General features: G+C 44.1%; 1 protein-coding gene across 1 annotated transcript; it reads left to right on the top strand.

Annotated features, from left to right (window-relative positions):
- Positions 1–27,522: 27,522 nt before the first annotated feature.
- PARD6G (par-6 family cell polarity regulator gamma) lies at positions 27,523–125,431 on the top strand. Its single transcript, XM_006134004.4, has 3 exons — positions 27,523–27,886; positions 46,899–47,121; positions 123,107–125,431. Exons 1-3 carry the CDS (start codon positions 27,815–27,817, stop codon positions 123,964–123,966), a joined length of 1,155 nt encoding a protein of 384 aa, XP_006134066.1. The 5' UTR covers positions 27,523–27,814; the 3' UTR covers positions 123,967–125,431.
- The last annotated feature ends 18,748 nt before the right edge of the window (positions 125,432–144,179 follow it).

Raw genomic sequence — 144,179 nt, 5'->3', positions numbered from 1 at the left:
AGATCAAGTCATGGAGGTTGGGTCCATGGAGTGGTATTAGCCAGGGGGTAGGAGTGGTGTACCTGCCCAAGGTTTGTGGAAGGCTGGAGAGGGATGGCACGAGACAAATGGCTTGGTCACTGTCTTCGGTCCATCCCCTCCAGGGTCCCTAGGGTTGGCCGCTGTCGGCAGACAGGCTACTGGGCTAGATGGACCTTTGGTCTGACCCAGGACGGCCATTGTAAGCTCAGGGCTCAGGGTCGGGGGTCTCAGTGGACCCACTTGATTCTCTTGCACACCTGCTCCTGGGTGGCCAGGCTGGCAGCTATCCTGCCCAAGCCAGCCACTTTCCTGTGCCTAGTGCGGAGATCGTGGATGAGGTCCACAATGTCCGCACTAGCCCAGGCGGGTGCCCGCCTCTTGCGGTCCCGGGCAAGCTCCCGGGAGCCGCCAGCCTGGTCCCGGGAAGAGGGGGAGGGCTGGGGGGCATCGGGTGGGTGGCTCGATCCGTGCCAGGTGCAGGGTCTGCTGGCTGGGTGCTGGCAGGCTTGCACCTGGCACGGGCACCGTAGCCAGCCCGTGCCCCTTTAAGGGGTCCGGGGCCGGGAGGGGGGCAGACGAGTTTCCTTGGTGTTGGCCAGAGTGGCCACCAGGGAAACCTGGGGAGGGCTAGCTTCCCACTAGTTCGAATTAAGGGGCTACACACCCCTTAATTCGAACTAGCTAGTTCGAACTAGGCTTAATCCTCGTGGAATGAGGATTACCTAGTTCGAACTAAGCGCTCCATTAGTTCGAATTAAATTCGAACTAACGGAGCACTAGTGTAGCGCCTATGAAAGTTAATTCGAACTGACGTCCGTTAGTTCGAATTAACTTTGTAGTGTAGACATACCCTGAGATAGGTGTGCCTCTGTGCTGCCAGCAGGTGTCAAGGGCAGTGGGGCAAAGTGTTGTAATTAGGAGGGGAAAGTGTGTACCACTCAAATTTCTTTAATTTCTTTTCTTTCTAGGAATGTATTAACATTTTTGAAAAGCAGGTGTTCTTGTCCCTGAATAACAGATTGAATCTCTCATGTAAACCTACATTTGTTGCATTGCAAAATCAGATGTGCATGAAAGTTTATATGGACAACACATTCTGTAACCATCACCACACAAGACCTTTTTAGGGGAAGTAAGAATATACTATTTAGGCACAATTCAGCAGCAGATCTTTGCTCCTAAGATGCTAGCAAATCCTATTACACAAGCCCTCCCTCGGGCCATGAATGCTTCTTAAAGGAAGTTGTCTGAATGGACTCTGAGAAGTACAAGCCACTAAATTTGCAGATTATGGACTGTAACTTCCAGCATAGTATTTTTACTCTTGTTCCTCCTACTCTTGACCAGGCAGCCATGTGTAAGGAATAATGCTCTGCCCCCACACTACAGACAAATCTGGTATGAGCTAACAGTTCTGTTCTGATTAGCTTTCTTTTACTCTGTATTTGTTTCAGTACTCTGGATACAATTGTCCTTTCTTTATGGAACTGCAGGACAAATGTTTGAGAAACAGAGAGAATATGATACAGATGTTAGTTTCACTGTGACTTCCTAAAGAATTCCCTGTATTCTTTCTCAGCTTAACGATTTTTGTATGAACGCTAACATCACTCATTTAAAAGTCTTAGAGGGGTTGCTGTGTTAGTCTGTAACTTAAAATTTAAAAATGAGTGGTCCTGCAGCACCTTAAAGACTAACAAAAAATATAGATGGTATCATGAGCTTTTGTGGGCACGACCCACTTCTTCAGATGAGTGGAGCAAGAGACACAGAAACCCCAACATTTAAAGCAGAAAAAGAAGGGAGAGGGGGAGGAGAAAGGAAAAAAATCCTCTCACTTAGGCCGTGTCCAGACTCAGGGGTTTTTTCGGGAAAAGTAGCCTTTTCCCGAAAAAACTTCCCCTGCGTCCAGACTCAAGCCGTGTTCTTTCGAAATTAAATCGAAAGAACGCGGCTTTTCTTTCGATGGCGGTAAACCTCAATTTACGAGGAAGAACGCCTTCTTTCGAAAGTTCCTCTTTCGAAAGAAGGCGTTCTTCAATGTAAAGAGGCCGTCTTCGAAAGAGAGCATCCAGACTCGCTGGGTGCTCTCTTTCGAAAAAGCGGATTTCTCTTTCGAAAGATCCGCCTGCAGTCTAGACGCGATCTTTCGAAAGAGGCTCTTTCGAAAGATGCTTTCGAAAGAGCCTCTTTCGAAAGAAACCTGCAGTCTAGACATAGCCTTACAGTGTCTGTGCTAAATGAAGCTAATAGAGTGTAAACACCTGATACAGGTACTTAGCTTTTGATGTCATCTGGATGTTGGCTATAACCGCCCATCCAGTTAATGACTTTATTCAATCTCTAGGTGAAGGTGTCAAATTTGCATATGAAGGCTAGTTCCGCAGTCTCTCTCTAGTTGGTTCCTGAAATTTGCAATAGAATGGCTACTTTTAAATCCATTAATGAATGACCAGGCAGGAAAGTGTTCCCAGACAGGTTTCTGTGTGTTACCATTTTGAATATCTGATTTGTGTCCATTAATCCTTTGTCGTAGGGACTGTCAAGTTTGGTCAAAATACATGGCAGAGAGGCACTGCTGCCACTTGATGACATAGATCACATTAGTGGATGCGCAGCTATATGAGCTATGAGACTCTGATATGGTGGCTTATGTGGTGAGGTCCTGTGATAGTGTTACTTGTATTGATAGGTGGACAGAGTTAAAAATTGAATTTATTTACTCTACAATATGTATGGTAAAAAGTCTCAGACTGGTAGCTGTGTTAGACTATAACTTAAAAACAATGAGTAGTCCTGTGGCAACTTACAGACTAACAAAAATGTATAAAGGATCATGAACTTTGATGAATCCTATTCAAACAATTTATAAATAATGTGGAGAAAGGAGTAAACAGTGAGGTTGCAAAATTTGCAGATGATACCAAACTGCTCAAGATAGTTAAGACCAAAGCAGACTGTGAAGAGTTTCAAAAGGATCTCACAAAACTAAGGAAACAAAATGGCGAATGAAATTTAATGTTGATAAATGTAAAGTAATGCACACTGAAAAAAATAATCCCAACTATACATACAAAATGATGGGGACTAATTTAGCTATAACCACTCAAGAGAGAGATCTTGGAGTCATTGTGGATAGTTCTCTGAAAACATCCACTCAGGCTGTGTCCAGACTCAGGGGTTTTTTCGGGAAAAGTAGCCTTTTTCCGAAAAAACTTCACCTGCGTCTAGACTGCAGCCGCGTTCTTTCGAAATTAAATCGAAAGAACGCGGCTTTTCTTTCGATGGCGGTAAACCTCATTTCACGAGGAAGAACGCCTTCTTTCGAAAGTGCTTCTTTCGAAAGAAGGCGTTCTTGAATGTAAATAGGGCTTCTTCGAAAGAGAGCATCCAGACTCACTGGGTGCTTTCTTTCGAAAAAGCGGCTTGCTCTTTCGAAAGTTCCGCGTGCAGTCTAGACGCTGTCTTTCGAAAGACGCTTTCGAAAGAGCCTCTTTCGAAATAGGCTTGCAGTCTAGACATAGCCTCAGTGTGCAGCGGCAGTCAAAAAAGCAAACTGAATGTTAGGAATAATTAAAAAAGGGTTAGAGAATAATACAGAGAACATCTCTATATAAAATCATGGTACGCCCACATCTGGAATACTGCATACAGATGTGGTTGCCTCATCTCCAAAAAGATATATTGACATTGGAAAAGGTTCAGAAAAGGGCAACAAAAATTATTAGGGATTTGGAATAGGTACCATATGAAGAAAGATTAAAAAGACTGGGATTTTTCATCTTAGAAAAGAGGAGACTAAAGGGGGATATGATAGAGGTCTATAAAACTGTGACAGGTATGTAGAAAGTGAATAAGGAAAAGTTATTTACTTATTCTCATAACATAAGAAGGAGGAGTCACCAAATGAAATCAATAGGTAGCAGGTTTAAAACGAACAAAAAGTTTTTCTTCACACAGCGCACAGTCAGCCTGTGGAACTCCTTGCCAGAGGAGAGTGTGAAGACCAGGACTTTAATAGGATTCAAGAAAAAACTAGATGAATTCATGGAGGTTAGGTCCATCAATGTCTATTAGCCAGGATGGGTAGGAATGGTGTCCTTAGCCTCTGTCAGGCTATGTCTACACTACGAGGGTTTTCCAGGATACCTCTGGATATCCCAGAAAAACTCTGCTGTGTCCAGGGAATGTGTCTGCTCTTCCCCCTCCCCACCCCCCCTTTTTTTTTTTTTTTTTTGGAAGAGCAGACACGCTCTTTCAGAAGGCCTGTCTTCCTCCACACGGGGAAGCTTTTCCAAAATTTGGCCCAATATAGATGGGCCAAATTTTGGAAAAGCCTCTTCCGAAAAAACTATTGGAAAAAGGTATGCAAATTGTGGAGCACAATTTGCGTACCTTTTTCTGATAGATCATTGTAGTGTAGACATAGCTTCAGAGGCTGGGAATGGGTGATAGAAGAGGGATTGCTTGTTCTGTTCACTCCCTCTGGGGCATCTGGCATTGGGCACTGTTGGAAGACAGGATACTGGGCTAGATGGACCTTTGGTCTGACCCAGTATGGCTGTTCTTACGCTCTTATGTTCTTATGAAGTGGGATTTACCCATGAAAGCTCATGATCCTATTTATATATATATTTGTTAGTCTCTAAGCCCTGATTTGAAATAACAAATGGAGCATCCACACTACCTCTGGTAATTTCAAAATAATAACTCCTGCTTTCTACAAAGAATAATGCTAATTTTGAAATAGTTATTTCAAAATAGTAGTAGTATGGACTCTCTGGTGCCGCTATTTTGAAATAACTACGCCCCAGAGTAATTCAAACTAATTACTCCCTAGTGCTTCCTCGGGCTCTATGTTGAGGTAGCACGTACACATTAAGGGACCCTGCCTCGGACTAATTTTGAGGCTTCCTCATAGTGTGGACACACTATTTTGAAATTATTTTTTGGGAATTATTATTTCGAAATGTTATTTCAAAATAATTTTCTAGTGTAGACATGCCCCGAAGTGCCACAGGACTACTAGTTGTTTTTACATTATGTGTGTTATTTATTGGCTTTTTTTGGTTGTTTTCACCTTGGCCAATGAAAATAAGCTGCTCAGTTTCATTTTTGTGTCTAGTCACTCCCCTAGGCTCTGGTGTGTGAGGGGAATGTGGGGAGTAGGGAATGTGGGGAGTATCTTTCTCCTTCTCAGTCGAGGGCCATGTCAGTGAGGGTTTGTTTGGGGTTTGTTTGGTTTTTTTTTTTGCTTCTCACTTGTATGTGGCCTCCGACTGATTTTCCTGTGGGTCAGCAGGCGCTGACCCAAAAAAAATTCCACTCCCCTTCTCTAAGGTCTGCAAAGGCTGCTCTCCTGTTGACTCGGGTTGCTTTTCTCATCCTGGTGGAATATTGGTGTAGATGGGAGAGCATTCAGAGATCAATTTATCACATCTAAGCAGATACAATAAATCAACCATTGATGGATTGATCACAGCAGTGACAATCCACCACATCGTGCAAACAAGCCCTATGAAATAGAGAGTCCATCCACAAACCCAGTGGTTCCTCTGGATATGCATTTTTTTTTTTTTTTTTACTGATTTCTTCAGCAATCTTGGGATAGCTGTTGCTTTTACAGGTTGTAACTTGATGCATTCTTGATCACACATGGAACTGTGTGGGATTTGTCAAATTACACACACAGCAGAAGTGTGGTGAAGTAAAGTTCAGTGTTTCTGCTTTTATGTTTTTGTCTCTCACCAGCTTGTGTGCTTAATATAGTTTCAAAGCACGCACAGTTGGTAGCCCATTTTCTGAAAAGAATTTGAAGTAGCAGAAGCAGATATTTCCCATGAGAAGCCTCAGAGTGAAAAATGTTTTTTATCAATATTAATTCTCAGCAGGCATGCTTGTCCAGGAGTGACTGTTCCTTTGAGAAATGTTTTTGAGGGCATGTGATAACATATTTCAAAATGCTGAGCAATCTCATAAATCCCCTCCTTTCCACAAAAGGAATGTGCTAGCATCTAAATGTTGTGTAGTTCATTGATTTGGGAGATTTCACCAGCTGTACCCTTTCTTAGGAGCATGACTGACTAAAGTTGGTTGGAACTGTCTAATTTTCAAATTAGTCATTTCTACTTGAGGACAACTGGCCAAATCCATCCTCGATGTAACTCCATACCTGAGATTAATTTATGCCAGCATAGTTCTTTGTATACCAACTCTTAAAGCTTGCCTACTCTAACTGGATGTGGTTAATCACAATAGTTATGCAGCCTGAAGCTATATTACTATTGTTTTAAAAACTATACTCAGTCTTTTCAGAACTATTATTATTATTGCCCATACTCAAATATTCCATGCTTCATTCCATTTTAAACAAATTCTTTGGGGCTGTTTTTGCTCATTGGCTTCATGCATTAATACATAATGGAGACCTTGTGCTGCATGAATGACTGAAATTGGAACGGCTGTCCAACGCTGATCTTGCCTGCGTGCTAGGGTCTTATGGAAGACATAAGTATTTGCAGGTGGGGCTGGTAGCCAGCCTATTAATAAAGTTGCCCCACACGTTCAATTATTAGACCCTGCCAAACTCTAGCCTTTCAAGTCTGACATTTTCCAAGTTGGGCATCTGTCTCAGGCTTTGTCTGGTTTTTGGTTTTAGAGCTGAGCCAGAATAGTTCAGTGGTTTCTGAGAATGAGGCTAGGGAAAAATGTTGTTGTTGTTTTGCCCATGTTAAATACAAATTCTGACAGCCTATTCTTTGAACATCTCTCGCACACCCATGTGCTTTGAGGAGGATGAGCTGGACCGGGGGATGACAAGGAGTAGCTTGGGACTGTATTGCAGTCACAGAATGGAGCTGTTCTGTGGAGAAAACGGGACTGAGTAGTGAAAGGGGCTGTGGTCTGTGTGCCTCATATCTCATTTAGTACCATTAGTGGTTGAGGCAGAGTGCTGCAGGAGGAGAGAGAATGACCTCATGGTGAAGGCAGTTGAATGCTGCCCTGGAGATCTGGATTCTATCCCTTTCTGCCACAGAGGTCCTGTGGGAGGTTTAGCGAGTCACTTAAACCTTTTGAGGGGTGGTGACTAACTGTGTGTTCCTCATTGCTTGGGTGTTCAAATAAAGACCCTAGGGGCCGATTAGCAGATGTTCTGGGCACTCTTTGCTTCAACTGGAATCAATGGAAACTAATCTCTCTGGCCTCATTTCTCCATCTGTACAAGGGGGATAATACCCTTCACCTCACAGGGGAATCGTAAAAAACTATTTTGTGAAGCACTTAAATACTATGGTGACAAGCAACACAGAAAAGCCCATGAGGAAATGAATGACTCTCTTCAGAGCAGAACTTGAATAGTGTGCAGTAAATAGGTCCTGGGGCTGCACACGGAATACCAAGTCTAAAGCAAAATATTGAAGAGCTGCTCATTAATTGAGCACCATCTGTCCTGTGCACTGAATGAGCCAGAGAGTGGGAAGGGGGAAGTATGTGATCATAAAATTAAAACTTGTATCATAATGCATATGCACAAACTACCTGAATGCTGGCATGTCCTAACTTTTCAATGCCTACTTTTGCAACCTTAATATAATTTGAATATAGTTTTTGTGTGTGCAATTATTAAGGAGTTCAGATATGAGGCATTAACTGTGTGCACCATGTATCTTTGCAGATGCGCCTATTGAGTTCTGTAGGTGTAGCATTGAATATACATAAAAAGTTAAAAAGACAGACCATAAGACTACATAAGACTGTAACATCTTTCATCCCAGAAAGGTCTGGAAAGCAGGTGTATCTTCTAGGATCTACCTTCTCTGTAATGTGCTTACACAGGCAGTCCCTGGGTTACGTACAAGATAGGGACTGTAGGTTTGTTCTTAAGTTGAATCTGTATGTAAGTCGGAACTGGTACATATTGTAGGGGAAACTCTAGCCAAACATTTCTCCAGAGCTCAGTTTTATTCTCCCACACCTCACTTCCCTCAGTCCTTTATTCTCAAGATGAGGTGTCTGCTGAGAAAAGCCGCTCTGCGTCTCCCTGGTCTGCTGGGGGGGGGCGGGCGCTAACTTCGCATCTCCCTGGTCTGCTGGGGGGAAGCAGCTAGTGCGGGGTTGCCTCACCCCGTTTGTAAGTAGGGATCCGATGTAAGTCGGATCCATGTAACCCAGGGACTGCCTGTATAGCCTCCTTTACCATAGTATCTGAGGACGATAGTTCTACTCTAAAAAATTGTTGACCCAACTACATTGCTGAGGGGGTGTGAAAAACCTACACCCCTGAATGATATGGTTTAACTAAGCTGACCCCCAGGGTAGACAACAGTGGGTTGACAGAAGAATTCTTCCCTCAGCCTAGCTAGCACCTCTTGAGGAGGCAGATTTCCTACAGTGCTGGGAGAGCTCTTGTGTTGCTGCACTGAAGTGCTACAATGGTGCAGCTTTTGGGCTGCCCCTGCAGTTTTAAGTGTAGACACGAAGTAAGTGACCATCATCCTTTACAACACCCTGGTGAGAGAGAGAAGGGCTATTAGCAGGGCCGGCCTGAGCCAGTCGTGTGCCCTGGGAGCGTGGCGCCGCCCATGGGAGTGCAGCGCATGCGCAGCCCCGCCTCCAGGCGTCCGGCACATGCGCGGTCCTGCCCCCGCCCAGTCCAGCAGCCCTGCACAGCACCCCAGGTGGTAGCCCGGTCAGCCCATAGCTTGGGCCAGCTCTAGCTATTATCCCCATTTTATAGTTGGGGAATGAAGGCACAGAGAAACCAAGAGCTTGTGTGCACAGTTAGCTTGTTACAAGCTCAGGGGTGAAAGTAACTTAAATTTCTTACAGGTACTGCCCTATCACAACCTGGGTCCCTGCCAGTTCTTTAAATATTTTGCCACAGGTCAGCCAGTGCTTGCGGGAGCTGCACGGCACGCCAATGCTCGCTGGTTACTTTCACCTCTGGACAAAGCTGGAATGTAAGTCTACCCCTCACTAGCCTGCTAGGCACTGACTGTCTATGTCGGGGTGGGCAATAATTTTAGACTGGGGGGCCGCTTCAGAAATTTCTGAAGTAGCCCCAGGCTGCCCCAGAAGGGGCGGGGCCTTGGGTGGAAGGGGCGGGGCCAGGACACTTCCGTGCTTCCCTGCCCACAGACCCTGATTGGCCTGGGGGTGGGGGAATCTTTCACATGCTCCGATGCCCCCAGGCCAATCAAGTGGTTGATTCTAAGTGCCGTGCAGTGCTGGCGGGGGAGGAGACTTCACATGCTCCCCTGTCCCCAGGCCCTGATTGGCTGGGGCGTGGGGAGAGGCATAGCATCCGCGAGCCAGATAAACCTGCTTGGTGGGTCGAATCGAGCCCACTGAGGTCCTTTTGCCCAACTCTGGTCTATGTGGACCCTGCTTCTATGCAGTAACAGTTAGTTAATGTGCTTTGATCTAATATTTAAGTGAATTAATGAACAGTTAACAAGTATTGGCAGGGTCCACAGAGGTAGTGCCTGACACTGGCACCTGGTTAGTACCTGAGACAGGGTAGATTGACACACTAGCTTGCTGCAAACTACAAGGTGATTTAGACAGTAGGAATGTGCTAGTGTACATGGTTAAACAGGTAACCAATGAGCCTGGACTCATCAGTTAACCTTCATGGTTTCACACAAGCCTTCTCCCTCTGTTGTATCAGAGGCAGCATGGGGGAGCAGGTGGGAGCTGTTGCTCTTGGGAAGCCAGCTTTTAAGCAGGCTCCGCATGCGTACCGTTTCCTCCAGAGCCACCTGCCCCCCACACTCCTTGCTGCTGCCTCTGATACAAGGCAGCATTTTGGGGTGGGGTGAGGCAGCAGCTGCAATAAGTGTCTCCACTGAAGCTGGTATGCACAGGGAGCTAGCTTAAAAGGCAGCTCCCTGCACACACTGGCTCCCATGGAGCTGCTACCCCTCCCCCGCATGTAAACGTGTAACCACTGACATTTTCAGCAGTTATACATTTACAAAAAAAAAAGCGTTTTAATATCCCTAATAGATAGTGACTTGCCTAAAGAAATGGAATCTGTTTTTCCAAATCACAGGCTAGCATCTTGCCCACTGGACTCTCCTTCAGTATAGCCTGAAGTCATCACTCTTTTCCCGCGGTGAAGGGCAGTTCAGTATCCTCACCCAGAAAACTCCACTCCAGCGCCTTGTTTAAATCAGGATTGTTAGCTCAAGCACCTCAAATATTAACAAGAGAACAGAACTGGCCAAAATCAAATCATTGCACCCAAAAATGCTTTTGCTGACTCCCCACAAAAGAGAACTCCCAAGGAGGCTGGCTTTTCAGCCTCCAGACAATGTTTTATTTGGTCATCTAACGTCAGAAAAGACGTCAGATCCCGATCAATCATGCAATGCCAGCGAGAAACAAACAAAAGCCAGGACAATTGTGGGAAAGGACCATTATTCAAAAGACTTAGAGATGATGTTGCTGTCTTTTTAACACTGTCAATAAAAGCCCTTTGAAATGATAGGCCCCTCCTTTCTCTGTGGCCTGCAGCGAGATGGCTAGGAATAGGCAGAGGGATTAAGCTGCTTTTTAGAGGATAGTTAAATGATGGCAGTGTCATAAAACCTGTCTAAAAACCAAACCCACTTCCTCGCTGGACAGCCAACTAAACTGCAGAAGGAGGACAGCCCTTGTGCAGGAGCAAGTCCCACTGGAGCCAGAGGAAGCTTTGCTTGCCTAAAAACAGCACAGAGGATCCGAGTGAGCTTTTTAAAAGTCGTCTGACATGAGTTAAAAGAAGTCTTGGTCCTTTTAATATTTACTTTGTATTATTTGTATTGTGGTAGTCCCAGGGCCAGATTAAGGGGAGGGGGATAGCCGGGCAGCTGCCTGGGGCGCCAACCTATAGGGGTTGCCTGATGGCAGCTGTAAGGGGCACCACGCTCCCGGGGCTGGGGGCTGCCCTGTGCCCCTTACAGCTGCCATCAGGCGTCGTGCGCCCGGGCCCGGGGGCTGCGCGGCACCTGATGGCAGCTCTAAGGGGCGCCGCGTGGCGCCTGATGGCAGCTCTAAGGTGTGCAGCGTGCCGGTGGGCGGGGCCGCGCATGCGCCGTGCACCCAGGGCGGAGCCACACATGCGTCGTGCGCCTGCTGCTTGGGGCGCAGGAATGGTTCAAGGCGGCCCTGAGTAGTCCTTAGATGCTTTTGTCCGAGAGCGAGACTCCCTTGTGCTGGGCCCAATGCACACATGAAATTGCTCTCATTTTGAAACTGCTATAATAAGTTGTCTTTCTGTAGCACCTGTCCAGCAATGGATTTCAAAGGGCATGGGAAGCATTCATTCACTAACGAAGCGTAGGAGAGGCAAGTCAATATTATTTAGCCCAGTTTACAGAGGAGAAAAGTGAGGGGGTGTCCCCACAGCATTTTGGAGGCAGCAGGAACAAGCTTCCCAGCCAACTTTGCTGGACTCCAGCTAGTGGCACTGGCATAAGTGCTCTAAAAATAGCTGCATAGCCAGTACTATGAAAGCTTGGGCTTTGAAGCCAAGGAAATGGGGAGGGACGGACCTCACGTAGTCTGACTGACTTCTTGTGACCACCGCCCACCACCACCAGCTGCACTTAAACACAACAATCAGCATGTCAGACACTGTATCCCATCCCTCAGAAGCCTAAACTATTGTGTGCCACAGGCGGAAAACAGAAGGGACCGAAGTGTGTATGGCAGCACCCCCATAAAGTGAGAGAGGGCCAAAATCATCTGGGTGAGTGACCTGTGCCCTATGCTGCAAAGGAAGGGGAAACTTTCTGAAGGTCACTGCCAAGCTGTCCGGCAGGAAAAGTCTCTTCTTGACTTCACCTGTGGCTACCAGTCCGAGCCTGAGCATGGGAACAGGAACAAGCCAACCGAACATCAGAGAAAAAGAATGATCTGTACTAGCTCATAGCACCCGTCCAGGGTCCCATCTCCAGCTGTGGCCACCTGTGATACTTCAGAAGACAAACAAAAAAAACCCAGTCCGGAATATGGCAGGAAAAAAAAAAATCCTTTCCCCTGCAGTTGGCTGGCTGACACCATGAGGCATTTAGCCAATTAAGGTGAGAACTGTAAGGGTCTCCCCGAGCAGCTGAGCCTTGCATCCCATGACCACAAGCAGCCCCGTCATATAATCTCATAAATGTGGCACATTTTCTCTTCAAACTGTTTGGTCCCACAATTCCTATGGGGAAGCTTTTTCATAACTTTAGTGCTCCACTAGTTAGGCTACGTCTAGACTTCAGTGCTTTTCTGGGATATCAGAAGTATCCAGGAAAAGCAATATGGCATCCAAGGGATGAGTCCACTTTTCTGGAAAAAAAAATGGAAAAACAGATCCATTCTTCTGCCATCCCTGTAAACCTCATTTTACGAGGAAGAATGGAAGGCTGGAAAGAGCAGGTTTTTCCAAAATTTGGCACCGTGTAGACGCGCCAAATTTCAGAAAAGCCTCTTTCGAAAGAAAAGCGGGAAAAGATATGCAAATTGCGGTTCACAGTTTGCGTATCTTTTTCCGACTCTTCTTTGTAGTCTAGGCGTAGCCTTCGAAAATTCCTATTTCTAGCCTGAATTTGTTCATGACCAGTTTATAACCATTTTTGTATCAGCGCTGTCCTTTAGCTTGAATAGCTCTTCACTGTCCTGGGTGTTTATCTCCCTGATCATAGCTCCTTTCAGCTTTCATTTTGTTAGGCTAAACAAGCCAAGCTCTTCCAGCCTCCTGCCATGAAATTGGATTGCCAGACTCTGCTCAGTCTGATAGCTCTTCTCTGCACTTGGTCCCATTTGAATACATTTTCCCCTGAACATGGATGACTAGAGTTATACACAGCATTCCAACTGTGGTCTACAGTGACATTAGACCTTCTACGGTGACATTAATACATCGCCATCTCTGATGGAAATGTATCCCCCGATACATCCTGTGATTTTTCACACCCATATCACACTGGTATCCCAAAGACATCCTGTGACTGACCAATATACTCAGGTCTTTCTCTTCTGTCGCTTCCAACAAATAAGCCCAGAGCTTGTCGAAGAAATTATTATTATTAGACCCTAAGTGCATGATCTTGATGTGTTTGCTATATTAAGCTTGCTAGACTTGATTCTCCAAATTAAAAACTGAATGTTAAAAATTATATACTAATCACCTAATTTGTAGACTGGGCCACTATATCTCAATTAGAAGAGTCCATTAAACTAGCTTCTCTCTCTCACTCTTTCCTTTTCTTCCTGGTCTTTTTTCACTACAAAGTAATAAACAAAAGATAGATTTAAAAATAAAACCCCCAGCAAACAGCCCTATAGTTTGGGTAGCATCATTTGGGTCTCTCATACCCAAATCACTTGAGGCCTTACTGAAAATGTTTTCCTCCGCCCAACCCCAAATTTCTAGTGTGAAATAAATGCGACTTTTTTGTGTGGTTTTTAGAAGGGCTCTCAAAATTGAGCTCAGCTGCAACCTTAACTATAGAGCAAATATTGTTTCCCCGTACTATTTTTGCAGTGGTCTTGACAGTCAAAATCCTAATAAAGACAATAGACAGTGATTTACTAGCAAGCTACTCCCAATGCTATTCTTGCATGAATCTGCCTCTATTGCTGTGTTTTTGAAGGGAACCTCACCACTTTCACTGTGAGCTTAGCTGCTGAGGCTGATGGATTGTGAGCAGAGTTATGCTCACTGGAAATGCAGTGGAACAGATGCAAACACTGACTTACACATGATTCTGGAATGCAATAAAATTATTTGGTTCTGGGAAACTTTTATTCTACTGGTATTATTGAAAGGGAAATATGGGCCTGATCCTGCAATTCTTACTTCAGTGAGTAGTCCTCACTCGTGCACTTACGGGACATAAATGCTGGCGAGCGGCAGGAAAATAAAAGAAATATTCTTATTTCATGAGCTTGTGAGACTGCAAAAGAGATAACATGAAAGAAAGTCCATGAATTTTAAGCATGGAGAAACTGGAAGGAAAAACATGCATATGTTTAATTGAAAGCCACAGGTAAACATTTGGTCATTGTTCTGGGGTTACATCAGTACAAGAGGCTGGAGAATCAGGTTCAGGAGTGACCTGGGTTTTTCTTAGGGCTTTCATTCTGCAATTTTTGCTCACCCAAACTTGTCCTCAAAGAATAGCAGAACAACATTGGAGGCTGGATCACTTCTAGCAGCACTGGATCGAATGTCGGTGGGCGTTGGGGAAAGGCTGGTTGAAAATCTCTCAGGGCCAGACTGTGTAAATCAACACATAGCTGCATTTTGAATTCAAAGCACAGCTCTGCTGCTTTTTTTTCCAGCTGAACATCTACACCTCAGCCTCTGGGAATGGGAATAAAGCGTGCATCGTACTGGTGCATGCCCAAACAATTGCTTTCAGTCTCCTTACACAATCTCAGATGAGGCCGTTTGTCTTCCTATCTGGAAGTCTTTACCACGTGAGGATTTCTGCTTAGTATGGATACTTATACTGATAGAATTCCCTGAAGTGATATATTCCTTCTTGATATATCCTTGTCAATCTGTGAATAAGGGCAAATCTGTTTAGTCCCACATACTGGATTAAATATCTTTTGTGAATTACTTTGACTTGCTAAAAATAGTCTGATGAAATCAGGTGCTTTCAGAGGGGTCCAGACACAGAATTGTTTGGCATTTATCAAAACTCTTTGCTGAATAAATATATTGACATTCTCCATATAACCGGTGTGTGGTTTTCTCTTTGCTTTTGTTTTTTGAGGGGTTTTGGTGTTTTGCTTTGCTTTTTTTATTGAGCAGTGGCTAATTTTTTCAATCTACATCTAATTTCTTACAAGCATGTGTCTTAGGGTGCGTCTACACTAAACCGTAACTCGAAATAAGATATGCAATTTGAACTATGCAAATTGTGTATCTTATTTTGATGCTATTTTGAAATAGCTTATTTCATCATTTGGCACTATCTATACACAGTGCCAAATTTTGAAAAAAAAGCGCTATTCCTAAATGTCCCTTACTCCTCATAGAATGAAGTTTACAGGGACATCGGAATAGTGAGCCCAAAATAACGGGCTTGCTGTGAAGATGTGGGATAGCTATTGTAGACCAGAATAGCGAAATAATGTAACAACTCCACAGTTATGTAACAAATATGTAACCACCCAGCTGCTAAATATTGTAACCCAATGGAAGCAGATGCAACATCCAATGTATCACCTTGTACAGTGTTATTGGACTGATGTTATTGATAGATATATATATAGACCAATCCACTCATTTGTAAGGTTTGTAACCTTGAAAATATGTAAAGGTTTACAATGTCCCAAAATGGAGTCTGAAACTCCATTTTGAGTTTAGAACTTTTCTGGTAGCATCCATTTGAGTAATGCATGCTGTCACGTCCACAGGTAGCAGGTAGAGTTTAAAACCAGCAACTCACCTGCCTGTTAGAATTAGAATAACTTATGAATATTCATTAGCATCTTCCATCAACCAATCAATCTGAACCATGCTATGATAGCATTTCTATTGACCAATCATTTTAAAATCAGAATGGTCATACATATGCATGAGCCCTGAGTACAAAAGCTTCTGCTACGCAGCAGTTACCTGTTGCGTCGGGGCGTCGGGCTTAGGGATAGGTCTTAGGCTAAGAGAGAGAGAGAGAGAGAGCAAGGTTCTAGATACTCTGGTCCTAGGTCTAGTATGAGTGAGGTCTTGTAAAGTATTCTTTTAGAGAAGCTGACGGAAGCTCATGCATTCTCAATTTATTCTATTTTAGTCTTTTACTGAGATAGGCTGATGGAAGGTCAGACCTTCTCTACATTAGGTAGCTTAGGTAGTATAGTATCTAGATAGGTTAGTTTTCGTCGAGTCTGTACGTCAGGTCGCGTCGGTCAACGCATGTCGGCCGTCATCGAGTCTGTACGTCGGGCACGTCGGGTTTAGATAAGGTTTTCATTTTAGAGTAGGATTAGGGTAGCTAAGGTAAAGAGTCTAGCATCCATCGCCTGATCCTGCCACACCGAAGCACGGAGAAGGAATCGCGAGGACCAGGAGACTTCGTGGAAGACGAATCTACCGTCATCGCTCTCTACTCACGCTTCGAGGGATCACCTTGGCTGCTCCTCCCTGACGGCTTCCAATTAGCCTGAAGGTTGTAGGTCGCCAAGCGTTGGGATCAGCCAGCGAGGGACACCCGGTTGTTCCTCCCCAAAGGCTTTCCAATTAGCCCGAGGGTTGAAGGTCACCGGCAACTCATCAATCATCTCCATTGCCGCAGACTCTGTAGTAGGTATAGGGACCTTGAGGGACTTCCCCTCTTGGTCCATGTAGTGTAAAGGGGACTGCCCCCTTGTATGTTGATTTGAGGTATTGTTTGATAAATTTATCCTCCTTTTTTAATAATATAGTCTTGTGGTTGTCAGTATAATTCAAGTCTCCAGTTTTTTTATTTACGCGCCTTATTAATTTAAGCGCTGACACTCTGCCGGTGATTAGATACGGAAAGGGGGTCCCAACCTGAAATACCATTCTCTTGCAGATTGGTCGGGTTATTAAACTAACTCTTTGGGAAGTGTCTTTAAACACGTTTGACCTTCCTTGTTCTGTTCGATAGACAGGTAACACTATTTTGGGATACTCCAGTATCCTGAAATAGCGTTGCATTTCAGGATACTGGAGTATCCCAAAATAGTGATAGCCTTAGTGAAAAAAGAGACACAATGGCTTGGCAGACTTATGACTTATAAGCAAAAATGCCCAACTGCTGTTATGAAAAACTAGTAAATAGTCATCTGAAAATTCACTTTAACAAGCTTTCAGCCATAATGCTGTAGTCTTAAAGAGATTCCAGTTGGTGTGCAATTGTAAATCAATGCGAAGCAAGGGAACAGCAAAGAACTGCCGTGTAACATCCATTAGGCCACTCTAGCCACTTGGGTTACTCTTCCTTTACTGATAAGTGAGGCAATTAAGCATCATTTTTGTGCAAACACAGTCCAAAAGACAAGACAGCTAAAAGTAAAATAGTCATAATATGCCCCTGGGGAAAGTAGTGACAGCATGATTTGTGCACTTTAGAATCATAGAACCATAGAGCTGGAAGAGACCTCAGAAGGTCATCAAGTCCAGCCCCCTGCCCTAGGCAGGACCAATCCCAACTTAATCAACCCAGCCAGGGCTTTGTCAAGCCAAGACTTAAAAATCTCTAGGGATGGAGACTCCACTACTTCCCTAGGTAACCCATTCCAGTGCTTCACCACTCTCCTAGTGAAATAGTTTTTCCTAATATCCAACCTGGACCTCTCCCACCGCAACTTGAGACCATTGCTCCTTGTTCTGCCATCTGTCAGTACTGAGAACAGCCTTTCTCCAGCCTCTTTGGAACCTCCCTTCAGGAAGTTGAAGGCTGCTATCAAATCCCTCCTCACTCTTTGCTTCTGCAGACTAAACAGACCCAACTTTCTCAGCCTCTCCTCGTAGGTCTTACGCTCCAGCCCCTTAATCATTTTGGTTGCCCTCCGCTGGACCTTCTCCAAAGCATCCACATCCTTTTTGTAGTGGGAGGCCCAGAACTGGACACAATACTCCAGATGTGGCCTCACAAGAGCCGAATAAAGGGGAATAATGACATCTCTGGATCTGCTGGCAATGCTCCTCCTAATGCAACCTAATATGCCATTAGCCTTCTTGGCTACAAGGGCATAATGTTGACTCATATCCAGCTTCTCATCCACTGTAACCCCCAGGTCCTTTTCTGCAGAACTACTATTTAGCTGGTTGGTCCCCAGCCTGTAACAATGCTTGGGATTCTTCTGTCCCAAGTGCAGGACTCCGCACTTCTCCTTATTGAACCTCATCGGATTTCTTGTGGCCCAATCCTCCAATTTGTCTAAGTCACTCTGGACCCTATCTCTGCCCTCGAGTGTATCTACCTCTCCCCCTAGCTTAGTGTCATCTGCAAACTTTCTGAGAGTGCAATCCATCCCCTCATCCAGGTCATTAATAAAGATATTGAACAAAACTGGTCCTAGAACCAAACCTTGGGGCACTCCGCTAGAAACCAACCGCCATCCTGATGTCGGAGCCATTGATTGCTACCAGCTGGGCCCGACCTTCTAGCCAGCTTTCTATCTCTGGGAGACAGACCCATAGTCTCCTATAGACAACCACCTAACCTCAAGATGATTCTTACCAACAACCACAGGACATACCACACTAATACCAACCCTGGTACCTTCCCTTGCAACAAACCCCGTTGCCAGCTTTGTCCACATATTCATTCTGCTGATACCATTATTGGACCTAACCAAGTGAGTTATAAGATCAAGAACACATATTCCTGCGCATCCAGAAATATAATTTATGCTATCATGTGCCAAAAGTGTCCATCTGCTATGTACATTGGACAAACATCTCAGACACTTCGCCAAAGGATTAATGCCCACAAAACAGATATCAGACAAGATCACAAAGAAAAAACAGTTTCTTGCCATTTTAACCAGAAAGGACACTCTCTCAATGACTTAACCACCTGCATTCTGCTACAAAGACCTTTTACATCTGCACTTGAAAGGGAATCCTCTGTCATTCATGTTAAAATTCGAAACTCTCCGGGAAGGAATGAACAAATACTCAAACTATCTTACCCATTACCAAGATAGCTTCCCCAATTATCACCTCTAATACCATTAGCTCACAGACATCCCACTCTCCCCACCTCTAATATCATCAAATCACAGACACTTACCTTCCTTCCGCCCCCCCCCCCCCCCCCCGCATCCCCCTCCTGTTCTGAAATGTGATTTGTCCTTTTCATATGTGTTCATTTTTTTAAATTGTATCCTTTGGTATATATGGTTGTGACTATTTTCTTCCACTATTTGATCTGAGGAAGTGGGTCTGGCCCACGAAAGCTCATCATCTAATAAACCATCTTGTTAGTCTTTAAAGTGCTACATTGTCCTGCATTTTGCTTGTATGTATGTAGGCACTCAAAGTGCTTTACAAATGTCAACTTGCGGCCTGGAAATTAGTGACAGGGGCTCAAATACCACACTGTGCTTCTCTGAAGCTTCTGTTTTGTTCTTCAGAATATCAGATTTCTTTCTTGTTGGGATTTTTAAAGTTACTCTCTAGCACCTGTTATGGCTATGGAGAAACCCCTCAAAATGTGCATCAAGTGTAAGTGATGTAAAGAATTCAGGGAGCTGAGAACAATAGTTCTGAGAGATGTGAACTGCCCTAATCATCTCTGTGAAGGGTTAACTCAGATCTGCCCTGGTAAATTAAATGTTAACATTGATAACTGTTTCATCCTCATGTAGGCAGAGAGAGGGAAGGTCATGTATTCATACAATTTACTGTGTGACATCTCATTTTGATGCCATAGATGGGTGGCATGTCAGAGGTGCCACTACAGTAGTTATTCCCCCCAGGCAAGAAGGAGTGAAAGCCAAGGAGCCAGTCAGGGGTATCAAGCCATAAAGCCCAGCTAAGCCGAAAAGGTGGCACAAACTTAGTTTGAATCTTTGAACAATCTACTGTGAGCAGTCTCTTGTTCCGGTGATTCACGTTGGCGGAGCCTATTTTGTGGGTGGAGCTTGGGAGATTGCCACTTCCTTTTCCTCAATCTGAGCCCTGCTAAATAAACTGCAGCACCTTTACAAAGTATGCAAGCAATGTCATATACCCCCATTTAACAGGTGGGTAATTAGGAGAGAGGACCATTATCCTGGTCACCAAATCTTGTCCCCATCTGAGAATGTTCTAAGATTAGCTGCTGGGATCCTGGAGCTGGTACATTAATTCTTGTGTTACTTGCATGTAAATAACCAGTCATATAACAAGAACACCTCCCCTGAAGTCAATCTACTTGCATCCACTTATACGAGTGGTGTGTTGAGCGCAAAATCTAGTTATAGGAAGAGAAATGTCACAGACTTCACCCTTTGCAAGGTAGAGGGCATCATACTTTATTAATATGGTCAAAAAGCAACAGGGTACTTGTGGATTTCTCCTATGCTAATCAGACTTGTTTTATGTGTAAGCAAAACAAATGTAGCTATAAAATGTACTGCAACTGACATACCTTTATTGCTGTGTTCTCTATAAATAATTTCTACTTGTGATCTCATGCATACAAAATGATGCTATTAACACAGCCATATAATCTGTTCAGAGCTGTAAAGTAATCATGATTTTCACAGGTCCTGTAGGCAGAGATGTCACTAAACACAGACAAATTTTCACGTGATTGCACAATGCCATTACAGCTGCAACCTAGAAATGGAAGGGCAATACCAAATGTAGGAGCCAAAATTTCTAAAGGTGCCAAATCAGGATGTTGTTTAGCTGATTCTTAGGAAAGCAAAGTCCTTCAATAACACAGAACATTTCTCTCCAAGGGATTTTGCAATGTGTAATATTAAATGTTTAATCCCTTTTTTACTGGTAAACATTGTGTTAAGACTCAGTGGTTCCAAGCCAATTAATATCAGTTGCAAATCTGGCCTTTCATCTCTCTCTTTTCTTGTAATCTGGGCCTTCTACATGCACATCATGCAGGAGTTTTTCCTCAAACTTCATTTTCCTGGTAAGGGTAAAGCATCAATTTTCTGCATCCCTTTAGCATAAAATGCCGTTTGCTTCTTTTGCCATTATATTAATACAAAATGCTGAGGGGGCCAATAATATAAAAGCTCTGAAAGGAGGGGAAGACAGTGGCTCTCTAGAAGTTGTTGATGACATTTAACTAGTAGGGAACAGACAGCAGGAATATGGGGAATAATCTCCTTCCTTTTTCTGTCTGAAATTCCCTTTGGGTTGATGACATTATTCTGTCTAGTCATCCTGGGATTGCCCTCTGCGGTAGATTACAGTGAAACTATAACAATTCTAGCAAGCACACCATTTGGTGTGCATGCTCATGCACACACAAATATTACAAGTCTTCACTGATTTGCATTATACTTCATTTTGTTTTCAACATACAGAAACTGAAGATGATCAATCAATATAGCAGCTCTCACAACCTTTCCTGATTTATAGTTTGTAATGTTTTTTAATTCAAAATAGGAGAAAATAAATCTGATAGGCAGTGGATGCAAGTCCATGGGGCATTTTCACCTCTCAACGCAAGCTAGGTGATTGACATTAATATTAATGAGGCATTCATCAAGAGCTTAATCAAAAAGAATCACAATAAGGTAGTATAGGCCAGGTAAAGAATGTAACACCTTTGAATGGTTTGATAAAGAAATGCTTCCGAGACAGAAGGAAAAGAGAAGTATTTGAGCATTTTCTTCTTAAACATACTGGCTGTGTCTAGACTGGCAAGTTTTTCCGGAAAATCAGCCGCTTTTCTGGAAAAACTTGCCAGCTGTCTACACTGGCCGTTTGAATTTCCACAAAAGCACTGACTTCCTACTGTAAGAAATCAGTGCTTCTTGCGGAAATACTATTCTGCTCCCGTTCAGGCAAAAGTCCCTTTTGCGCAAAGCTTTTGTGCAAAAGGGACAGTGTAGACAGCTCAGATTTGTTTTCCACAAAAAAGCCCCGATCGTGAAAATGGTGATCTTTCTCCCCAGTTAAGTTGATTTGCATTAGTCTGGTAGGGGAAAGCAAACACCTCCCCCTCCCCTCCTCTCCCCCCCCCCCCCGAAACCCAGAGCAATGGAATTCTTGTATGGTGTAAGCAGGAGCGGATTTACAATGAAACATACTGTGCCCTGGCATGGGACTACCCCCCCTCCCAATGACATGAGGCCTCCAGGGCTGGGGCTGGCACCCCCATCCCACACAGGAGGCAGTCACTCTGTGGGGAAGAGGGGCATTCCCTCTGCTGAGAGAGGTGTGGTGTGTGGCAGGAGACCAGGGAGGATCACCTGCAGGCTGTAGCCTTAGGCTAGCCTGCAGGAGGCAGTGAACAGTGCGAACATGGGCTGGAAGGTTTCAGAGGAGTACGGAGCAGCTGTACAACCAGTCGGAGAAAAGCAGTGTTCTGAAATGGGAAAGCGCTGCTTCTCTCTGGCTGTAGGCTGTGCAGCTATCCAGTGCTTCTCTGAAGACCTTCCAGCCTGTGTTCCTGCTGATGGCCACCTCCTGCTGAGTGGTGGCTGCCCCCAGGGTAGGGAGGGCAGCTGGCTGCAGCAGGGGTGGGTGCGGCCGGGGGGGATGAAGAGCTGGCAAGCTGCACAGCTGGCAGGAAAAAGCCGCACTTTGAGGCAGGAATACACCGCTTCTCTCCAGCAGCTGGCTGCGTGGCTGTGCTGCCCCCTCCTCCTGAGTCCTCCAGACCTTGTAATGTTGCATTGTTGTTGGCTGCCATGTGGTGAGTGGCTGCTGCCCACAGGCGAGGAGGAGAGCAGCTGGGGGGTGGAGAGCCCAGGGTGAGGAGCCGTCAGGAGTGCTCTCCCTCCCCCATTTTCAGGTAGATAAGTTGAATAAGTTTCTTCAGAGGAAGTTAACTTTTATTTTTCCATTCATGTGTCATCTAAACATTTTATTTTTACACATTTCCCACATTAGCTTAATGCAAACACAAGCTTTCATCTAGACCAGAAGTTCTCAAACTGTGCTCCAAGAACTCCATTCAGATGGACTGAGGAAAGGTGTTTTTTTTATGGTGTTTTTGTATATAAATTGTTCTTAGCCAAAGCACTTGACAATCGTTAGCTAAAGGTAGAAACAACATTTGGAAAGATGATTAAGTGGTCCACCAAGACCCTTGGCAATTTTCAAGTGGTCTGTGGAAAAAAGTTAGAGTACAAAAACAATCAAGGCACCTCGCTTTATTTTCATTTACTGCTTATTACTTATAGTATAGGAGGAAGGTGAAGAAAAAAGAATGTAAAATGAGAGGGCCGGGAAGAGTGAATGTTCTTTTTCTTGTCTGGGTCCCTAGGGCCCCCAAAAAATGAAGCTGAGGACAGGGCCCCACTAACTCGAAATTTGCCACTGGGTGTAAGGTTGATATACCCACTCCCTTCCCAGCTACAGCATGGGAAGCGTGTCTGGGGAAAGAGGGTAGAGAAAGAGGAGTTAAACCAAAGACGGTAGAGAAAGAGGAGTTAACTGAGATATAAGGAAACAAATGTGGATGTGAACTCTATATAATCTTTAACTATGCTTCTTCAGATAAAGACAGATAAAGATTACTGAGATATGTAAAAGAAATTAAAGGAATCTGAAATCTTGGCTAACAATTAGAAGCCCAATAGAACAAATAAAGAGATGATTATATGAATTGACAGTGTTTACCCAAATACTTCCCTGGGGAGGCAAACTGCTGGTGAGAACTGTGATTCCTGGCACATCAGGAATTCAGGCTATGTTTGGTTGGTTTTTGTATGTGGGTATGAGTCTCCCGCTCATGAAAGCACTCGAGACTAAAGTTCTCAACCTACACAAACACAGTACATACAAAAACCAAACAAGCTTCCAAGGGTGCTGTACCCATGTGTCTCAGCCCTGTTCTAGAGCTGGACAATATCTAAGATGTAACTGAACTTAAAAGAAAACATTTATTTTAAGAAATTCATAAAAGGTGGATTCAGTAGAGGTAAAACTAGACTGAGAACATTATTGAATGAGTTCTGTGTACATATGACTTTAAAAGAAACTATAAGAATTTGAATTAAAACTATAATAATATTTTTACTTGCTTGCTTTGTAATGACGTGTGTGTGTGTTTTTCCTTGACAGGGAGGCATCTAGAAATTTGCCATTATCTGGTTTACTGAGAGCAAGTGATTACGATTTTCTGCTTGTCTTCTCTTCCTCGATAGTTTCCTTAGCATCTTGACAACTTTAGAATTCATGCTGGTTTCAAGCATTGGCAGTTAGTAATGTAGGCAAAGGAAGGCATAGCCTTCCCAAAACTGCCTACATGCCCGAATGTCTGAGGCTGAGGCCATGACGCAGCAGCCCAGCTTCCCCACACCGGCCGCTGGGGGAGGGATGGGTCTGTGGTACTGCAGCCCACCCAAGCCCTGCCCTGCCCAGCCCAGTCCCCCAGGGGAAGCTGGAACTGCAGCATGGCATCCTGGCTCAGTAGCCCGGCTGCTGGGGAAGTATGGGGCCACGGCGCAGCAGCCCGGCTTCCCCAGACACCAGGAAAGGCCAGGCCAGGGCTGCAGATCAGCAACCCCGGCTCTACAGGTGGTCAGGAAAGATCAGGCTGGGAGTGGGCAGGGCTTGGCTCCAGAGGCGGGGCCTCAGGCAGAAGGGGTGGGGATGGTATTTTCCTTCCCCCCAAATGCCCATGGTTTCAAGACTCAGTCTTTCTAGCAACACTTATATACCTGTCCCAGTGGAGCCATACAGTGACAGGGTGCAAGCAAGAAAGAAGCAGCACTACCAGCAGGCCACAAATATCACCTTCCTAATTGTTCTCACCTTGTGTGTAGGATATAGAGAACTACTTTCAACTGCAACAAGCATAGTCCACTCCCTACTGCTTAGATGAGGTGTTCCATTTTTTTGACCTACATGGTAAGGCTGCTGCCTTTGGAATACAGTAGTCTCATTTTAGGCCTCATCTCATATATGTGCAGAATGCACCTAGGATGAAATCATGGTTCCACTGAAGTCTATTGCAGAACTTCCATTGACTTCAATAAGGTCAGGATTTAATTCTCCATGTGATGTCAGACTAGACTGGATACTCTGCTAATTGACTAAATGCATCTAATGTGTCTCGCTATTTGTTGACAGATAATTTACTATATATTTTATAGAGTTTGGCTGTCTGTCTCTGTTAGTTCAAGAATTCCTCTAAACAGTAAGAGCTAAGACCACCAAATTCAGTATACAGCTTCCTCTTATTATAACTTAAAGCAAGGTCAGGGTTTGATTGTCAGGAAAATAGGATGTCCCTGGGATGGGACTGTTTCTCATAAAACCAAACAGAAAAAGACACAGAATCACCTGGCAGGTTGAAAGGGGCTGGTTGGGGGCACCCCACCCCGTCACCTGGGACTGCTCCAGAACTAAGCCTCCCATTCCCCACCCCTGAGACACCCTTTAGGAAGGCCAGGGAGGGGCTGAAGCACCCTCCACCCCAGATTCATACAGGGATGTAGCTAGCTGTTCCCCCTTCATCACTGCCAAGGAGCAAGGAGAAAGTCCACAGTTTTCTTCATTCCTCACTCTGGCTGGGGAGATTACAAGCGTTCATAGAGATGAAGAAAAAAATATGCTTGATGAAATCCCATTTTAAAAAATTACTAAAAACAATTGCATGGAAAAATTGACAATCCCTTTTTAAGGAAATGCAAAATAAAAATTAACTTCATAAAAATAACACTTGTATATTTGAAAAATACAAGCATATAAATAAAGCATGTACATTTTCCTTTTTTAATTTTTTTAAAACCCACATATTTAGTTGAGTTAAGAACCCAAGCAATGCCAGGTAGATGTGCTCATGACTCTGTATAGTCAAGGTGGAAGACAGCAGTCACTATGGTTGAGAGAGCCCTTATTGTTCCAGGCATTAAACCACTAACTAGTGTGGATCTAGTTATAACAGTGGTTCCCAACCTTTTCCAGATGGGGATCCATTTTGACAATTCAGGAAGACTTGGTGACCCAGGGCAAGTCAAAAAAATGTGTGAATGACTCCTTCAAAGCCACCTGGGGAGACACCTGGCAACCCTTTTGAAATGTAATGGCGACCCATATTTGGGTCCCGGCCCATAGGTTGGGAAATCTTGATCTATAAGATTCCTGTAGAAGACTCAGTCCTTAAACAGCTATTTTGAATGCTGAAACTGACTGGAGTTATTTTACAGACACCTGAGGCAAAAGGCCCTTTTGGACTCTCCTAACATCAGAGGGGCAACTGTGTTAGTCTGTTTCAGCTAAAACAAGAAGGACGTCCTATGGCACCTTAAAGACTAACACATTTATTTGGGCATAAGCTTTCATGGGCTTGTTGTTTCTCCTAATTTTAGCAATTAACCCATAAAAGTGAAAATAATCAACCATTGGTACGTTACAGGTAACCATGCACTTCCAATACAGTAAGGCTTTGTCTACCGTGATACATTTTGTCACCAAAATCTGTGCAGCCCTATATCCTGAGCCCTTCATACACCCCAACCCTGACTCCTGCACCCTTCGCATCCCCAGTCCTCTACCCTAACTCCTGCACTGCCCTTCCACATCCCAATCCTCTGTCCTGAACCCCTCATACTCCACCTCACACTTAAATTTTGCAGGCACTGTTGTATCACAACCCATCCTGCCATAAGTCTTCCCTGTTGTGATAGTGCCTGTAAGAAATTTAAATTACTTTCACTCCTAGGTTTATGGGGGTAAGGGGAAGAGAGAGTATGTGAGAGTGTGTCTCTTTCCCCCTGTGAACCCTAAATCCTTAAAGTTAAGAAGGTAAATAAAAAGACTCCAGCTATGCAGTATTTATGTTTAACAGGGGTTCAGTCAGCTTGATGTTAATTTGAAAGCTGGTTCTGCATAGATCTGATTGCCACTGATCTCACCTGAGTATGAGTAATTGTACCAGCTGTCCCATGTTCAGCACAGAGCAATATGATCACCCTATTTACAGGGCCAGTTCCTTGAGTTATGTGATGAAACTACCACCTTACATTTTAAAATCAGGTACATTTTTAACTGCCCTTATGGCTGCAAAGATAAACTTGAAAAATATGAATGCTACAGGCTCCAAAACCAAAAGGTAATTTTCAAAAGTCCCAATCATGATTTTTGGGGCCTTGTGATTTTTGAACACTTTGTGCCTAATGTTCCCTCTAATCTTTCCCATTCATGTGTGGATTTTTTCCATCCATGTGCAGAATAAATGTTATGTATGAATGCACACTACTAGTAGAAACAAACAATCTAGCTGTGGCTGTTCAACTAATCAGCTGCACCACATTTTAATTTTTCCTGAGTAGCTGCACAAGGGCAGGGCTCACACTGTTCTCCAATCTTGCAAACACTTTACACATGCGCTTAACTTGTACTAATGTGAGTAGTTTTATTGAATTTCACCATCAGTAGTAATAGTAATGGTACTAATGCAAAACATATGCATAAATATTTGCAGGATCAAAACCTTAGGCTTGGCACTATTATTATAACCCTATATTATAACTAGTTAATGTACTAGCCGGGGCTGCTAAATTTTCATGGTAATTGTGCCTGTTAGTAGTTTGCTTTATCACTTGTAAAAACATTGCACAGACATAGGTTTACATCCAAATGTCTCCAAATTTGCGAGAGGGAGAAGAAGAGCTAATCTGTCCCTCGCCCCCGGCTTTTGGTTTGCATGCTCCTCTACTGCACTGACTCCCCTGTCCGCAGATCCCCCTCTTGAGAGCGACTTCCCTAAGCCCAACTAGGGATTTCTGCAACAAATCACAGGCCAGAAAGCGCACAACTCTGGAGCTCGGTAGGAGCCTTTCTCTTCGGGAACTGAAAGAGACGAGGCTGGAAGGGGGAGGTTCTGTCGGAGGCGGGGTCTAGTACGTGCCACCTCCTCCCATTGAGTCACGGGCGCGCTGCTGCGAGCTCTGCTGGAGCGATTGTTACAAACAGAAGCCCGGAGAGCGAGCTGGGCGGGCGCTCTGATTCGAGCGTTGGGACAAAGTAAAAGAACCTCCGGCGGCTGAGCGTTCCAAAGAAAGATACATTCCAGGGCCGGAGCAGCGGCAACAACACGCAGCCGGTGGGGGGGAAAACTTTCCCACAGTGGGAGTCAGCGGATCCTGCAGCCCTTGTTGAGCAAGGGCGAAAAGGAGGACGAAGGGGGGGATAAACGGGACCGAGAAGATGAATCGGAGTTTTAATAAATCTCAGACTCTGCGGTATTTCGATTGTAGCGCGGTGGAAGTGAAGAGTAAGGTAAGGAGATTGCGGCAGGACATCGGAACCATCTCGGTGCTTTCCTCCCCCGGGTTTTCTTATAAATGAATGGAAGTCCTCCACTTATCCCCCTCCCCCCTTTGCGATTGAAAATATTTTCCAAGTTGTAGCAAAGGATAGACGTTGTTCCTGGTTGCACGTTTTCAAAAGGCTGATCTGCTTTCGGTATGTAGCTACGATCACATGGCTCAAACTCTCTAGCCCTCATATTTTTTTTTTCCTCCTGGATTGAGCTGGAAATGTAGGGAAATCCACCCCTATCATCCCTGCGTCCACAAAGAGGAAGGGATCTCCAGACAAGCTGCTGTATGAACTAGAGCACTTACATGAGGGGAACTTCGCCGGGCAAGTTTTGCAGCCAGCGTGAACTCTTTATTTTGGATTGGGTCGCACGTTTCTGGCTCGGTGCGAGTCAGTAAGTGCACCCCTCCCCCCAGCTGTGATGGGCTGTTTACACAAAAGCCGAGATTTTTAAACAGGGTGAAAGCCCGTTAGTTCAGTCAGTTTCGGCTTAATGCCGTAGGGACAGGGAGGTGGGGGTGATGCTGTAGCTTTAATACCGATTCGGTTGAAACTTAATCAGTTGCTTCAGTTTGACTCAAGAAAGCCCAATGTTTGGCAGGTTTTTTTTTTTTAAAAAAAGAAAAAGATCCATTGTCTCGCTTTATAGACCTTTTCGCAAAGTTTTTACTGTGGAATTTGGTAAAAGTTGCGAAAAGAAAATCTTCTCGCCCCTCCCCCCCCTTGAATTAACTCTGAATTCAGTCCCACCTCTTAGTGACTTAAATAGCCTTTGGTCTCAAGTTTTCAGGCTCCTCTACAGATCTCAGCCTGTCAGTGCTGTAATGTTTGTTGCACATCTGTTTAAACTTGTTTGGGTTTTTGTGATCATCTGATTATCTAGTGATTTTTTTTTCTCTCTGGGAAGAAAGCTCAGCTCCTAAGATTCCTGCTAAAAGGATTTTTTGTCTGGTGAGCCTTCTTTCACAAAGATGAGAACCTGGGCAAGGGCATGCTGATCTGTAACACCTTCTTGTTTTAGCTTGGTGTCTTTCTGAAGAGTCCCCTGTGGAATATTGAACTTGAGCTAGCCTGCCTGCCTTGCCTGACCATTAATAGGGTGTGTGCTTGTAATGAAACATAAATTATGTGCATCTTAAGTATATACTGAGAGAAGTGAGACAGAATTCCAAATGCTTCCGGTTCCCATGTGATAGTAAATCAACAGGGCCAAAAAAATCCACTGAAACATGGCCACAGTACTGGGAGTAAGACACCTGGGTTCTATTCCCAGTTTTCTCACTAACATGCTATGTGACTATTTTTAAAAGTCTCATTGTCTGTGTGTCTTCATTTCATCATCTGTAAAATGGGGATATGTACGCATCCTTGTAAAGCACTTACAGGTATATGGATTCTATACAAATTATTATGGTTAGAAAATGAATTGTAAATTAGGAGTCCATAGTATGCTAAATTGGAACATTGCAAAGCAGCTGTAACTAGGTTTGAGTTGAATAGCCAACTTTTAAAATCTTGTTTTCAAGTGTCTGTATTTTTGTCAAACAACCCTTTCTGGTTGAAATGTCCATTATTTAGTCTCAGCAAGAAGAGGTGAGTTTGTTTCTTTTCAAAACTTGATCAAAATCTAGCCACTAATGAATGGAAAATGTCTAGTACTTAAATATTGAACAATTTTATATATATTTTAAAACTTAGTCTGGTTTTAAAAATTCATACGATGTATCTAGTTAGTCCTCAATGACTAGTCACTTACGCAAGTCTGGAAAAAAAACAAGGAATAAAATTAGAGCTTTGTAAAACTTCATGCACCATTCCAGGTTAACTGAAAACTCTGATACCAGGTTTACTACCATCTTAACCTGTCTGTGTCCTGGTGCCTCCACCTACCACAGTTGTTAATGGTACAGCTTGGTTCAGTTGGGACAGCACACACTGCTGCCCTTGAGAATGGTTAGGGCTGGGTTGAGCTGAAAATCTGCCTTAATTTCTGGGGTATTTGGAAGTGACATCTCACATGCAAGTTTAGAACACTTTATTTTCTACCCTCCAGTTTGTATGGTAGAATCCAAACCGTGTCAGCAACAAGCTTGGAAAACTGTTGTCTATTTCTCTACGCTGGTAGTCTGTTTCAAGTTGTTTTTGCTCTGAAAGCATAATGCATTCAGAAGTTCTGTGCCCACCCAGCCTACCTCAAGAAACCCTCCAGATCCTGCCTGAATGTTTAATTACCAGTCATTTATTCAGTGCACTTGACCTGCATTTTCAAACCAAAACTTTTACTTGTTATCCAATCTGCAGATGTTAGATGGGTTTAAGTTAATACTCTGATGCAATATTCAGTAAACCAGTTTTCTATGTTTATTTTCTGTGGCTGATTTTAAAAAAAATAACTCACAGCTGGTGAGCACCTGACAACCTCCTTCTCATTTGAAGAATCCCTCCAGTTTTATCCAACCAGGCCACCTCACACTTACCTGTGTGATTTCATGATTGTAGATTTCCAGAGAGGGGGGCAGATATAGTGAGAACATTTGTGTGGGAGGAACAGTTTTCTGGAAGAGCTTTAGTATTGGGGATGGGGGAGGGGGATGTGTCTCAACTGATGTCAGACATAGTATTTAAGCCAAGGAAATGAAATGCAGAAAACCACATTACTTCATTCTTAAGGTAAATCTTTAAATGTCAGGAAAACTTAGGAAAAAAACCCACACCCAACCCCAATGTACGTACACATCCATAAGTGACCCAGAACACCACACATGCAATGCACCTGTGTTAATATTCTAATAGAAACATTAATTCTTGATTTCCCTAACTTTTGTATGTTTCAGTTGTCAAAGTTAATGTTGTATTAGCCTATTATCCATTGTTTGTAGTAACACTGAGTGTTAATTATGTAGCAAGTTATTGTGATTAGTTGCTGTAGTGAGGTCACTGTTGAAATAACAGGTTCCTTTTATATTCTTTACAAAGCTGTTAGGTATATTAGAATGAGGTAGTTAACTCTCATACCTCAGGGGGTAAGTTGATCACTGAGGGTCAGGAAGAAACTCTTTCCCAATATATTGTGCATACCAGGTGAGGTGTATTACATGTTTGCAGACTTTTCTCTCTTTCAGTGAATCATCTATGATCCACAGTTGTTGGAGATGGAATACCAAGCCAGGTTGGTTTGTCCTGGTATGACTGTTCCTTTGACCTGCCTGAAAATACCAACTATTTTCCATTTTGGTTTGGATGGGTTCTTATGGCTAAAAAAGACAACTTAGCTATAGTCTAGTCAATGCAACTGCCCCTGGCAGCTGTGCAGAGCCAGCCTTTTAAATACTTGGAATCTAGTTACCTTTATGTTGTAAGAGTAAAGCCTGTCAAAACCTGCCTGAGAACTAGAAAGTTGACTATGAGAATTCATGTTGTCTCAGCTATCTTTTAATGCTCTGGCCTGTCAGAGAGAGTCAGATGGGTGCAGTACAGTATCTTGAACCAGTGTGTAATTGGCTTTGGATCCAGGAGTCCACCTCACCTCCCCATTTTGCTTCTCTTCTCCATTAAAAGAGATGCCCACCTTTCCAAAATCCTCACCAGGAGAAGTAAGTGCCTTTATGGAAGTTCTTGCAACCACTTTCTTTCACTTTACTGAACAAGATTTATAAGAGCTCCAAAAAATTGCCATGGGACCCCTGACAACTTGAATTATGCTTCTTCTAGAGCCATCTCCTCTTACCCTGAAACAGATAATGATCTGTTTACATGAACAGCCAGCAACATAGTATATTGCATCCTTCGTGATTCAGATTTACTCCCAATGAAAACTAAGGGCAGAATTGCTGCAGACTAGTTAAGACTCATCTAAACCTGAATCTGGCATTAAACTTGGCACGGAAGGCGGCAGAAAAGGAGGCAAGACTACTGTGACAGCAGAGTTGAGTGGGTTCCAGATGCTTGCACTGACTTGCTGCGTATTCTTGAGTCTTATGTAGCATGCTCAACCCTTTTCTCACTACAATGAATGAGAATCTTTCTATTGACTTTAATGAGGGTTGGACTGAACCCTTAATCTCTGTTTTCCATGTCTTATTTTAACCACTTTGTGATCATTAGTACAAAGATGCTGTATGTATAAAGTAGTATTGAGCAACGTGCATTTTTGATGATTGCCCTCTGTGGGAACAATCTTTAGTCCCACTTCACAATCTTATGTATATTCCCTGAGACTAAGGCCTTGTCTACGCTTACCAGAAGATTGGTGCTGAGGGGATTGATTCCCTGGGGTTGATTTAGCAGGACTTGTGAAGAACCACTAAATTGACTGCTGATTGTGCTCTTGTCAACTCTAGCCCTTCACTAGAGTGAGAAGAGTAAGGGTAGTTGACAGGAGAGTTTCTCCCGTTGACACCTCCCGCCCCTGTGGTGGAGACGAAGACGCAATAACTCAAACTTAGGTACGTTGACTCCAGCTATGCTATTCACGTAGCTGGAGTTGCATACCTTAGATTGACATTGTCTCCTATTGTGGACCTGGCCTCTGATCAGATTCTTAGATACTATTCCTGCCTTATCAAAACCAGAAATGAGTGATATAAAAAAGTAGACCCATGTGTTTTTTCCCCCCCAATGTTGGCAACATCTAAGCTTCTTGGGAAATGTAAGAGGTCAGATTTTCAGCTGGTGTAACTCATCTTAGCTCCTTTCACTTCAGTAGAGCTATGCTGACTTACACCATCCCAGAATTTGACCCTACAGGATTTTTCAGCAACTGCTATTTTATTCCCTAAATATCCTATGTTTTACCTCTCCACTGGTAATATTTAAAGCAATTAATTCTCTACTAAAAGCCCTTTACAAAATGAATGACTTTGTGTTTGCTGTGAAGTACTTCTATAACAAGTCAGAAATGATTTCCTAGCTTTCCATAATGTGGTGATCTGATCTCTTCTCAAAGACTAAATAAGGCAAAACAACAAATAAATTGCTTTTTATACGCTTGCATCCTCAGATGAAGTTGATCACTGAAATCTTTAATTTTGCGCCTCTTCCTTATTCTCCTCCACCGCCCCTTAAACTAACAAGGACTTTATATCCTGTTGCAGGATGAGATACTGGGGGAAGGAAAACCAGTTGAGGAGCCTGTTAATACCTTTCCACAGTTAGATGTTGAAATATGATTACATTTTGACCCTTTTTGCTTTTCTATGGCTTTCTCTAGACTAAAAATCAAAATACCCCATGACTATTGAGACAGATAATACATCTGTAGCTCAAGATAAACTTTTGAGATCCAGAGTTAGGCAGGGATTTCAAAGTCATAATCAGAAGCAATCTTGCTAGATCATAACTATTGTCTTCTCTTGCATCTAGTATTCTGTATCCACTCTGTCAAGTTGGTGGTAAGCAGAGTGTATGTTTCCCTTTGAAGACTCTTGTCTCAGATTACTGGCTTCTGGAAACAATTTTAAAAGGACTCTCTTCCCCTCCTCCTCCTCCTCCTTCTCCCCCCCCCCCATTTCCCCGTACATCTTACCTAAGCTTTAAAAACTCCAAGTTGCTGGTAAACATAAACCTTATTCTTACTGCATTTCCTCTCCATTCAGGGTTTAAAATACCCCAAGAATTAGACCTATTATCTTATTCTTCTGTGAAACCCCGTGCATTACTATGATCTAGAAACAAAACAAACTTTTTGAGAACATTCAGTACATCCTTCATGAGATACTCATTCATTATTACCACCTGAAGAGTGAAAACTAGAGATTTCTTAAAATTGTTTTTTTTAACTGAGAAAAGGAAAAATTAGAATTTTCTTAAAATAATGTTTATGATTTTTCAAATGCAGAGCTAAGTGGAAGGATTTGTATTGAGAACACAAGTATTGCTTTCTTCTCCAATCAGCTGAATATTCTGGAATATTGTAAGGTGTTTTGTTTTTGTGGTTTTTTTTAAGTCCTTATAGATACCTAGAAGAAGATACTTGACTCAGTTGTCACGCTTGAAGGTTCTATTTAAGATTTATAAGACGTTCAAGTTTGTCTTTTGTCACATTCTTTTGAAGAGAGGCAGAGGTGTGTATCCTATTCACACACCAAGGCTATGGTATACTAGAAAGCTTACAGCTTCACTGATGCCAGCTCCACCACTGCGAACTCTCTAGTATAGTCACTCTATTGTCAGCTTAATTAATCCACCCCCAATGAGTGGCATTTCCTCACTTGACATAGTCTACCAGTGAGTAGCTCTCCCTTGACATAGTAGAGTCTACACTATCACTTAGTCGACATCAGTTACATCATTCAGGGGGCAGCTAATTCACACTCCTACACAACATAATTCATATCTATTTGAGTTGTAATGGAGCTATAGTGTTACCTTATTTCCTCATAGCCTTACCTTACTTCCTCACGACTAAAGGTACAAGCAGAAAAGTAATTGGAGAAGGATCTTCAGTCGTCTTAGAATGGATATAGATCGATTGATATATTTTTTTTTAATTGACTGTGAAAGAAAAACATCTTCAGAAGATGCTTAAATCCTCTTATCAGAAAATGAGATTATTCTTTTCATTATGGCTTGGGATGCGATAACACCCTCTGCCCTCTTCACCTGATTGCAGTACTGTGCAGATGATGACCTTACATGATGTATAGTTACAGGTTAATGATAATATTACTACAGGCAATCCTAACACTTAAATAGTTTTGTTTGTTACATCTGCTATTCCATTTAATCCAAATTCAGTATTCAGTTACTCAGTGTTCTATCAAACATAGTAATTAGCTTATTAATATGCTTCTAATATTGGCATTCTGATGTCTTGTGCCAAAAAAAAAAGCTCATGATACAGTCAATCCTGATACTGAGCACAGTTCTTTAGATACAGTGCTCTTCTCATGCACAATGGACATTGTGGATTAAAGAGCATGTTTTGGATCTCTGACATGTAAGAAATCATCCTCCAGCAATTGTGCCCTATTAAAAACAATTGCTAGGGTGGAGAAATACTCAGCTTGTGGTTTGTCCTCCTAACATTGTTGCTTATTAAGGGGACGAGTGCCTGTGCAACAGATGCTCAATTACAAAAAAAGGCGCTTATCCCCCCAAAAATCAACATTGCTCCTGTACAAAGAGCTTAGGAAATGAAATATGTGCCCAGGTAAGCATTTTACAATTAAATACACTTTTTACAATTATAGATGTATGATCTTATAATCTGTAACATTGCACTAAAAATAAATTTGCTTTTACCAGTCACCTTTACAAGGAGTAAAAAACTTAAGAGGACTGATCTTGCTCCCTTGTGACATTCTGAAGTCAATTCTCAGTAGCCTGATTGGTTGTACCCTTATTATGGATTAAATAGGCACTGACTTCTAGTTTTCCCATGGGGAAAGGTGTGCTCCACCCCTCTCTGAGGTCCAACCGGCTCTCTGCCCTTCCCAAAACTCTCCCTGAGCTATTGATCAGCTGTTTGGCAGTGTCCCTGATTAGCTCATCGAGGGTGGCATTAAATAGCTATGGCTGGTGGTTGCTGAGCACCCACTATTCTTTTTCTGAAGCTTTAGGGGGTAGCCGAGTTAGTCTATCTGCATGTTTTGTTAAGTCTATAAAGTGCTACCAGACTATTTGTTGTTTTTTCAGTTTATTCTTTTCCTGTGGGTGCTCAGCCTACACTAGATTATAATGTCCTTCTGCAGTTGAGAGGTCCTTGTAAATCCTCTTCTTATAAAGACCAAGATTTCCATTTTAAAATCAATATTCAGGTACACTACAGAAGACGTGATGCTTTAAATCTCCAGGATGTTGCCACAGATTTCATGCCGTTTCCAAATTCTTCCTGAAGTTGGATTGGATCTCTGGTAACGAGTCAAATAAAAAAAAAAACTGTCTCAAATAGTGTGATAAAACTGCGTTTAAATAAACTTCTTGTTCTGAACTTCAAAACAGAATCCAAATCAAATGTAGTACAGACTTGGAGAAAACCACAATGTCTTGCTGCCATCTTAAGACAAGATGCCAAAGCAAGATTGACTTCAGTCATTCTGGACTAGCTGTATTTTAATTATGGATTTCCACAAAATCCGGTTGCCAAGTCAAAAAAAGAACTTGGCATGTAAAGATTCATCTTTCATGTGAGCTGAAAGAGAAGTTATGTAATTGGTTCAGTCGGCTTGTTCTCTCTCCCTCTTCCCCGAAAGAAGGGGGGGGGGGGAAACGTGAGCACTTCAGAACAGGTATTCCCTTGTTGTGTATTATACAGCATCTCTGTGCCAAACAAATAGGGTAATGTCTTCATTGTTTTGTTGTAAGCATTCATTCTGATCCTGGGAAGGCTCCTTTAAGTAGTCACACGTGAAATGTCTGCATTAACCAGTCTGTTGTTAGGTTTGGTATTCTTGGCACAGTCTAGGGATAGTTGAACTAAATGGAGAATGTCAATGGACAAAAGATTCTGCTTAACAAATGATAAATACACGTGTGACATGTCTTTCCCTCCATGAGACCTATGTTTGACAGATTTACTTGACCATGATAGGAGAGAGAAGAAATTGTATCTTTTCTCTTTCCACCTTCCCATTAATTTACCCACAAGGCACTATGTGGAAAACTGAGGCATTCAAGCTGTCAAACCCTTCCTACTCTGAAAGAATTGTTAAGATTCCACCTTCCTCACCTGTACAAGATCTGTGGCTGGGGGTTGGGACAGCACAGAATACAGTGATTATTGTAATTGGTCATGATTGGCTCCTGTAACTAGTGGTAGGCAGTGTGCTGTTCCAGCCCAGTTGGCCCCACCCCACTGTAAGCTGGGGACACTCCAGCCCAGCTGGGCCGACCCTCCGCACAGTGTGGTGGGCCCGGCCTGGCTGGAGCAGCCCCCTCTGCCCATGGTGGGCCCAGCCTGGCTGGAGCAGCCCCCTGCCCACAGGATTACATTTAAGCAGTTAACTGATTAAAAGGGATTTTACATCCCTACCTGGAAGCTGGCTACATCATGCACAGATGAATTGTCCATGCAGCAGCGTTTATTACACCACAGAAACCCCTGGGCTCTGTAACACTATTCTCTGGGAGCACTTGGGAGCCAGTGCCTGCAAGTAATGCACATGAGGCAATCTGCTCTGGGTGGCCCTGTCCCAGGATGCATGATGGAGTGCCTGTCCTATTGTAAACAGTTTGTCTAAACAGGGTCCTGACTGCCCTGGAAATTACATACTGAAAATCTGGTTGTCGCAAGATGGCCATGTGCCAGCCTGTTTCTGATGTGGTTACAATGTTAAATACAGTTTCTGCAAATGTTGCCAGATGACTATTGGCTAGAACAGTGGTTCTCAATCTGAGGTATAGGTACCCTTGGGTACATCCAGGGGGTATGTCCACTCATATAGGTATTTGCCGGGTTGTACAACAGGTTACAAAAAGAGCACTAGCAAAATCAGTACAAACTGCAATCTCATATACACAATAACTTGTTTATCCTGATCTTTATTTTAGATCTGAGTTTTCTCAGTGGGGGGGGGTTGTGATTTATTTTATAATAATGAGTAAGGAAGCAATTTTTCAGTTCACTGTGGCACTTCTGTGTGTCTGATTTTTGTAAGCGAGTAGTTTAAGTGAGGCAAAAATTGGGGAAGGGGATGCAAGACAAATCGGGTCTTCTGAGTGCAGAACAACAGTCTGGAAAGTTTGAGAACCACTGGTCTAGAAGTCTAAACCTACTAGGATCTATCTAGGGCCCAATCTGGTAACCTTTTGTACATGACTCCCTCGTGCATCACTGTCACAAACCTCTTTATTGAGGACACTCAGCAGAGGGACCCTTTAAGAAGGCTCCTGAAAACTAATACTGAGAACTTGCTTACAGCTTAAACAGAATTGAATTTCTGTAATCTTCAGTTAAAGCTGCTACTGAAACTGGTGGACAATTTGCCTGACAGTGACTTCAGTGGTGGTGTAGCCAGGGTACTAGACAGACAAGGTGGTAAGGTTATATTTTCTATTGAGTCAACTTCTTTTGGTGACAGACAAGCTTTCAAGCTACACAGGGCTCTCCTTCAGCATAGGCCCCCACCCCAAAATAATTTGTTTCCTGCACACAGTTAACACTCAGTGGTCCTTGTAATTCCTCTTTTACAGACTTGCCCTTTCTGTCTGTCTAACCTGTGGTTAAAAAAACACAATGTAAATTCTGCCCTAGGAATTAAGGACAAAAAGGACCTTCCATGCTCCCTGCTAATGTTCTGTGTCTTTTTTTTTTATTTGTGTGGAATAAATTGTTATATGCACGGAGATGTGCAGTTGTGCACCATTGGTAGAAGCACATAATGCTGGTTGTGGGCACTCATCTAATCAGCTGCGCAGCATATGAATCTCTCCTGGGTGGCCACTCAAGTGCTCAAGCATACATGGAATTGTGCTCCCTACCACTGACTGAATGCAATATAGGGTTAAACCTGATTCCAGTATAATTTTTTCAGACTCACTCACAGACTCAAGGGAAGGCAGGTGTGGCACTTAAATCCCACAGCCATCCTGCCTGAGGGCATCTCTCCTGTTTCCACCCTGCACAGTTGTTCTCAATTACCAGTCAGGTTTGGTCAGATGTGAGCCTCAAATGACTGGCAGTTGTTTGTGCTATAAACATTGAATTAAAAAGGGAAGGCTGTGGTGCAGTATAAGAGAGGGTTTAATTGAATTTGTAATCAGTTAAGGTGTGTTTTCATGGCCAGCTTAACTCAGGCTCTTGCCTGGGTTTTAGCACAAATCTCCCTACCATTCACATAGAAAAACCTCTTGTCCAGGTTTGAAGATGCTTTAAGTTGAGCTAGCTGAGAGAGTTGGGGGACTGGAATGGATTACAATCCAAGCTTCACTTTGGGTTGGGTCAGTTCCCACACAGTTAGCAGTGAAGTTGCAGACTCTTCCAGTGCCTTCCCACAATTCCCCTCTCTCCTAAGAACAGACAAGTTCCCTCAATTGATTGGGAAAGAATCCTAGAATGTCTCAGCGCAAAGAACCGTGGACTATGCACCCAGATTCACCTGCAGAACTAATGACACAGCATCAAGGGAAGGGTTTTGCAGTGGCAACCTTCATGCCTGGGCTAAGCTAATTCCAGTGTTCAGACCTGGGTTAGCTGTGCTGAGAAGACACATTTCCCCACTGGCATGGCTGGCTGTAAAGATTGCTTCTACCCACACTAGGGCTGTAACAAGTAGTCGGGTACTTGACTACTTGCTTCCCTTCCTCTTGCTGCCTCTATATCAGAGGCAGCAAAGAGAGAACAGGTGCTGGGGGGAGCTGACTGAAAAGCCAGTTCCCATAGCACTCTTTCCATGGGTGCTGCCTGCTCCTCCCCCTCCCTGCACACTGCGGCTGGCTGCATACAGGGGCTGCTGCTGGAGTAGCCTCTGCCTGTGGCTAGCCCAGGATGCTGTGACTACACAATTAGCCAATCTCCTCCTCTACCCCGTTAATATTCCTAATCCCCACACTGTGTTGTTCCATCTCTTGTTAGTAAATGTCACCTGTGTTGCTCCTGCTTGTGGCCTAAGGTACTTTGGTAGTCTTCCTGTGGTTAGTTTGGTGCGCTGGCTTTTTGTTTTCAGCATTGGTGTGACAAAAGACTACCCATGCATGTGTGAGCTGTCTGTGTAGCAGGATTTCTGGAGGTATTGCTTCTTGCACCAGGTTGTATGTGTCTCTAGGCTGCTCTGTTCCGTGCTGAAGTAGTAGGGCACAGCTGTTAAGCCCAGTGCGCCTGTTTGTTTCAGTGTTTTCTGTGGGAGGGATAGCTCAGTGGTTTGAGCATTGGCCTGCTTAACCCAGGGTTGTGAGTTCAATCCTTGAGAAGGCCATTTAGGGATCTGGGGAAAAAATCTGTCAGGGATGGTACTTGGTCCTGCTGTGAAGGCAGGGGATTGGACTGGATGATCCAAGGCTCCTTCTAGTTTTAGGAGATAGGCATCTCCATTCATTTCAGTTCAGCCACATGAGAGACAGAGGTGCTGCTATGAGAACACAACTCAGATGATATTTGTCAATTGGTTACAGAAGCTAAGTTGAACTTTAGTGTGAATAGGGCCTACCATCCACCTTTAATGCAACAAACAGAACTGTTAGCAAAATTCAAGGCTTTCATTTAGCAAAATTCAAGGCTTTCATTTAGTCTATTGCTAATTATTATTATTGGGCCTAAAAGTCAGTCATGGATCAGAGCTCTGTTGTGCTAGACACTGTATACACACAACAGAAATACAGTGGATGCTTAAAAGCTGGCTCCTGGTGAGCCACCTGATGCCCCATGTTAACTGCTGAAATTTTCAGCAGTTACACATTTAATTAAGTAAATGCATTTTAACATCCCTGCTGTGCACTAATCCATGCTGCATCCCAAAGTATAAGCTACGAGTGGACTGCTTGAGCTAAAGAATTAGTTCTACCTTAGCATGGCAGGTGACCGTTAGCAATGAAGCAGCCTTTTACAAATTCATAGCAAGGAACATAGTTTAAAAAAATAACCCTTTCCCCTGGTTATCGACTATTCAACTAGCCAATGGAAAATCCATCGACTAGTTGATTCAACTAAATTTAACATCTCTAATCTACGGGCTGGTTCATTACTGTTGGTAAAGTGAAGTTCCGCAGATTTAAAACTGAACTCAGGATTAATTTCTGATATATGCGCAAGAGTGGGACTTTCAAGAATGCTCGGTGATGGCCAGATTCTGCTCCCATTAAGGTCAATGGGAGCAGACGCCTACTGAAGTCCACAATAAAACTCCTGTTGACTTCAATGGAACAGAATTAGGCCATCACACTAAGCAATAGCTTGTTGTCTGTGCAGCATTAACTGAAGCACAGGTGGTTTTTCTTTCTGTATCTGAGATGCTGCTTCCTGAGAAGTAGGTGGCTAATGTAATTTATGTTTATTGCTAAATGTTGGTCTTTGAAGAGGTTTCAGGGGGTAGCCGAGTTAGTCTGTGCAGGATAAACTTAAAAAAACAACAAATGGTCTGGTAGCACTTTATAGACTAACAAAACATGTAGATGATATCATGGAACTACGATCATCTGAAGAAGTGGGCTGTGCCCACGAAAGCTCATGATACCGCCTACATGTTTTGTTAGTCTATAAAGTGCTACCAGACCATTTGTTGTTTTTGAAGAGGTTGTAAGTCTCATCCTAGAGAATTGTCCAATCTTACAGCTAGCAAAAGTCAGGCAGGGAAAGACTTGGTTTCATTTTTTTCACTCGCCCATAAAAGTTTGAATTGGACATTTTAAACTAATATATGTGTGTGTTGGGTGGGGGGAGGTTAATTCTGTAGCATATGGTGCTTATAGTGAGAAATAGCTTATGATTGGGTAAAGTAGCTGTGAGTCAAACACAGCTTTCATTGCTCTGTCCATAAACTGCACACACATGTTTAGAGCTCTTGGCCTTTTCCTCTTTGGTGGTTATTTTATTGTTCTTGGCATTCCCGTATTATGGAAATGAACCAGAGTTCCTGTGTAGTTTGGGTACTTTTTGCTGTTTGTAATTGCAAATAGACGAATGGCTGGCTGACATTTAGAAGGGTCTTAGGACAGGACACATTGTTTGAAAAGCAAACATTTGCAAATTTTTCTGTTTTGTTAGTCATTGGTAGCCCTGTCAGACTAAATTATCTTTAATCCCCTTTGTTCCTCCTCCCACTTCAACTTCTGCAATATCAGTTGGAATATTTACATTAGGTAAGTAGGTCAAAGTAGATTACTGTAATTCATTGTTCAATAAACTAACAATTCTAATAAGTAATTAGTTTTCTCTAACAAAGGATTGTTCTGGTGGTGGAGTTTCTTTTCTAGTTTCTTTGTTTGATGTGCTAACTATAAGATGTGTTTTTATCTTAGAAAAGCGCATAGTTTGAGGTAACAATCTTTAAAGGCAGTTAGAATTTGAGCTCCTGGAAGATATCTTTCCCCAGGCTTCTGGAAAAAGTCTTCACGTTTGAATACAATGAAGTATTCAGTCTCCAAGTTATGCAGTGCTGTGAAATCTATTATTATGGTGATACTGTTTATCAGTTTCATTAGGGAGAATAAATAGTCTATCATTTGCAGAAGCTTTTTTTTCTCTGAAAGGAACCAATTAGCAATAGTGCTGCAATCTCTGTATAGTTTAGTATAATGCCACCAACCTTTAAAAACAAAACAAAAAAAATGTAATCCCCCCCCCCCTTTCATTACTTCTTAAAATCTGTGTTGTTTCTCCCAAGCAGCTTCCTTTCTCTTATTCCTTCCTTCCATGTCCCTTAGACTTACTGCTGTGTGGTTGTAGCCATGTGGATCCAGGGCATGAAAGAGAAAAGATGGGTGAGGCAGTGTCTTTTGATGGTCCAACTTCAGTTGGTGTGAGAGACCAGCTTTGGAGCTACACTGAGCTGCCTGAAGCAGAGCTCTTTGTACTTTGGAAACTTGTCTCTTTGATCAACAGAAGTTGGTCCAATAAAAATATTACCTCACCCAGCTTGTTTCTCACATGCTTATGTCTGTAGTTCTGTCACTACCTCATGTGAGTAATCTTATTGACTTCAGTGGGACCCAGTCACCTTATGGCCCTTGATTCTGCATTTATGTCCTTGATAGTTGACATTTCTGTCTGCTTGATGTTCCATTGGACTCAGTGGAACGCTCTGTGCACATAAAGATCTACATACTTGGATTAGCTGGTAGGATTGTGACCTTAGATTGCAATCTGTTCAGGGTAGGAAATGCATGTTTATGTTTAGCACCATCAATTCACATGATGGATAAATTGGCATTTAATCAACATTATGTACTACTATGTTGCTATTTTTAGATTAAAATAATCCTGAAGTTGGGAAATAGAGGGTGTGGCCAACTCTAACTGCAATCTGAAAATGTTTAGTCTTGGATCTTGTCACTTGGGTTTAACGAGCCAGTACTCAGTTACATGCCACCAGTTTAAGTGGAATAGCTCTCTAAATCTAGAGGGAAAGAATTTGCAGTCCAATTTTTTACACTTAAAACACTGCTATGTACTCATTTGTGTTAACCTGCATTTTAAACTATGTCAGTGGAAGTAATATCACATAAACTAGGAAAGTTTGAAGAGCAGTTTTGACTCCATTGAAATTGGGTCTACTTTGTTCTGGGTGGGTAGTCTGAATTGAAATCTAAACTAGATCCAGTTGTTTATATTATAAACAAGCTGCTTTATTGTATTTGGACTAAATAAGCATTTAAATTAGCATCATCACTGTGATCAAAGGGCAGGATTTTTCAAAAGCGCTGCTTTTACATAATTTAGGAGCATGATCCCAACCAAAATTAAAAATTTCCTGTTTTAAGATGAACAATAACACTTCATACCTGCATTCATATTATCATTGGGCTGTGTTAGCAATAGATCAAAGAGGTTTGGGGTGGAGTGACTTCCACAGAGTAAGTCTTAACCAGGAACTTTATTTAATTAAAAAGACTTATTAGATTTTGAAGAACAAATTGTGTGGTTGGGGAGGACCCTTAAATGGCTGGCTCTTTTTTGAGCCTGCACTGATGACTATGATTGAATCTGGTTTATGATAATACACCAGGTTGAACTCTGTACTCTGGCACCCTGGGCACCTAACTGGTGCCAAACCAGATAATTTGCAGAACCACAGGTAGTCAATATAGTCTAGCAGCATTACCCACACTTCCACTGCTTACTGGGGTCTTAGAAGACATGTAGGGGCAAATTAGAGCTAAATAAGAGCACAGAACACTGAGCTCCAGGTCTGGTGGCTGTAAACGAATTTTATGGTAGTATGGGAAACTTTGCCACACACATGACAAGTGGATATCTGGCTAACTAATATCATGCCAGACCATGGATATTGCTGGACTAGAGAGGTTCAACCTGTAGTCAAAAAGAAGCTTGACTGAAAAACCTTGACCTATTTAAGATGGGCCTGAGTTTGAGTACAGATTAAAACTTTCCCCAAAGTTCAGGATTGAGGCTCTCTTGAATACCTACAGAACTGACATGGGCAGATGCTTTTTTTTATAGTGTCTGTTTACCATATTCCTAAAGTCTGGAGCTACACTTTCACTTTTTTTGAAACTGATATATAGTTGAACTGTGCCATTTTGGTAAAGCCAAAATGTTTGAAGGAGATATGTCGATTTCAGTAACGTTTTGGAAGGCAGTAGGAAGGAAGGGCTCTTATGCCTTCTCTCGTGTCGTGTATTGAATAGGGCACTGGCCTGGGATATTAGGCGATCAGGCTCACTCCCTGTTCCACTTATGCAAAAACATTAAAAAAGCTTCATGTTCATTCCAGTGTGGAACAGAAGCAGAACAAAGCACTGTGGTATTGTAAACATAGCCTAAGTTGACTTAATGGATGCAGCTCCAGTTAGGTGAATAACATAGCAGGAGTCGATGTATCTTAGGTTGAGTTACTACAGGGTCTATACCATAGGGAGTTGATGGGAGAGTTTCTTACCTTACTCTTCTTGCTGGGAGTACAGTACAGAGGTCAACTGGAGAGCGATCTGTGCTCGATTTGGCGGGTCTTCACTAGGCATGCTAAATTGACTGCCAGTGGATCAATCTCAGAGCGTCGATCCTGGCTTCCGGATAGATGTGGCCTTAAACTTCAGAAGTTGCTGTGAAATGGAATTGTCCTCTGGTCAGCTTTACTGATCAACCTACATTACAAAAAAGGAGCTAGTTTTGGTGGGCCTAGCGGACAATGGGAGGGAAGATGAGGGTCAATCCCTAGGGCAGTGGTCCTCAACCTTTTGGGGCTGCTGGACACCCGGGGGTGGGGCCATTCACGCACTGGGCACCCAGGGGCAGGGCCGCACACACGCCCAGGGTGGAGCCACCCATACGCCGCGTGCCCAGTGCCGGCACCACCCATGCACTGCACTCCCAGGGCCGGCGCCCTTCCTGTGCCCCACGCCCAGGGGTGGGGCTGCCCATACGTCACGGGCCCGGGGCCAGAACAGCCCATGCTCTGCATGCCCAGGAGGCGGCAGTGCCCATGCGCCACGCGTCTGGGGCTGGCGCCGCTCCTGTGCTGCGTGCCCAGGGGCGGGGACGCCTATATACTGCATGCCCAGGGGCCGGCACCGCTCACATGCCACGCACCCGGGGATGGGGCCAGCCCAGATCACTTGGCGGGCGCACAGAAATGGCCCGGTGGGCGCTATGGCGCCCATGGGCACCGCATTGGGGACCACTGCCCTAGGGCTCTGTCAGACATTTCTTGTGCTGGCAGAGAAGGGATGAATCTGCAACTGTGGCTGAAGTGATCATTTTTGCTTACAGCTTAAGCATAGGTTGTCTTCTGCACTCGGCCATCCATTTGGCCTCTCTCTAAGCATTGAATGCAATAGCACTCTGCTGATATCTAAATCCTTTGTGAAAAGGCCAATAGAATTTGAATAGCGATGGAATCTATGAAGTGCTTCAGAAATTACTCTTAAATAAAACACAAAACCCTTTCCCTTGCCCTCTCCCCGTAAAACATAGTGGAAAATGTCAGATATTCTCAATTTAATTCTAGAGGGTGCTTCCATAAGGGATAGAGACTGTTAGCTTTCATATATGGAGTGAGATTCTGTGCTGCACCTCTAAAGGTGGTAGCCCTGAACTTGCAGGGGAAAGGAGGGTAAAGTTGCTTAAGTCAATGGCTCCCAATGTATCTTCGTTCTGTAGGACTGCATAAGTTACAGCAGCCTGTAACTAGCTGCCCAGGGGCAGTAAAACTGATTGAAATATCTTGATGGTGTGACCACGCTCTTCCTGCCGCATGACATCTCTACGCCACAGCTCAGGCAGGGTCCTCTGAAGGCAGTCTCGAGTTCAAGCTGCAAGGAGTTGTTGCCTGCTGCCTCTTTTAAAACTCCTACATGCCACTTTGGCCCCTTTATACAACATGCAAGGACAAGAGTAAGAACCCTACTCAGACTTTTGTGAACTATGTAACAAGTTCATAGTTAAGTTAAAGTATATTGGATGTCCAGGTTTTGCAAATGGTGAAACCAGTTTCACTTTTATTAAGAATATGAAAGAGGGTCTGATTAAACAATGTCTTCATTTCTGATGCTGCTGGGAAGTATTTATTTGTGTAAGTATTATATGCATTGGTATTTAGGAAACAAGTGTGGAAAAATCTCTGTTGGGGGCGGGGTCTGAAGTCTTATAACAGCTGTTCTTTATATCATAATTTTGAGTTGTACTTAAATTAACACTATTCCTTCAACTGCTACTGAAAACATGTGAAATTTCATCCCACAAAAATTGTAGCTCTTTAGCCAGACATAAATCAGTCTAATGGAGTGTAGAATTCAAAAAACCTGTAACAACTCTCTTAGAATCTGAAGAACTTTCCTCCTGGGACTCAAATACCAAGTCACTTTAGAGCATGCAAACATGGATGTTGTCCATTTTTAATGGAAGATTGCACTCTGCACATCGCACTGCCCTGAATGTCTCATGTGGCATTTTTAAGTTCATTGTGATATTGATGGGGAAATGTCAAGGATTTTTTTTAAATGACTTAAAACAGCTATTTTTGAAATTGGGTGTGAAGACTGTTTCTCTTCTTGGGTTTAAGAAAAGTAATTTTAGGGACACCAGAAATGCTGATTTTGAACAGTTGAATGTTCTAGTCTAGTGGAATCCTGCTTTATTAGTTCTAGCTCAAATGTACCATTTAATCAATTTTTTTAAACGGACTCTTGTAAGCTAGCATTGATTAATACTATGGATAACATTTTTACGAAGTAGCCTGTTATTACCCTAATACAAACCTTGTTGGAAGAGTGTAATCTGGGCATGGGAGAGTTGGAAGGGCACATCCCAGCCACATTCAGTGTAGGGGAGAGTAAAGCAGCAAACGCTCTATTAAAATGCACAACCTGATTATTTAACTGTTGCATTGTCCACTCACATCCTTTCTGTTTCTGGTTGCAGTTTGGGGCAGAATTCCGAAGATTCTCTCTGGACCGTTACAAGCCAGGAAAGTTTGAAGACTTCTACAAGCTCATTCTTCACATCCACCACATCTCCAGCATGGAGGTGATGATTGGATATGCTGATGTTCATGGGGACCTTCTTCCTATTAATAATGATGATAACTTCCTCAAGGCTGTTTCAAGTGCAAACCCACTGCTCAGGGTTTTTATACAGCGGCAAGGTAAAATCTTCTGATTTCCTAAATCTTCCGAGCCTTGGGTTGTCCAGTCCTTTGTTCATGCTAGTAATCTTATTGCAGTAGTGCCCAGTGGCCCCGGAGGGTTGGGAGTTGCACATATATAGAGAAGCGATGATCCATATGCTAGAGGTTCTTGTGAGCTCAAAGATCTAAAAACAGACTAAGACAGGGGATGGAGCTATAATACACTCACCAAGGGTGTGACTCTGCCCTACTAGGTGATATAAAAGGATCAGAGTAGTGTACAAGGACTCAAGATGACTTCCCCTGGCACCCAATGGTGAAAATGGCCATAAGGCTGCCTCCCCTTCAAAAGCCGTGCGCTGGTGGAAGGCCAGAGTTGAGAGGAGCATGCTGGTGGAGAAGCACTGTAGCCCATAGGGCAGTCTGAGGAGATGTCTGTATCCTGGGCAGGCTTGGGGGGGTCTGTCTGGATTTTGGCAGCCTCTGCGAAGTCACCCCAGCAGGTTCTGTAGCTCCCAGAACAGCACAGGAATGGGGAAGGTACAAAGATGGTTTAGAAGTCCCCTTGGTCGTCTGTCTCCCGGGCTGTGCGTTCAGTATTCCACCGTGCAACATGCTACTTGAGTCGCTGTCCTTTTGATTTGAAAGGAAATCCAAACATTGTACTATGCACGGCCCGTGGGGCAGAACAGTCAGTGGCCCCAAGAGGGCTGCCACCTGTCTAACCACGCAAATCCAAAGAGTTTTGCCTCACCTCTTCCCTGAGACCAGACCCCTGTCCCGCCTCTTCCCCAACCCCCACCCCCCCTTTCCCTCCATCGCTCACTCTCCACCACCCTTAATCACTTTCACCAGGCTGGGGAAAGGGTGCAGGCTGTGGTGGGAAGCCAGTGAGTTGGCATTTACCTTGAGTGGCTCCCAAAAGCAACTGGCACATCTCTCTGCACCAGATCTTAGCTGGGAGGGGGCCAAGTGTCTCCATGTGCTGCCTCCTGCAGGCACCGCTCCTGCAGTTCCCTCTGACTGTGATTCCTGGCCAATGGGAGCTACAGAGTCAGGGCAGGGGCAGCACATGGAAACCATCTGCCAGCCAGCTGTGTTGGTTGCTTTCAGGAGCTGCTTCCTTAGTCCTGCTGTAGTGACTGGGGGAGCTCTGGGCTAAGGATGTTAAGAGACAGGTAATTAGCTAATCGTACAGTTGGTACAGTTTGTATCGACAACATGATTAGTCGATAAGGGAAGGCACTCAGTCCTGGCTTGCAATGGGTCCAGAAGCTACCCCCACCGTGGCTCTGCAGTTTAAGTGTAATAGGAGCCAGGCACACAGGCAGCTCCTGTCCACGGCAGCTGGGGCTGGCCATTGACAGAGGCTGGTCTGTGGGGTGTAGAGCAGCCTCTGCTTGTAGTGAGGAGCAAAGGGTGCTTTGTGGCATCCTCCCCCAATAGAGGCAGCAGCTCGGGGGTGGAGGGAGAGGCAGCACCATGGAGACAGTGCTGAGGGGAACTGGCTTTTGAGCCATCTTCTGCTTCCCTCCCCCTTCTGCTTCTGTGTTTGGGGAGGGGAGAATGCGAGTAGTTGTACAGTCAACTACTCAACTGCTTGCTTACAGCCTTACTCTGGGCAATTGCCCCCTTCCTCGTTCTCCCCAGCAGGCCTGACCATGCCTAGTTCTTCATCTTCATATGACTTCAAGCTTTTGCCAACAGTTTCATACCCTTATTGAACAGAGACTTGTGTATATCGGTCCACTTTGGAAAGATTGAGTTCTGACATGGTGACTAAAGGAATGCTTAGCTATGTAGGCATGGCTTTCCGGGCAGATGGCTGCATGAAGGTGATTCGTTTAGTCTTTAGGTGTGGGGCTTGTTCTAAAGCTAGTTGCAGAGATACGTAAACATCAGGGTGATGTCAAGGTTATTCTTAATGGTTGTCATATGTCTGAGTAAGAGGAGTCTAATGTGGTGCAGCACTTCGTTCATCCAAGTCTTTTGATGGGGAGATGAATATTTAAAAAATACTGATTTTGTTTTCCGTGAAAACACTGAACACTTGAATAAGTGAAATCAAAGGCAATCTTTAAAGATTAATTTTACTGGTACCTCGAGCACTATGACTTCAACTTCTCTACTTCAGGTTTACATCTGGCCTTAGGTGTTGTGAGGTGCAGCACGTGACTTCATTGTTTGCTCAAACTTGGCAATTTAATATCATTGCCACCTTCCCCTCACCCCCATATTTTAAGGTCAGGAATTAGTGTAAAGCATAGGGTTGGAAGTCAACTCTCCTATGACTTGTTGCTCTGTGACTTCTGGCCACTGGGCTGGATTCTTCACTGCCTAGAATCTTGTGTATTCACATACATCTGTGGGAGGGAGTATAAATAAATACACTAGAAACGAGGCAGTGGCAGGCCCAAAGAGGTTCCTTCCATTCATACCATTATAAAATGGGGGGAGTGAAGGGAGGACAGAAGAGTGGGAGATTTTTCTGCTTGTTGCCTCCCCTCCCTCATCTCTGTAAATGAGCTGGACAGTAGATCTGTTGCATCTTCCTTCTACAATGCACATTTGGTTCCCAGTGTGTTAGTTTTGTGCAGTCATGTGAACACGCCTGGTGGACCAAGTCATAAGAAACCAAGTTTATTCGCACATCTCTGGATGAGTTCTGTTCAAAGAGCAGGAAAACTTGCTTAGCTGAGATGTGCTGCTGAAAACACTGTGTCTAACTGGGCTTGGATGTTGCGTCACTATAATTGTAGGGCATTGCTGTTCCAGTCATTGATTAATCAAAAAAAGTAGTCCAGTGCGGGGGGAGGAATGCCTCAACTTCTCTTTGGTGTAAAAAGCAAAGTCTCTGGCTGTGCTAATCTCTTAGGCTTTGTCTACGTTATGCAGCTTTTAGCGACACAGCCATGTCGACGTAGCTATGGTGTTGTCAGGCCGTGTAACCATTGTTTTGTCACCTGTTTTGCAGACAAAATATTTCCGTACCCAATGAGTGGCGTTCACATTGTCAGAAGTAGAACACACCTACCAACAATGTGCTGATCATTCTGGCACTTGTTGCACTGAAACTTTAGTCTTTCAGGCTTGTGGGCTTATAAGTTTTATAGTTCAATTACCAGTGCAGACAAAGCTTTAGTCAATTGTCTTCTCCAAGGGGAGATGAATGGAGGCTTTTATTCAAGAGGCACCATCAATCTGAAATATAGTGGGTAAAGAATTAAAAGCAGTTTTAGTTTTCTACAGCTGCTTCTGAGTCATCTGTCAGTTTTGGTAGCTTTATAGTTGCACTTTCCTATTTAAATGTGTTTCTCTCTCCTATTGTGTGAAAGAACCACACTAACAAATGAGGAAATTGTCTGTGCTGAGGAAACAGGAAATTGACTCTGCAGGGGAAACAGTGAAACTGACTATACACTCTTAATTTTCAGGTCTGGATAAATGTTTGCATTGTGTGCATTTTCACTGAAGCTAAGGTGAGCACAGAGAACTGTGGCTTGGCCTTTTCACAAATGGGAATGTATCTATAAAGGGATTTTAACCTTAGAAGTTAGATATTTGTGGAAATGTAACTACTTGCGCTGTGCAAGCGAACGATTTCTCTTTTTTCCAAGATAGTCTTGAGAAACCCGAAACTTCAGCAGTCTCCTGAAATGTCTTTTCACTGTACCTCAGGTAACCTCTTAATGATAAAAATTTAGGCTTGGACGGGACCCTGAGAGGTCAGCTAGTCCAGCCCCCTGTGCCAAGGCAGGACCACAGATACTAGACCATGGGTTCCCAAACTGGGGTGTGTGCACCCCTGGGGGGAGTGAGAAGAAATTCCGGGGGGAGGGGGCAAGGCGACCCAGCCCCCCCCCATCAAGCTTTGCTGCACTGCTCAGTTTTGTGGTGTGGGGTTTTTTTTGGGGAGGGGGGGCGGCGTCAGCGGCATGAGGGTTTTTCAAAAATCAGAAATGGAGGGGTGATGCTGAAAAGTTTGGGAACCACTGTACTAGACCATCCCTGACAGGTCCAACCAATGATAGGGATTCCCAAATCTCCTTTGGAAGCCTATTCAAGAGCTTCATTATCAGTATGGTTAAAAAACTTTCCCTAATGTCACCTAAATCTCTTTTGCTGCAGATTAAGTCCATTACTACCTACTTCAATGGACTTGAAGAACAATTGATCACTGCTGTCTTCTTAACACATTTAATATATCTGAAGTCTGTTACCAGATCTCTTTCTGGTCCTTTTTTTCTTTAATCTCAACTATCTCTTACTATATTGTATATCCTGCATTATCCTCCGCCTGAGGTGGGACCAGATCTGCTTATATTTAGAGGAATACTTCTCTTTCATTTAAAGATCCACACTGCAGAACAACACAGAACCCTAACATCCTTCTGCTCCTTCTTCAGGGCTCCCAGCTCAGGACCCAAACTCCCTTGTAGGAGGGAAAAGAAGGGAAATTGGTGACCCACACAGCACTAGAGCAGTGGGCCAGTCCTTTTCTTCCCCTACTAACAGTGTAAGACCCAGACTTCAGTTTTTCCACATCAGGGTTCCTTCTGGCGCTGATCATTTCTCCTCCTTACTTGACTGGGTAATAGAAGCTTGTTATGTTGGGGGCCTGAGAAGAGAATATTAGTTTGAGATGGTGGGCGGCATCTGGCAACAAACTGGATTTCCTAATTCATTAGAAGCTCAGCACCATGCCTTTTCTAGCCAAGTGAGAAGTTTAATACATTATATAAAGGACACACAGCTTTTCTTTTGTTTCTCTGTTTTCCTCATTTATAATTCAGCTATCCCCATTCCCTGCCAAGTGGATGTTAATACATGTAAACAATTTAATTATCTGTGGGGGCAGCTGGACTTCATGTGTCCAGTTTCATATTTCTACTATTCTAGATTCAAGCTGTACTAGATTTTCATGAGAATTTGGTGCAAGAATAAGGCTAGATTTAAAAAAAAAAAAAGTGTTGTAATTGTTTGTCTTCTCATTCGGCTGCTGCGGCTACGTCAGCTCATTCTTTCCCACCCACTCAATTTGCTTTATTGTCCCTTTCCAAACTTCTGCTAACATAGCTCATCCCTGACCCGGGAAACAAGTGTCAGCATCTTAACAAGAAAGTTTCTTTCTAAAAAGAAACCCAATCAGCATTCTTGGCATGCCTGTAGGTCCCACTCATGGCACAGGGAGTTTGGGGTACATTAGGAATGCAGGATTGGACTCAAGATTTGAACAGTAGTGCAGAGAGGCCCTTGGGTAATGTATTCTGGCAGACCTGCCCTGTTTCTAGTTCAATAGGCTCCTGTGCATATTACCTTAAGTGTTGATACTACTATGATTTTTTTTTTGTAGTAGTCCACTACAAATCTTCTGTGGGCTAATAAAAGGGCAGGTTTTAAACTGGCAAACAGTTTTATAATATACTACTTGATCAAGTCTCTTTTGACTTACCTTCCAAAGGCCTTGGGAACAAGTCAGTAAGTGGTGTAAATCCATGTAGAGCTCTTGACTTCATGTTAGCTGTGGATCTGGTTGCAGGAGTCTCTTTAGTCAGCAATAATTGTCAAACACATCTAAAACACCGCGCATTTGGGCAAGTATTTGCTGCATAACAAAGACCATAAAACAATGCAGGGAGTTTTAACTGTTTGACATTTTATTTACTCTGCATTAATTACTCTGCTCTAGGAAGGTAAGAGATTATGTGAAAGAAGTGATCAGATGCAAGAGATTGTGTGGGTGATTTGAAAGTCCAAACATGGTAGTTTGTATTATAAACTTTTGAATACAATACAGATGAATAAAGGTGAGCCACAAAGTCAGGCAGAAACTGATTTTCGGTAGCAGTACAGAAACTTTTAAAAATGCATCAATCCCTATTCCGTTCTCAGAAATATTACTCTTCCATTTGATCGAATGTGGAAAAAAATGAATAAAACGGACATGACTTTTAAATGAGATTTTTGTCAATATGTTGTCTTCATACTCATGGTCACACAGCAACCCCAGGAAATGGCTTGGTATAATTGGCTGATATAATACGTATTCAAACTAGACCAAGCTGCATTGTTATTCTAATGGCAGCCGAGTAAAATTAGCATAGTGTAATAAACAAGAAGCTGCAGTTATGGACTGGCTCTATTATAAATCCAGTACCTCACTCTAGACTTTCCCTTTCTCCAGTGGGGCACAGGAATGGAATGGACATCTTGGCTAGGGATGTCAACATGTACCTATGTACATGGTTAACTTATGAGCCCAGGCTCAAAGTTCATGGTTACACGTAACCCCCCCCCCCACACACGTAAGTATGTAACCATTTTCAGTGGTTGCACGTTTACATAAATAAACACATTTTAACATCCCTCGTCTTGGCAGATATTTGTAGCTAGGGAGATGAAAACGCAAATGCTTCAATATACATTTACAGTTTGCTTACCCTAATAATTTACAATTAGAATCACTAAACAGGAAATGCAGTGAAAACTACCATATTGTCTACCCACTAAATATATCCTTGAAAAACCTGTGTGTGGGTGTGGGTGTGAGATTTGTTTCATCAAGGTACTATGTACATTCTGTGCATCTGGGGCCCAGTTCCTCTGTTACACTACTGGAAATCCAGGGCCAGTCAATTGACTTCAGTGGTGGCACTTTGTATTACGTGGATGTGTAACTCAGAACAGGTGTCCAGACTTCCCTACCCCCAGTGATCCATATGTAAAGTTGACATATTTACGACAGGGTGGACAGCTTTCCTATGGAGCCCTTTTGTACTACAGAAGCCCGTTAAGAAGAGTAGTGCCATGCTGATAGAGGCAGCAGGGGGGGAAAGTGACTAGTCAACTATCCAATAGTTTGCATCCTGGACCCTAGAAGGCCAATTTCTTCAAGTTAGTGACTCTAGTATGCTGAAAGAGATAATGGTTCCATTACTGTGTGAAAAATCATTTGCACGTAGTATGTGAAACCATATTAGAAACAGATTTATATTTTTTACAGAATAGGCGTATTTTTATCTACAAAGTTGGGAGATGCGTCAAGTTTCATTAATTTTTAAACCCTCTGATCTAATAGTAAACTAATCCACTAAAGATGATTTATCATTTTCCTGACTGAGTGGTTAGAGGTGCTATCCACGGTTGGTTATGGTCAGGAGCTGGACACAAAGTCCATTGACTTCAATGGACTATCTTTTGTTGACTTCATAGGCTTTTGGTTAGGGCCAAGGTTATGGGTTTGATTTAATATACAGTTCAATATTCTCCATTGTCCCATCATCAGTAAGCATTAAACTTCTGTCTGTGCATCACAACAGAAGTTATTGCATACCCTCTAATCTTGGTCATTGTATTGTGCCTGACAGCAAAGTCATGTGTTTTAAAATCATCTCGCTAGCATGATCCCTGGGTTCATAACATAAGAAAGCTAGTGGGAAATAACCCCAGCATTGACTACAATATTAGAGGTGGGGTTTTTTATTAAGGTCTTTTATGTTTTAAGCAGATAATCCCCAGCAATGATGGTTGGCTGTCAAACCCCATATATTAGACCAGTGTTTCTTAAACTGTATTTTGGGGAACACCGGTGTGCCACGAGGCATTTGGGGGTGTGCTGTGGAGAACAGAGTTCAAAATGGCTGCCTTTAAAGGGGTAGGCGACTTTTTTTCTCAATTACTTGCCCCCCAACCTTTTTGGTATTCCTCATAAAAAAAAATTGTTTGGTGTTCCTCGGTCTTAATGTTAAGAAACACTGTATTAGACAGTATAACTTTACTTTGAAACAGCAAGCGAAATTAAAATCCACATTCAGCTATGCAAAGCATTATTTAGCTTGCTGGGTGGCTAGACAGGTAGGGTATAATTGGAGTTGTTTAAGTGGAGCAAAATCTCCTGTCATGCCAGAAACCTGAATGACCCCCATCCAGTTAAAAACTCCATCAGCATCAGTAGCTTAATGGTGTTAGCAATAGAAATGGATCTGCTTCAGACCAGTGAGCACAGAGGAATGATTGAGCACTCAGGAATGATTTTCTTTGAGGGTCCTAATGGAGTAATGAAGGCCACTAGAGTCCTGCTACTGTAGCAGCAGCTGATAGGGGTTCTACTCTTGAATTGCTTCACATTGTGCTCCTGAATTGAGCTTTGTGGAGATTTCAAAAGGGTGCTTGCAAGTTGAATGGATAGGTGAGAGGTAAAGTTAACAGTGTAGAGAAGATAAATCAATTGTTTCGATCTTCGTGTTCTAATGTGAGACTAGGGAAATGGCTAATCAAATTTGAAAGGCAACAATCTTAAAACTGATACAAGAAAATTGTATTTTTCTATAGTGCATAGATGGGAGTGGGCACGATATGGCCCATGGGCTGGATTTGGCCCGCCAAGCTGTTTGATCAAGCCTGTGGCCTGCCATGGGGGAGGGGCGGGACCAAGAGACTTTGTGCACTCCCTTGCCCCCAGATCCCTATTGGCTTGGGGGCGGGGTAGCATAAGAAGGCTATTTCCTCCTGTCCCCGTTTCCCCCACCTCCCCCCCCTCCCCCCCCCTCCCCCCCCCCCCACTGCCAGGAGCACGTGGCACTTAGAGGGAACCATGGGCTGTTCAAAACACCTGGCAGTTCCTTCTAGGTGCCATGTGACTCTGGTAGAGGGCACAAGAATTCGCACACTGCCCCATCTCCAGCACCTGATTGGCCTGAGGGCGGGGGAGCATACGTGAAGTCTTTTGCCACCCAAAGAACATGTGGCCCTGAGCAGCTCAAGGAGGGAAGCCGTGTGGCTGGGGCTGATGCAGGAGGGAGCCTGCCTCAAGGGACCCTGTTGGTCTGCTGGCCAGGAGCCACCCCCAAGTGACTCCCAGCCAGAGCACCTGCCTCTCTGGCACCTTAGTCCCTGATTTCTGTACCCCGGCATCTCCCACTTCTTAACTCCCTGACCCAGGATATCTTCCCCATCTGCCCTAGATCACTACCAAAATCTTCTATACACTGCCCCAGATCACAATTCTCTCCCAGAATTCCCTCCCAACACCCCCTGCTATAACGCTCCCCCAGATCAAAATTCAGTCCCACACTCCGAGGGCTTGTCTAGACTACGGGGAAGATTCGAAAGAAGATATGCAAATTCTGTGGGGAATTTTCGAAAGTGAAAGTAGTTTAGATTCAGCTTTTTTGGCGAGCCTTCCCCCTTTGTCGAAAAGCTGCTTTTTCTCAAAAAAGAGGTTTACGCGGCTTTTCGACAAAGGGGGGGGGGGATTTGCTGAAAAAAGCTGCATCTAAACTACTTTCACTTTTAAAAGCTCTGCTTTCAAAAGTGAGATCGGAAGAAGATATGTAAATTCCCACAGAATCTTCCCCGTAGTCTAGACATAGCCCTACTTAATCCCGTGCCCAAGGTCAGAATCCCCTACTTCACCTAAACACCCTATCTTGCATCCCAGTATACTAGTTCCTAAAATCTTGGTGTGGCCCCTGATGAAAAATTATTGCCCATCCCGGCATAGATTGTAGCGTCTCATTGCCATACAGAATCACTGAGGCAAAGAGTTTAGTGGGATTAGATTGGATTTTGCCCCTCTGTGTTGTGAGAATGTCCAATGCTACAAGAGGTAGGATTTAAAAAATAAACAGGAATTAAGTCACGATTCCGCACATGAGCAAACTAGCGACATGGGAAACTTCCATGGGTTTGTTCCATAATGGATCTGTTCGCAAGACAAAGGTACTTGAATTGTTGTCTCTGATACAGGCTTGGTCTGAGACAAAAGTATTTGCTACCCAGGCCATAGGCCTCATCCATAGGGTAGTTCTTATGTTTATAAGGACATACATAAGTGGATAATAGAGCACTGGAATTGCATACTAGCCAGAGCACTGAGACAAGCTCTCATAGGTAAGCTATAGGGTGAGCGGTAGGTCTGTTGTAGGGTTCACCTCTCCCTTCCCCCATCTTTAGCTCTTTCCTATTCCTTCCTCAATGAAAATGATTCTTTCGAGGATCTAACACTGTTCCCATCATTGTAGATGAGTGTTTTCCAACCTTTTCTGTGCTGGTGACCTCTCTTTGGATTTAAAGAAAATTATTCCAACCCCCCCCCCCCTCCAAAAAAAAAACTAAGCCTGAGCACCACTGCATGGGGCTCCACCCCCAGTTCTGCCATACAGGGCTAAAGAATGCAACTTAGTTTTGTGGGGCTCCCTGGTATAGGGCCGTTGGCGGTTGCCTTGTTTGGCACTCCCTAATGCCAGTCCTGCATTTAAATCCCTCCTAAACCTGTCCAGCAACCCTCAAGTTGACAGAAAATGCTGTAGATCTAAGCACCATGGTTAATGTACTGAGTTAACCCAAAATGCATGTGTTCAACTTTGATGAAGTGACTTGTTCTAAATGAGCTTGGACATTTCAATGGAGAAAATGTACCTTTGCTTGGGAAGCGGGGGGTTTGTCCATGCTAGAAAAATGGTTTTTAAAAAATGTTCTTGAACATGCTTGTTTAAAACCCTTTTGTAGTCAGTGCAAGTTATAGTCCAGCATGTTATCTGGTTGAGAGGAAAACCTAAACTCCTCAGTAGGGCATGCTTTACTAGCTAACACATGCTACAATTTGCCTTGTCTACACATGTTTTAAAACATTAGTTCAAAGTGAGTCTAAAAAAACACACCCCAACACTTTTTTCTTAGAACAAGGATGGTAGGTGTGGTGCTCCCATAGCAGGTGCTATGAGATGCCACCAGGTGAACAGTAATTCCCTGGATATCAATATAACATGGTTGTTCATTCTTCTTAAACCTGGAAGCAAGCCACAGTGCTTCTCCTTGCTCTACCTGTCTTGTGTAAAAGATAAGGAGTACATAATATCTGTGTCTTAAAACCACTAAAAGATGGAATGTTGTTTTTGAGGCTTATCGGGCATAGAAACAAAAGCAGCCTTGGATTTTGTCTCTGGCATAGCTAGGGATACCTCTATTCTAGTGGCTAAGTAGAATAAAACAGGGCTAAGATAGTGCTGCTCTCTCCTTTCTGAAATAACTCTTTGCTTTTAGAATATAAGGTTTTTGTGTTTCCATATAGAGAATTTAGAGAAGAATTCAGACGCTTGTTTATATTCTTGCTACCAGCACTTATGGGTCCAATAATAATGTGAAGAGGGGAAAGAAATTAAGGGTAGGTGATAAAACCAAATAACTAATGTAAGCCTATAATTAATATTCGGGCATAGAAGCTGCCTTACTGAACTGGAGAAATTTTTGAAGCCAACTATTTTGTCCTGTACCAAAACTTCCAAGTAAACATTTGTAAAAGTTGTATCTTACTCTGCACAGGTAAAAAATTTGAGTGGATTTTTGTAATGCTTAGCCAGGAGTTGTTTGCTTTTTACCGATGTTATAAAATACTACTTTATCAACGTTCACAAGATGTGAATTTTTTTTTAAATAGTACAAGTCAAGTGCTACAGCTAGAAATCTAACTAAATATTTAGAAGTTGGCTTCTGCTGAAAACGCTTGCAGCTTGAATTAAGGAATTGTGACTACAATGCCATGAGTCAATTTAACTCTATGCATAGCTACAGACATAAGAATAAAGAGAAAATAACCCACTTCTGTTTTCCTTCTACCTACATGTATGCTGTGATGACATGAGGCTTAAGAAAAGCACTAATGATGAGAGAGGAACCCGAAACAGTCATTTCTCCCTTTTTTATTAAGGTGGTGAAGTAGCTCCAAGAAATACATTATTTATTTAAAGCAGATGATTGGGAAGGTTTATCTGTTAAATACATTCAAGGTCCAGTATCAGGGAATCTTCTAGCAATATTTATTTTTCATTTCCCCAGCAATCAAAAGAAGGGCTTTACTTCTTTCTCACAGGTTATTTATGTTACCTGTTCTGCATGGTTACAATTTCCCCATGACTGACTGGAAAGAAATACAGCAAACCAGTCATAATGGAACATTAGCTATCACTCCAGACACATTCAGATTGCTTCTAGGAGTCCTCACAAATTCAGATTAGTTCTTGCTGTTGTGATGGGGGAGCATTGAGAGGCTCGGCTGCATATAGCAGCTCTTAGGGTTACCAGATGGTTTCAACAAAAATACCGGACACACTTGACATTACATCACTATCAACATTACATCTTATTTAGAAAATACTGGACATTTATATTTTCTCCATTTGTTTCCCAAAAAGAGAGCTCAAATATTGGACTGTCTAGTTCAAAACGGGACGCCTGGCAACCCTAGCAGGTCTAGGTTCTCCTGTTGCTGATTCCAGGCTCTTTGCTAGCTTTCAACAAAATTTCGAAGGAAATACAGCTTAATAGACACAATTGCGATTGACAGCAGATGTTTGGTGAGGCATAGCTGTACTGGATATTGCATATTAATAGAAGGCATTTCAATAATACTGCTTACACATGGTATTTAAAAAAAAAAAAAAAAACACATTCTTGAATGATTCCAGTATCACTTCTCTGGCCTTATCTGCCTACTTTACTGTGTGCAGGGATTTAATTTTTCCAGATTTAAATACAAGTTCTTAAATGTTATAACCAAGAAAGGCCTAAGTGCCTTTTCATATGTTCCAAAAGGAAAACTATTGAGAGGCAAGAGTACTGTTTCTTGACCCTGCTTCTGATGACCCAGCTGAATATTTTTCTTTATGCTATGTTTAGAGTGCCAAAGAATCCAGCGGGAATATTAAGGAAACCATTAACCTAGAAAACCTTGTCATCCTTGCTTTTCGGTCCCTTCTAATAAATTAACTTTCTTAGCAACCTGCAACACTTTTTGTAACAGTGTAGTATGTGCTTATGGAGGATCCTTTTCTTGACACTCCTCAATTTTTCTCTGCATCTCTTCCCTACTCTTCTGATCTCCTCGCCATTTTGGCTATCTATACTTTCTGCTGCTTGTAAGTAGCTTTGAACCAGACTACCAAGCCCATTCTGCTGACTGTAAGGGCTGTTAAAGTCAATTTTGATGATCCTGCTGGTCTCAAGCAGTAACTGTAAATTACTCTTGCACACAGTAAGGACATGCACCTTCAACTTTGCAAAATTGGGTGCTAAAAATCGATCTTTATAAATTCAACCTAATCTCATAGTGTAAACACGTCTCCTTCGCCAAGGCACCTCCCGGCAGAGTGAAAACTAGAGGGTGTTCCTGTCTGTTTAGCCCAGCAGGGCTATGTTACTGGGAAAGTTTGGCTTGAGCGCTAGTCACATGTCCTCATTAGCTGTGGTAGAGTGGATGGTAATGGAGATTGCACTTACTGGGGAATAGACTGTTCTTAGTCAAGACAGTTTTCCAGGTAATGGGCTGCTGGCCTCCTTTGTTCACTCATGAGGGGTAGGGTAGCTTAGGGACTGGAAATGGATAGTTAGTCCTTTAAGCTGTGAGTCCAGCTCTACATCAAGTAGGTGGTAATGGAAAATTGAGTAAGAGATGGTCCGTGGTACTTATGGGCAAATTTTCGTATTGCCAGAAGCCACTATCAAAGCAAGCATCCGTAGCCTTAGCAGAGGTCGAGGACTGAATGAACGGTGAGACTGAATTGTCGAGCCTCTGAGGAGTGTCGCTGTTGTTATGAATGCACTTCGGTTGGGCAGTGTAGAGAAGCTTCTAATGCTTCCACTGTACTTGTTTTACAAAAATAAGATTTAAAATATCCCAAAACACACACATCCCATTGAGATTTAGGTACCAAAATCATTTCTGAAAAATGTTACCCTCCCTCTTCAGTAGTGTCGATCCTGCACCTTTAAATCAAAACTTGAAAACAGTGTGGTCACCTCTGTACTCATAAGATCGTAGCTGTTGGCAGGAACTGCATCTGTGTTCCTTCAGCCATTATTTCTCTCTCGTCTCACTAAGCAGGGCCAGTCTGGCCAGCACTTAGATGGGGATCTCCAAAGGAAAGCAGAGTGTACTATAGGAACTGGTGGTGGATGCACTTTGCTCTGAGTCACTACTCAGCCAGTGCCTGCTACATAGAATAGAGGACAGCTGTTTGGTTGGAATAATCTTCAGAGGAGAACTTAGGATATCACCGTAAAGCTAGAATTGTTAGAATGCAACTACCCAAGTTGCTGTTTACGTACACAATTCCTGTGACTTCCACTGGTTTTGTTTTAGCTACTTGACAGGAAACCTACACAACCTCGTTTAATTTTACACAACACTTCAAAAGCGGGTGCATTTCAGTAATGGGGTGAAAAGCGGTACTGTGTGGAAACATAGAAATGGAATATAAGTGTTTAAGACCAGCACTGTTCCTGAGTGGGCATTGCTTGTAAAACTAAACTGTTAACCAATTACAGTGAAGAGTCATTTGACCTAAGCTGCACACCAGAAATGCCAGACTTTTGTTTCCAGTGTCACGCTGAACTTGAATCCCATGATGCTATAGTTGAATCTGCTAAGTAAGTCCATGAGGGAGAGAGACTTTCATGTGGGTAATCACATGGAGTCTTCTATTGTCAACTCCGCTCATTCGACCTGAAAGGCCATGTCCCAAAGGTTCCCCCTACACAGTTGTTAATCAGTGTAAACCATGTGTATTAGTGGGCTCTGAATCAGCAGCGATTACTGGAAATGATAATTCTCAAACTTGTCGACATAGTGGATTGTGTGTGTCTGCCCTTAGTCTGTTCTTGCATAAATAAATTTGCCCCTGGCACCAGGTCTGCTTCTTTATAGTTTTTGATGAGCTTAACAATTCTGTGTGGCAGCTGGCTTTGTATGACCACAATTTATGTATCATCACTGTTGCTCCCAATAGGAAAAACAGGAAACGTAAAGAAATCTGTTTCCAGTTTTTTTGTTCCCTTCTGTCTTTCACTCCTGAATTAAAAGGCAGTCTTCAAAAGTAGGAAGTTGCCTAAACTCTGTTGTTCTTCGTCATTGTGTGTTACTTTTCAAGCCTAAGGAGAGTGCTGTGATGCTACCTGCTTCTGCTCTAGGTGTGCAGTCTTGTAAACGAAGGTCTTATGAAGAAAGGGTTTATGGCTTCCCTTGTGGATTTGTCCGAGGGATACCAAGGGAATTTGTTTGACTATAAAACAAACATCGCCTCTGATCCTGAAACGTCTTCTGTCGTTGACCTTCTGTGCCCATGTGGTTCTCTACTGATATTAAGCAGTACAAAAAGTTGTAGGACTGGGCCCTCCTTTACAATTAATCAGTTTGAGTAACTGTACCAGGGCTACTCACACATGACCCACGGGTCACAGACAGGCTGTAGCTCGTTTGTTTGTGGCCCGCAGTGCAGTTTGGGTTTACATGGGGCTCAATATGTGGCCGGTGGGTGTGATCCTTTGAATGTGGCCTCCACTGGGAACATGCTCCACATTATATTGACTCGCCATTGGTCTTCTGTTGATATGCATTTTAGTAGTTAAATTCCTGGACTGTCATTGCTCATTAAAAGTGCTGTCATATGAGTGGAAATCGGGTAAATATTGCATTTTATTAATATCAGCAGAATTGACTTCAGTGGGGCCTGTGTTGTGTAGTCTTGCCTCAATCTTGGTATTCATGCCTGTCAGTGTGAAAGAAGCAGTTTGCATATATTTGAATATATTTGCATGTACATGCAGCCACTCTTAAGTTGCAGCCCTCAACATGTTCTGAGAGTATCATTGTGGCCCCCAGGGCTTCCAAAGTTGAGTAGCTCTGAACTATACCATTGTGTGACTGCTAAGTGACAGCAAATTTCAAGCCTTGCAGGTCAGTTTCTTTTTGGAGAAGAGATCAGTGATATGGAATCTGGGGTTTTTTTTCTTAGTACATCTTGTGTATTTTATCCTGTATACATCACAAGCTAAACAGAGGAGGTCGCAACCTGCACACAAACTATTAATAGCTTACTGCAGTCTCGCACAACTCCAGCTTCCAAGGGGCAACCCAAAACCAGAATTGGCTCTAAAGATTTAGGCAGAGAGCAAACTCCTCCTGCTTGCAACAGCTCTGCCACAAAGAAATTGCATCAGAAAGCTCACAATGCAGCATTTATTCCAAGAATGAATAGCATGTGTGTGTGACAAAGAGCTTGTAACAGCACCATCTTGTGAACTCTCATAATATGAAATCTGAGGCCCATAAAATACTTACTTTTAAAAATAAAAAAAAATTAGACCTAACTACCACCTCTGAAACTATTGTGATGCTCTAATCTAGAAGGAAAACATTAACCGGAGTTTCCTTTTGTTCCTTCTTGCAATGTGTTATCCATTCCTCTCTCCCTTGATATTGTTGGATGTCCTCTGGTAACAGGACGCCACTATCAGAATGGACAGTCTGGGTTAATCACCACCTATTCCTATGATTTTGGGGCTGGCTCTGTTAGCATCAAAAGAAACACAATTGTTTGCATTTATCTTGCAGAGTGTATCTATGTGAGAGCTGCTGACTTCCCCAAAGTGCTTCTAAATTTTGTGCTTGTGACCTATTTAAGGTTTTGAAACCCTGCATGGGCACGTCCTAAATACTCAGAGTCCACTCCGAAGCATTAATGTGAGAAGAAAGAACAGCCAGGCTGCAGGTTGAGTGCAGGTTGCATGTTTTACTAATCTCAGAATTCTGTGGTGGGTAGTGTGTTCAACAGTCATGTTCAAAGGAAACAGATGGGGTTCTCAGTGCACCGAAATGCTGCTGTTGGCATGATATCCTTTCCATGTTCCCCCAGCTCAGCAGAAAGATTTCCTCTGTGTTGGAGCACTGCACAGGACATAATGGAGGTGGAAAAGCAGAAAGCTGTCAGGATAACTCACTAATTTTCAGGCCTTAGCTAAAGTAGCTGTTTCCTTTCAGCATCCCATGGTTGTACCACTACCAGCTGCTATGCTCTGCCCACTATCGCAAAGACGGGAGTCCAAGTATAGACACGCAAGGACGGTAACTTGGCTGTTGGAGGTGTGGTGCCTTGCAATCAGGTGGGGGTGGATAATGGAAACAAACTCGAATGCTTGGCTTTGGTACAGTATGCCAGACAATGGAAGAAACTGTTGTCAACAGCACATACTAAGGAAGGAGGGTTATTGGGCTGTCTCAGCTCCTCTTGTGTGTAAAATGTCATGGTCAGAGAGGCGAGGCAGAGATGAGATATTGCTAGAGGAGTGTTGCTGCATGTGACAATTCAGTAGTTGTGTAGAGTGTGGTGCAGAATCTGTTCTGGGCTGGTCCTTTGGCTTTGTTCTACCCGGGCTCTAGGGCAGCGGTTCCCAATATAGTTAGCTCACATTCCTCCTTCTTAAAAGAATTGGAGTGCCACATGCAAATTTCTCTTTTCAAGCCTATTAGGACCTAAAATAAATGTTCATAGTTAAAGTATTTCCAGATTCATTGTAAAATATATGCCTAAGGAGGCCTCAGCTGTTATAAATCTAACCTCCTTTGTAAATGTCATTGTCTTTTAGACACTGAATCAAAGCAGTACAGTGAAACAGCGATTATGTATGTCTCATTATTCAAATTACAAGAAACAATTGCATGTCATCAATGACATTGACATATGTACATATATATAAATAACATTTGGTATGCCACTGAACATGGTTTGTCTTTAAGTGGTCTTAATTAGAAGGAACTGTAAATTTAAAGTATGTGGATTATTGTTGAACATGAGCCAAATTTCACTTAGCTTATGTTCGTATTTTTCTTGGGTTTTTTTTTTTTTTATTTTGTGGGGGGGGGGGGGGGGCCTTCTTAACTCTTTAAAAATGCCACTAGTGAAAAGGGCATTTTCACTATGCTCCATGAAGCTCTGTCAGGTAAGATATTAGTGACTTTCAGCCAACAGACTGTTGTTGCAGTGAGTTTCATCCTGTGTGGTGTGTTTTGTAATGGTATTCATGGCAGAGATACAATTCTGAAAGGCATCAAACATTTCAGAGTTCTGTCCAATAACAAGATGAACGACTCTCCTCCTTACTGGAAAGCTGCTGAGCCTGAGAGTTGGCGTCCACTATTATCATATGACCATTCAACCAACTTTTCCTTTGCCACAAAGCCATCTAGCAGGGGGTGTCTTATTTTTTCCCCCCCCCCTATTGAAAATGGGTCTCTGGACATTAGGTAGCTTCAACTTCAATTCCCCTTTGTTACAAGGCTTCACATTTCTGTTTCCCCTCCAGTTCCCTCTGATCCAAGGAGCTCTGCTAGTCCCAAAGCAGTCCCTGACCTTTCTTGAGCTTTTCCCACAAATGTCTTCCTGCCCTTGTTTGACCCTAGACTCAAATTACTTCCCTTTGTCACAGTCTCACTCCTGAGTTGACCATCCCTACCTTCCCCCTCCATCATCTAAAAATCTGGGTGTTCTCATGTTAAGGAGATAGCTACTGGATTAACATGGTCCCATTCCCGTCTGGTCTACTGCTTCCTTGAGACCTGTCATTAAAGGAGCCATGTCATGGAATAGTGGCTGGCTGGCAGACTGCCCTGTAACAGCACTTTAGCAAGCTCCTGGGCCACCGTTTCACAGAGCCCCTGAGGCAGGGAATGGAAGGGTGGAGGGAAGAGAATATGGCAAGGTTTCCCATTGTGGGATTTGCCAGAGTAGTGGGTAGGGGAGAAGGAAAGGAGAGGGAAGAGTGCAGGAAAAGAAAGACCGGCAGAGAGGAAGGCTACATGATTATGGATCCACTTTGATTCCCTGTTGCAAACATGTTCTATCGGTAAAATGGTTTGGCGCCTCCTTGAAACCCATCGCCCCTCTCTCCCTCTCTGCAGCAGTCCCTATTACAGCTGGGCCACAGCCCTGGCTCTGAGTACAGATTTATGAGGCACAGGGGAGCAGCTCAGTGAAGCAAGCTCTGTGTGTCTACTCTGACAATGGACAGCTCAGCTACGAGAACCCATGTCCCTCCCCCACAGAACCACCTTTGGGGGAACACCCATGGTCACTGAGCAGCATTAGATACGTAGTGAGTGGGGCAGCAGGCAGAGGAATTAACCAGGGGCGGGGGAGCAAAATATGAGAACACAATTGAAAGCAGATAAGAAAACCAGAGAGAATTGTGGGTTGAGGGAAGAGACAAAATCAGAGGGGAAAAAACAATTGGGTGTTCAGAGAGACAGCACAAGGGTTGTGGATATAGAACATGTTCAACAACATGTTGCAAGGGGCATCCCTCAGGGTGGTGAATCACTGGTTAGTGTGCAGAGATGATGTGGCTGGTCTAGTACGTCTGAAGACTGTGCGTTCCATGCTGTGATGGAGATAAGCTGGTAAGTCTGCGTCATGTAATGGCAAGGATGCTTAGCCACAGGTAATTGTTGGAAGTTACACAAGTTACAGACAACATGCCTGAGGTGAAATGTTGCTCAGCTGATTAGAGGTCCTGCTGCAAAGTGTGACCCAGTTAAATGGATGAGGACACCTATCTATCTACACACTTCAGTGCGCCTCACCACTGAAGCCTCTGAGAACCTCAAATTCAGTTGTTTTGGGGGTTTATCCTCTCAGCACGCTGGAAGTCATGGAAATATTCCCCATGTTCTAGTGCAGCACTGGATCCACTCAGCCGTCCTTCCTACCTCATTGGCCAATGGCTGGTGAGCATCACAGGATGTGTGGGCGGAATGACTCATCAATCTCCCCAATCTGGTTTGTTTGCTTCCCACAGGAGGTAAGGACGGAACTATTGGCATTGTTCAGAAGTGATGCTATCTCTCACCCTGCCTGTCTTCTAGTTTTCCTTTTGGAACCCGAAGGAACCTCCCTGCCTCCTTGAATTAAACACCATGTAAAAGACCTTAAGGAGAGCGCTTTGCATATCTGTGGATGTGGATATCCACAGGTCATTTTTGTAGATATAGAAGCAGATCCACCTCTAGAACCCTGCACATTTGAAGATGTCTGCTTTATGTCCACAGGTATCCACATCTGCGGGTGTGGATGCAAACATCACATCTCATTTTTGTGGATCCAAATTTTGTATCCATGCAGGGCTCTACTTCAGGAGACTGGTTGGACCAATGGGGTCAGTAAGGAGGTATGGAACCTCTTGCTTCTAGGTGGTTGGTTCAAGTACAGCGTAGGTTGGAAGTTGCTGAAACCACCTTCTGCCTATTCAGCCACTTGATACCAGTGCTCAAGTGTCCTCTCCTTAAAAACTCTATTGCAACTCAGCAGAGAAACCATGGATTGATTTGACATGGAGGTGAAATAATTATCCCCATTGGAAATGGCACTTCCATGTCAGGACAGAGTCCCAGTACAAGGATGATGTGGGGATGTTTGCGTGGGTGCTGACTGTGCTGTACTTTCCCTTTGGATAAGGAGACTCTGATCTCCAGCATAGGAATGTAAAATCCCATTTGATCAGTTAACCAGTTAAACGTTATGTTCGACTGGTTACCTGCTTAAATGGGGACAGGCGGGGGGGCAGCCCTCCCACCATGGGAGGGAACTGTTCCTTCTGGTCTGGAGCATCCCCTGACTACAGTGGGGTGGGCTGCTCCAGCCCAGCTGCTGGTTAACTAGTTGACCATTCACATCCTTACTCGAGAGGGACTGTTTCAGCCTCTTTCTCATAACTAACCCTCTACTATCATCTCATTCTAAAGCAAGCTTAGGTGGTCATCATGGTGGAGTATGCTGAGGATGCAAACTAGTTCAGGCCTTATCTATATTGACATGTTTTGTCTCCAAAACCTGCCTTTTGGCGACAAAACAGTGAGTGTTTATACTACAATGCAACTTTTGTTGGGGGAAAAACCCCCAGTTTTGAAGATGACAAACTTCTAGCCCTGCCAGAGACAAACTTCTAGCCCTGTCTTTTCCCCTCCCTTTACTGTCAACAAAGAGCCAGTGTGGACTCTGCTGTTTGTTTTGTCAACAGAACTAGCTTCTGCCAATATCCCACAATGCCTGCCCTAATAGTTCTGCTGAGTGTTTTGTGATCTCTGTTGCCCTGCAGGCATGCACTCCTCTCCTTTCAAAGCTCTGGGAAGTATCTGACAGCTGAGTGAGCTGCTTTCTTGGGGAACAAACAAAAAATAAATCATTGTAATGCTTCTGTTGTGCTGCTGCAGGGGGAGGGCTGGAGAGACTGCTGTGCTGCTTCAACATTCCTTAGCATGGGAGAGCACCTAGAACAGCGGTTCCCAACCTTCTCCAGATGGGAACCCATTTTGATACTTCAGGAAGACTTGGTGAAAACGAGGGCGGGGGGGAGGAGAGAGGGCAGAGCCACCTGGGGAGACACTTGGCGACCCTTTTGAAATGTAATGACAACCCATATTTGGGTCCCAGCCCATAGGTTGGGAAACCCTGTCCTAGAACTACGAGGGAATCCCAAGAAGCGAAACGTAGAATCAGCTGTGCCTTCCTACAACACTGCACTGTGGGATGTTTACCATATCTGTCAACAGCGGAACTAACAATGTGGCCGTGAAATGTTGACAACGGGAGGCAGTAAAATTGGTTTTGACCGGTTTTCACTTTTGGCGACTTTTGCGTGTCAACAGCACTTTTGTCCTCAAACCTTCCGAAGGTAGATGTGGCCTTTGTCTCTGCTGCTCCTAGGTAAGAGCAGCTCCCTCTAGAGCAGACCTAGCACTGTGTCCAGAAAGCAAACTGGCACATTCGTGACTGATCAGAAAGTGAGGGGAAAGTGGGGAGAATGAACAGAGTTTGGTGGGAGCCCTATGGGAGAGGAGGCAAAGATGACTGAGGGCTAGGGAGAGAGAATTGAGAAATGAGCAACATATCCTCTTGTACATCTAATTCTTGCTGCTTTTTGGCAACTGGTGCCTACATGCCATGACGACCGGTGCTCCCAAGCTGTGTATTGGTGCAGTTTTGGTAGCTATTTCCTGATGTTGTGCCCTTTATAAAACTTCTGACTTTCCGTAAAAATGTATCCGTTTAGTGTTGTGCAACCTGCTGTGATGAAGAACAAGACACAAGGATGGTATGATGTTTAAAGCAATTTAGTAGCCTTACACAGAAACTGTTCTTTGAGCAGCTGCTTGATGAGGTGCCCAGAGAATTGGCATGTACTGTGACTGACACTTGGACCCGCTTTTTGAGGTGTATCCCTGTCTTCAGCCTCAAAGACAACCGGAAGGTTAGGTGAGGCATTCTGTCACTGAATAATAAGCCATTATAATTGAGTTGATTGTGTGGTTGATATTGCTAGCTGTTACAAGCACATGTTGCTGCTGATATTGGCACGAAGGCTAAAAAAGAATGAAAATATGGGTCTGGGCTGGATGCATGTGAGTTTTGGTTGGACCCTGTGTCCTGAATACAAATCTTGCTGCTGTCTTTTTCTCTCCTCTTCTACGTTCACCAGTCTAGAAGCACAGAATTGCTGCGACTAGCAACTCATGAATAATGCAGTCATTCCAAAACCATGTCTAAAAACTGTATACCTGCCTTGTAAAATCCTGCTTTCTCATTTTGCCTGAGGTAGATAAGCTTTTTGTGATATGCAAGTTGACTCTACCTCTTGAACATAGCAGTAAAAGTGGGCGATACACTTTTTTGACCGTTTTTGCAATGCTGCATTATAATGCACTGTATTTTTTTTTTATTGGTGTAATTGGGAGGGAAAAATCACTAAATCGTATTGCACTTGTTCGTTGTCTAGTGTGAACACTATGTTTGAAGGTACATCGCTTTCAAAATTGTACAGGCAGTCCCCGGGTTACGTACAAGATAGGGACTGTAAGTTTGTTCTTAAGTTGAATCTGTATGTAAGTCGGAACTGGTCCAGATTCAGCCGCTGCTGAAACTGATCAGTTTCAACAGCGGCTGAATCTGGACGCCAGTTCTGACTTACATACGGATTCAACTTAAGAACCCCAGGCATCCCCAAGTCAGCTGCTGCTGAAACTGATCAGCGGCTGATTCCAGGAAGCCCAGGGGCTTCCTGTAGTCAGCCACTGGTCAGTTTCAGCAGCGGCTGACTTGGGGACGCCTGGGGCAGAGCAGCTGAGGTGCTGCTGGGTTGGTCCAGTAGCGCCGCCGCTCCTCGGCGCTACTGGACCGGCAGAGCAGCTGAGGTGCTGCTCTGCCCCAGGCGTCCTGATTCAGCCGCTGCTGAAACTGACCAGCAGTGGCTGAATCAGGACGCCTGGGGCAGAGCAGCTGGGGTGCTGCCGGGTTGGTCCCGTAGCGCCCAGAGCAGCGCTACGGGACCAACCGGCAGCGCCCCAGCTGCTGTACCACAGGCGTCCGGAGCAAAGCCGTGGAGCATGGGGGCAGCGGGACAGCCCAGATGCGCCGTGGCTGTCCTGCTGCCCTCGGGCTCCGTGGCTTTGCTCTGCTTTGCTCCCCGTCCCCCTGGTCTGCAGACCAGGGGGACGGGGAGCAAAGGGCGGAACACGCGGGCAGCAGACAGCCCAGATGCGTCTGGGCTGTCTGCTGCCCGCGTGCTCCGCGGCTTTGCTCTGCTTTGCTCCCCGTCCCCCTGGTCTGCAGACCAGGGGGACGGGGAGCAAAGCCGCGGAGCACGCGGGCAGCTGACAGCCCTGTCCGCTGCCCGCGTGTTCCACCACTTTGCTTCCTTTCCCTGGTCTGCTGGAGACCAGGGAGAGAGAGGGCCCTGTTCGTAACTGCGGATCCGACGTAAGTCGGATCCGCGTAACTCGGGGACTGCCTGTATTGCATTCTGATAATTTGATTTCTTTTGTAATCCCTAAAAATGGACTTTTTTTTCATGTGGGTTTCTTTGTGCATTTTGACAGCATTTTGCATGTATTTGATTTCACTGCTTTGATGACCAGATAGTTTCCTGTCTCTATGTATTCGCATGATTGATATTGTGGTCTTGCATTGCTGTGGGGAACCTTGTATGCTCACTCTTCCCTACCCTCTAGCAAGAGCAAGTCTACCAATAACAGCAACTCAAATATGCAGTAAGGAGATTGAGGGAAAGTTTAGCCTAAGTAGATTCAATGGTGCTCTCACACTCAACAAAAAAACCCTAAAAGATTGCACAGGAGCAGAAAAAGCCCACTTACCTTTTTTTTTTTAAAGCATCATAATTGTAGGATGATGTATTTTTAAAAATCAATTTACGTAATTTAGTTTTCAAATACAAGTAGTCAGAGTCCCTTTAAAGGACACTTATTATTAGTGTGGGGAGGTTAGAAGCTTGAGGTTAGAGCATGGAAAGAGGAAACTATTTGTGCCTTTTTTGTTTGATGTTGTAAAGAAGACTGAAGACGTGCAACAACAAAAACCCCTCTTTGCTGCAGGAATCTTATTCTGAACAACTCACAAGTATCAAGAGTATCAAAAGACTTAAACCTGAGCAATTGAGGGATAATTTTTTATTCTAATGCTGTAAAAACTGCAATTTCTGGCTGCTGAGAAACACTTAGGAGCAAAGTCTTTGAAAGAATTGTGACTGCATGCGCTCTGCTTCAGTTAAGAACAGAGAGAACCCAGGCTACTTCTGCAGCCTTCCTAGGAGCTCAGCAGTAAGACACCGCAGATGAAACTCGATAGCCATGTTTTTGCACTAGAAATAGATGGGCAACAGCCACCAGCACCCTCTTTAGGGCAAGAAGGGAGACTTTCAAATTATCTTTATGTATTGTAAAGAAGACATTCTTCCCTCTTTCACAGGTCACCTTTAAAATACCACCATGCTTTAAAAAAATGTATATTGGAAATAGCGTTGTAAAATCCCCTTTAATTAGTTAACCAGTTAATCTATTAAATGAGTTGGGGAGGGGGAGGCACTGGAGTGCCCTACCTACAGCAAACCTGGGCTGGGCCTTTCATGGATGAGATCCGTCTGGGCTGGAGGCTAGAGCAGCCTCCTGTGCGCAGCACGTGGGGGCTGTTCCAGACCCCTCTGGTTAACCATTAGCATCCTTAATTGGAATTTTTTAAATCATGTTACTGAAGAAACCCATTTAACTACTGCATGACTTAGACAAGCATTTCGTAACTATTAAGTTGTTCATCTGACTCAGCAGCAAATGGGAATAACAGCTGTGATTATCTTCTCTGTGCGGGAAAGTGCTCTCTGGGAGAGGCTTTATGAAGATTTAACTGATAACGTGCAAGACAATGAATTGTCGGGGTTATTTTTATTGTCATTGGGCTGCAGCGTGGTGGTAAATCAGTTAAGCTCTGGGCTGAGAGCCTTTCCTAGCTTGTTCTGCACAGCTCTGGTTTCCTTTGGAAAGGCAGAGAAAAGAACCCTTCTTTCGGAGTGCTGGCAACATGTCTGCTGAATCACGACCATGGGAACTGCTGAAGGGGGTCTGTGCTAAATAATTGGTGTCTCTGCCAATGGTTATTTTTGGTGGTTTCAATTACAGGCCTTCTTTCTCTGGCAACCACACCGGTGTCATGTAAATGTATACTGAGTCGCAGGAGGAAAGCCACTGAGGACCTAAGCCAAATCTGAAGAGTGGACACGTCTACAATAATGAGCTTTCTCTCTCTTGCCCCCCTCCCGCCCCACTTCCCTCCTCCTCCCAGTGTCCCTAAACCCTTTCCTCATATAAACATCCATGGAAGTGGTTAGGGTGTTTTAACTTGACAGCAGTAACAGGAAGTTTAACTTGGAAGATGCAATATAGGAAACTGAACGGTGGTTAAATCTTTTTTGTCTCAGAGGGAAAATATGAACATATTTAATGCTGAATATGCCTTGCACTGCACTCTTGATTGCCTGAAACCCAGCTCTGATCACAGTGCCTGTTGAAGCTACAGATAATACATTAGCTGTAAGTTTACGCGTGTTGAAAAAAGAGCTTTTTCCAGGCACTTACTTAGTATGCCGTAAGGCAAGGGTTCCCAAACTTTTTCCCCTGAGGCTCCCGTAGGCACGGCGGCCCACTATTAACAAACACTTCTTGAGGAAAATTAATGATTATTACTAGGGTTGCCAGGTGTCCGGTATTGTACCGGACAGTCTGGTATTTGCGCTCTGTCTGGTTTAAAAAAAATCAGACAATACCGGATAGGTGCAATGATTGGTATTTTCTGATTTTTTCCAGCTGAGCACTGGACAGAAGTCTGGCGTGGGCGGGGGGACCGGCTCGGAGTCCCAGCTGGGAGGCGGGGCCGCGATTGCCGCTGGGAGCCCTCAGTTGGTTGAGTGTAAGGAGGAGGGGAAGTCACCTCCTTGCTCGTGCATCGCTGGGAGCCTGCGCAGGACAGGCAGTGCCTGGGGATCTGCAAGTGCCCGGGTCAGTCCTGCTCTGTGCCGGCTGATTTGCCCACCCCCCTTACCTTCCCGGCCCTTCCCCTCCTGCACCGCACCCCAGCTCTGATCCTCTTCCCCACTTCCCCTCCTGATCTTCCCCCTGCCAGCCCTCCTGCACCGCCCCCCAGCTCTGCTTCCCGCCAGCCTGTTCCTCTTCCTGATCTCCTTCGGCCAGCGCCACCGCACACACACACTCCCCGCCAGCTCTGCTTCCCGTCCTCCCGGCCATCCCCACAGCCCCCCCCCCCCCCGCTTCCTCCCCCCTCCTCCCCTGCCCCCCCCAGCTCTACTTCCCACCCCCCTTCCTCCCAGCCAGTCCCCTCCCCCCCCCAATCAAGTGTGTCTGGTTTTTTGGGAGGGTCTACCTGGTAACCCTAATTATTACTAGGGTGTTAAAATGTGTGTTTGGCTGTACAACCACTGAAAATTTCAGCAGTTGCAGAGTTACATGCAGGGGCAGGTGGCTCCCACCTACCATCGCCGCTCCCCTCCCCCCCTCAGACACTGTTGCCTCTGATACAGAGGCAGCAGCGCAAGGGTGGAGAGAAGGGGAAGGCAGCTTCCCGGGAGGCGGTATGCGTGAAGAACTGGCTTTTTAAGCTGGCTTCCCATGCGTACTGGGAGCCAGCGTGTAACCGCGGCCATCTGTGTAGGCTCTGTCAGGCAGTGTAAATGGAGGGGGCTGTGTGCTTCTGAGATGGGCTGAGAATGGAAAGATGGGACGGGGAAGATGTCCCATAGTTTGGGAAGCAGGGGTGAAAGTAAGTACCTGGATTTACTGATACACAGCCAGGGGTGGCTAGGGTCCTGGGCAAAGTGTAGGGTGGGGGTGGCTCTTGAGACCTCAGGCAGAAGGGATGGGGTTGGGGTCCAGACTTCCCCCAGCTAGCCCTTCTTGGCTGCTGCTTCCATATTAGCAGCAGCTGGGAGTCCTGGGCCCTTTTAAATCACTGGGTCCTAGAGCAACTGCCCCTTTTGCTCCCCCACTGTTGGCCCCTTTTGTTCTTTCTCTTCCAGTGTGACTTAGGCCAGGTCCATGCCACAGTAGTGCAGCTGCATTGCTAGAGGTGGACTGGTGAAGGTGCTCTCCAGCCAGCTTCAGAACTCCATCTCCATGAGAGACCGGAGCTGTGCTGTTGGGGGAAGCTCCCGGACGACATAGAGCTATCCACCCCAGCACTTCGCTAGATCAGTGTAATTTGTATCACTTGGGTGTGAATAATCTGCAAAGTAAATTGCAGTGTAAACCAGTGTTCCCTCTAAGATTTTCCACCTGTGAGCAGAGTGAGTTTTGTCTTGTGCACCAATACTGACGTCGTGTGTACTTGTTTGGAGGTGGCACCTACTAGTTACTAACAATGACAGACATACACACATTTTATATAATATATAATTTTTTAAAATTGTCATGCAAGAAAAAATACTAAAAAAATGTATAATGAACAGGGTGCATGACCCTGCACCCACCCATCCTGAAAACCAGCCAGCTTGCTAGCCCCACCCCCAACACACAAACTGTGTGCCCCACTGCCTGTGCACCCATCAGGACCACACACAGCCAGCTGGTACTTGTATAGGCCTGGCTAATTGCCTACCCCCACGCACGCACTGTAATTATGCCCTGTCTTGTAATCTGCCCCCTCTTATGCCACCAGTATAAAAGCCAGGGCCATCCTATCGCCCCTCCCGCCTCCACCCACACAAACAGCCAGTACCTGGGCCTAGAGCCCACAGCCCAAGCACCACTGTCCAGAGACCTGTGCCCGGCCCTGCACCTTGCCTGTTCTTTCCTCCCCTTCGCCTCTACCCCCATTGCCCAGAGACCTGTGTCCAACCCCTCACCTCACCCTCTCCACCTGGCTCCTAGAATTTACCTGCACCCGCTACCTCCCACCATCACAGATGGCTGGTGCCTTTGCCCTCCACCTGACCGGCTTCTATGCTGGGCCCCCGCTGTCATTGGCTCTACTGCCTCCCCCACTGGCACAGATCTTAGGTGCCTGTTCTGCCACTCTCTTGACCGGGCTCCCACATAGCAACTCTTGCCCCAGCTCCCGGAGCAGCCTCCTGCTAGTTGTGAGGCTCTGTGTAGGAGATGGGTGGGGTGGAAATTTTTTCTGTGCGCCCTTGCAATTGTGCAGCTTAGAGGGAACCCTGGTGTAGACAAAGCCTGAATATTTACACTTTTCTCTTGTGAATGGCAGTTGCTTTCAGTGTCTGACTACAGTTTGAGTGGGAGCCAGAAGTGACTGACATTCCTTAATTCAGTTTTATTATGGACTTGCTTTTTTGGGATTCAGTGTATCCTCTGTTTCCCCATCTCTCAGAAAACAAACTTGTTGCAAGTGTTTAAGATCCTTCTTTCAGTACCTCTTAGTTGTTGACTTATGGATCCATTTGTAAACCTAATTAGCCTATACTTTTTCATGTGAGCGACTTCTCTTTACAGTTTTGTGCTTCTAATAATAACAAATACTGTTTGGGTTGCTCTTGAATTTATGCAATTAGTTGTGATGGTGAGGATAAAATAACATGGTCCAGTTTTATTTTATATGTTCGTTAGCACTCTAAATATACCCAGTTCAGTCTGTTTTCTAGTTAGCTTCCCCTGAGATGACTTAAGTGACCAGAATTTGCCTGAGACACTGTGTGAATAGACGACTTCTAAATGGCTGTTGCTCTCCCCCCTTCCCATGCCCCCCACTTAAGCAGAGACAGATCAAATCCCCAGCACTTTAGGGATGGCCCAGACAAGACTTTTCTAATATATCCTGGTGCAGCGCTTGGCACACAGACGCTTTCAGAACTAGCAACCTTTTTCCTGTTTTTGCCTTTTTCCTTTTGTGGACAGAGGCAGGGAAGAGGCTTGACAAGGAGTTGAATAGCAGGTTAAAACTACATTTGATTATGCATAGAAAGGGCACTCGGATAGCATAGCCCGGGGAATCTCAACCACATGCTCAATAATAATAGTTGGTGCCTACTATGAGTTTTGCTACCATTGCTTGCTTTCACAGCTTTTACAAGTCCCCCTTCTCCCAACATTACTCCACTTTAGGGAAAGATGGGCTCAAACCAAAATAAGGACTCAGTGTGCTCTTCTAAAGTGGGAATAATACTTTACAATTTAAATTACCCTGCTTTAATAAATCTTAAAGCTCTTCTGTTACCACTTGTATGTTGTCTTGCAGTGTCAAGCACATTCTCTAGGCCTAATAGCTTGCTAGTATAATTAGCTGGCTTTAATTTTTAGCTTAATTTAGTCCAAATTACGTGCTTGGGAGTGATTGGGTGGGAGTGTAATGTAGGTGGAGGAGACTTCCAAGGTGAGAGATGCAAAGAAGTAGGAAGTGAAAGTGGCACAAAATGCACCATTCCTCAGAGCTTTGGCTGTTACTAATAGCAGATCCAAATGTGCTCCAATGCAGGTTTCCCCAAGAAATAGAAAATGTTATTAAACATAATGCACTTGCAGTACTAGTTTGAATTTCACAGTATTGGGTGTTTAAAGACCCAACTTGTGAAATCCTATGATTGGAAGAATTTCAGTTTTCAGGGGGGTTATTTAAGTAACTTTTCATAGTTGCAGATGAGAAACTTGGAAACATGAGCAGAGAATCTTCAATGTTTTAAGAAACTAAAAGAATTAGAGCTAGGGTTGCCAGGTGTCTGGTTCTGAACCGGACAGTCCAGTATTTGAGCTTTCTGTTTGGGAAACAAATTGAGAAAATATAAATGAGAAAATATAAAAGTTTGGTACAGGCAGTCCCCGAGTTACGTACAAGATAGGGACTGTAGGTTTGTTCTTAAGTTGAATTTGTATGTAAGTCGGAACTGGTACATATTGTAGGGGAAACTCTAGCCAAACATTTCTCCAGAGCTCAGTTTTATTCTCCCACACCTCACTTCCCTCAGTCCTTTATGCTCAAGCTGAGGTGTCTGCTGAGAAAAGCCGCTCCACGTCTCCCTGGTCTGCTGGGGCGGGCGCTAGCTTCGCGTCTCCCTGGTCTGCTGGGGGGAAGCAGGTAGTGCGGGATTGCCTCACCCCGTTTGTAAGTAGGGATCCGATGCAAGTCGGATCCATGTAACCTGGGGACTGCCTGTATTTTCTAAATAAGATGTAATGTAGATTGTGATGTACCGGCAGTCCCTGACTTATGTGGATCCGACTTATGTCGGATCCGCAGTTAAGAACGGGGCTTTTCTCGTCCCGGAGGACGCGGGTGACGGGACCGCCCAGACATGCCGCCCGCATCCTCCGGGGCGAGAAAAGCTGCTCCGCGTCTCCCTGGTCTGGGGGGGCGGGGGCCAGCAGATCAGGGAGACGCGGAGCAAAACCGCGCGGAGGACGCGGACAGCGGGACCACCCAAATGCGCCTCGGTCCTGCTGCCCGCGTCCTCCGCAGCTTTGCTCCGCGTCTCCCTGGTCTGCTGGGGGGGAGGGTCCCCAGCAGACCAGGGAGATGCGGGGCAAAGCTGCGGAGGACGCGGGCAGCGGGACAGCGCACCCCCCCCCCCCCCCCAGCAGACCAGGGAGATGTGGAGCAAAGCCGCGGAGGACGCAGGCTGCGGGACCGCGGCGCGTCTCGGTGGTTCCGCTGCCCGCGTCTCCCTGGTCTGCTGGGGGGGGGGGGGGTCGCAGCTAGTGCACGCTCCCCCCTCTCCCCCAGCTGACCAGGCTTTTCTCGCCGATGTCTGGGGTAGAGCAGCTGGGGCGTTGCTGGGTTGGTCCCGCAGCGCTGCTCCTTGGTGCTACTGGACCAACCCGGCAGCGCCCCAGCTGCTCTGTCCCAGGAGTCCAGATTCAGCCGCTGTTGAAACTGATCAGTGACTGATTCCAGCAAGCCCAGGGCAGAGCAACTCTGCCTCTGGCTTCCTGTAGTCAGCCACTGGTCAGTTTCAGCAGCAGCTGAATCTGGACGCCAGTTCCGACTTACATACAAATTCAACTTAAGAACAAACCTACAGTCCCTATCTTGTATGTAACCCGGGGACTGCCTGTAATGTCAAGTGTGTCCGGTATTTTTGTTGAAACCATCTGGCAACCCTAATTAAAGCCCCATTTATTTATTATTTATTTATTTATTTTAAATCTCAGGATTTTTTAAGCTGTCTAATTGTGGTATGTGTGTGGTGGGGGGGGGGATTATTTTTGAACACTTGGAGTAGGCAATATTACATGTTTGTGGCAAACTGTACATTCATACTTGTACTCTCCCACTATATAATTAACACAGTTACAGATATAATTACAGATATTTATACATCAAAGACTCTGGTTTTGTTACTTTAAGATTGGCTAATAAGCATGTGCCCTTCAGTGCTCAAGAACTCTATATTCAGTGACATACCATACATATCAGATAGGAAGAAACTGATAGTTTCCAGTAGACTAACATCAGTACTTAATCATGACTCATGAACATGGCGACCAAAATGAGATGAAATTCCCAATAAAAGAATAGAAAGATGTTCCTGAAATTTAACTCTGCATGTGCAGAAGTTAGTTTTAGTAAGTTAAAAATAACCCTTGAAAACCATCAGGTAGATTTGTGTGCACAGTAGCTGGAATTCAGACATTCTGACTACATGGCATCTGAACCAAATTACTGTACCATGGTTGTTGCTCATTGTATATATAATCTTGTGATTCAACAGAATCAGTCATTGTCTGATCAGGTTATCTGTATTGGAGACTGAATCTTAGGTCATGTTTTGGGGGAGAAAGTGAAATGCCAATGTGTCTACAAAATTTCAATAAAGAGATAGTGGAGGAGAAAGGGACTGCCTCTTACTGAATGTTTCTACGTATACCGTTCCACACAAAGGATTAATATGTTGTATAGTGTTAGTCCAAACTGTACTGTTTTGGCATTAAAATGTGGGATTTTTGAATTACAATCCATAGGTAATAAAAAAAAAACCTCCTATATTTTCTTGAAATTCCAACACGCACAAAGATCCTGCCACTCAGTTTATAGTTCATCTCCTCAAATGGACATAATTTAGAACTGACATTTTTCAGACAAATACTTTTCACATAAGGAAACTGTGCATTTGAAAATACATTTGAAGAGGCACTTTGGAGTTGGCTTTCCATGCTGAAACATGTTAAAACCTTTTATTTAAAATTAAAATTATTTTTAAATTTAAGAATCAATGGAAGGGCGTTGGGGGGGCACGTTACTCGGGGTGACGGGGGCAGAAATTCTAGAAAACATAGGTATGCAATATCTTCAAAAAATCTAGTATTCAGGGAGTCTGAGGAAAAATAAATCTTAATTGGTGAGAATAAGTGTGTAACATGCTCTCAGCATAGGGTATTTTAACCAGATGATTTTCTCTGATGGCAACACTACCTCATCCCAAGCATTCATATATCATGAGTCATGCCCCCAAATTGGTTAGGATTCTTATCTTTGACTTTGTTTGGTGCTTTGTCTCTAGGGTCTGCTTTGGAATGCATTTTTAGGCTTTTTCTTCACAAACGTGAGGCTTAGATCATTTTTCAAAAATGAAAGCTGATAGCCTCTACCAACATCTGAGGCTTTAAGAAAAAATGTGCGCACACAAATCACAGTGTACTCACAAGAATTGGCAACACTGATTTTTCTCTCCATCCTCTCCCCTCCACCCGCAAAAGGGTGTTTGGCTAGTGCTATCTTTAACATTGGGGGGTTGACTCTCCACTGCTTTGCAACTTGTATAGTTACGGAATCTCTCTCACTTGCACACAATACATGTAAAATGCCACTGTTCCAGTCTTAGTAGCGTTCCGCATTGACTTTGCACAAGTGAAAATGACTGTGCAGGGTATGGGCATAGGAGTATTAGGCCCTAATTCTAAAACACTGGTTGCTTTTCTTGACACTTCAGATCACTGAAGGTACAAAAATTAGTTCATGCTTCTGGAGTGACTTGATCACTAATGGTTAAACATCAGTTCAATCATGAGTTGGTTTGCAGAGGTGTGTGGGGATATGCCAATTGTTGCATGTGGCATGCACAGATTTCCTTAATGTTGGCTGCACAGTGAAATTTATCCCATTTGCAAGTTTTCTCATGTCTTCAGCTGGTGAAATCATGCTATGTGACTTGGGCAACACCATTGTCTGCAAAATAGGCCCTCTGTGACAACTGTGGTGTGCGGCCCATTTTGTCACCATATGTAGGCAGATAATGTAATGCACCCCTTGTTTTTGCCATCTTCCATTACCAAGGAGACCTGCTCAGACTTCCTTGCATATCAGTATTTATGGTTTGTGTTTTTACTACTACTTTCTTCAGTGTAGATTTTTCAGCCCACTCAGGAGCCCTGTAACTTCCTAAAGCTTCTGGGTTTTTATAGGTTTGCTTGAACAGCGACAGCTTTTGTTTGAGCAAGAAGGTTGTTTCATTGGCAAAAATATAAACTCAACACTTTTTTTTTTTAAACCACAATCTCCTTGTGTGCAAAGTGTATTTGTCTGAAAATGTCAGGTCTAATGAGGTTGAAAGCCATCTTGTCTATCCTGTACAGTGCTCAGTACCTTCCTAATATTATATGTTGTATCTCACGGAAGCCAGCAATTCTGAAAATTACTGGCAGTCCATTTACTTCTATATTCTAACTCACCTCTCACATGTGCACACTAAACTTGAAAGCATGAGAGAATGATACATTAGTGGCTGTTGGGTAACTTAAACCCTCCTGTTTGACGTTCTTGTGCTGGTGTGTGTCAGCTCTCCAACCCCTTGGCCTCAGTGGCAACTGATAAGATTGCCTGGATCAGCAGGCTACCCTGCTGTAAAGAAACAACATGTAAATTCAGCATCTTTGAGTTCTTGTTTTCTTTGGATTTTGCAAGTAATTTTGGCACTATTTGTTGGATCTGTTATGATCTGATCCAGTAGGCAAGCAATATGGAATTAACTGAGTTGGAGGAGGGAGAGCTTCTTTCTCTCTCTTGAGGGACATGACTATTCCAGCAGAGATGATTTCATCCTTTCATAAAGCAATATGTCTGAGACTAGCTTTGCTGGAGACAAACCAGAGTACTTGCAATTTGTGGATTATTAAAGAAAAATATTCTCCCTCTAGTGACGATAAAGCTTCTTCCGTCTATTTTCTGAGACCTAACATAGAAGCAATTGAAGCCTGTTGCATCCAACTCTCTTAACCGTGGCTCGAATGCCAGTAGTGCTGGATCAAGTAAAGTTCAGAAGACTTAATTTTATTGCCTTTATCTCCACAGGGGAAACAGGACATTGGTCTGTTCCGGGAAGGTAAATCTCCCTGGATAGAGACATAAATTTGATTCCATTTAAATGGGCCCAGTTTCATTACAGAAATGCAGGATTGTCTTGGAAGTACTTGGTTTTAGATATTAGATGTTCAGCCCGATTCCTTTAACTTGGAACAGCGCTGGAGTTTGTCCATATTAAAAGCTGCAGTTCATCAACTCGTAAGTGTGTATTTATCAGAGTCACTGATTGTAAGGTCTTAGAATTGTGCAGCAGACTTTCTTGGCTGTTCGTTTTAGCCTTTTTTTTGGGTAAGCATGGGAGCTCATCAGCATCAGTAAGTCATACTATGGGATACTCACATTTAAATCATTTTGGTGAGCCACAAGGATGTGAACTCTGTAGTGACCATACATCACTTCACTTTTACACTGCCACCCCACTTGTAAAGGAGCACAATGGATCTCCCGGTCACCCACAAATGAATTATCATCTGTGAGCCAGTGGGATGTCCTGAGAATCATACCTGTTCATTTGTGGATAGGGAACGAAAAGTTGTATAGCTCACCCTGCTCTACATGTTTCTCCAGTTCCTGGACCAAGTGTTGATCTGGAGTGCAGATGGATATTTTGGTAAGATGGTTGAATGGATTAGCAAGGTTTGGGTGTTAGCCATGATTTTGGGAGGGTTTTTGTTTTGGGTTTTTTTTACCTTGATGGTGTAACTTTTGTAAAGTACAAGATATAAACTTTTTGTAAAATTAGGATACTTTTTTTTACTATGTTAGTGGCCGATGGAAATTCAGACTCGGATAATAAACCTTTTTAAAACAAATGTATTTAATTATAGTTTAAGAACTATTTTAAAAAAAAATTCATTGGACATATTATAGAGCCAAACTTGTAAAATGTCATGGAATTTTGCTGTGTTGTGGACTGGCTAGGACAGAGGGTTTTTGCTTACATTAGAAGAGTTTTTATTACTGAAAAGCCATACACACGAGAAATTAGCAAGGCTGCACATTGGAATGTGAAGTGTATCTGATGGCCTGGAGTCAGAGTTGATAGGACTAATTTAGCTCCTTATTAATTCATAATGTACATGCTGCTTCCCCTTCAGGATATAAGGGGATGGCTATTGGATGGCCCAGCAGAAGGGCAATCTAGCAGATCTCAAGGATCTTTTCTGTCTCTAACATCTGATAGACTCATGCCAGCATGCTTCAGTGCAACACTCTGTCTAAACTAGCAGACAACGCAACTGCAATTAATTCTGTACTGGCAGGTTTTCTCAAGATAAGGCATTAAAAGTTTCTTAAAAGCAGGCTCCCTTTGGCGGTCTGGCTCATCAAAAGAAGAGGTAAGTGGTGGTTTGTTGCTGCATGTCTGGACTACAGATCCAACAGCATGCTTCCCCTGGTTCTTTTTTTATTATTTTTTTTAATTGTGTGCACTTGAATACTCGGCTAGAGCAAAATATTTTTGCCATCCATATTGGAATGATGTGAACACAAATGTTGATACCAAGGTATGACTATGGTGAGGACAGAAACCCTGCCTGTTGTGCTGTATAACTATCCTATACACGTTTTAGATCACTGCTGTGGGGAGCCCATTAAAAATGTACATTAGCTGAAAGAATCCTACATAGTGTGCATGGTATTGTTATCTCTGCTTATGGTCCCAATGGACTTGAGATAACAAAAAGCAGAAGTGTTGAGATCTGATGCCTGGTACAGCCTGGAGAGACTAAGCATCTGAAGGATTAATGGGAACCTTCCATGCAAAAGAAGGATTTAGTGTTGTTGGGATGGCTGTTTTTTTTAAATCTATCAAAAACCATGGTGGAGAATGATTGTGGGGTTTTCCTTTCCTAAAGGTCAGGCTTGTGGTAACTTTCTCTTAAGACTAGAACATAGGGGAGGAGGAGAGTCTGAATGCCATGGCGGCGGGGGCGGGGGGGGGAATGGGGGAGGGACCCTGTTCCTGCTCATTCTCAGTTTAATTTTAGGACCTTAAGATTGATCTCTGAAATGCTGCTAGAAATTAAGGGGTTCCCCTCCCCATCCAGGGCGCTTCTGGAACAAAATCAGCTCAAAGTCCAGCAGAGTCCCCAGTCAATGGTACTGGAAGCAATAACATAGTTTCAGAAATGAGTAAGACAATCACCTCCCTTCCTCTCTGTAAAATAAATAGGAATACGATTTTATTAAAGACCCAACTAAAAGGGCTTTTATGGTAGCTTGTTTTTAAATGAAAACTTACTCCCTATTGATTCTCCCCACCCCCACGTGGCTAGAACAAAGTCCCTCCAGGCATGTCCTGTTATTAAGTATGCCCTCCTCCCAATGCCTCGGAAATGCTTGCAAGGTGGGTTTATTAAAGAATGTGTGTTTGAAGTGAAAGGTGAGTGGGGTCACGGTCTAGTAGTCTTGTTTAATGAAATGCTCTTTAAAAACGCACACAAACATGCACACACCCGAAGAAACTTCTGGGCTTACTTTTCCTTTCTCTGTTTTAGTTTGTGGTAGCATACCTCCCTCCCCATCCACTGCAATTAATTGTGCTTCACTGGTAGGTGCAAGTTGAGATCAAGCAAGTCATTTTGCTGTTACTTTGTGCTGCTGATCTGGACTGCAGTACCTCTTTATACTTGGAAGATCTTCCATGCAGAAACTAGCATGTAACTTTTTTCTTTCCCAGCAGAGGAGAAGGCAAGAGTTCAGAAAACTTTGAAACTGGGAAGGTGCAAAGGCTTCCCAGGCTTAAAAACTCTCCATCCTTTAATATAACTACCAAGTTCTTGGTTGGTAGAAGGTAGAGTCTTTCAGGCTGGAGAACTTGCTGATAATAAACCAAGTCCAGTACAACACGGTGTGTTCTTTTGCCCATTTGCTAGTATCAGACCCTCCAGTCCTAGTTGGTGTTGGTGTGTATGGCTTTAGTCTACTGCTTTAGTTCTCCATTCTTACGCTCTTTACCCTTTCTAGTTTTCTTATTTTGAAACTAAGCAAGAAATGCTTTACACTACAGCTTTAAATTAATCTATTTGCTTATCGGCAAAGAGAATTTGACTGAAATTCTAGCTTTAGTTTTTGCTTATAAAATGTCCAAGCTCTTTGGTTCTAGCCTAATTTGGGTTAAGTGATAGACTAGAGACAGTGGTCCCCAACCTTTTGGGCCTGCTGGGGGCAGGGCTGCTCACGCTGTGCACCTGGGGCGGGTCCGCATACACGCCTGGGGGCGAGGCCACCCATATGCTGCATGCCCGGAGTTGGCGCCACCCATGCGCCGCACTCCCGGGGCTGGTGCCACAACTGTGCTGCATGCCCAGGAGTGGGGCCGCCCATACGCCACGCGCCCGGGGCTGGAGCCTGCACAGACTTCGTGCTGTGCACCCAGGGGTAGGGCCGCCTAACCACCGCGCGCCGGGGGCTGGCACTGACCATGTGCTGCCCGCCCGGGGCCGGCGCCGCCAATGCGCCTAGGGGTGGCTTCGCCCATGCGCTGTGCACCTGGGGGCAGGGCTGGCCCCGATCACTTGGCGGGCGCACAGAAATGGCCCGGCGGGCGCCATGGCATCTGTGGGTGTCGCGTTGGGGACTACTGGACTAGACCTACAGGTTGAAAATAGCACAGACTTCCTGAAGGGTAGGGTTTTCAGCGTTAGTGGTGTTCTGTTGACTTCAGTGGAGCCATGCTGATGTACACTGGCTTCGGGTCAGACTCAAAGTGGTGCAAGTTCTGTGTGAACACGGGCAGTGGGACTTGCTGCATTCTTGCTGTCATTTATTTCTTACTCCAGTACGGCCCCACCCAAAGCTGTATTCCCCTGGTGGTAAATATTAGAGTTAGACTTCTTTTGTGCTGCCAGTGCTGTTAGTCACTGGCTGCTCCCTATCTGTGTGGTTATACTGCTCTTCTACTCCCCGCCCCTAAAAGCATCAGTGTTGGAGGTGCCATAAATGGACTATTAGAACAATTCCTTTGATACTGATCATCCTGGTGCTGAGTAAAATATTAACCACGATGTGGCTATGGTTTATGAAATACTGGAGTTTATTTATCCAAGAAGAAGTCAGGAGGGGTAGGGATAAAAAGCACAAATTCAGGCCTTGCTATTGAAGTATTGTAGCCATTTGGAATCTAGATGAGTCGTCTTGTGAAGATCCATGAGAATCTCCCTCCCCAAACAAGAAGCTGGTCCTGGTAAGTGAGTGAAGCCCTGCAGTGCAGCTCTTTATCCCTGATCATCCCTGCAGTTGCACAAGAATGTCAGCATTGAGCATCACTAGCAAATAAAAACAAGCCGCTGGAGCTCTCTTAATTTTGAGAGAGCGTGACTATGGCAAGCATGAACTCTAAATCGTAGACAGATGTTGCTCATATACAGTAAACCACTCCATTCGAGGTGGCTAACTGGTGGTGAGGAGGGAGGTAATGCTGACCAAGCACAACTGAAAACATCTGAAACACTGTTTCGGAGTCCCCCATTAGCTCTTCTAATGTGCCAGAGAACATCAGGCAGGCAAAGAAGAGGAAAAACAGATGTTAAAGGCCCATTTTCCAAGAGTGGATCAACATAAAGAGGCATAGTAAATGTTTTTTATTTTGCTCAGCTTGCTTCTGTGAAAGTAGAGGATCAAGATTAAACATACTATGCTCATAATTTTAAGATCTCTTGATAACTAGCTGGCTGAGAATTCCTGATGATTTCACCTCTCAACTGTCCTTTTGTGAAGACCATACCCTCAATACACCCAGGTAGGCCAAATTATATGTAATCTCCCAGTTATTAGTGTCTTGCTGTGACCTTCTGGCTTCAGTGTAGGTAGAATCATGGAGCTGAGATTCTAGAATACTTTGCTGGATCCCTTTCTGCTCCCCAGCAGACACAGACAAGTGGCTGCCTTAGAGAGAGGCCAAAAAGTAAACAGTATGATGCCTCACATCTCACCTCTAGGGAGCATTCTTCCACATACAGGAGAGTTATAGTGGGGAAGGCTTGTGCCTGCATTGTTTGTGAACCAGTTGTGCCATGGACCAGTTGTGAGCATGACAGTCAAGCACGTATCAAGGACACTAAATTAGTTTTAAAAAAACATGTACTCTGGAGTTCATAGGTTAATGTTACATTGTCTGGTCTGACTAGCCTGCAGCTTGAGCTCATCCAAAACATTTTTCCATAAAAGTTTTGAGTTCTGCTGATAGCAGACACATCTCTCACAAAATTGCTTTTAATCAAAAAAGGTTCTGACCGACAGAGGAACAAAGGACCGACAATCAAAGGACTGACAGAGGAGAAAGAGGAGGAGGGAGGGAAGACCATCAGTTCTGTGTTCCACCCAGTCAGCTGTGCTGTGCTGGTTTCTGGGGACAAAGGGAGAATGACCTCCTACTGTCCAAGATCATGATTTACTAGCAAGACTGCTCTGCTGGAGCCTAGCCATGCGATAGTCCTGATGTGCTCCCCATCTCGGCAAGCGGGAAATGTTCCATTGATCTGGCTAACAGATCCACTAGCCCTGCCCCAAAAGCTCCCTAGACATGCTGGTAGGCCAGAGCCCCTGCATAAAAAAGATATTCCACAGCAGAAACATCCTAGTTCTGCTGGTTCAGGGCCTGTGCACCCAAATAGATGGGGTGTATGTGGAAGGCGGTCCCTCTGTATTTGGGAGGGATGAAATATTTGACATGCCTCCATTCTGTGCTGAAAATATAACCAGCTGAGATTGTCTGTGTATGTGTGCTCTTCCTGTGGGGCTCGAGCAGGGATGGGTAAAAATTTTTGATGGGGGGGCCACGCCAAGATTTTGGAAAGTGGTCGAGGTCCACAGTCTTCCATGACCTTAATAGAGGAGGTGCAAGGTCTGGGATGGAGAATGGGTACAAAAGGGAGCTTGGGGTAAGAGATTGGGGTGCAGGGGAGAAAGTGGGGTCTTGGAGGGAGTTTGGGTGAAGGAGGCAGTTGTGACCTAGGGCAGGGTACTAAGGTGCAGGGGTTTGTTTTGTGATCTAGGGTTAAGGACTGGGGCACCAGAGTTTGGGTTGTAACCTAGAGCAGGAGGGGATTGTGATCTGGGGCAAGGGACTGGGGTGCCAGATCTTGGAGGGGATATTGGTGCAGCAGGGGGGCAGAGGGTTTGGGTATGTTGAGTGGGAGGGCAGAGGCTTGGGGAGGGGCTGGGGTGCTAGTGGCAGGCTCTGGCCAGGAGACATACCAGCCAACAGCCCAACCAGCCTGCCTACAGAGCTCAAAACGTGTCTGCCTGCCTGCCCGCACCTGCACAGGATGCAGGACCATGTGCTTGTGTGAATAACTGAGCCAGAGGGATCCTTCGTGTGCTGCCAGTTAGTCAAACAGGTGGCTCTCATTGGTCAGTTTCTGGCCAGAAACCGGCCAGTGGGATTGTGCTGGGAGCAGGGATAGCACCTGAAGCCTCCCCCTGGGGTCACAGTTTTGCAAGAGAAATGGCTCCACAGCCGCTTTTCTGAGCAGTCTGCGGGGCAAGCAGGGGAGCCTGCCTGGGGATCCCCGCTGTATCTGCAGGCCAGATCCAGTGGCTTGGCAGGCCGCATTTTGCCCAAGCCTGGACTAGAGTAATTCTGCATCAAATAAACAATAGGATCTGTGCTTGTAGTGAAATGCAGCCCCTCACAGATATCCCTGAACTGTATGGGTTTAAAAGTCTGAGGGGTATCCATGTCAGTCTGTAACTTCAAAAAAAATCTAGTCCTGTGGCACCTTAGAGACTAATAAAAATATATAAAGTGTCATGAGCTTTCACGGGCAAAGCCCACTTCATCAGATGAGCTGGAGAGGGATAACGGGGACCAGAATTTATCACAGAAAGAGGTGGGGGAAAGGTGCCTATCAATTGTAAGACCATTACTAATTAGGGTAATTAAGTGGGCTGGAAGTCTATGGGTTTAGCCCCTCCAGTTGTACTGTGTACTCTGTTCATGCCTTGTGTTAATCTTGGGTTATTATTAAACTCACCTGTTAAATCCATGTGACCAAATACGAAAGCTTCTTCATCCACAGAGTAATGTACTTCTCCCTTTGGCTATAAAGTGATAGAGAAGGGGTGAAATAGATGCCTGGTACTCAGATAACTATTAATGAGGCATGCACTTTTTTTGTTTTGTCTCCAAGTGGGTTGTGTTTTGTTTCCAAACTTGAAGAGTCATGTTTTAGGTCAAGTGATGTTGGAATACTAAAATATTTTCCACTGTAAAATATCTTTACAGTAAGTTATTTTGGCTTAATTACACTTAAACAAGCTTAGGCTAGATGTTTTTGCAAACCTGTATTGATCTGCAGGATTAAATCTGCAACTGAGCATGAAATGAGCTTCTTGCTCCAGTCTATAGTAAATAAGGTGAGACTCCTCACAAGTTGCTGGTGATGTCGTTAAAGCTGTTCTCAGTATGCATGACACACTGATGTCCAGTAATTTAGTAGGTCCACATCCATTTACTGTTCTTCGTTGCTGTAAGGAGTAAGGTGTTGTGGCACTACTTTTAGATTAATTACATGACGCACATCTTTGTTAGACTTAGAGAATCATAGAATACTAAAACTGGACGAGACCTGGAGAGTTCATCAGATCCAGTCCCCTGCATTCACAGCAGGACCAAGCACCATCTAGATCAGAGGTGGGCAAGATACTCTGTTCAGAAAGGAGGGGGAGGCTTCATGTGATCTCCCGGCCCTCAGCCCAATCCTCAGCTCCTACAATCCGGAAACAACCAGCCAATAGGAACTAAGAAGGTTGGCCAGGGGATGGGGGCAGCACAAGCCTCTTCCCCTTCCTAGAGCTAAGAGGCAATGGAGGGAACAGCCTGTAGTTTAAAGTGATCTGGGGCTGTAGCATGTAGGGAGCCCAGCCTCCCTTGGGGATGCTGCAGGGCTGCTGGTCGGGAGATGCTTAAGTAAGCACCTCCCAGCCAAAGCCTGCCTCTGGCACCCCTGCCCCTCCTGCACCCCCAACTCCCTCCCCCAGGTCACCATCCAAACCCTCTTTACCACCCTACCCCACGTCACAACTCCCTCCCAGACTCTGTACCCCTTGCTACAGCCCTCCCCAAGGCCAGAATCCTCTCCTGCACCCATACTCCCTCCCTGACCCTACACCCCAATAACCTGACCCAGGTCACAACCCCCTCCTTCACCTAGACTCCCTCTCAGACCTCTCATCTCCTGCACCCCAGTCCTATACTCTGTGTGCCCTTCTGTACCCAACCTTCATCTTAGACCCAGCACCACCTCCACCAAAAAGTGAGACTCTTGACTACTTTAAAAAATCTTGGCATGGCCCCCCCCCACCAGAAATTATTGCCCATTCCAGCTCTAGATTATCCCTGACAGATACTTATCTAACCTGCTCTTAAATATCTCCAATGATGCAGAGTCCACAACCTCCCTAGGCAATTTATTTCAGTGCTTAACCACCCTGACAACTCAGAAGTTTTTCCTAATGTCCAACTTAAATCTCCCTTGCAATATAAGCCCGTGGCTTTTTCTCCTATCAGAGGTTAAGGAGAATATTTTTTTCTCCCTTCTCCTTGTAACATCCTTTTAAGTAGTTGAAAGCTGTTGTTGTGTCCCCTCTGTCTTCTTTTTTCCAAACTACACAAACCCAGTTTTTTCAGTCTTCCCTGGTGTAGGTCATGTTTTGTAGAACTTTAATAATTTTTGTTGCTTTTCTCTGGATTTTCTCCAATTTGTCTACATGTTTCCTGAAATATGGAGCCCAGAACTGCACACACTACTCCAGTTAAGGTCTAATCAGCACAGAGTAGAGTAGAAGAATTACTTTTCATTTGTTGCTGTACAACAGTCCTATTAATGCATCCCAGAATGTCTGCGCTGTGGTGTGTGTGGTGTGGTGTTTGTTTGTTTTTTGCGCAACAGTGTCACGCTCACTCAAATTTAGCTTGTGGCCCACTATGGTCTCTTTCTAGACAATAATTTCCCATTTTATATACATGAATCTGATTGTTCCTTTCTGGGTGGAATACTTTGCATTTGTCCTTTATTGAGCTTCAACCTATTCTCTGACCATTTCTCCAGTTTGTCCAGATCATTTTGAATTATAATTCTATCCCCCAAAGAACTTGCAACCCTTCCTAACTTGGTATCATCCACAAACTTTATAAGCATACTCTGTGTGCTGTTATCTAAATCATCAATGAAGATCTACAACAGGACCAGTCCCAAAACTGATCCCTGCAGAACATCACTTATGTCCTTTCAGCATGACTGTGATAACTATCCAACCATTATGCACCCACCTTTTAGTAGTCGCATCTAGGTTGTATTTCCCTAGTTTATTGATAAGAAGGTCATGCAAGAGTATGTATCAAATACTTTACTGAAGTCTGGGTATATCATGTCTGCCGCTTCTGCCTTTTCTACAAGGCTTGTTCTCCTCTCACAGAAAGCTATCAGGTTGATTTGACATGATTTGTTCTTTATAAATTCATGCTAGCTGTTACTTATCTCCTTATCTTCCGGTTGCTTGCAGATAGATTCCTTAATTATTTTCTTCATTATCTTTCCTGGCACAGAAGTTAAGCTGACTGGTCTATAATTCCTTGGGTTGTCCTCATTTCCTTTTTTTATAGATGGGCACTATGTTTTCACATCCTGAAGCTATTGTTTATGGCCCAGTGGAGAGGTTTGAAGAAACCGCTTGGCACTCTACTCTCTGAGTGAGTGCAGCTTTTACTCTGTAAATTGCTGGTGACTTTTGTGGGTATGGGATTATACTTTGTGGGTTGATCATTGCGAAGGTGCTCAGGCCAGTTACCATATAAAGTCATTTCATAAAAGAATATTTTCTGAGACAAACATCACCTCTGCTCCAAACATCCCAGAATTAGTAGAATTTCAGAGTGAGATCCCAACTCTGTGGCTCATAGCAATCTAATGAGACTCCAAGGGCTCCCTTTATGTGCTGGGGAGATGATTGTAGGAGATGATAAAAACAGGTTCTGATACTAGGAACTATAACACAAGCAAAAAGCAGGATTCACTTTTTCTTAGTGAAAAGTAGATAGATATCTAAAATACGGGTAGTAAATTGCTCAACACCTTGGCAGCAGATCTGACTTGAATACTAAATCTCTTGAAGTCTGCAAACCAGAACCTCGGGTGGTGTAAATCAATGTAATTCCATTGACTTAAATGAGGCTATGGAGACTCACTAGCTGAGAATGTAGCCCTATAACTGCAGTCAGACCAGAGAAATGATATATGTCCAAAAGTGAACGCTAGATCTGCCAGTGTCTTGCTGGGCACCACAAACCATAAAGAAAGTACTAACATATGTTACTGTGACAAGAGTCCATTTTTTCACAAATGGATAACATTTCAACTTCCCAGCAACCAAACACCACATGAGAGCTATTGGCTAGTGAGAGTGCTGATTTAAAGATGAAAACTAAGGTTTTCAGTCTTCTAGGAAATGGGATTTTCAATGCCAGCAAGGTTAGAGTGGAGAGAAGTATATTTGCCTGCCTATACTGTGGGAGAAGAGGTGGCTGTCTGAAATGAAAGGAGCAGAATTGTAGAGTGGCTGGAGGAAGTTAACAGATTTTACACCAAGAAAGGGATTTTCACTCTAGCCTATGTTTGTAGCTCAGTATCAAGGCATGCGATCCAAACAGTCCTGCCCTGTGCTGGTGTGGCTTCTTAAAGCTGGATGTTGAGAGTAAGAGTCTAAAGTAGATGCACTTTGAAAAAAGATTGTAAAGGGGAAAGTGGCAAAGACTAGAGCCAAAGTGGTGATAAAGCTAAGAAAAGACCCACACTAAGTCCCTCTTGATTGGTACATAGAGCCAGCACAAAAAGAGAGCTTGTGCAGGCCCTGTCTTTCAGGATTGTAGATGAATCTTTATGGGCTCCTTTGTGTTGTGAATGTTGGTGATGTCTGGAGGAATAATGGCTGTTTTCTGGGCGTTGCGATGCTTTGACTTCAGCACTCCCTTGGGGTGTGTCTTCTCTGGAAATACTGCCGTGAAACAGATGCAGCAGCGGAGCTGTGTCACCGTAGTGTAGATGCTACAGCGATGGAAGGGCTTTGGCACTGCTTTGTAGTGGAGCCCAATCTGAGGGTCCTTCAGGCCTTTCCAACCTACCTTTTTAACCATTCTAGTCTGAGAGGAAAGCTGACTTTGACTCCCAATGCTGGAAGGGCTTTCTTTGTGTTTGAAAAACAACCATTATCTTAGAAGGGTCAACAAATGTTGTGTTCCCTCTCCTGGCCCAGCAGCAGCAGTAACTCTTGTCACTACACACCATCTTTCCTGAGCTCTGCTGACATCAGTGAATATTAGTGCAGAAACATAAAGATATTTTGTCCAGACAAAGTGACTAGAGAAGCTTAAACAAATGGCTCTTTTGTTTACTTGCCCCCCCTTCCCCCAAGACTGCAGGAGAAAATCCCTATTAGCCAAATGAAAACAGACTATGTGAAAGGGGAGGGAAGGAACTTTTTCCCAAGCTTTTGGGAAGTATGAAAAACAACAGAATGCCTTTCAGATGAATACATCAGGATTTATTTTTTTTCAAGACTTGCCTATTAACAGACTAAACTAGCATCACAGGGTAGTTCTGTGTGAGAACTAGTGTAATGTACATAGAAACTTGGTGAAAAAAGTAAGTTTTCTTTCCCTCTAAACCAAATTGATAACTGCTTTGCGAAACAATAGGGGGTTAGCATTTAGTAGACAGAAGCCTGCAGCCCAAAAAATCCAGCCTTTTCTCAGAGATGCACTGATCCATGCAGTGACAAACTTCTGTTTAAGTCGGAACTGGCGTCCAGATTCAGCCGCTGCTGAAACTGATCAGCGCTGACTACAGGAAGCCCGAGGCAGAGTTGCTTCCTGGAATCAGCCACTGATCAGTTTCAGCAGCAGCTGACTTGGGGACACCTGGTGTAGAGCAGCTGGGGTGCTGCCGGGTTGGTCCCCGCAGCGCCGAGGTACGGTGCTGTGGGGACCTACCCAGCAGCGCCCCAGCTGCTATGTCCCAGGCCTCCAGATTCAGCCGCTGTTGAAACTGATCAGCGGCTGATTCCAGGAAGCCTGGGGCAGAGCAACTCTGCCTCTGGCTTCCTGTAGTCAGCCGCTGGTCAGTTTCAGCAGCGGCTGAATCTGGACACCAGTTCCGACTTACACACAAATTCAACTTAAGAACAAACCTGCAGTCTCTGGGTTACGTACTGTACTTAAAAAAACAACAAATAGTCTAGCAGCACCTTAGAGACGAACAAAACATGGAGATGGCATCAGGAGCTTTGTGGGCACTACTTCAGATGAATGGAGTTATTAAAGGTCCAGTTTCTAAATAAATAGGGGCTGGGGGAGTGGAGAAAAAAGGGAAAAGATAGTCAATTAGTGTCCATTTTACATTAAGCTGATAGAGAAGGTACTAATTGTTCTTAGGTATCCATTGTTTGGCTTTTTAAGTCGTTAGGATGTGGAATGTAGAGGGTCATCCATTTATTCATAGCTCTGTTATAGGAATCAGACTTGTAAATGAAGTTAAGTTCCAAGGCTTCCCTGTGGAGTTGGCTTGTGAAATTGACCTGAAACAATACAGTGACTTTGAGATCCATTAGTATGTACCAGGGCCAGTTAAAATGTTCCCCAACAGGTTTCTGTGTGTTGCCTTTTCGGATATCTAATGTGTATCCATTAATCCTTCCTCGTAGAGACTGTCCAGTTTGGCCAATGTACTTTGCAGAGGGGCATTGCTGGCATTTGATTCTCTGCTCTCCATCCAGGTTTATACCTGACTGAGCAGGTGTGTGCAGGAGAGACTTGCCATAAAACCATCATCTGAACCAGGACAAAACGCAGGAGGAGCAAATTCTCCCTCTAGGCTGCTTCTTGGCTTTATTGCTTCTCATGCTGGGATCAAGCAGGGCATGCCAGGGCATGTGTTGCTGCTGTGCTACGGGAGGCCAGACAAGCCAGCTGAAAAGCTTGGCACAAATTCAGCCAAAATTTAGAGCTCTGTTGCAACAGAAATGGATCGATTTATTTATTTTAATATATTTAAAGGGGATTTAGTTCTCAGAATGCTGCACCTTATGGGTGTCTGCTGTGTGTCTGCAAATGCACTCCAGGTATCCACGGCTGGAAATTCTTAAGTAGCAATGTTCACTGGTCCACACCTGGCTGTGTGCTGTGCCCCTCATGTAGCAAACATAGGGTATAAATGGTGGCATGGACCATCTTATGCCCAAAGATTCCTGGTTTCAGTCCATGCCTAGCCTGCCCCCAGGTTTTCCTATGGGCTGTAGTGCCTGCCTGTAGACAGAATTGTCAATTGGTGCAGCAAAGTTTCCTACCACAGGGTATAACAGGGTGGGTCTCAGTCAGTTGAGTGCACCGCCTTCTGGTTGGTGTCTCACCTGTCATCATTCCACTTTCCTGTCTCCGCCCTTTGTAGCTAGACCCATGTCGCTCCAGCAGACCAGGGAGACGCGGAGCAAAGCCGCAGAGGATGCGGGCGGCGGGACTGCAGCGCGTCTGGTCGATCCCGCCGCCTGCGTCCTCCGCGGCGAGAAAAGCCTGGTCTGCCGGGGGGGGGGGCGCAGTGGCTGAATCAGGACGCCTGGGGTAGAACAGCTGGGGGGCTGCCGGGTTGGTCCCACAGCGCCGAGGTGCGGCGCTACTTGACCAACACAGCAGCACCCCAGCTGCTCTGCCCCCGGCATCCCCAAGTCAGCCGCTGCTGAAACTGACCAGTGGCTGACTACAGGAAGCCCGAGGCAGAGCTGCTCTGCCCCGGGCTTCCTGGAATCAGCCGCTGATCAGTTTCAGCAGCAGCTGACTTGGGGACACCTGGGGTAGAGCAGCTGGGGTGCTGCTGGGTTGGTCCCCACAGTGCCGAGGTGCAGCGCTGAGGGACCAACCCAGCAGCACCCCAGCTGCTCTGCCCCAGGCGCCCCCCAGAGCAGCTGGAGTGCTGCCGGGTTGGTCCTGCCGCGCCAAGGGTCGGCGCTACCCGACCAGCTCAGCAGCACTCTAGCTGCTGGTCAGTTTCAACAGCGGCTGAATCTGGATGCCTGGGACAGAGCAGCTGGGGCGCTGCCGGGTTGGTCCCCGCAACCTGGCAGCACCCTAGCTGCTCTACCCCAGGTGTCCCCAAGTGAGCTGCTGCTGAAACTGATCAGCGGCTGATTCCAGGAAGCCCGGGGCAAAGCAGCTCTGCCTCGGGCTTCCTGTAGTCAGCCGCTGGTCAGTTTCAGCAGTGGCTGAATCGGGGACACCTGGAGTACAATATGTACCAGTTCCGACTTACATACAAATTCAACTTAAGAACAAACCTACAGTCCCTGTCTTGTACGTAACCCGGGGACTGCCTGTATAAAAAGTAGGATTTAAGGGATTGCAAGTGAAAACAGATCAAAGTAAGTTAGTCAGCAAAAATCAACAGAACATGTCAATTAAGCCTAATACACTAAGAAACTTGTTACATGCAAATTCTTACCCTTAACAGTTATTCTAAGAATCTCTTTCACAAACTAAGCAGTTGCTAGCTTGGGCCTGATCCTCCCCCCATTCAGTCTTGCCAGTTTCCAGCAGGCCTCTTAGGTGGTAAGAAGGGATGTTAATAATCGTGTGATTGTGTAAGTGTTGAAAATATTGGTGGTTACTTGATTACCTGCGCAGTGGGCTCGCTGTTATGGGGTCAAGCTTTATACTGCTGAGCCTGCAGCAAAACCTCCCCAGAAGTGGGTCTGCTAGCCCAGCTCCCAGGGAGGATTCACTGCTGCAATGAAGCCTCCTCCCCAGGAGCCAAGCAGGCAGCAAAAGCTGCTTTCGGGCAGGGGTGGGGGTGTGTGTGGAATGGGCAGCCATTGCCCACCCAGCTCCCAGAGAGAGGTGGCTTGCTGAGTGTAACTGACACCATTAACTGATAAACATCTGCTTATGGTTTACACATGGTTAATTGTTTACACTCAGTTGTCCCTAGTGGTAAATGGGAGGCGAATCCTGGCATCTGGTGACTGCTTCTATTGCTTCATTTTTCCCCCTCTCCCCACTTTCTATCCCTTTTGCCCAAAGGCAGGCATTTTTGTGCTCAGTTCAAACTTTTCTCACCTTGAGTGGAAAAGGACCAGATTCAAAATGGATTTCAGCATCAGGTGACCTGGCCACATGTCTCTTGTAGCACCAAACACAGTTTGGGCTTACAGGAAAAACCAAACCATTCACAGGTCATTGACTTGATCAGTCAGCTATTAAATTCTGGAAGTAATGACTTTACTAGAATACCTGGGCTAATAGAGCAGGTTCCTACTTAATATTTCTAACTTGACATACCAGAGAGATACATGCACAAAAATAGAATATATGCATTCAGGAGATCCTAGGCTATACAAAATAGGTCATGTAACCAATGTTCAAGAAAGTATCTTCTAGGGATGTTAAGGACTAGTCACCTCCCCCACACCTTGCAGCTTCTATCAGATAAAGGCAGCAAGGGTGGGGGGAGAAAAAGGGTACTTCAAAGCATCAGTGCCGCATGGAGCCCGGGGTCAGATGCTCTGTGCGGCGCTTCTGCTTTGAAATGCTGCTGCAGCAAAGCAATGTGTGGCACTGATGCTTTGTGGCACTCCCCACCACTGGGAGCCCAGCATCTGGCTCCTCGCAGCATTTCAAAGCAGCAGCATCACTGGGAGCCACTGTGACGTTTCAAAGGGGCAGCCCCACCCTATTGGCTACTCAAATAGTTGATGCAAAAATGCATCGACTATTCAATTAGTCAATTACACGATACTCAACATCCTTAGTGTCTGAGTTCTATGTATTCATATGTATACATACAGCAACGGGGACTCAGTGACACCGGGTCACTATCGTACCCCTTCTCCTCCATGCTGTAGTAATGTGCCCATAGGTATCACAATTCCTGTGGTTGGAGCGGAGCTGTGACTGGACAGTCTCTTCTCCCCATGATCCCAGCAGATCTACCATCTTCACTGTGCTCCCTCCAGGAACAAGTGCAGTTGCTCTGGGAGCCAACACTCACGTGGGCAGTGGCTACTTGCGCTCTCTGTGCTGAGCAAACAGGACGTTAAAAAATGCCTGGGGCGTGCTTAGTCCTGCCATGAGGTCAGCGAGTCCAGCCCCCTGTGCTCTAGAGGTCCCTTCCAATTCTGATCCTATGCCTGCAGGGCAGCAAAGTTCAAACTGGGACCCAAATGGCAGTGGGATGCCTCCCTGGAGGTCGCTTTGGGTGACACAAGCAATGCATTGTGTACACTGACACTGCATCGTTCTCACTTGGCAACAAAAAGTGGGATGCTTCTTCCTGAGGTGGTTTTATTATTCTGGCCTAGCTGGAGAGTAAATCGGGGGGAGGAGCATTGCAGTGCGTGCACTTTCACAGTTAGGTTGATGTAAACTGCCTTATGTCAACTGGGGATGTGAATGGTTAACTGGTTACCCAGTGAGTGTCACCCTTAACGGTTAACCAATACCCAGGGGGAGCCCCCACGTGGGCTGGGAGTCAGCAGACTTGCAGAGTGGGGGAAGGGAGGGAGGGCTGGGAGCTGGCTATGCAGCCCAGCGCGGGGTCCGAAGTGGCTGGGCTGGACCACCCCCTGCCTGCAACACAAGGGCCGCTTGCAGCCCAGCCTTTGAGGACTGGGGGAGGGGTTGGCGCTCCAGTCCAGTGGGCTGGAACGCTCTCTCCCAGCTTTGTCTAATCAGTTAACTAGAGTAAACTTAAATGTTTAACTGGTTAACTAATTAAATGGGATTTTACATCCCTAATGTCAACCTACCTGGGAAATGTAGACAAACCCTTCGTTTCACAGAGGGTGGAGTTTTTGTACCTATTTAATAGGATCCCCCAATTTTGGCCACACTTTTCCACCCTGCATTATGTTCAGCAGGCTTCAAAATGTTGCTGAAGGTGCAGCCAGAGCTTCAGTGTTACTATTATTCAAAGCCTGGCTTGCTAATCCTACCAATCCATTCAATGGAGTAGAACATCACAGAGTGACTGGCAAGTTGCCAAAATGCAAGGATGGGGTTTTGGGTGGAGGTGGCTAAGGGCAAGGTGCCAGGATCACAGTGTTGAGAAATTGATTCCATGTGCCAGAAGGCTCAATTGAGGCTTGTTTTATGAAATCTACTAGTAGTTAGCCAAAAATTCAAGTCTTCAATGTTCTACGTATTGACCTGTACTTGGAATCACCTATTCTGAGATTTTTAACATGCTTAATCATAAGCAGTGGAGCAACAGCTGAAGCTTACCTCGATTTGGCCTTGTTATTGTGTTTATTCTTAGCCTCCAGCTCTCTCTCTTGGCTTTATACCAGTAGTGGGTTACCTACTATAAGCAGGGCTCGACAAATAATACAATCTATTCGCCCATGGCGAGTATATTGCAACCCAGAAGAGCCGGGTTCGGGTGATCTACGCATGCGCAGATTGCCGGACAGCGTGGCTAGAGAGCAGGGCTCACCGCAGTTCAGCGAGCCCTAACTATAAGTATTCCTAGAGCTCCATTTTAAACCCTATCCAGTGTTATGTTGTGGAGGCACTCTTATAAAGCTTTGGAATACTAAGCTCATTCATCTCTGAGTGGAAACATAGGCTTTTGCCAGTTTTTGACATGAAAATATTCTATGGGGGTTTCTGTGAAACTGTCAGGATCCCTTCCCCCCCTCCCCCCACCCAGCATCTAAGGGCGTGTTGCTGTCTTCTCTATTCCAGCCTAGTTTGGAGGACAGATGCCAGGAGAAGAGTAGTGGAAAGTGAGACTGTCACACGTCTACCACTGTCATGGTTCCTGCCCTGCAAGCCGGGGCCTGCTTCAGCCCATTGACTCTTGCCTCTCGCAGATTTGCTGTGGCACGCTCCTCTGAATGGGTTGCGAGGGGAGTTTTTGTAGGGGTCCGGATTATGTATTTGGGGATGGTGTAGCGGGTAGGGTTGCCAGGTGTCCGGTTTTCTACCAGACAGTCGGGTATTTGCTCCGTCTGTCCGGTAGAAAAATTCAGACAATACCGGACATGTGCAATGTCCGGTATTTTCTGAATTCCTGGCTGGGCACCAGAAGGAAGCCTGGTGGGGGTGGGGGAGCGACTGGGAGGCGGGGTCGCGATTGGTGCTGGGAGCCCTGTGGTCATGTGCAAAAGCCGGGTAGGGCTGGGCGGGGACCAGGACTCCCAGCCACTCCCCCTGCTCAGCTTTTGCATGCAACTAGAGGCTCCCAGCGCCAATCGTGGCTCCGCCTCCCAGCTGGGAGCCTCTGGTTGCGTGCAGAAGCTGGGCAGGGGGAGTGGCTCCCAGCCCCCGCCCCCTCCTGGCCTCTGCTCGCAACTAAAGCGAGTGCCTGCTGGGCGCGCGGCCCGAAGGACTCCGGCTGCAGCCAGTGGCTGCACACCTCCCCGCTGGGTCTGCTTCCCACCTCCCCCGCCCCCCGTCTAGTCCCACGGCCCCCAGATCCCCCTTCTGCCAGCTCTGTTTCCCGCCCCCCGCCCATGATCAATTGTGTCCGGTTTCTTGGCAGAGTCTACCTGGCAACCCTAGTAGCGGGACATAGATGAGTGGGGTGCTGCTCTGGAGAGAGCAGATATAACAAGAGAATAGGCTGGGGAAGGGAGGGATGGATGAAGAGTTTGGTTGCAGGGCTGGGAGCGGTGTCGCAGTGCCAGTGGCTGTCTGGCTGCTCCTTCCCTCTCTCTTTTCCAGTCCTCTCTTCCCTCTGTCACACTTGCCTCCCCACTTAAAGGCACCAGGGAAGGACTGAGTTGTTGCTGCTGCTCCAGAAGTGAGGCTAGTTCATGGGTCAGTGGCCACACTCAGGAGAGATTCTGCCCACAGCACAGGGCCCTGCTGCTGTCCTTCACGGACTAAGGAAAGCACACTTTGTTGGGTAGAAACATGAGAAATTCACATGAAAAATAAGGGACAACACTTGAAGGGACGTTTTAGGGAAATATAATTTTGCTTAGCCCATCATGTATTTTTCTCTTGTGTGTACATTTCTGCTGCCTTCCAAACAGTGTAATTACATAATTTAGTGCTTAAAATAGTACTTACCATGTTTATTGCAGTTAATACATCTTAAAATAAGGGACAGGTAATCCCCCAAATCTGTGACCTAAGGGACTGTCCCTTGTAGTAATAGTCACCCTCCTGGGAGCTCCCTTGCTTGTCCTGCCACTGGGCAGCCAGGCATGTAAGTGCCAGGATGGTCCTGGTGCCATCTGAAACTGAGCTTTTCCTGCTGTGTGCAGGGGCAGTGGGGCGGCTTTCATTTGGGAAGAACTGAATGGCTCTAGCCTAGCACTTCTATTGCCTTTTGTGGTACTGGTTGGAGAGAGATCATTGCTCCCCTGTGCTCAGAGACCTTGGTAACGCCTAGATTCCTGCTCCAGAGGTCAGAATTGTTTTATGTCTGAGGCATCTGTCAGAAAATGCCCCTGCCGGGAGTTGAGATCCAGTTCAGGTGGTCTTTAGAAATAATACCACTGCCTGGATACTGTGGAGCACTTAGCTAAACTGGCACCAAGTTTACTTATTCAGTGTTAAATTACTACCTTGAGCATGGCGGAAAATTGGAGGCCTCTCACCTGTCACTATATAGTTTGGTAGCCGACCATGAGACCCAGGGCTGGATTAAGACCGTTAGAGGCCCAAAGCACTGAAAAGATTATGGTGCCCCTCCCCCCCCCCCGTATGCAATTCAAAATAAAAACAGTACTATACTGTAAAATCTCGGGGTTTTGGTATCCCTGCTTTGCTGGTACCCTAAGCACGTGCTTAGTCTGTCTATTGGGTTATCCAGCCCTGATGAGACCCTATAAATATATATAGGCTATGGATTCTGGCAATTCAAATGTGAAGTCTACTAGCATGTGGCATTGCATCACCTACTGCAGGGGTGGCCAACCAGTTCCAGACGAAGAGCCACAATAGCAGTGGAGACAGTGTGAAGAGCTGGGGCAAAGTTGTTGAGGCACATTGGGGCACAGCTGCTTTTTTGGGGTGGGGGGCTCAACAACTTTGCCCTGGCTCTTCATGCTGTCTCCACTGCTATTGTGGCTCACAAAAAAAAAAAAAGCACTGAGAAGGGGTGAGGTGTGCAAGCTCTGGGAGGGAATTTGGGTGCAGGAATAAGTAGAGAAGAGGATGCTGGCTCAGGGAGGAGGCTCCAGGATGCAGTGTGTTGGGGTCAGGTGGAGGCTTGGGGTGCTGAGCAAACCGCAGGCTTGTAGCTGTGAGGGTGCAGGAGTTTGGGCTGGGGTGCGTGAGGGGCTCAGGGCAGGGAGGCTGGGAGTATGATGTGCTCAGGACACAGATTTGCAGTGTGTGAATGATGCAGGAGTGTTGTGGCAGAAGAGTGAGGATGCAGGAGTTTGGGAATGTGAGAGGCTCAGGACAGGAGGTTCCAGTGTATGATAGGCTCAGGTTATCATACACTGGATAACCAGATATCCAGTCTGGGGGGGTGCAGGAGTGTTATGATACTGCAGACAGATGGGGGCGTGGCCCCAATTACAGGCTTGTTGGCCAGGCTTCATTTTTAAATAAAATATTATGTCAAACACAAAATGTTTCAGCGTTGTCTTTCTTTATGAGGGGGCGGGGAACCTTTCTTGAGTCAGGGGTCACTGACCCACAGAAAAGAGTCGGGGCTACACAAGTGAGATGCAAAAAACAACCCCTCCAAAAAACCCCAAGCCTCACTAATGTGGCCCCAACTGTGCTGGTGGGGGCGGCAGACAGGTGCTGAGGCAGGGTGCTCGTGGGTGGGGGGGGGGGTTTGGCCAGGAGGAGGGGACAGAGACGGGTGGGGCCAGTACTTGGGGTTCCCAGGTCTCAGGAAGCGTGCGGGCTGCTCTTCCCCTCCTCTAACCAGCTGGTGCGCTTCCTGAAATGCCTGGTCTGTTGCTCTGCCAGGGACTTCCTTCCCCCTGCTGCCTGCCTGCACGGGGTGTGTGAGTGTGTAGGAGTTCCAGGACTGCATGCCAGATCCAACTTCTCAGGAAGCACGTCCTCTTCTTTTGCTCCCCATGACAGCTGCGGCCGACCTGAGTGGTTCTGGGTTCAGTCTTGGTTCCGTCAGGAGCCACAATTTTTTTCTTTGCGAGCTTCATGTGGCTCTCAAGCCTCGGGTTGGCCATCGCTGACCTACTGTATCAAGATGACTATTTCCTTCTGTGGGAAATCCTCATTAACAAGACAAAAACATGTTTATCTCTCAGTACCAGTTTAGGTGACTCATGTTTCTTCCTATTGATATGTGTGCAAATATTAGGTAATATTTTCTACTTCTCCTATTCCTCTCACACTAATAGTCATTAGCACATACTTTAATGATTCTTCATCAATTTTTAGGTCCATCTTTAACATATCTATCTGTCTAGATGTTTGATGTGTTAATCACTGTGGTATGCAGGTGCTACTTTTAGTTGCGAGGGGACTTCCAATTGTGTTTTTAAGCTTGATAGTAATAAACTAGAATGATTACCTCCTGTACACCATCATCCACACCTCACTAACAGCATGGTTTCTTCAGACAGAAATTTAGAGGAGAGATCGTATCTCTGAGCAGCTCTGTGTAAACATTATAATCTGTCCATCCTTGATCACTTAAACTGGTACTAGGAGATCAATGTGGTTTTTGCCTTGTTACCAAGGATTTCCCATGGTAGAAAATAGCCATATTGATCCAGTTGGTGATGCAATGTCATGTGCTATTAAACTTAACATTTGAACTGCCAGAATCCCCAGCCTATATATTTCTAGATCCTTAGAGCCGGAATCTGTTAACCATTTCTTGTATTGCTGGGATAGTTGTGAAGGGGTGCATGAATAGACGAGTAAATGGAAGCATTCTGTTTCCAAGACACCTGGAAAGAAAAAAAACCCAAACGTTTCTTCTTTGATGTGTACAATATAGATTTATTTTAGTCACTCAATGGCCTGAGATAAGGGAAAAGGTCCTACTGCAGTCTTAAATTATTTTCTCAAAATAATGGAGAAATAAGAGATGTTCTTTACTTTACTCCGGTAGCACTGCCAGTCCTGGTAAAAGGCTGTGCTGGATAGAGCCAAATTCAATTCCTCTGGGTTGCAATGTTACCCTGCGACTAAGCTGCGGGACTGGATGCAGATATTCAAGCTGGAAGCTATTTTTTAGTGGACAGCTGCTGAGTCATGTTGCTGAAAAGTGAGGGTTGTCTCTGGTGGCATTGAAGCTTACGGCCTGGCTTGATACTGATTTAAAAATCCCAAGAACAACATATGTAAACAAAGATTTTACAAGTTTTACAATCTTTTATTGCTTTTGTAAGTCTCTTTTTAGCCACCATAAATAGTAGACATTTCTTTTAAAATTCTGTTTACTCCTGTATTGGGAACAGCTTCTTGTACAGAGAACTTTTTCTGTCTCTTTTTAGCCACCATAAATAGTAGACATTTCTTTTAAAATTCTGTTTACTCTTATATTGGGAACAGCTTCTTGTACAGAGAACTTTTTCTATGTCAAAAAAAGTAGGATAGATTTTAATTTAAGTCATCAGAGTAAATAATTGCATGTGCTTGAGGATAACTGTGTATACAAATAGCTAGATAGCTGTGCAATTGATTATTTGAAAAGTGATTGGAATATTTGCAGTACAGGCAGTCCCCAGGTTACACGGATCCGACTTGCATCGGATCCCTACTTACAAACGGGGTGAGGCAACCCTACACTAGCTGCTTCCCCCCAGCAGACCAGGGAGACACGAAGCTAGCGCCCCTCCCAGCAGACCAGGGAGACTCGGAGCGGCTTTTCTCAGCAGACACCTCAGCTTGAGAATAAAGGACTGAAGGAAGTGAGGTGTGGGAGAATAAAACTGAGCTCTGGAGAAATGTTTGGCTAGAGTTTCCCCTACAATATGTACCAGTTCCGACTTGCATACAAATTCAACTTACGAACAAACCTACAGTCCCTATCTTGTTCGTAACCCGGGGACTGCCTGTACTTGCAAACACCAATTATGAGCACATTATCTACATGCTGTTGTATGCACAGGCTCCTCAAAATGTGGCATTTTTCAACACATTTCAGATAACTAGTTAATTCTGACCAGAGAGGATTATGAAGTGTAAACACAGGTTTAGAAATAAGTCCAAGAATGATAGGGAGGATTTTTTGGCTCCCTGGAGAATAGAGTGATTATTATGTGACCTATATGGTGGGTGGGAAATCCTAGTCTTGTAATTTGATCTATAAAGAGAGTCTGAGAGATTATTTGATCTGTATTGTGTTTGGATTGCTGCACTCGAAATATAGATCTAATTGACTTCAGAAGCCTTTGTGGGCCACTGGAGACCTGGTAGAATTCAGGCATTGTGCTATTAAAGAATCAAAACCTGAGACAGTGATTTTTTTAGTCTAACCCCCTAATTTGTTTCTAACACCTACTTAATTCAGTCCTCTGAACAGTTGGGGAGAAAATGGAGACGTCTTTGTTAGAGATTCATAAACTCATCCGCTTAGTGGATTCCAGAGAGAACCCCCAGGCCACAACAGAGACCACCCCAACAAATTCTCCAGCACAAATAGGGAAGGCCAGACCAGATATTTCAGAGTAAAAACAAACTTGGCCTTATGAGAAAAGAATGGGGTTAGAGAGGGGGAAAACTTTGGGTCTCTCTTGTATAGTAAAACCTGTGCTATCCAGCACGCTCGGGGATTAGGGCATTCCGGTTATCTAAAAATTCCGGTTATCTGAGGGTCCCATCAACCTAGGAAAAACCAATGGACAATAATAGTAAAACTCAAGTTTTTAATATCGGTAGTTTTGTGGTGTGAGGCAGTTGGTCTCATATTTCTATTTCGAGTTAAAGATGATTAGTACTTCTTAAATAAAAAAAATTAAGCCAATCATGGTAAACCAAGCCAGGCTTGTGCGCCTGAAGATGTGATAGTATTGTGGCTGGGGGCAATGCTGGTTAACAAAGTTTTCTGGTTAACAGAGTTCCAGATAACAAAGGTTTCACTGTACATCAAAGAAGTATAAAGGGTACAAAACCCCTCATGTCTTTGCATGTCACCTTTAGGAAATCTGGTAGGGGAGTCTGCAAATGTTATAGACAGTTTGTTTGGTTTTTTGTTAGAATGCCCAGGATTTACACTTGTATTGTACTTTTTATCATGAAAGTATCTGAAGGACTTCAAAAATTGTAGAAAAAATACTAACATCCTCTTAGAAAAACAGGTCCATCATAATCAGAGGGGTAGCCGTGTTAGTCTGAATCCGCAAAAACGGCGAGGAGACCTGTGGCACCTTATAGACTAACTGGAGTGTTGGAGCATAAGCTTTTGTGGGCAAAGACCCACTTCGTCAGATGCATCTGACGAAGTGGGTCTTTGCCCACGAAAGCTTATGCTCCAACACTTCAGTTAGTCTATAAGGTGCCACAGGACTCCTCGCCGCTTTTGCAGGTCGATCATAAGTTAGCAGAGTGAAACTCAACCCAAGGACCATATCTAGTTAACAAGCCTTCTGTTAAATAATTCTTCTATGGTATTCTCATGGTTCCTAATTTAATTTGGACCTTCAGACTGAACTCCACTATGCAAATGTTTTGGTTTTTGTACTGGTCCGTTTTGATATACAGTGAACCAAGTGTTACATGACTCTGTTGGAGTGCCTCTTAATGGGAAATAGTTAAGCTTAAAATGTATTATTTCAGAATTTTCTACTGTGTGAAGTTTCTGCTAGCAGTTAAAATCTCCTTCTGCTTTGTACTTGTTGAGCACCTTTCATCAGAGGATCTCAAAGCTCTTTATAAAGATAAGAGGCTTTTCAGATTGGATACTGAGGTACAGAGGATAAGAGATTTTCTCAAGAGTAAATAGTAAGTTTATCTCCAAAAAGAATAGAATCCCAACTTCCTGAATCAGTTTCTAGCTTTAGCTATTCTTATACGATAGGAAGCTTCTTATCTGCCACCAATTGCCCCTATTTTTGCATAGGTCAGAAAGGACGACTGGGATAATTTAATCTGACCTTCTGTATAACACAAACCACAGAACCTACCTAAAATAGTTTCTAGAGCACATCGGTTAATTACTGAGTGTTCCATTTAGTAGGATGATCCTAGTAACCCAGTTTGATTTGTATTTTATTGAGTAGACGAGTAATTGTTCCCAAAAATGTCTCATTTTAGTTAGTACTCCCTCTTGGTCCATATAAAGAACTTTTAACAATACTCATTCCAAATCTGAATCTTTCTTTAGCGATTAGATATTGCTTATCCCACAAACCAGGCTCCGCCGTCCCTTTCTGTAAGGGGCCACTTTTGACATGTCCTGTGTCCAGTCCCATACATTTCCCATTTTGGAGTGGTGTTCAATAGAGAGATTTTTTTTGTCAGCCCCTTTTGAGTGATCCTCCAGCTGCCCAATAACATGCCTACCGGGGTAGACACTTTGCTAACATTCTGAACAGAAGTCCCAGAGAAGGAAGGCTCAAGCCTAAGATTTGGGAGATGCAGGTTCATTGTCCAGCTCTGCCACAGACTTGATGTGTGAGCTTGGGCAGCCACTTAGCCTCTCTGTGCCTCAGTTCTCTTATCTGTAAAAAGAGGATAATAAAACTGGCGGGTGTGTGTGTGTCTGTGGAAGATATTCACGACTGTGTGCAGTGCTGAGAGATCTACTGATGAAGAATGCAATGTAAGAGCCAAGTATTAATATTACATAGCCATGTTTTCTGGGTAACTTTAGAGGCTAGGGTTGTTGACCTGACAGAACTCTGCAATAGTTATAAATTTGTTCCATTTTATATCTAGTATTTTCCTACTGCTTTCCTTCCTGCTTTCAAGGGCGTATAATTGTCTGTCCCACTTTGCTGGATTTCTAGCCCATATACTAAGGTGAAAATAACATGTGTGTTGAAGTTTCATACTTTGGTCTTTTTAAGTTGTAAATTTTCAGAGACCAAAACTCGTTTAAGCTGGTAAATGCAGCTGCCATTTTGCCTGCTCAAGGTATTATTTCCTTCTAGACTTCCCCATTGGCATGCGCATCTCTACCAAGGTATTTAAATTGACTCATTTCTTGTATTCATTTTTAAATGATGCTACCAAACTAGCAGTCCTTAAATGTTAACAGAGGTAAAATACAAGTGTCCTCTGATGGTTATGATAAGAGCATGTCCTTACTGGACAGAGACCAAAGGTGACATACCTGTCTTCATTAACTCGAGTCACCAGCCTCTGTGTGTGTTTTGTATCAAATGGATTCAGCACTGCTGGATCTATATTTAGGAAATGTGCTTTTTCTTTCCGGTAGTTTTAGGGAGGTTTTTTTCCAATGTCCAGCTACTATAGAACAGTTTCTCAACTTTTTTTTTTGGGGGGGGGGAGATAAAGTACCTCTTTAAAAAAAAAAATTCCCAGTACCTACAGTTTTCAGACACACAACATTTTTTTTCTACCATTGCAACACATTTGTTTCAACAACTTAATCATAGCTGGGCAGGCAATGAAATTTTTTGAGTGTAAAAAGTACAAAAATAACACAGAGCTGTAAATCTTAAAACAAAAATTCAGTTTTCTCCAAATTTCGGTTGTGGTGTTGTACCCCCTCAAAATTCTCTCAGGGGTACTCATACCACTGGATGAGAAACAGTGCTATAGAAAGCTCCTATTGTGAAGGAATTATGGCTGACTGGTCAAAGTGATGAGTCTCCTACCCAGCACCCTCCCAGTTTGTCAGATTAACAATGAGATGTTCATTCTGTGCCTAGCACTAGAGAGGGAGTGCTGGGAGCTGTTGACTAACATTATTACAAGGTTAGGAATCTCCTCCCTCACTTCCTGTGGGCTGTGTAAGACAAGGGCATGTTTTAATCAAATGCAACAGTCCAAAATTAGCTAAAGAGCAGAGCTCAGCTAAAATAATTTTCCAGTCGTGTGGGGAGGTGGTAGATATGAAGTCTGGCATGTTTACATTACATTGGCCTTTGACTGATCTGCCTGGAGAAGCATAAAAACAAACAGGACTCCAGTGCTTTTCCAAGGATGGAATAGTTTTCTCCCAGAATGAATGTTCCCCCTCCCCCACAAATATGTCCAGAACCTAGGCCCTGTGACGCATAGCCATGCAGGTGTTCAAAAAACTTTGAGTTCCTAGAATCAGGATTTTCCAGATTGCCTCTGTAAAATTTTCTTGTCCAGACAAGCAGGTGATTCATAACTGGAGCCTTTTTTAATTTTCTTATTTACAAATGCAGTCTTTGTTTGACATGCAAATGTGGTGTTAAAAGTTTAAAATGTTTCCTTTCGAATTAAGCATTGCCCTGGCCAAAGGCCAGACCCATTTAAAATGAATTGATGAAACAAAGACATACTTTTCTGCTGAAGCTTTACAAAGAATGTGTAGATGGTATGATGTACCCATACAGAAGAAAATCTGGAGAGATGCAGGTGCTGACAGAGGGATTAGTGAGTAAAAATTTAGGGACTTTATCCATAAAACCAATGGAAGCCCAGAAAATTCTCCTTTCTGTCTTTCTTTTTCCCATTGCAGCTGTCTGGTTTTACATGTTGTTAGCTCCCCCAGCCAAGGGCGCGTGGGTAGCTTTTTAAGAGACAGGTTATACAGGTTTTTATGCTGTCTTCATCGGTTGCTCAAGATGGGAGGAAGTGCCCAGCCTAGGGAAACCTCTGCACATCTTGGAACAATCCAGTTAATTTCTGAAAGTCATGTGACACCCGTGTGTCTGCACTTCAAATTTTAGTTGTATTAGTTACCATATGTTAAAACACAATTATCAAGACTAGTGTAAATGCTACACAAAATACTACTTCCAGTACGTGGGGACACACATAACTACTTCCAGCTGCAGAAGCAAACTTTTGTCTTCAGGCATCCTAGTCTATACTGCCATGTTAGCTAATAATGTATGCTACGACGCCCATGTATATTCTTAAAATATTTTAAAGGGTGAAATGTTGGATATAACTTTGGTGTTTCTTTCGATCATTTTGTTGAAGGTGGATGTGTAATTAGATTTTTAAAAATCTTGTACCGATCACCATTTAGGTTTCACTGTGGGAATTTAATAAAGATCTTGGCAAATCCTGATATTGTCAAACAATATTTAGAAAGTGAGGTGAGGACAGACATAGCAGAGCACACTGGCTTTGTCTGAAAGGAATTTTGTTTGTTTGGGGAGGGCATCTGGAAAGAGGTGGGGATCAAAGGAGAATAAAAACATACAAATTCACAAAGAGAACCCACAGGGTAGAATTGAAAAGGAAGGGGAGAAATGAGTGGAGACCTGCAATTGCTGGTAACACTTGAAGATGTGTGGGATATATCTACATTGCAGCTAAACACCTGCAGCCTGCCTGTGTCAGTTGATTTGGCTCATGGGCTTGAATATTGGGCTGTACAATTGTTTGGGGTGGGTTGAGGCCTGGACTCTGAGACCCTCTCTACTTAGTGTCCGAGAACTTAGGCTCCAGCCTGAGCTTGAACATCTATATTGCAATTTTACAATTCCACAGCTTCATGGCCTGTGAGCCTCAGTCAGACCAGGCAGATGTTTAGTTGCATTTGTAGACTGATCCTTAAACAAGGACATAACCGTATCCTGAAGTTTGTCCGAGGTAAGTTTTGTGAATAGTGCTTGCCTTGTTCTAGTTTTAGATACTATGATTAGGAGGATTCAGGAAACAAACTGTTCAGCATAATTTGTTACTGACAATCTGTGCCGCCAGTGCTATGTTGTCTTTAGAACCCCACGATCCTTCCGCTTTGTTTAAAGCTTTTGGATCTCTCACACTTTTGTAGTCTTCAGTTTTCAACTAATTTATGTGTTCCAGTGCAAACCTAAGTCTCTCGTGTTCGGTAAATTACTTTGTTAGTAGCGCTTTTGAGATACATTAGCAAAACCCTACATAAGATTATCATTTCCCTGCTGTAGGACATGCTTCTTCATAGGAATTCTCTTCTCAGAGTTTATCATAAAATAAATCATTTGCACTTCACCCAAAAGCTATACATTTTGTGGTTTGGCTGCACTTTTCCCACTCCTTCTCTCCCTCCCACTGTTGTGAAAAGGCAGCAATGTCTCCACATAATCTGTGTACTTACCTTGAACAGATGGATCTGTTTGTCAATGGGCATTACATAGTCTTTAGACACACTTGTAAGTCATTATATTTTCCCTTGCTAATATCCTATCATCCCAAGCATAAAGAGTTGATTTTATCCAGTTTTGATGATCTACAGTGTTGTCTCTGGGGCAGGAGATGCATGAAGATGGACAAATGGAGTTCCTGGTGAATGGAATTCCAGATATGCCTGAGCCTCTGATTAAGCCCTGCGAACCTAGGATCTTTTATCCTCACTTCATAGAGCTGTGGTTACCCAATGCACTGGACAAAACATAATATTGAACTTGGAGAAAGAATGATGTCCAGTTTTTTCCATATGGCTTGTCAGGTAATGTTAAGATACGCCTACACAGGGCAGAAAAACTTGTGGCCAGTCTATGCCGGCTGACTCAAGCTTGTGGGGTTTGGATGGCATGGCTTTTTCATTGCAGCAGAGACTTCTGGGCTGGAATATGGGCTCAAGAGCCCTGGGAGGTTGGCGGTTCCCAGAGCTCAGGCTCCTATCCCAGCCCAAACGTATCCACAGCAATGAAAGAGCCTCGTGAGCCTGAGTTGGCTGGCATGGGTGTCTAGTTGCTGTATGGACATGCACCCTCTGTGTCTTCTGACACTTAGACTACTTTGATTAGGGATTATGTTCCTTGTACAGTGTTAGCTCAATGAATCCCTGGGTGCAACATGCTCTCCTGTGCAGGGAGCAGGTGTTGTGGCCTTGCCTCGTCCTCATTCAGTTTGAGCAAATAAGTAGAGTGCAACCCAATGCTCCCCCCGAAGTGGGATGGCTCCACAGTGCCTTCATCACAGGACTGTGCCTCTCAAGGAATAACTGGGCTCTTAAAAGAGCAAAATATTTGTATACCGCTGTATTTAGTCAGGACGAGAGTTGTTTTTATTAAGTAACCAAGTTCTTCAGTAGCTTCAAAATGTACAGTACCACCAGTAAAATTGGTCAGGACCACGTGATTTCTTCTGCTGTGTGAAACAAAAGTTGTCTCCCCCAAAAAAGAAATTTCTGCCTATGAGGAGATGAATCCACATTCTCTTCAGGAGACCCCAAAGAAAACTATCCTTGGATTTGGTGGCACTAAACCCACTTTAAAAAAAATGAAAAATGTTAATGTTCTTTTAAACTGCTTCTTTTTTTGCTTCTTTTGCAGTTTAAATAATTGGTGCATTGAACAACAGTGGAACTTCTCTGCAATCCTTATACTTTGCCTAAGCAATGCTTTGTTGTACCCTTTTCTCCCCCAGGGCCACCCACCAACACCACCACCAGCACCCTCCCTCCCCCGGTCCTTTAGCCTTCAGGAGTCTTTCCTCCTCTCTTCTGGTTTGCCCAAGTTCTACACACCTGGTTTAAAAACACTAGTTCGTACCAACTATCCTCCTCACTCAGGATGACTGGGTATGACTCCCTCTTGGAACTCCTCAGTGCCGCTCCTTGTTCTGCCTAAGGAGCTATTCTTGAATGACTCTGGGCGCTCCCACCAGCCTTTGTAATGCTGTCATCTGGGGAGCCCAAGGGACTGGCTATGGAATTTGTCTCCTGTAAGTCACTGCACTGAGTTCCTGTTTGTTTGATTAATGAGTCAAAACCTTTCTGCCACTTTGCAGTGCAGGTGGAACGGTTAGCCTGCCTGTTTGAGAGAGCCTATAGTATCCTGAACAGCAACTGCATAGAACTCATTAAAGAGAAGATACAGCTGTGCAGACCCATTAGGTTAGAAAACTGACCTATGACAAGTGTTTATCTTGTGACTAATTTAATTTCAGCCAAAGTTTGGGAGGCTTTCAAAGGTCATGACTTGAAAGAAGAATGCTGTAATTAATGTTTTATGCCACACTTAATTTGAAACCTTTTAATTCTGAGATAAGGGGTAGAGTGAGTGTGTGTGTGTGTGTGTGTGTGTGTGTGTGTGTGTGTGTGTGTGTGTGTGTGTTATAATCTGCCAACTAATGGCATTAACAGGAAAAGTGCTAAGTAAACAATGTAAATGTTCGGGTTTTCCTTCAGATGTGTTACTATCATAGCACAATAGTTAAAACTGATCAAAACATTTTTGGAAATGGCTTTGTTCATCAGTGTTGGTATTCTTTAAAGAGCAAGAAAATGTAAAATGGGGCATTAAAGATGACTTTTACAGACACTTGAAAACGTTTGTCATTCTGAAAAGAGGCGAGAGTTGGTTTTCGAAGCTTTAATCCTGCATGTTTGAAAGGAAATTTGCAATTTATCTTTTAAAAGTATTAAGTGATTTGTTAAATACAAACATTCACATTTATAATAGATAGTGGTTGCTCTAAATTGGTAACTACTTAAAGAACAGGAAGCTGCCATCTTGCCTGTCTGAACTAGCTCATGATGAATAAAGTGTTAATCAGCTGAGGAACGCACCAAGGAGGCTGGCAGCTTTCTGATAAACAGATAAATACTGCTTACTAGAACCTCTCTTTGATACTGTTTCGGAGGTGTGTGTGTGTGGGGGGAGGTACTTGTGACCCTGCTACCATAGTATCTGAGCACTTCACAGTCTTTAAACCCTCACAACAACTTTTTTGAGGTAGGGAAGAACTATTATGCCCATTTTATGGATGGGGAACTGAGGCACAGAGAGACCAAGTGACTTGCCCCAGATCATGCAGAAAGAGGACTTAACCTTCATCTTGGGATACCAGGGTTCAGAGTCGGACCTGCTGGAGCAGCCTTTCTTAGAAAATGCGCTTTCTACACAAACTTTACTAGTAAATAACAGAACTTTCGCAGTAGTGTTAAAGTCTAACTTTGATCATCCATTTATTTGTGGGTTAGCCCTTTGTAACAAACTATGGAGCCCAGTCCTACAATGTAAAAATTTACTTCAGATCATGTTGCAGATGGAATGACTGGGCTTGATATTAACATACTCTCCTGGCAAGTATCACTAAAATGTCAACTCTCACTGAGGTGAAACTTAGCAGCTGTGCATAAAGTTGAAAAGATTAAAAGAAGGGAAAAGGCTTACTTCTAACTTTCATATAGCTGTGTGCACAACAATTGCATTGATTCAATCCAATACTCTCTCATAAGGATGCTTCAAACCACTGCAAAACTACCTGTTTTTTCTCTTCCTGCCTCCTATGCTATCCAATGCCCTTCCATTCCCCTTGCAAACTTTCAGTTGCTTTTTTAAAATCCTTCTGATATTAATAAATCCTATAGTCTTGTTTTTCTCCCAGATCAGCCTTCTCCAAGGAGTAAAAATTTGCTGTTCGAGTACAGGTTAAGAAATATGCCTATCTTTGAGATCATAGAATGATGCCAGGTATAGCAACTATTCCAACAGTAGCCTGGTGTAGTACCTACTAATCCTGTTTACCCTTCTTGTTGTTACCATCCAAACTTCAGAGTTGTTGTTACACATAGATATTGCTTTTTCAAACACTGGGCAAAACAATTATATAATCTCACAAAAACTTGACTGGAGTTTTGTGAGGAACTATTGAAGTTTGATCCTTCCTTTAGCTTTTCTTCACAGCATAGTAATGCCATCCTCCCTTCCTCCCCTCATTTTCTTCAGAAGGATGGGTTCTTACAGAAATCTAGTACTTGACATATACAAGATGGAGATAAAACCGTATATCTGTTGATTGATTAGTTGATTACTTGGATGAATAAATGACACTGTATATTTGTGTTCCAGATCAAAACTCAGTGGGAGGCACAGAATAATTCAAGTCTGGACTAGGTCAGCCCTAGTTTCCATGCTGATTATTTACACGCTGAAAATAAATTTCACTTAATCATACGTCGGATTTTTTTTATTGCATCTTGATTTGAAAATGACAATACAGCCCTGCTAGACTACTCTCCCTTTAATTCTTCAGTTTTGTGGAGTGTATTTTTTTTCACTTGAATGTTAGGGGTCTACCTGCATTCAGAGGAATACATAATTCAATTTGTTGGTCTGTGGCCAGCTGGAAAACTTCCTTCCCTATAGCTGGTACCAGTCAGGTGTCAGCTCAGTGCTGCTGAGTAAGGAAACGGCTACTTTTGCTAACAAGGTGACTGGATTCCCCCAAAGTGATCAGCTTGTTGCACTGACTGTGCTCCCACTGTGAATGGAGTGACAAATGTATGAAGGCTGTATCTGGAGTGGTAGGGAGAAATCTAACCTCCTGAAATCTTTGGTTTCCCAGGCAGGAATAATGCTTTTTATTAAAAACAAGAAATCTGCTTCTATGGTTGCAAACTACAGTTGTCTGACAGAATGGTCTTATGTGGGCCATCTTATGGTCATAGAGAGGGAATGGTTTTTACTGTCTGTAGTAAACGTTTTACAAGAGCAGAGAAGGATAGGAGCTGACATACTGGATTAGACCAGGGGCCATCTTGCTCAGTATCCTGTCTCTGACAGAGGCTCATACCAGAGTTTCAGGGGGAGTACACAGAATAGGGCAAATACAGAGTGATTCATCCAGTCTTCCACACCCAACTTCCAGCAGTAAGAGGGTTAAAATCACTGCAACTTATAAGGTTGCAACTTTGACCACTGATAGACCTAGCTTCCATGAACTAACCAATCATTTTTGAACTAACTTTTCTATCCCTCTGAAGCTTATCTGCACACTGTCTTTTTTTTTTTCGTTCTCCTCCCCTCCCTCCTTCCCTTATTTAGTCTTTGATCTGGACTTCCAACACTTCTGTCATCTGAGGAAGTGGGTTGTGCCCATGAAAGCTCATGATACCATCTACATGTTTTGTTAGTCTTTAAGGTGCTTCTAGACTACTTGTTGTGTTTTACGGGGGTTTTTTAATGCAGTTAGTTTTGGCCATCTCAACATCCTGTGGCAATGAGTTCCACCGGTGAGTTGTGTTCTCTTGTTTGTATTAAACCTGTTGCCTGTTAAGTTCATCAGGATTTGATATTGTGGGAAAGGATAAATAACATTTTTCCAAATCAATCATTTTATAAACCTCTATAATATCTTCCTTTAGTTATCTCTTTTGTAAACTGAATAGTCTCAATCTGTCTCCTTGTATCATTCCATATAATAATCAACTTTGCCACCTCTGAACCTTTTCCAGTTCTAATATATTCTTTTTGAGACTAGGTGACCAGATGTGGACACTGTATTCAAAGTTTGGATGTACAGTGGATTTATTAAGTGGCATTATCATAGAATCAAGAGGTCATCCAGTCCCCTGCCATCATGGCAGGACCAAGTACTATCTAGATCATCCCTGATGTCTACCTAACCTGCTCTTAAATATCTCCAGTGATGAAGATTCCACAACCTCACTAGGCAACTTATTCCAGTGTTTAACCACCCTGACAGTTAGGAAGCTTTTCCTAATGTCAAACCTAAACTTCCCTTGCTGCGATTTAAACCCATTGCTTCTAGTTCTATCATCAGAGGCCAAGGAGAACAAATTTTCTCCCTTGTTAACACCCTTTTAGATACTTGAAATTGTTATCATGACCCCTCTCAGTCTTCTAAACTAAACAAGCTAAAGTATTTGTCTTCCCTCATAGGTCATGTTTTCTAGTCCTTTAATCATTTTTGTTGCTCTTTTCTGGACCTTCAATTTCTCCACATCTTTCTTGAAATGTGGTGCCCAGAACTGGACACAATACTCCAACTGAGGCCAAATCTGTGTAGAATATAGTGGAGGAATCACTTCTCATGTCTTGCTCGCAACATTTCTGAATTATAATATTGTCTTATTTTTAAATCCCTTACCATTTGCCTCTCCAGCTAGCAAATAAAATTAGATGTTTGAATACTTCCTCCTGCCTTGGGAGCCCCAAACTGCTGGACAGGAGAAGTGCTTTGCAGACATTGGGCTCTACAGGTCGTATTCCCCCCAAATCTCCTACTTCGTAGGGCAAGCGTAGGGAAGGTAATCCACCTGTGCCCAGACTCTGAAGAGCCCCTGAAGAGTGGTGTGTGCAGGGGCAGTCAGGAACCAGAAGTTTTGAAGAACCACAGGGCCCTGCATACAGCAGCAAACAAGGTTATTCAGCAAGCAGAAGAGTGGCACCTTGTGGCCAGCAGCACCAACAGCAGGCAGCCCAGTCAGAAGGGTTTACAAGCAGCCTTGAAAAAAAGGTCCAAAATTGTGAACTTTATTAATATCATGGTCATTGCTGATGCTGAAAAGGAAGAGAAGCCTTGAGACTAATGAAGCTATACTTAGGTTTTGTTTTCGATAGCTTGGTGGAGCCAGAAGCACAATGATGGGCATTCAGAGGCTAGGATGTTTCACGGGCTTATAAACAGAAGTTGGGGTAGAGGGCAGAAGAGAGAGCGATTAACTACTTGTGATTCTTTAGATTATAAACCCTACAAACATGTTAGAATCAATTTCATGTTTTGAAAGGTGAATATATTCCTTTTTTTTAATAAATATTGAATCACCATGACAGGTTGTCGTTAACAGAAATTGCTGATGACTTGAATCAGCAGCAGGAACGACCAACTATACTGCTCAAGTATAAAGTTTCCCCTTTCTGTTGTCCTTCTATATGGTAGAACTTGTGTATTGAAGCATTTGCAGATGCTGTTGCTACTAAAACACATTAGTGTTCAATTTTCATCCTGTAAAATGTAAGATGTGTTGAGCCTGGGGGTGCATAAGAAGAACACAAGAATTTCAATACATTCTCTTGTGATTGTTTCTGTTTTATTAACTTGATGAGATGGCATTTGTGTTCTGTTCTTTGTTTGAAAACTCCTCTGTGTGGGACGCTGCTAAAACAGTTAGGTTGTTTCTTCATCTGAAAACCAGAACCCCATTCTGTCTGGTTTCTTTGAACACATGACACGGTATTATCAAAGGAAAAAATTGAGAAGTTACTTTTAGTAATACAGTAAGTACGACCAGTTCTTCATCAAAACAGGCATGTAGAGAGGTTCCTCTGGAGTTTACTGGGAAAGTTTAACTTATGGATCATAATTAAAAGGTTCATTTGAACATTAGCTTAGTCTCTTCCCCTTCCTCCCATTACTCATTCTGCACTAATCTAGTCACAGGAACTTACCTAAGCTTTTGCCCTTATGTCTGTTTTCCTTTTAATCCTTTTGCATGCTATCCGCAATGGGTCTCATTTGGCTGAAGATATTTTTCCTGCCAAAATCTGTGTGTCAGTACTCCTGTTTTAATTCTACAGCGTTTAGGATACAACAGCGCCTTGGTGTCTAAAGTAAACACTGCCGATTGTTTTACATAAACCATGTTCTGGTAAAATATATTAATAGTGTTTCTAGTGGAAACACATACAGAAGGGCTGGCTGAAGGGTTAATTATGATGTCTCCTGCAAACTCTTCTAGGACCTCTGCTTATTTTAATATTCAGTAATGGAGATCTATTGGATTGAGGTGCAACCCATTGCTATTAATGAGTCATTGGCCTCATTCCCAAGCTGCCTGAAGTGCTGCTCTCCCTAGTGGAAGTAATTCTGTCTTTGAAGTACTTTCCAGAGCTGTCAACTAATGTTCCACAGTTCCCAGAGGAAATAATAAGCCAAGAGCATGCACACTCTGAAAACGTAGAGTCTAAAATGAACTGTTCCTATAGGAGACTGACAGTCTACTACTTCGTGGAATTCAGCTTGTTTATATAATCTTATCTGGCTAAGCTTTGGTATTCAATCTGGCAGGCCGTTCCTATGAAAAGCAGCTGTCCAAGCAATGGGAGTGGTGCTCCTGGTGTTGCTTCAGAAGGTCTATAATTTATTTTTTCGTATAAATTAAGAACATGCAATACTTTTTTGGCTAAAAGCAGAATGATATAAGCAGTTCTTCCCCCCACCCCCCATATAAACAGCTATATAAATAATCTCCCCTGTGATACTTTTTTTTGGTCAATTGATTACATGACCCCAGGGTAGCATTCCCAGTGGCCATTAGGAAGGTAAATATTTATGTTCTGTACACAGTTAGCCTGAGGCAGAATACAAATTTGTTATGAGAGTAACTAATGGGTGTTCCAGGTATTTATGCACTTGCTGTATTTTGGGATGGTGCTTTCCTTGCTAAGAATGTATTTTTAGCTTGAAATTATTGACAAAACCTAAGCTGTGCTGGAAAAAAGTTTCTGGAATTGGGAGGGAAAACTGTCTTATCAGGTTTCACTATTGTGGGACAAGAAGAGGTAGTTCCACCAATATAAACAAAATTCTTGCAATCTCAAGTGCTGGAGGAAGGGTGCTATACAGGAACTGCTGTGCGAGGCAGTGTCTTCACTAATAAAAAGATAAGTCTTGCTCTAAAAAACACCTCTTTAAGTGAGGATGCAGCCAAAAATTCTGAGTGTTTGTCTAACTGGCTGCTCAGTGCATTTTGTGGGAAAAAAAATCCATTATTAACAGTAAATGCCTTTTGGGAAAGAGGAACCGGAAGAGTAGGTGTCTGCAGAAAAATTAAGATATTTCTGTATGTTCAGCAATATGTTGGACAGCAGATGGGATAGAACTGACCAGTTCAAGAGCCTTCCTCTCTGACACACACAAAATTTACACAAAATAAAATTGTTAGCATAGTTAAAACTCATACCTGAGTTATCTGTGTTTCAGTGATAGCAATGAGATCTGCCAGATTCTGGACACATCACTTACAGACTGATAGCACTGCATTTTATGCTTGCCAGAGCTTCAAGCAAGCTCTTTAAAATACTTCAGTAAGACACCGATTCAGTGTTCATATTCAACACCCAGAAGTCTAGTTCTTCCTGTCACCTGAGAATAGCATCAGTCACACTTTTAATATACTACAATTCTTGCACTGTGGCTCCATGCAGGGTTCCCATTTTTTCTTATTTATGTAATAGCTTTCAGTGAAATACAGGATCACTATGCAGTGTTCCTAATTCCTGGCATTGTAAAGAAGTTTGGAGAAACAATGATAATCTTTGACCCACCGAAGGACCAATTTTATTTCACATCAGAATGATTAAGTGGGATGGACAATTCTGCCATCTTGCCTGGAGTGGAATATAACAAGTTTTAACACAGTAATGGTTCATCCCTATTAAGAATTAGTAAACTAACATGATCCATTCTGTTGAGTAAAATTGGGTTACTGTACTTCCTGACATTTCATGATGAAGAACCTTGAATTTATTCACTACTATATTACTAACCCCTGTTAACTGTGTACTTATTTAGTGCAGTGCCACAGACAATTTGCGTTTTGAACAGTTTATTGCTGACTTTCAGTAATAAACCACATTTTGAAAGAGACGTGCACACTAGGGCATACAGGATGAGAGAAAATTCTTGTATGCAAACTTAGCCAATAAGTACTCTCCCCACTTCTACCTTCACCATTGTTTTTCTGATACATCCTGCATGTGATGTGTGATCATCATCATTTTGCTGTCATGGGAATGAATGGATGTCAAATTTCAGTGGAGCTATTTCCCTGCAGAAAAATCAAGAATATTTCATTTTTAGAAAAATTTGCAGATATGAATTGTGGCATGTATAGTTGTTGGTGAGTTAGCAGAGTATCCCAATAAAAGATGTCATCCCCCATCACACATTTTGTATTTGAGCTCTACTAGAAAACTAATTTGTAGCTTATTTTGATCTGTCTCCAAAGCCAAGTGGCTGCCTTAGTACCTAGGGCTTTGGAGTGACATTTAATTCCCAAAAATTACACTTGAGTTTTACAGATGAAAATGGTATGATATTAAGAACTAATATTGCATGACTGGCCAGGGCTAAAAACGATTGTTTGACACTCCCAGAGAAATGGAAATCCCAATGTGTGGATGAGTTTCTACTGCACGCTGGTCATGAAACATTAAACCCTATGAGAGTCAGAGGGCCTACAGTGAAAGTAGCCTGTGAGATTTGTAATGTAATCCCTACTTCTGTCTGATCCATGCTTGGAGAAAAAGAAAAAACATTAATGTGGTGGGGTTTTTTTTTTTTAATTAAAAAGGTAGCTGTATGAAGCTGCTCAGAGGTTAGGAATGTGGGCAGTCATCTCAGAAGATGGATTAGTAGGCTGAATGCACGTGATAAGGTCAAAAGAGCAAAACCAATTCAGGTCTCTGTCCCTCCTGGGGTTATGGAACTAAAGGAGCTGGTTGCATGGATATCATAACTATATATGTCTTCATATATTCTTCTTTAATTGTGGCATTCGTGTTTACCTCAAAGCAGTCTCGCAAATTGTCATGTAAATCAATTGGTGCACTGTCTACTTACCTTAAATTTCTTTACATGCCAGTATCAGACTCTTCTTAGCTAATTAGATGAGTAGAATTTTCTAAGTCTGCCTTGCACTATTAAAACTGAAAAGTGATTTTGGAAAGCATTACTTCTCACCATTTATGTTGCTTGAGTATTTTGAAGGAGTGAGTAGTTGGTTAGAGAATCTGACTAATGTAATTTTATTGCAATATGGATAAAGTGAAACAGATTCTCTACCTGGTTCTAATGAGTTAGCATGATGGGGGGCAACTCTCACACTGCACAGGGAAGTTCAAAATTAAACTGGGTTTTGTGTATTTTGAATATCAATAAAAACATTGCTATTTAATGCAGAGTTTCACCAAAATCTGCAAGTTAGTCATTTTAAGCTTTCATTTTTGTATTAAAGAAAATATAGTGCTACTACCACAGTGCTTTGTTACAGCTGAGAAATAATTTTTTGATCTTAAATCTCTTCCATTGACCCGCCTCTCCTTTTAAGCATATAACAGTTTTACCAGCAAAGGGGAAGCAAGTGTTGGCTTTTGAGGTAGGGCTTGATAGAGTCTATGCTTGTAATTCTAGTCTACCTAAAATGTCTTCAGTCTGCAAGTAGATTATCTCTTCAGGTGGCCAGCCATGCAAACTTTCTGGATCTAAAGTCAGTCTAGGTTCTTTCTGGCTCATGAATGCTCACAAGTGATGGAGATACGGGTTGGATAAAGACATGTTTGGCTCTAGATTAGTTATGATGCCATGGCATGGTACATACTAAGGTAATGTAGCAGAACGGGAGCAGCTGGTGTGTGGCTTTGAGGAGCCTGTAATGAAAAGAGTGAGGATAAGCTTTACATTCTGCAAATGTGTCCAAGAGGTGCCCCTTGCACAGGAGGTATTCTTGAGCGAGAGAGGCCTGTAGCTAGTTTGTGGCTGCTTTGTGTTAAGGTAGCCAGTGGGGATGGGATGTAGATCAACAGAGAATTTGGACAAGAAGAGGGTACTTTTATGCAACTAGAAAATACCATAAATGCTGCTTCTCTGACCAAAAACTTCAGTTTCCTTAACAGCTGGATAGCTTAATTTAAAATCATCCTGTCAGGCTTCATCTTCTAATTATTCATCATCTAAATCACCATAATCCTTTTGAAAAACTGATCAGAAGGGATCATGCATTGGGCATTTCTTTAAAATCTGATTCTAAACTTGGGTTTTTTCCAACATTTTTGGGTTTTGACAAAGTCGAGAAGTAGTATCAACTACTCTGCTAATCAACTACATGATACACCCAAACTGTGTGTGCTGTCGGAGGGAAAGAGTGAAAACTTAGTGGTACTTGCAAAAAAAAATTTTTAGTCTCTCACTGTTTGCCATATGTACATCTTAGAAGCTTGTCTTCCAACAGTAGAATTAATCAAGTTTTATTAAGTACGTATGTCAGAGAAATGTTAGCCCTCATGAACCTCTGATGAAAAAAATCTCTCCAATGGATACATGTTTTATGTTAAAATATGATATTCTGCTATATTTTTATTGGGTGCTAGGATAAGGATTTTGATACATCTGTTATTCTGTGGTGCTCAGACCATTTTTCAGTCACATGAACTCTTTACATAGAATATATAACTCCATAATCAAACATCTTTATGCATCTCTTTACTGATTGGAATCAGCCACATGCATTCTTGGGATACAACTTTGCAAAGAAAGTTTAAACACTTTCAAAATGTACACACAACACATTTATCACAAAAACAGAGTAACATTCTCATCCCAGGTACCAACACAAACTTACAAAACCTGTAAACTGGACATAAAATACTCCCAAGATTCAGATTTCAGAGGTAGGCATGTGTGGATATTTTGCATATAGACATCTGGTCTTTGCACACCTAAGGTGTCTGCATAAAATAAAATTCCCTAATATTGAAAATCTGTCTGAAAGTACAGAACTGTGTGTTAAACTTACAATAGTGTATATTTTCATGTTACAAAAAGAGATGGTGATACTGAACATTTAAAATGGATCTCGCAAAAGATGATTGCTATTAGAAGTATAAGTTGTAATTCAGTGAACTGAGTGACATGGTAACAAATATGAAATGAGATTTTTGGGTAAGCAGTAGACTTCATTGGCATTCTGTATTGGGGGAGACACTTCTCTGAACCAGATTTGCTGACTAGATAAATGCTGATAAACCCCCATGCCTATGACTCATAACATGGATATGTAACAGTATATTTTCTTTTCCAGATGAAGTAGACTACAGTAACTTTGGGACCAACACGCTAACCAGGAAAAAGAAGGCTCTAGTGACCCTCCGCAATGACAAAATTCGCAGGCGTCCCCACATTAATATTAGTATGCCTCATGATTTTAGACCAGTGTCTTCCATCATTGATGTGGACATCCTTCCTGAAACACACAGAAGAGTGAGGCTCTATCGACACGGGTGTGAGAAACCATTAGGATTTTACATCCGTGATGGGACTAGTATGAGAATAACTCCTCATGGACTGGATAAAGTACCTGGTATTTTCATCTCTCGGATGGTTCCTGGTGGCTTAGCAGAGAGCACAGGTTTGCTAGCTGTTAATGATGAGGTCCTGGAAGTTAATGGCATTGAAGTGGCTGGGAAAACTCTTGACCAAGTAACGGACATGATGATCGCCAACAGCCACAATCTTATTATCACAGTCAAGCCAGCAAACCAAAGGAACAATTATATCCGAAGCAGCAGAATGTCTGGCAGCTCAGGCCAGTCTACAGATAGCACAGCTAGTCACCATAGTTTGCCTTCCTCCCATGTGCTGCAGAACTTCCACCCTGATGAGATGGAAAGTGACGACGAAGCTGACATTGTCATTGAGGGTGGCCTGGACCAACAGCATGTTCCCAGATCGCACAGCCTCCCCTCTGGTAGCCTCTCCCGAATCAATGGCAGCAGTCTAAGTCACAGACTTCAGAGAGACCTGGTTCTCAGCAGTGACTCTGGCCGAGAAAGCAATGGCAACATCCACAAAATACTAAGCTCCTTAAAAACTGATCCCCGACATAGTTTGGTTATCCCCAGAGGAGGCATTGAAGAGGATGGAACCGTGATTACACTTTAGTAACAGTTCCCCGCACTGAGTGTTTTCAACAATAAGTGCCAATTGGAATAAATCAGACTCTTGCAACCCCTGATGCACAGAACAAAAGAGAACCTACATTCATATAGACCCCATGGGTGTGAAAAATGTTACTTTCTAGGAAACATGGTTTTGGGGATTAGATGTAAAACTGTTACTGCAAACTCTGAAAAATAGTGTAAATATGTTGTATGTCCCAGTTTTTAAAAATGAGAAAGCAAATGGAAGCACCAAATCTAAAACTTTTAGTTAAGACAAACTTCAGAAAAAATCCCATGAGTTCAGAAATGGCAGTGCTGCTCTTTTAGGTTTGCATGGATTTCTGAGCATCATAAGAGGTGCCAATTTGGAGAGGGCCTTTTTAAATTGGTTAGAAAAAAGCACAGTAGTCATCTCTTAAAATATTAAAAGCTCATGAGCTATTAATCTGTCCTCTTATAACATACCAGTCTTCCATTAACTTGTTTACACAGATGATTTGCCATGTTATGTCTAATCTGGACAAGTGCTATATAAACTAGCAGTTTCCCACTCTGGTGGTAGCAGCTTTGGAGAAACCCTGTATTTACACTCTCAAAACTTAGACCAAATGGGGGGGGGGGGGTGTGTGTGTGTGTGTGTGGGGGGGGTAATTTTTCAAAGTCTGATAAGAGGGATAGAGGAGTTTGATGCCATAATTCCTTTTAGATCAGCACCACCTGCTGGTCAGTGGCAGTACTGTCAGGTTATAACATTTTTGTATATGAGGTTACTGTATGTGAAAAGGAAAATAGATTACCTAGAGGAGTTTTAACTGACTCCAGCACCATCATGTGAAAAGCGCATTTATTTTTTTTAATATTTATTAGACAAGAAAATTACCAATTTTAGTGACTGTTTTCATCATCTCCATCTCTGGATAACTTGGTATCAATTTAGAGAACGCACGTCAGAAGGGCAACCAAAAATATGAATTACTTAAATACGTATTACCACCATGCCTTTGATCACATCATTGATGGAAAGAGCTTTGTGCTATGTTTTAGGGGCAACTTGAATCCACAAAGACTTTAGCTACAAAAGGCTGGCTGTCTATAGTATGCTATTTGAAGGATACTGGCTGACTTCCTAGCCAATCTCTTAACAGTTTGCTCAATATTTCAGAAACTGATGCATCAGAGCGGTATCTACCATTTTGGGGAGGGTTTAAAAGCTACCAAACTTGGGATTTGCTACCTGGACACTCTACCTGAAGAAAACAAGTTTGGTCTCAATTCTGTTTTTTCTCATCTCCTGAAAATGCCACAAGTTATTAAAATGATCTAATCTAAAATATTTTGTAATAATATCTTCCATGGTTTAAGGAACCTATAATTGTCTTACAGTGTATTTTTCTACTTGTAGCTGTGTCATTTTCTTTTTTTTTTAACCTTATAGTATTGTATATTAAAGCTTTTTCTGGATTTTTTTTAATGTGGTGGAATGGACATTTCTTTAATATTTCATTGGGTTGGAAAACTCAGACCATTTAAATTTTAACAAAGTGCGATTCTGGACTCGGGTGGTGTATGTGGATTCCTTCTCATTTAATCTTTAAAAATACAAATGAGCATTTGTTACTTTATTAACAATGTTACAAAGTTCACTGCCAGATATGCCTGGCGCTGAATTAAATCTGAAATTTTTGGGATATTTTAAAGCTTCTTTAATATTTTTGGAAAATTCTCTCCCATTTGTTGTGTCTATTTGAGAGATGAGTACCTGTTGTGGTCAGATCAGAAGAATGGCACATTATTGTCACAGGATCAATCTCTTGCAATGACTTTATTTGTATTCTGCCAGAGGCAGTCATTTTTTAGCTGATGGATACTGGTGCAATAGAAAATTTTTAACTATAACATTGTACCCTTCAGTCGCAGACCAGTTTATCAACAGAAGTAGTTGATAAACTAGTCATGGATTACAAATTGTGATAGCTGTTTGGGTGGTTTTTAATTTAAATGTCCTCAAAGCTTCTCTTGTAACTTGCACTGCAACTGTTTTTTCCCCACCCTTTTCTACATATTTCAGTAGCAAACTCTGGCTCTTCATACATGTCAAAATAGATGGAGTCTAATTTCTGATGACACTTTTTTCTGTGTTTGGGGATATGGTGGTGGTTCTGTTCCTCAGTGGATCTGTCCTGTGTGCTTATGCGGTCACAGCAAACTGTTTTGATTTCTGTTGAGTTGGGTTTTTCCTCATAGATGAGTGCTGTTGTTGTTGTTCTCATTCCCCTGGAAAGAGCATAGTTTGCTGTCCTCCATAGGTCAGTTTTCCAGTCATGTTTTTTCCTAAGGAGATGGGATTCCCAACTATCCAGAAAACATGTTTTATGTATTATATGATGCTATGGTGTAGACTGCTATATGAGAGTACAAATAAGATGCATTTGGGGAAACATCTGAGAAGTAGTCTTGGATCCCTTCTGAGTAAAACACTTAGTCAAGGGTAGATGATGCTATAAGTAAAGTTCACCTTACTGTCTACAAAATATTAAAAAGGATAGATATATTCCCAAATCTCTTAATTATTCATGCTTGTTAATATATATAGTGGATAAAAACTTACATGAGCTACTTCAGTCACATTTCTATTCAGACTGAGTCGGAGAAATGGAGATACTTTCATTTGAAGTCCAATTACAAGTGCAGACTAATTGATATCTACATTGTCAATAGGATGCATATTTCCCAGAATAAAGAAAGAGTTGAAAGATCTGTGCTTCATTTGCACCATTTATTATATGGCTGGTCTCTGACTTGATCAAAACACTTGCATTTTAGTGTAAATGGGACTTTTAGTCACCTGTCCCTGAATAGTGCTGAAGCCTGAGACCAATTTGCCCTAAAACTTGAGTTCACATTCTCCTTCAAGATGAATGAGTTATGGTTCTAATTCCAGAAAAAAGCTGCTGCAACTGGAAAAAGCAGGAAGGCCAAGACTGTGTGTTTCAATCTAAACTTTTCAGCAAGAGGATTCTATCAGCTCTAAAATGAAAATATCTGATAATAAGAGTGCCTGAGGCAGCAAAGATAACTAAATCCTCCTCTGAAAAAGCTTTCACAAAATTGAATATACAGGAAGCCAGATTGGCTCAGATGGAAAATCGTATCAACTTAGTTTAAAGACAGGGAGTGCATAGTTCTCACAAGGAAAGCCATAGCCCATGTTACCTTATTACAGGATAAAATGTTAAGTTTGAAGAGCTGAATCTGTCATTCCCATTTTAAAATAATTTAAAAAAGGAATTAAAAGTAGTTTCAGGTACAACTGCTCGGAGTTCCACCCCACCACCAATGTCTGTAGTTTGCAGTCTCCTCTTCTTAAAATAGTTCCTCTCGTCTACTGATGCTGTGGGAGACCAGAATGTTAGCGTATAGTAGTGTAAATGATTAATAATTGTATCGGAGGTAGCAAGGGTGGGGGAAGACAGGAGCTGGCTCAAAAGCCACCCCCTGCACCACTGCCTCTGGTAGGCAGCAGTGTAGAGAGTGAGGGGGGCAGGCGAAAGCCAGTACATGCAGGGAGCTGGCTCCACGGAGCTGCCTTGGTGCCTCCCACAGAGGCAGCGGAGGTGGGAGGCGCCGCTCAGCCAGGAGCACCAGCTTCATGGAGCAGCCTCCCTCTTTCCCCCCCATGCTGCTGCCTCTGGGTATGTCTACACTACCCCGCTAGTTCGAACTAGGAGGGTAATGTATGCATACCGCACTTGCAAATGAAGCCCGGGATTTGAATTTCCCGGGCTTCATTAGCATAAGCGGGGAGCCGCCATTTTTAAATCCCCGCTGCTTCGAACCCCGTGCAGCGCGGCTACACGGGGCTCGAACTAGGTAGTTCGGACTAGGGTGCCTATTCCGAACTACCTAGTTTGAGCCCCGTGTAGCCGCGCTGCACGGGGTTCGAAGCAGCGGGGATTTAAAAATGGCGACTCCCCGCTTATGCAAATGAAGCCCGTGAAATTCAAATCCCGGGCTTCATTTGCAAGTGCGGTATGCATACATTACCCTCCTAGTTCGAACTAGGAGGGTAGTGTAGACATATACCCCCTGAAAGGGAAAGGGAGACTCCACATCCCTCTGTGTTCTGTGAGCCTAGGCCTGCCGTGGACAGAGGCTGTTCAGCGGCAGCAGCCCCCTATCCATGCGGGATCCCAGCTCCCTGCAGAGGCTGCTCCACGGCAGTGGCTGCTGTGGAGTAGCCTCTGTCCACGGGGAGCTCCGACCCCGTACAGACTAGGGATGTGAAATTTAGTTTAATTGGCTAATTATTAGTTAAGGGCTCCTCCACCTTTCAAGTAGCCCAAGGTGACCCTGGGCTCCACGCAGCATTTCAAAGCAATAGACAGCAGACTTCATGCGGTGCTGCCACTTTGAAACGCCGTGTGCAGCCCAGGCCAGCTGGGGACCCCGAGCTGCATGCAGCTTTTCAAAGCAGCATATCCATGTGGCACTGCCGCTGTGAAGCACTCCTTCCTTCCCTCCCTTCCCCCCATCTCTTGCTACTTCTTTCTGATAGAGGCAGCAAGAGGGTGGGGGAGTGACTAGTCGGTTAGCATGTAGACTAGTCATTCACATCCCTATGCAGACTGGCTTCTGCTACCCTGCACTGCTGCCCCTGTATCACAGGTAGCCAGTCTGTGCGGGGAGCTGTTTTGTAAACTGGATCTCCTCGCGGACCAGCTCCTGATAGAGAGGCAGCAGTACAGGGTGGCTGGGGCTCCCAGGGAGTGCACTGGCTGTCAGGCCCACCCCCGGGGCCTATTGAATAGTTGTGTAACTGCTAAAAATTCATGCAGTTACATGACTATTCATTTACATGATATCTAACATCCCAACCCAGGAGTGCACTGGCTGCTGGCCCAGCCCCAGGGACCACTAAATAATGGTGTAACCACTAAGACTGTGTGATTACACGATTATTAAACTATATCTAACATGCCATGTGGGGTAGATGTACACAAATGAACTGACTGTATGAAGTTTGAAATTGACTATATGTAAAGTGCTAACAAATGTCCCATGTAAACAAATTGGGAAAAAATAGAAGGAAAGACTTCTTAACTTTCAGTGTATATAAGACCTGAGTGTTAACAGTAAACATTTTAAACAGAAGTGACTTTCTCTTTAAATTGAGCATGTCCCTTTAAGCAAAGTTAAACTTAGTTGCTACACAAATGGGAGACTTGTGTAAGGAAAACTCAAATATTGACCCATCCAGTGGATGATAGGTAGGTTTGGCTTGACCTTGACAGTTAAGTCCTACTGTAGAGATATCTTAATTCTAGTGCCTGGAAAGGGTCTCTTCCTTTACTAATCTCACAGCCATCTTTTCAAGGTATTTGTTTTGTTTTTAGTATTCTGACAGTTGAGGCCAGGCTTTTGTAAGTCTTTCCTTGGGCAGCATATGAATTAAGGACAGGGCCAACCTTTGTATGTCTTGGGTAACACGTGAGATTGATAGCCACTGAGAAGTTAGTGTGTGGTTTATGTAAAAATAGGTTTATACTTTGCATATTTGTAGCCTGAGTTTTCAAGTTAGGTCTGCTTAATTAACTACAAGTGTTTACTTCAGATAGAACTGAAGTAGTACTTGTACCTGCATACAATCTATCTCTACAGTACTAACTGCTTCATTAGTCCTCAGCAGAACTTCCAGGTAAGTTCTAAGGGATGGCCTGTACAACTGGTACTGAGGGAAGAGGCAGAAACAATACAGCTTGCTTTTCATGTTACGCTGAATTTAAAGGTGACCAGAAAAATCATCTTTTTGCTTGGTAAACTAAACAAACAAGATAAGGAGCTCGGATATTCGAATTGTTTACCTAATTCTTCTTCAAACAAGATTCTGAATTCAAAGATGCTAGATTTTCTGAAATGGCATGCAACATCAAGACACTTCTACCATTGACCTTGTTCTTGTTCAAAGTTACTGAGGTCCGTTAAAATATTAACTATCTAGTGCATATGCATATTATCTGATTCTGACTGAATCATCAGCCATCAACTGTGCTGTGTTCACCCTCCCTTATCTTACGTTCCAGTACTGAATGACTTTAATAAGTTACTCAAGCTTCCTTTATGTCCAGGGATAGATAAATCACTTGAGAAACTGAGCACGCTTGTAACTTTTTTCCTTCTGGAAATAATACTCTCAAGAAGAGGTGGGTTGAGGAAGGAAAAAAAAATAATGTGAATAAATACCAATAAAATGGATTTTGTACCCTTTGTTTTGCTGTTTGTGGGATGACACACAGGCTTGAGGTTCTCTCTTAAAATGTCCTTGTTTTTTTTTAATAGAAAATGGCTCAGTTTGCCTACCCATTCTTTTGTTGGAGGACAGTGACAGGATGTACCAGGCCTAACTAGGCTCATCTGGCTGAAGAAGCCCTGCCCCTACAGTCCTGCTGAGCATGCTCAGACTGCAGCTCAGGTATAAAAGCTTGGAAAGAGGCTCAGTCTGGGCTGGCTGCTGAGAAAGGAGGCCCAGCCAGAGCTCCTGCAGGTGAACTGCCAGAGAGACTAGAGCTGGAAACCAGGCAACGAGACACATGCGCAACAGAGGATGTGGAGGAAGGACCCTAGAGGGAGTCCAGCAGAGTATGGTAGGAAGTAGCCCAGGGTGGGAGACTGTATCCTGAGGAGCGCAGAGTGTTGTGGTGAGAGTCCCCACGGAGTGAGCAGTCACCTGCACCACTGCTAACAGGGCCCTGGGCTGGGACCCGGTGGAGTAGAAGGGCCTGGGTCCCTCTACCAGCACCTCAGTCCCCCAACTCTTGGGGCCCTGCACCCTCTTATTACTGACTGCAGTTGCAGGGTCGCACTGCCCCAGCAAGAGGGGCACTTATTACTGACTTTGGCAGCTAGGTCGCACTGCCCTGGCCAGAGGAGTGTGGATGTAGACCCTCACTTGAGTTTCAGGATGCGCAGGGTTTGGGCCTGGTTCCGAGAATCCCAGGAGATATGGCAACTCCCCCCCCCCCCCCCCGAAATTGGAGAGAGGAATAAGTGTATCGCCCCGTGACGTGGTAGAGAATGTGGGCATTTTAACATAAGGGGAAGAGTGAGCAGCAGAGAAACTAATTTTTAAGAGAGAAACTGAAGGAAGAAAAGAGAATGGATCCCAACAAGTTATTTGAATGGTTACTAGAGAATCAGCAGAAATCGGCCTCACAACAGCAGCTGCTGCTGTGGTAGTTGGCCATGCAGGCCCAGCAGGATGGCTGCACTGTGGAGGTCTGTGCCAGGCCCTATCACTAACCCAGCAGAGGATGGAGCTGAGGGCAGTATGTTGAGGGTGCCCATAAGCCTGACTAAGATGGGCCCCAATGATGATCCAAAATCGTACATGGTTACCTTTGAGAGGGTCACCACTGCTGCCCGGTAGCCTGCTGAACATTGGGCCACCATCCTCAACCCCTATTTGACTGGTGCAGCCCAAATGGCCTTTCAGAACTTAGACCCCCCCCCCCAGAGGCAATGGAGTACCCCAAAGTGAGGGCAGCCATATTGGACCAGGCCTAGGTGAGTCCAGAGATGTACCACCAATGGTTATACCAGGAAAGGTTCTCTCCCGCCCACAGAGAGATATGAGACTTGTGCTGGTGATGTTTGGAGCCCGGCAGAGGATTGGGGCTGAAGTAGAAGAAGGGAGAGGCCCTAGAGCAGTTTCTACAGGTCCTACCAAAAGGTGACACGGAATGAGTGCAACAACACTGCCCAAGGATGCTTGCTGCAACCATCTCCCTGACGGAGGATTATATCGCAGCTGAAAAGCCTACCCACCTGGACCAGAAACCAAGTAAATGGCAGGTAAAAGGGACCTGGAGGGAAAATGGAGATGTCCAGCCTTTCTATGCTGGCCCACCTCAAAGACCCAGGGCAACCTGGCTAAAAGGCCCCATTAGGGACACCCCGGTCTGAGGAGGGCTAGACCCCCCCACCATAGAATGGAAAACCTTCCCCGCAAGAGATGTCTCCTATGAAACAGAGTGGAGGCAGCTGTTACCAGTGCAGCCAGGAGGGACATTTCAGGAGGGAGTGTCCTGTCATGAATTGCACCTATTGGCAGGTGCTGGGGGTGGGACGGAGAGCCCATAAGTGAGATGCAGCCAAGATAGCGGTGCCCAGTCAAGTGAATGGAACACGCACTACTGCTCTAGTAGACACCGGCAACAGCCAAACCATCAGATAAGCAGGTGCTTGCTGCTTGCGTGACCAACAGTTGCGGTACAACTACAGTGCATCCATGGGAATGTCATGGGGAAGACACTCACCGCCATAACGTCTCCTGCCAGTAACACTGGGAATTGGCTGGTACTTGCCGGCTGGACACCTCCCTCTGGCTGGTGTCGCCTCATGTCCGTTCCGGACCCATGTTGCTCCCAGACAGTGGTGTCCTCTTCAGAACACTGCCCTCTGGCAGTGCCTACTCCAGTGTCTCGCAGCCCCCTTGTGGGGGAGGCGGGGTGTTTGTTCAGTCTCTTTACTCTGGGATCCTCCCCTCCCAGAGAATCCCCAATCCCCTTATGCCCACCTTGCTTCAGTGACCCACTGCCAGTCATCATCTAGCCCCTGCGACAGGCAAACTGCAGTCTGACATGGCCACTCACCACTAGCAATGGGGTGTGGACCTGCTGCCTTTTCCTGTCCTGGCTGCCCCCCTGCAGCCCTAGTACACTCAGGCCTTGCCTCAGGCCCTGCAGCCTTGGAGTGAGGTCAGGCCAGAGGTCTCCTGCCCAGACTGCAGCCCAGGTGTAAAAGCCTGTAGAGAGGCTCAGTTTGGGCTGGTCGCTGAGGAGGCCAGAGGCCAGACCTGAGTGCCTGCAGGAGAACCACCAGAGGGACCAGACCCGGAAACCAGCCAGAGAGATGCCTGCACTACAGCGGATTTGGAAGAAGGACCTAGAAGGAGTCCAGCGGAGTTTGGCAGGAAGTAGCCCAGGGTGGGAGATTGTATACCAAGGAGCTCAGTGTGGGAGTCCCCGCTGATTGAGCAGTCACCCGCACTGCTAATAGGGCCCTGAGCTGGGATCTGGTAGAGTAGGGAGGGCCCGGGTCCCCTTTCCACTGCCTCAATCCCCCAACCCGTGGGGCCTACACCTGCTTACTATGATTTCGGCTGCTAGGTCATGCGGCCATGGCGAGCAGCGTGTGGGTGTAGAACTGCATTTGAGTTTCAGGACACGCGGGGTTGGGCATGGTTCCCAGAACCCCAGGAGACACGACAGCTCCCCCACAGGGAGAGGGACAAGCGCATCACTCCACAATGACGCCGTAAAAAAGTAAAGAAGGAGGAAGACCTTCCTTAAAGAACTTTTATTTTGCAAAATGTTAGCATGCATGTGGAATGAGATGGAAAACTATAAACTATCTCGTTTATATAAATGAAGCAGTGCAATATCCTCACCATCCATAGTGGATTTCAGATACAGTTGTCTACATGTTGACATTCCTATCAGAGGCAGCAAGCGGGGGAGAGGGAGGGGAGATGGAAGCCAGTACCCCACCCCATCCCTGTGCTGCAGCGTGAAAGAAGCAGGCGGGAGTTGATATGTACTGGGAGATGGCTTTTAAGTGGCTCTCCACATATGCCGGCTCCACAGACCCGCCGGTCCCCTCCACTTGCTGCCTCCTACAGAGACAGTGGGGGAGGGAGAGAGGTAGGAGCTGCCTTCCCTCTCCTCCCCATGCTGCTGCCTCTATCAGAAGCAGTCTCTGTCTGCAGGGAGCTCGGACCCTCCCCCCCCCCCAACATACAGGGGCTCCTACCACTCCGCACTGCTGCCTTTGTGTCAGAGGTAGCAATGCAACAGAAGCCCGTCTACATGGGAAGCCGGTTTTTAACCCAGCTTACCTCACAGACTGGCTCCCGCCGGTCACCCTCCCTGTTGTCTCTGAGAGGACTATAGGAAGCCTCCACTTTACAACAGCCTGATTTATGACCTCACACGCTTACGACCTTTTCTGTAAGTGCGGAAGGGGCCGTAATCCCCCGTCTTAAGTCCTCAACCCCGCATTTATGACAGCGTAAAATGCCTGTCGTAAATGCGGGCTTGAATTATGACGCCCCAGACTTGCAACGCTATCTCCAGAGCCAATTGCATCGCAAATTGAGGGCAGCCTGTACTGAATAGTCAAGTAACTACTGAATTTTGATTTGAGTATTCTGACATGCTATCTAACATCCCTAGTTTCAGATGTGATACTTCTATCTAAAAAAGGAATATCACAGGAATAGAAGGGAGAGAAGCAATGACTACGATTGGCATCGGACTGAGTGTTTATGTTGGAAAAGAGATGAGATTTGTGTGTCTCATTCATAACCCTCTTCTAACTTTCACATAGAAGGCAAATTGGTTGTTCCTATTTACCTTTGGTTATATGACAAGCCTGATGTTCACTTGGCAAGATTTAAAACCACAAGGAAATGAGTAGTCCTGTGGCACCTTAGAGCAGGGGTGGGCAATAATTTTCACAGGGAGGGCCACTTAATTTTGATATGGTCACAGGCCAGCTCCATCCCCTGGAAAGGACAGAAGGGGTGGGGCTAGGGACTAGCCTCCCCCTAGTGTTGTCTGGGGCTGGATGTTTTGATTTAAAAATACAAGAAAAGGCTCCCAGCCCCACTGCTACTGCATTGCTTGGCAGCTGCCTGGGGTTGCTGCAGCTATTTAATGTGCTTGCGGCTCCGGCCCCTGCCAAGATAGAGTTGAAACCAGGAGCCATTTAAATAAGATCCGGCTGCCCAAGCCACTACCTAGAAATGAAGCAGCCAGCTGCAGTCTGTGGGCCGGATCAAAGTGTTAGGAGGGCCAGATCTGGCCCCTGGGGATGCATCTTGCCCAGCCCTGCCTTACAAACTAACAAAAATATATATAATATGAGCTTTCATGGGCAAAATCTACTTCTTCAGATGAACTTGAGCCCAAAAAGCTCATGATATTATATATAGTTTTGTGAGTCTAAGTGCCATTTGTTGTTTTTAAAGTTACAGACTAACACGGCAGCTACTCTGAGACGTTTTAAAAAGGAAATAGTTTTCTACAAACAGCATATACTTTGTGGAACCCACTGCTTGGAAATATCACTGAGGGTAAGTGTTACCTGGGGGACTTAGGTAAACAATTATTGTGGAAGCCAAAACCTGTAGGGAAGCTTAAGGCAGGTTGACCCTCCCCTTCCCCCCATAGAAGCCAGATTCGGCCTGGTGTTACGTATCTAGTCACCGTTGGATTGGGTAACCACAAATCAGGCAAACGACCAATGTCCATTGGGCTATGCGTGGGTGGCTTACACGCCCGTTGTTGGCTCTTCCCGATATAATGTACCGCACCGGAGTATGGCAAGTTCTCAGAATGATGGGGGCCATCCCAACGAGGTATTCCCAATGTTGTAGAGCCCAGACTAAAGCTAACACCTCCTTTTCGCAAGCCGCATATTGTTGCTCTACCTCAGATAATGTCTGGGACCCATATGCAACTGGTTTAACCGATGTTTCCTTTTTCTGCATCAATATGGCCCCAATAGCTTCTTTTCCAATGTTTAACCAATGTTTAAGCAATGGTTCTCCACGATTGCTCCCAGGGTAGGGTGGCTGCCTTCTTAGCCGACTGATCTACTGCATTGTTGACGTCTGAGATTTCTGCTTGATTCTTCCTATGTGCTTTCACTTTAAACAAGTATGTTCTGCCCGATCATTGTTTGGCTAGGTTCCATGCATGATTGAGTAGAGTTGCGTGTGCTACTGGCTTGTTGTTAGTAGTATTCATTCCTCTCTCTCTGTCTCTCTCTCCACACTATCATCCAGTCAATCAGGGGTCTAAGCACCCATTCGGAATCGGTACAGATGGTCACGTCTGTATTGGAATCACTATTTTCGAGAGCCAGGATTATTGTCACAATTTCTGAAGCTTGAGCAGAGGTAACTTTTATAGACCGCAGTATCTCCTCATTAGATCTTACATGTAATGCAGCCGCTCCAGCAGATAGTTTCCCGTTCGTTCGAAGGCAACTACCGTCTACTACCCACGTCTTCCGGGGTATGTTCTTTAATCGCCTCAAATTTTTCTATTAATGAGAAGGGAGAGATCTCCTCCAGGGCTTGATATTCGGGAACAGGGCATTCATGATCTCCAAGCGCAGTACAGTCTATGGGCTGACAAAGCAAAGTAGGGGCAATATTTTGAGTCTTTGATGGTTCCACTCGAATTGGGTGGTTCATAAGGGCCAATGTCCATCGGGCTATGCATGGGTGGCTTACACGCCCGTTGTTGGCTCTTCCCGATATAATGTACCGCACCGGAATATGGCAAGTTCTCAAAATGATGGGGGCCATCCCAACGAGGTTCTCCCAATGTTGTAGAGCCCATACTAAAGCCAACACCTCCTTTTCGCAAGCCGCATATTGTTGCTCTACCTTAGATAATGTCCAGGACCCATATGCAACTGGTTTAACCGATGTTCCCTTTTTATGCATCAATATGGCCCCAATAGCTTCTTTTCCAGTAGACAACTGCAGGTTGAATTCCTTGCTGGGGTCAGGATAGACAAGTGCTGGTGCTTGCTGTCATGATTATGAGGGTTAGCCAGCAGCCTGGGGATTAAGGGGTTAACTACACCTAGCCAGGTGGAGTGACCAATAAGAATGTAGGTGGGACTTTTCAAACTGGGACAAAGGAATTTGGGTTTTTTTCTCTTCTCCCTTTGGTCTCTCTGAGAGAGTTCTCTGCAGCTACAGAGAGGGACAAGCATGTCTCTCTCTCTCTCCAAGACATCATTCTTCATTTTCTGTAAGTAGGGTAAAGTTTAGGTAGTTTCGTTAGGTTTTATTGTGTTATGGATTGGGTATGGGATCTGATGTCTGGCACTGCTTAAAAGATGTTTTGGCTTTTCTTTGTAACTAAGTTCTAGGCCCATGGAGTTTCTCCATGAGTATATTTTGTTACCTTCCTCTCTAGTCATTATACTTGCAACCAGAATATTGTTGTAATAATAAAAGTTCTTTCTTTTCTTTTATTAACCTGGCAGTGGTTAATGGTGTGCCCTGATTTTTGTTTTAGGGGGAAGATTTCCCAAATGGTCTTTCCCCTGGTTTCTTTAGCAACATTTGGGTGGTGGCAGCGGAAGTTTTATTCCCAAGATCTAGGTTTTTAAGATCTTGGGGGAAGTTTTATACCAAAGCCTGGTAGATAAGGCTTTGGGGTACACTTGCTGGCCCCCACTTCTGCATTTATCATGCCAGAGTGGGGAAGGAGCCATGCCACTTGCATTAAAGATTGTTTTAACTGCATGAATGCCTCCTGTTGTAAAGTGCCCCACTGCCAAGGCTGGGATTTCTTCAGTAGCTTATAAAACGATTTTGCCTTTAGCCCAAAGTTCTCAATGAAATCCCTGCTGAAACCCAGAAGGCCTAAAAACATCCTTAAAGTATGAATGTCTGTTGGCACAGGGAGGCTGGCAATCATTTTAATATGTTCTTGATCAGGTTTCCTGCCATCTTTGCCCAGCTGTACCCCTGAATATGTGACATTGTTCTTAACCAATTGGGCTTTTGAGGAGTTGATCAAAAATCCAGCCTTTTTCAAAGTGTCCAATACCTCATCCAGAACCTTCAAGTGCTCCTCCCGATCTTCCGTTGCAATCAAAATATCATCTACATAACTTAAAATATGTTTAGCATATTTACAGTTCTTCCATAAACTTGAGACAGCTCGGTGACCAATTGTAGGGGCATTATGGAACCCCTGAGGTACTCGGGTGAACGTAAATTGTTGATGTAAATAAGTGAAAGCAAATTTGTGCAAAGACTCTGGATGGAGAGGTATTGAAAAGAAAGTGTTGGATATGTTGATAACTGAGAACCATGGTGCCCCACTGGCAATTTGAGCGATTATTTCCGGGTATTTCGTTACCACCGGGGTCATCCTAGGAGTTATTTTGTTCAACTCCCGCTGGTCTACGGTAAGCTGCCATGATTTCCCATCAGCCTTCTTGACTGGCCATATTGGAGAATTGCATGGGCTATGGCACTTGACAATTATCCCGTGCATTAATAAAGCCTGGATGGTGTCATCTATCCCCTTTTGTGCCTCTATGGGGAATTTGTATTGCTTAATTGGTCGTGGGTCTGGTCCATTTACACTGAGCATCTGTTGTATTTTCCCGCAACTAAGCTTATGTTGTGCAAATAACTCCAAATGACGGTTTACTATATCTTGTACCTCTGGTTCCCAGGTAGGCATCGCTATATCCTGGCATGCTTTTATAGATCCTATCCGGTGAGAGGGTAGCATGATGGTTCCTACTTCATCCTCTTCACTGGTCTTACATAAGCACCGGTTAGGCAGATCTATAACAAGTCCGTAGGTTTTAATTAAATCCATGCCAATGATGCCTACATTACCCAGTTCCTGCAAACCAATAGTAGTTGTAATCTATAGGGACCCTAGTTGACCATCAACATCTTTAATGAAGGGTACAATAGAGGTCTTGCCATTATAAGATTGTAAAGTTCTTATATGGTCCACGGTTGTATTTTTGATCATTGTCTTGTGCAAATCAAGCTGGTATAGGCCCCTGTATCCACCAATGCTTGCTGTTCAATGGTTCCGAACTTCCCTTGATATGTGATGTTTACCATTGGCCGTCCATATAAATCAAATGATAATGATGTAATCCATTGCATCTTCAGGGGCAGGGAAGCTCGGCATCTTCATTGGGAATCGCGGTTCCCATGGTCTTCAAAATGGCGGCCTTGGTTCCCACGGTTATCAAAATGGCGGCGCCCATCTGACCACGAAGGACTGCGGCAAGATGGTGGTGCCGTACACCTAGATCTTTCCTCACAAAATGGAATCTCTGTTGCGGCAGCCATGTTTCCTTCCCACCGAACCAACTCATTAAAAATAAAGTCTGTGTTCATTGTCTTTATCTTGTCTCAGGGCAAATATTTAGAAAGCCTCTAGGCAAGAACTTTCCAGGTGGCCGAAATTTCTTCTGTCTTTTCCCACAGCGCCCGAAGGCGAAAACCAGACTTCACTGCCTTTTGTTCTTTTGGTTGATTTTCAAGTTTGAAAGTCTTTTCTCCAGCCTGATTCTCCTCATTCAAGGCTGATATTCTTTTTGTTTGCTGTTTGGGCCTAGCAGCTGCCATTTGCTGCAACTCAAAAACCTCCCTTAATTTTTTCTCTAACATGGAAAGGGGAGCATTCAAATAATCAAAAGATCCTAGGGCCAATTTCAAAGTAGGGAGTAAGCCTTGATAGCACATTTTCTTAAATTGTGGGGTATCACACTCCAATCTATCACCCCTCTGATCTCCAAGCCCCAAGCCAACCAAGATAACGTTTTTTTCCTGATAATATATATATCTGGTTTCTCTCCCTCTCTTTGCTGATCTGAGTAAGCCTTCCCTACAAAATCTTCTTGAGGGAAGAACACCTTACATACAGCTATGAGCAATACTTTCCGTTCTGGGTTAGGATCATTGACCACAGAACATGGGAGAGCCAAATAATCCTCCACTGGCGTACACTCCTTCAATACAATTACAATATCCTTTGGGCTCAAATTTGGGGTGGCACATACCCTGGAAACCCAGTCTAACACCTTTTCTCGGTTACATGGTCCCATGTTTTTGCCCAGAGCTTGAGCCTGTTCTGGCGTTAAGGCTCTCTGCTCCTGTTTTATCACCGGGTGAGGCTGACCAGGATATTGCACTCGGGTGGTGGTTATTGGAGCCATAGACTCTAACGTTTCTTCCCCTCCTTGATATGATGGAGGGGGAGCAGAGGGGAGACCAGACTTTGCTCCACCTTCTCCCAATCAGTCCACCTCTCAGTATTGGGGCTGAATAGCCGCCACCATTCCCTTTGCCATCCCTAGTTGCTGCTGCAGCTTACAAATGGTCGCATTATACTGGGTGTGATCCTCTTCAGCTCGCATACTGCTTGCTTCTTTACTAAACTGCCTTACAGTGGCCTGAGTGTCATTAAGCTGCTTAGTCTTTTCTGTAATTATTTCCTCTGCTTTGTCCTCCTTTACACATAAATCAGCTATTTTATTCTCCAAAATGGAGATTTTAGCATTTAAAGTTTGAATATGGGAGTCTTTGGACTCTACCTCAAATTCCTTCCATTCCAAATTTCCCTCAATTACATTCAATTGATGCATTGCTTCATCATATATTGATCTTAACAATCTCATTTGGGAGGCTAGCTCCCTACTTGTCATGGTCAACCCATATAACAAGGACCTTTTCTGGTGTCTCTTCTTTGGATGAGGCTTCGCCTCCACATATTTCTCCCATAAACTACCAAACTTGTCGAGGAACTCTTCCCCCCCTTGAAAGAATCTTTTATCCAAGGATTAGTTCCCTTCCCAAAAGAATTTACAGCAAATTCTAAAGAACTTTTATTATGCACGGGTCTCCAGCCATCAATGTCAAATAGCTGAGTTGCTGCCATCACGCTAAATTGGGCTACTTACCCAGCCCACACTAAAGAGAATCTGAGTCACTGGGTTATGACTAGGTTTGGAAACCAAAGCCTGCCAGTCAGTACCTCACTTAAAAAAAAAAAAAAAAAAACGAAAACACAAAACTGCAAACAAATATGGAGCAGCGCTCTTCCGCCCACGAAAAGTGGCGGAGGGGTTTAAAGATGACTACGGCGCCCAGGCGCACCACGCACCACCCAGAGTAGGCCTTCCGCCTTCTCAAGCTACCGCTCCCAGGATTAGGGCTTTATCCTCAGCTGACAGGGTTGGGAACCTGTCACTGTCGGGTGGTCTGGGTCACAGAGGAGCTGGAACCACAGCACCACCTCAGCTGGAACCACAGCACCACCTTGAAACCACAAACGGGGACGATGGATAGGGCCCCCGAGAACGAAAACCCTCCTGAAGTCAACGGACAGTGATACAGTTGTTGTTGTTGTTGTTTGCTTATGCACCACCCATATAAGGATTGAACCAGGACCTCACCAGGTCCTGCCGTGGTCGCCAAACTGTTATCTGGGGGACTTAGGTAAACAATTATTGTGGAAGCCAAAACCTGTAGTGAAGCCTAAGGCATAAGGCAGGTTGCCCCCCCCCCCCCCCCCCCAGAAGCCAGAGTTGGCCTGGTGTTACGTATCTAGTCACCGTTGGAATGGGTAACCACAAATCAGGCAACCGACCAACGTTTAGGGCCAAACCATATATTTTGAAAAGTCAAACGCACAACAACAGCAGTATAAACCCACCCTATCCCAGAAGAGAAAGGAGATAGATAGATCCCGAATACACAAGGGGTATACGTAACAATATCAGAGGCAGCGATTGAGGCTCTAAAAGTATTAAGAGCCAGGAGGATGCACGCACATCCATATTGTGGCACCACCCCGTCTTGTCATTGAGTACACCAAGGATAATTTTCCATGGTTATGAAAGTACTGGTAGCACTAAAGACCCTTCGCTGATGTTGAAGCTAATTGGGTAAAGGTAACGGGCACAGAGAGCCCAGCTGAGAGGGATGTTCCACAGCTCCCCTGGCCATTATGCTGCTAAGGTATTTACTTCAGTTATCCCAGCTAACCTCATCAGAGAGATGCAGGGGAAGAAACCGGGATGTCTAATGTCTAAAATGCTGGACAGAGGACTGCACAGCACTTCCATGAAAGTTTCATCAGCAATTTTCATGGACAAAACGGATGTTCCTATTCCAGGTACTGTACTCTGCATGCCTCTCACTGCCTAGATAAGTAAATAAAAGAATGGAGGCAACTTCTGCCTCTGCCAAAGTACAGGACACTGATCTAGTACAAACGACACAATGAGACTCCCATACTCATTTTTAATGTATTCTAGAACATCAATAAAATAATCCATCACAAGTCAATGCCTTTGTCTCACTAAAGTTGTGGGTGAGATGGGTGCCATTTTGAAATGGTAGAAGACAGCGGTGAGGGGCAATGTGCTGGGAAGCACAGCTCGTTCACTTTTTGCTGGATCAGATCCTGCTTCCATCCACTCCTCTCCCCCATGGCTCCAGCATGGAACCATACTGCCCCACAGCTCTGTTCCACCACAGCTGACCCCTGCTGTGCCTGAACCCATAACCTTGACCTATGGCCTCATTCCCCCACATGTGCTACCAGCTCTGCCTGTCCCAGTTCCACTAGTTGTAGCATAAGCATGAATGTATGGGTGCGTCTGCAGCAGGGGTGCAACATCTGTGTGACTGTACATGGTCTCCTGATGTACATTGTTAGGCTTTTTGTGTGTAGATGTTCTATTTTTAATTAAGCTTTTCCAGAACAATTATTATTCCAACATAAGCTTGCAATGCAGACGTACCCTTATCAAGTCTGTTTAACTCCAGAAAATTAGCCCTGGTGTGCCTCAATGATCTTATAGCCGAACTGCATTTTTTCACTCTGGCTACCCAATTGATTCTCAGTGGCAAACCATTCACATTGCAGCCAATTCTATCCTGTCATCAACTTTCTCAAAATTTCATAGTTCTAACCCTAGATTCCCCTCAACCCACAACTTTCAATAGATTTTATCCTTATCTCAGCTGTGTGAATCTGGAGCTTGGAAAAGTACCCTCTCCCCCGCCATGTTCTGTACTATAGCTTGATCTGTTTTAAAATAATTGTCAGACCTCATTTAAAATGTCAGGATAGGCTGAAAAGCATTTTTATATCATAGTATGAATCAGTCCTATACATCTCAAGTTAGGAAAGTGAGAGGTCTCTCAGTCCATGAAGTCTTTGTTAGCATTGAGTGTAGCTCTTTTCCTAAGAAAACATTTTTTAATGGGCATTCATTGACCATTGTCACATTGGTTTGTCAACGGGCTTTGTGAACGATTTACCTTTTCAATTCAAGTATCATATTTGGGATGTGATCAGTTGAGCACTGAGTACAAATTGCATTAAGCCTGTTCTCCTCCACCAATTGCCACCCAGTCTGTCTCTTTAGAATCCAAGGCTCCTGCTCTGCACCCAAGGGATCTGACTGGAGACTGACCACAGAAGATAAAACTAATCCAGGTCTGTATATCTTGTGTCTATATAGTACAGAAATATTTTTTTACGCAGCACTGCTTATAATCCAATGAAAATATAACAATTTCATTTAGCTATTAATTGAAAAGGAGAAAGCATCCAGATATGAATTAATTCAATGAGATCAATGCTTTCATAAGTACTATCATTCTCAGCATAAGAATTTTCATTCATCGTTTTTGTTTTCGTTTGTTTTTTTGTTTTTTTTTTTTTTTTGTTCCTGCGTGTGTTTTACACTGGCAAGTGTTTGTAAAGTGATTGTTACTTTTTACTTTCCTTCAGCCAATGTCAGTAGCCGGGGGTGGCAGCGGTCGGGCAGGCAGCATTAGAAGCAGAAGGAAAAATAACGTCCTCCCATGGCGGGGTATTTCACACAGCCACTGCAGACAGGGGCTTGCTCCTCTTGCCCGCAGATCGCCCCTTCAAGGCTAATTGGTGTGCTTGCCGCAGTTCCCATTAGATGTGAAGGGCAGACCCATGGCCGAATGTAGATGCAAACCCACTCACTGTTCCTGCAGAGGCCCTGTTAAATATCCACCTGCAGGAGGACGTAATTTTTACTTAGGCTGCTAATGCTCCCTGCACACCATTGAGACATGAAGGGGTGATCCGCAGCCCAAAGGAGCAAGCCCATTTCCTGAACAGAGGCTGTTAAATTACACTCCAGGTAATGGTGTTTTTTATCCGGTTGCACAATTTAGTTATCAGTCATCTAAAACACAATAATATAATAAGACACCACCACTTTACATTGAATCATTAAGATGGTACTAAGTATGTAAGGTACACATCTTCATGTAAATGCAGCTGTAACCCTATGACCCTGAAACCACCGATCAATAATTGCCATGAGTATCACATATAGTGCAGAAAAAGTAGTCTTTCTTTTTAAACTGTTTTAATGGCTGTTAATATAATGAAATATAGATGTATGGGTAACATGTCTTTGTGTATTTCAGATTATTTAAAAGACCTCGACTAGCAAAGGAATTGGCTGTCACAAACGATGAGCCTGGCAGATAGCACGGGTAAGAAGAGGGTTTCCATATATATGTTTTTCTATGCATTTACTCAACAAATACACTATTGTCTTTATCCAAGGTGTTATGGTTTTGTTCCCAACTAT

This window comes from Pelodiscus sinensis, chromosome 2 (genome assembly GCF_052426305.1).
Source record: "Pelodiscus sinensis isolate ZL-2025 chromosome 2, ASM5242630v1, whole genome shotgun sequence".
NCBI lineage: Eukaryota > Metazoa > Chordata > Testudines > Trionychidae > Pelodiscus > Pelodiscus sinensis.
Note: the sequence above shows the minus strand (reverse complement) of the source record. Positions and strands in the feature narration are given on the sequence as shown.

Coding starts and splice junctions, on each gene's coding strand:
- PARD6G (XM_006134004.4), top strand. CDS start 27,815: ATGAATCGGAGTTTTAATAAATCTCAGACTCTGCGGTATTTCGATTGT. Junction 27,887..46,898: donor CGGTGGAAGTGAAGAGTAAG/GTAAGGAGATTG, acceptor TTCTGGTTGCAG/TTTGGGGCAGAATTCCGAAG. Junction 47,122..123,106: donor GGTTTTTATACAGCGGCAAG/GTAAAATCTTCT, acceptor TTTCTTTTCCAG/ATGAAGTAGACTACAGTAAC.